This window comes from Leucoraja erinacea, chromosome 6 (genome assembly GCF_028641065.1).
Source record: "Leucoraja erinacea ecotype New England chromosome 6, Leri_hhj_1, whole genome shotgun sequence".
Taxonomy (NCBI): domain Eukaryota; kingdom Metazoa; phylum Chordata; class Chondrichthyes; order Rajiformes; family Rajidae; genus Leucoraja; species Leucoraja erinaceus.
In genome coordinates, this window is record NC_073382.1 from 81,004,675 (window position 1) to 81,148,853 (window position 144,179).

At 44.0% G+C, this 144,179-nt stretch overlaps 3 protein-coding genes across 4 annotated transcripts in view; 1 reads left to right on the forward strand and 2 right to left on the reverse strand.

Annotated features, from left to right (window-relative positions):
* Positions 1-30,703: 30,703 nt before the first annotated feature.
* On the forward strand, positions 30,704-31,980 carry gja8b (gap junction protein alpha 8 paralog b). Its single transcript, XM_055637415.1, has one exon. It carries the CDS (start codon positions 30,763-30,765, stop codon positions 31,942-31,944), a length of 1,182 nt encoding a protein of 393 aa, XP_055493390.1. The 5' UTR covers positions 30,704-30,762; the 3' UTR covers positions 31,945-31,980.
* A 17,834-nt stretch (positions 31,981-49,814) lies between these two features.
* On the reverse strand, positions 49,815-115,478 carry si:ch1073-15f19.2 (T-cell surface protein tactile). Of its 2 annotated transcripts, XM_055637416.1 has the most exons (10): positions 115,001-115,478; positions 93,852-94,202; positions 81,900-81,964; positions 79,082-79,169; positions 76,318-76,494; positions 74,067-74,129; positions 71,674-71,736; positions 66,202-66,582; positions 62,168-62,279; positions 49,815-51,801 (listed from the first exon to the last, which is right to left on the reverse strand). In XM_055637416.1, the coding sequence occupies exons 1-10, from the start codon at positions 115,065-115,067 to the stop codon at positions 51,714-51,716; spliced, it is 1,455 nt and encodes a 484-aa protein (XP_055493391.1). In that variant the 5' UTR covers positions 115,068-115,478; the 3' UTR covers positions 49,815-51,713. The 2 variants fall into 2 exon arrangements, with proteins under 2 accessions (XP_055493391.1, XP_055493392.1); XM_055637417.1 differs by lacking the exon at positions 74,067-74,129.
* A 16,722-nt stretch (positions 115,479-132,200) lies between these two features.
* Positions 132,201-144,179, reverse strand: part of si:ch211-149e23.4 (uncharacterized) — a 19,307-nt gene continuing 7,328 nt past the window's right edge. Inside the window, exons 3-6 of the mRNA XM_055637418.1 lie at positions 141,695-141,861; positions 138,719-138,797; positions 135,567-135,600; positions 132,201-132,703 (exon numbers count right to left, since the gene is read on the reverse strand). Of these exons, the coding sequence (XP_055493393.1) occupies positions 132,551-132,703; positions 135,567-135,600; positions 138,719-138,797; positions 141,695-141,861 (433 nt within the window). The 3' untranslated portion in view covers positions 132,201-132,550. The remainder of the gene's footprint in view (positions 132,704-135,566; positions 135,601-138,718; positions 138,798-141,694; positions 141,862-144,179) is intronic.

The window sequence follows — 144,179 nt, forward strand, 5'->3', positions numbered from 1 at the left end:
AGCTGCTGGAACTGGGACTGAACACTCCCCTGTGTGCCTGAGTCCTGAACTTTCTCACCGCCAGGCCCCAGGTGGTCAAGATGGGGAGACATACATCCAACCCCCTCACCCTGAATACAGGATCCCCCAGGGTTGCGTCCTTAGCCCAGGACAGGAAGGCTCTGCAGAGAGTAATGCGTTCAGCCGAACGCACAATGGGAACTACACTCACCCCCCTGCAGGACCTATACACCAGGAGGAGCAGATCCAGAGCCAGCAACATTGTGGGGGACCCTTACCACCCCAGCAATGGACTGTTCCAGCTGCTACGGTCAGGCAAACGCCTCCACTGTCACGCTGTGAAAACAGAGGGGATGAGACAGAGTTTCTTCCCACAGGCCATCAGGATTGTAAACTCCTATCTCATCAGAGACTAATCTACTGTTGTGTTGTGTCTTTTTTTTCTAAAATGTTAATAGTGGTTCTGTTCTATTCTGTTCTGTTGTTTTTGCACAATCCGCAGGCATTGCTACTTTCATTTCACTGCACATCTTGTATGTGTATGTGACAAATAAAGTTGACTTTGACTTGACTTGATAAAGATTCATAAAGGGTAGGTGCAGTTACAAAAGGTCCCAAATGCTTTCATCATCTACAAAGTTCAGAAAGTTCAGCACCACCCAAATTAAAACAATCTGTTTGATTAATAACTTATGCACAGTTTTAAACATCTGTTTTCTGAGAACATACTGCAGCAATTGACCAATATTTCTTTATTTGCACCGCTCAAAGGTATGAAACATTGAGTAATATGGCACATAAACAGACCCAATTGCAAATCTAAGCTCAACAAACACTGAAACAATGAACATCACTGACATTCACGTCTCACCTATTGTGTGGGAAGGAACTGCAGATGCTGGCTTACACTAAAGATAGACACAGAATGCTGGAGTGACTCAACAGGACAGGCAGCATCTCTGGAGAGAAAGAATGGGTGATGTTTCGGGTCGAGACCCTTCTTCAGACTCACAGTAGAGGGAAACTGGAGATGTGGAACGGTGCAAAGAGAATGTAAGGTGTGAAAACATTTTGTATATATTTCCAATTGTATGTTCATGGCTATTACATTTCACAGGCATTTTGCATTAAATTCTTACTCTGACAAAGTAAGGTGTATGCAATTTCTAAAATTAGCAAAATATTGTGGGTGACTAAATATACGTTTAGTTTTGAGATACAGCATGGAATCCGGCTCTTTGGCTCGGCGAGTCCACGCCGACCATGATCTCCTGTTCAAACTAGTTCCATGTTATCCCATTTTCGCATATACTCCCTGCACACTAGAGTAATTTATAGAAGACAATTAACCTACAAACCTGGAGAGAGAGAGAGAGCTCTAAGGGCTAACGGAATCTAGGGATATGGGGACAAAGCAGGAATGGGGTACTGATTTTGGATGATCAGCCATGATCGTATTGAATGGCGGTTCTGGCCCAAAGGGCAGAATGGCCTATTCCTGCACCAATTTTCTATGTTTCTATGAAGTGCAAGCAGTCACAGGGAGAACATGCAAACTCCACACAAACAATGCCCAAGGTCAAAATCGTCCAAGTCTCTGGTGCAGTGAAGCAACAGCTCTGCCAGATGTGCCAAGGTGTTGCCCTAAAGAGCCTGTCCCACTTACACAATTTTTCGGCGGCTTGCCGGCACCTGTCATCGTCGCAGCAGGTCGCTGAAAACTTTCAGAATGTTGAAAATCCAGCGGCGACCAGAAAATGGTATGACTCTTTGGGCCACTACTCACGACCATACAGGTGTCGCCCCACAACATGAAGGTCAACATGCCATTCACTTTCTTCACTGCTTTCTATACCTGCATGCTTACTTTCAGTGAGTGATGAACAAGGACCCCTAGATCTCGTTGTGCTTCCCCTTTTCCAAATTTGACATAATTCAGATAATAATCTGCCTTCCTGTTTTTGCCACTAAAGTGGATAACCTCACATTTATCCACAATAAACTGCATCTGCCATGCATCTGTCCACTCACCCACCTATCCAAGTCACCCTGCATCCTCATAGCATCCTCCTCACAGTTCACTCTGCCACCCAGCTTTGAGTCATCTGCAAATTTGCTAATGTTACTTTTAATCCCTTCATCTAAATCATTAATATATATTGTAAATAGCTGCAGTCCCAGCACCGAGCCTTGCGGTACCCCACTAGTCACTACCTGCCATTCTTAAAGGCACACATTAATCCCTACTCTTTGTTTCCTGTCTGCCAACCAATTTTCTATCCATGTCAGTACCCTACCCCCAATACCATGTGCTCTAATTTTGCACACTAATATCCTTTGTGGGACCTTATCAAATGCTTTCTGAAAGTCCAGGTACACTACATTCATTGGCTCTCTCTTGTCCATTTTACATCTCAAAAATTCCAGAAGATTAGTCAAGCATGATTTCCCCATCGTAAATCCATGCTGCCTTGGACCGATCCTGTTACTGCTTTCCAAATGTGCCGCTATTTCATCTTTTATAATTAACTCCAGCATCTTCCCCACCACCGATGTCTGGCTAACTGTTCCGGTCTATAATTCCCTGTTTTCTCTTTCCCGCCTTTCTTAAAAAGTGGAATAACATTAGCTACCCTCCAATCCACAGGAACTGATCCTGAATCTATAGAACATTGGAAAATGGTCACCAATGCGTCCACAATTTCTAGAGACATTTCCTTAAGTACCCTGGGATGCAGACCATTAGGCCCTGGGGATTTATCTGCTTTCAGTTCCATTAGTCTATGAAACACCATTTCCTGCCTAATGTGAATTTCCTTCAGTCCCTCCATCACCCTAGATCCTCTGGCCACTAGTACATCAGGTAGATTGTTTGTGTCCTCCTTAGTGAAGACAGATCCAAAGTACCTGTTCAACTCATCCGTCATTTCCTTGTTCCCCAAAATCAATTCACCTGTTTCAGTCTTCAAGGGTCCAACTTTGGTCTTAACTAGTTTTTTCCTCTTCACATCCCTAAAGAAGCTTTTACTATCCTCCTTTGTATTCTTGGCTAGCTCACCTTCGTACCTCATCTTCTCTCCCTGCATTACCTTTATAGTTATCTTCTGTTGCTCTTTAATCATTACCCAATCCTCTTGCTTCCCGCTCATCTTTGGTGTGTTATACTTCTCTTTTATTTTTATACTGTCCCTGACTTCCCTTGTCAGCCACGGTCACCCCATAGAATCTTTCTTCCTCTTTGGAATGAACTGATCCTGCACCTTCTGTATTCTTCCCAGAAATACCTGTCATTGGTGTTCCACTGTCATCCCTGTTCGGGTATCTTTCCAGTCAAGTTTGGCCAGCTCCTCCCTCATGGCTCCAGAGTCCCCTTTGTTCAACTGTAATACTGACACTTCTGATTTTCCCTTCTACCCTTGTAGATTAAAACTTAGCATATTATTGCCACTACCTTCTAATGGCTCCTTAACCTCAAGTTTACTTATCAAATCAAGTTCATTACGCAACACAAAATCCAGAATTGCCGTCTCCCTGGTTGGCTCCAGTACAAGCTGCTCCACAAACTCCCTTTTTTGGGGTCCAGTGCCAACCTGATTTTCCCAGCCTACCTGCATGTTAATGATCTGCATGTTAATTATTAATGGTCTGGATGAGGGAATTGAATGCAACATCTCCTAGTTTGCGGATGAAACGAAGCTGGGGGGGCAAGTGGTAGGTGTGAGGAGGATGCTAAGATGCTGCAAGGTAACTTGGATAGGTTGGGTGAGTGGGCAAATGCATGGCAGATGCAGTATAATGTGGATAAATGTGAGGTTATCCACTTTGGTGGCAAAAACAATAAAGTAGACTATTATCTGAATGGTGGCCAATTAGGAAAAGAGGAGATGCAACGACACCTGGGTGTCATGGTACACCAGTCATTGAAAGTAGGAATGCAGGTGCAGCAGGCAGTGAAGAAAGCAAATGGTATGTTAGCATTCATAGCAAAAGGATTTGAGTATAAGAGCAGGGAGGTTCTACTGCAGTTGTACAGGGTCTTGGTGAGACTACACCTGGAGTATTGCATACATTTTTGGTCTCCCAATCTGAGGAAAGACATTCTTGCCATAGAGGGAGTACAGAGAAGGTTCACCAGACTGATTCCTGGGATGGCAGGACTTTCATACGAAGAAAGACTGGATAGACTCGGCTTGTACACGCTACAATTTAGAAGATTGAGGGGGGATCTTATAGAAACTTACAAAATTCTTAAGGGGTTGGACAGGCTAGATGCAGGAAGATTATTTCCGATGTTGGGGAAGTCCAGAACTAAGGGTCACAGTTTAAGGATAAGAGGGAAGTCTTTTAGGACCGAGATGAGAAAATCATTTTTTACACAGAGAGTGGTGAATCTGTGAAATTCTCTGCCACAGAAGGTAGTTGAGGCCAGTTCATTGGCTATATTTAAGAGGGAGTTAGATGTGGCCTTTGTGGCTAAAGAGATCAGGGGGTATGAAGAGAAGGCCCCAGGTACGGGATACTGAGTTGGATGATCAGCCATGATCATATTGAATGGCGGTGCAGGCTCGAAGGGCCGAATGGCCTACTCCTGCAACTATTTTCTATGTTTCTATGAGTCTATGTTGAAATCTCCCTTAATAACCGTAGCATTTCCTTTGCGACATGCCAATTTTCACTCTTGATTCAACTTGCACCCTATATCCAGGCTACTGTTTGGGGGCCTGTAGATAACTGTAGGAAAGAAGGTACGTTATTTGCCTTCCATCACAGTGGGGAATGTGAGGTTGCCAAAAAAAAAAAACAGGATGTGCTGCCTGTGCTGGCAGAGACTCGGAGGGAGTGACGTGAGTGCAGTGATCTCGGTTATTGCGGGGACATCGCTCCTTGAGGACATCTATTGCGAATGTGGGCGGCTTTCTGACTGTTCAGGTAGACAGTGACAGCAGAGAGTGACAGCGGTCGGTACAACTCTGGTCACATCACGGTGAAGGAGCCTGTGTGTGGCCCGGACATTGAATTGATGGCTGTGAGTCTCCGCTTATGATGTGTGCTCTGGAGATTCTCACATGCCGCTGTAGTGGCTGTTTAAGTCTATGTTTAATCTATATGTCATTACAGTATTATCTTCTTGCATATTTTTGTATGACTGTATGGCAAATCAGATTTCACTGTACCTCGGTAAACGTAACAATAAAGAACCATTGGACGCAGGCAGATGGGACTAGTGTCGCTGGGACATTGTTGGCCGGTGTGGGCAAGTTGGACCGAATGACCTGTTTCCACACTGTATCACTCTATGACTCTAAGGTGATAACTTCAAAGGGGCTCAGACTCATTATTCGATTGGGGATGGCCCTAATATTACATAAGAGGATGGGAAGCACCTGGGACCATGGCATTCCCTCTGTTTGATATTTAGTTAAGCGGACAATGGGGGCAGTGTAAATTCCAGGCAATGTTCATGACTCTTAAAAAATGTACTTGTAAAGTTTGTGCCTTTATCTGCGTCAATGGTAGAGGAAACACCCTATCTGCGGATACGGTTTTCACACAGTACTTTAGCAGTGTGTGAGACTGTAGTCCATCTAGATGGGATGGCTTCCACCCATCGGGAGAGTCTGCCCACTATGACCAAAACTTCAGAGTACCCTTGGCACTTCGAAGGAAAATACAATCAACTTGTAAATGCTGGAAAGGTCCAGTGGGGGCAGCAGCTCGTAATGGGGGTAGGACTGTGATTGGTCCTAGATTGGTCTTTCGACCAGCCACACATCGATCAAAGACCTGCCGAGCATATTTTTGGAATCCATATCCCCACCAGTTTATTTGAAATCAGATTACCATTTGTAATGGAGCCAAATGGCCCCAGGAATGATGAGCCAAATAAAGTATTACTGCTTGAGGAGCATCTGGTTGTCTAGTCTCTTCATGTTTCCAGAAGACATCAGGGCACATTTTAATATCCTCCTCAATCCCTCTTTTCCTCTATCGGGTAGTTGTCTTGCATTTCTTCCAAGTCTCTACTTGTATCTGGAGTCTCAAGCTTGGAGAGGTGCATCTGATTATCAGTAGGGAAGGGGAAAGAGACAGCTTTCCGAGCCACCTGAGCAGCCATTTAATTTCCCTGGGCTCCGAGAGTATTGTCGAATGTATGTGCTTTCTGTTTAAGAATAGCAACTTCTTATGGTAAGCAGAAGATTCCGGAATATCGTGAACTTGCTGAGATTTACGAGTCATCATTAAAGACAGGCGAGGTGCCGGAAGACTCGAGGGTGGAAAATGTTGTGGCTTTATTCAAGACGGGCTGCAGGGAAATGGCTGGGAACTACAGGCCAGTGAGCTGAACATCTGCAGTTGGATAGTTACTAGAGGGTATTCTGAGGGATAGGATATATATGCTTTAGACGGACAGGCTGATCAGGGATCAGGGTAGGCGGCGTGACTCTCGTCAGCAGCGGCCTCTGCAGCCTGTCCGCGTTTTTATTATTTTTTTGTCTATGTTTTTATGTAGTTTTTGTTATTTTTTGTTGGGGTTTGTGTGTGTGGGGGGGTGGGAGGGAGGGGGTAACTTTTAAATCTCTCCCTGCACGGAAGACCCGACATTTTCTTTGTCGGGTCTCCGTTGTCGTTGGGGCTGCAACGAGGAGCGGCCTCAAACAGGAGAAGACCGGGGGCTCTGGTGCCGACGACTCACCTCACCGTCGCGGAGCTGGCCGAGTCCAGAGCGGGTGGAGCGGTGGTGGAGCGCTGCTGCGGCCCGACCTCCGGAGATTCGGAGGCTGCAACTGCGGGTCTGGCGGACGGCGGCACCGGGAGCCCGCGGGTCCCTGGAGGGAGACCGCTTTTCAGGGCTCTCGCAACGGCGACTTCTCCCGCCCGAGTTGCGGGGTCGAAGAGCTCCTGGAGCGGGGCCTGACATCACCGCCCCACGCGGCTTGGAATGGCTGCGGGACTCTGCGAGCGCACGCCAGGGGCTCCAACATCAAGACCCGGTGTGTGGCCTTGCACCACCCGGCGTGGCTTTAATGGCCGCGGGACAATCGCCATCGCCAGCTGGGGGCTTTGACTTTGACTCTGACATCGGGGGGGGGGAGAGTGCAGTGGAGAGATAAGTTTTTTTGGCCTTCCATCACAGCGATGTGATGGATGTTTATGTAAATTATGTTGTGTCTTGGGTCTATTTGTTTGTAATGTATGGCTGCAGAAACGACATTTCGTTTGGACCTCAAGGGGTCCAAATGACAATTAAATTGAATCTTGAATCTTGAATCTTGGATAGCATGGTTTAGTACGTGAGAGGTCATGTCTCATGAATCTGATTGAATTTTTTGATGATGTGACCAAAAAGGTTGACGAAGGCAGAGCTGTAGACGTATATATGGATTTCAGTAAGGCATTCGACAAGATTGGGCGAGGGACGGAGAGGGAGGGGATGCAAGAGTTAGTTAAAGTTAGAGAAATCAATATTCATACCACTTGTTTCGACTCATATGATCGTTTTGTTGAATACCTTCGCTCAGTCCGCCTTGGCCTACATGATCTCCCGTTTGCCAAACACTTTAATTTCCCTTCGTAAAAAATTACAATTGTCTCTCACGTGGTGAGGCCATACTTGGAATATTGTGTTCAGCTTTGGTCAACCATCTATACAAAAGATCCAATTAAGTTGGAAAGAGTTCTCTGAAGATTTATGAGGACATTGCCTGGACTCTCGGGCCTAAACGATAATGTTTTATTATTAATGTTTAATGCTTTATGTGTCATCCCTAACTGTAATTGTATGTCATGTTGTCACTTGCGGGCGGAGCACCAAGGCAAATTCCTTGTATGTGAATGCTTGGCCAATAAACTTATTCATTCAAACTATAGGAAAAAGTTAGGCAAGCTAGAACTTTATTTATTTGAGTGCAGGAGGCTTAATACAGAGGTGTATTAAAGATGAATGGTCAAAGTATTTTTATACAGCCAGAGTCATACAGTGTGGAAACAGGCCCTTTGGCCCAACTTGCCCACACTGACCATCATGTCCCATCCACACTGGTTACACCTGCCTGTATTTGGCCCATATCCCTCTTAACCTGTCCTATCCATTCACAAAGGGAGGGAATCAAGAACGAGAGGGTAGAAGTTTAAGATGATGGAAAGATTTAATAGGAACCTGAGTGGTAACCTTTTCACAAAGAAATGTAGACATTAGAGACATTAGAAAATAAACATGTGCAGATACTCTACCTAAATCTTTGCATTCAGTATCTGAGGAAATAGCTGTGATTGCCTGGTCTTGTCTCATTTGTACCTCAATAGTCAAGGTCTGGGTAGATGGAAGTTCTTCGCTACTTGATGGAGATAGACACAAACAGCTGGAGTAACTCAGTGGGTCAGCATCTCTGGAGAAAAGGAATAGGTGATGTTTTGGTCGAGAACCTTCTTCAGGCCTCCAAATGAGAGATAAATTCAATCATAGTTACCAATGCAGGAGCATCATAGTTAAGTTAGTGGGTTTGCAATCCAGAACTCCAGATTGAAGATCGAGGGAGTATAAATATCACCATGAAAGTTCACAAAAATATTTTTAGTTTACATGAAATATCACCTATTCCTTCTCTCCATAGATGCTGCCTGATCTGCTGAGTTACTCCAGCATTTTGTGTCAACCTTTGATTTAAACTAGCATCTGCAGTTCTTTCCTACACAGGCTGTTTGTCCCGCTGAGTTACTCCAGCATTTTGTGTCTATCTTCGGTGTGAACCAGCATCTGCAGTTCTTTCCTACATAATTGCCATAAATCATCTATATGGATTAATTAGAAAGTTATAGGTCGAAAAGTCAGATTTCCAAGCCCGACTCGGACACTTCAAATGACGTTTATGAGAAAATTAGACCATATATCACTTGGTCATGAATATCTTGGTCAACATATTCTTCCATTTTTCTTGTATCTTGAACATCTCGGCCCCAAAATTGTGATTTACAAATTATAAATCATTATTATTATTTATAAATCTGCCTGTAACTTCTTTTGCACTCTTTGCCTCGATTTATTCAACTCAGAAACCGATGTAATATTGACTTCCTAATCAACTGTTCCCAATGTTGGAGGAGTCCAGAACCAGGGGCCACAGTTTAAGAATAAGGGGTAAGCCATTTAGAATGGAGATGAGGAAACGCTTTTTCACACAGAGAGTTGTGAGTGTGGAATTCTCTGCCTCAGAGGGCGGTGGAGGCCGGTTCTCTTGATACTTCAAGAAAGAGCTAGATAGGGCTCTTAAAGATAGCGGAGTCAGGGGATATGGGGAGAAGGCAGGAAAGGGGTACTGATTGGGGATGATCAGCCATGATCACATTGAATGGCGGTGCTGGCTCAAAGGGCCGAATGGCCTACTCCTGCACCTATTGTCTATTGTCTAACTATTTCAGTTGCCTTAAAGTATTCTTTTAAAAAACAAAAGTCTGTTTTATTACATTACTGGTAGTAAAATAAAAGCACCAAGTTTATATAAAAACCTAACGCCCTTTTGGGAACAAAATTGCCCACCTTGCTTTGTTCTAACTTCATGTAAGTTAGTTATGTGAAGTTATGATTGTAACTACTCCATCGCCGTATGGTTGATGTAACTACCGTCAAAAATGGTTTGCACTCTTCTTGGTTCAAAGATAATTAGGAAAAGCTTTTGACCTTATCTACACCGCCCACAGCTCATGAATGAATAACAAATGGGTGAGAAGCAGGAGGGGTAGCAGAGTGGCGCAGCAGCAGAGAAATGCCCCTGTCCCATTTAGGAAACCTGAACAAAAACCTCTGGAGACTTTGCGCCCCACCCAAGGTTTCCGTGAGGTTCGCGGAGGTTTTTGTCAGTCTCCCTAATGGTCGAAAGTGGTTTCCGCTTCTTCTATGTTCCGGCGATTATTTCCAAAAATTCAAAACCGGCCTCAACTAAAGATAAGTTGCCGTTTTAAAAATCGGTAATTTTTTAGTCAAAGCCGGTTGCGATGCTAATTGAAGGTGGTTGCCGGAGGTTGTAGGTTGTGGAAGGTAAGACCTCCCTGGTGGAAAAAAACTGGGTGGAAAAAGGTTAATATTAACATAAGCATGTGACTTTTGTCACTCCTGGGCGTGCTCAATCATAGTTGCAGAGTTTGCAAAAGCCTCCCAGGTTTTTTTTTAAATCATTCTGAACCATGAGAGCAGAGAAGGAACTTGTTAGGTGGATGTTACTAAAAGTACACCTACTGCTGCATGGTTCAGAATGATTTTAAAAAAAGCATGGGAGGCTTTTGCAAACTCTGCCACTACCATTGAACACGCCCAGGAGTGACAGAGGTCACATGCTTATGTTAATATTACCCTTTTTTCACCCTGTTTTTACTGCCTTAGAGTGCCAGAGACCCTGGTTCGATCCTGACTACTGGTGCTGTATGTATGAAGTTTGTACGTTCTCCCTGTGACTGTGGGTTTTCTCCAGGTGCTTTGGTTCCCCCCCACACTTCAAAGACTCACAGGGTTGTAGGTTATTTGGCTTCCGGAAAGTGTAATTTGTCTGTAGTGTATAGGATAGTGCTAGTGTATGGTGGATCACTGGTCGGTGCAGATTCGGTGGGCCCTGGATCTACATGATTGTACCATGATTCTACATGATTGTTCGGGTGTGCCACGTAACGGAGATGACTAATGGGTGATTCTTCAGTAACTGTCAACTTTGGTGTCCCACTACTTAACCATATAACCATATAACAATTACAGCACGGAAACAGGCCCTCTCGACCCTTCTAGTCCGTGCCAAAACACATAATCTCCCCTAGTCCCATATACCTGCGCTCAGACCATAACCCTCCATTCCCTTCCCATCCATATAACTATCCAATTTATTTTTAAATGATAAAAACGAACCTGCCTCCACCACTTCCACTGGAAGCTCATTCCACACAGCCACCACTCTCTGAGTAAAGAAGCTCCCCCTCATGTTACCCCTAAACTTCAGTCCCTTAATTCTCATGTCATGTTCCCTTGTTTGAATCTTCCCTACTCTCAGTGGGAAAAGCTTTTCCACGTCAACTCTGTCTATCCCTCTCATCATTTTAAAAACCTCTATCAAGTCCCCCCTTAACCTTCTGCGCTCCAAAGAATAAAGCCCTAACTTGTTCAACCTTTCTCTGTAACTTAGTTGCTGAAACCCAGGCAACATTCTAGTAAATCTCCTCTGTACTCTCTCTATTTTGTTGACATCCTTCCTATAATTAGGCGACCAAAATTGTACACCATACTCCAGAATTGGCCTCACTAATGCCTTGTACAATTTTAACATTACATCCCAACTTCTATACTCAATGCTCTGATTTATAAAGGCCAGCACACCAAAAGCTTTCTTTACCACCCTATCTACATGAGATTCCACTTTCAGGGAACTGTGCACAGTTATTCCCAGATCCCTCTGTTCACCTACATTCTTCAATTCCCTACCATTTACCATGTACGTCCTATTTTGATTTGTCCTGCCAAGATGTAGCACCTCACACTTATCAGCATTAAACTCCATCTGCCATCTTTCAGCCCACTCTTCCAACTGGCATAAATCTCTCTGTAGACTTTGAAACTCTACTTCATTACCCGCAACCCCACCTATCTTAGTATCATCTGCATACTTACTAATCCAATTTACCACACCATCATCCAGATCATTGATGTACATGACAAACAACAGTGGACCCAACACAGATCCCTGTGGCACCCCACTCGTCACTGGCCTCCAACCTGACAAACAACCATCCACCATTACTCTCTGGCATCTCCCATTCAGCCACTGTTGAATCCATCTTGCTACTCCGCCATTAATACCCAACCATTGAACCTTCTTAACCACCCTTCCATGAGGAACCTTGTCAAAGGCCTTACTGAAGTCCATATACACAACATCCACTGCTTTACCCTCATCAATTTCCCGAGTAACATCTTCAAAAAATTCAAGGTTAGTTAAACATGACCTTCCAGGCACTAATCCATGTTGACTGTTCCCAATCAGACCCTGTTTATCCAGATGCTTTTATATATTATCTCTAAGTATTCTTTCCATTAATTTGCCCACCACTGACGTCAAACTAACAGGTCTATAATTGCTAGGTTTACTCTTAGACCCCTTTTTAAACAATGGAACAACATGCGCAGTACGCCAATCCTCTGGCACTATTCCCGTTTCTAATGACATTTGAAATATTTCTGCCATAGCCCCTGCTATTTCTACACTAACTTCCCTCAATGTCCTAGGGAATATCCTGTCTGGACCTGGAGACTTATCCACTTTTATATTTCTCAAAAGTGTCAGTACTTCCTCTTCTTTGATCCTCATAGTTTCCATAGCTACTCTACTTGTTTCCCTTACCTCACATAATTCAATATCCTTCTCCTTGGTGAATACCGAAGAAAAGAAACTGTTCAATATCTCCTTTGATGCTGTATATAAGGAACATCCATAATTATACCCCATTTCTTCTTTTTCTATATTGTTAATAAACATAATCCTCATAAATAAATATTAAACCCTAACTGAATAAAGTGTTTGGTTTTTTTCCCGATGTTCGATGACCCCCACCCAGAAAACTGCATGTCCTGATGGTTACGTGAAATTATAAATCGGCATATTTATTTAATGGGGGATCTATCAGAAATGAAAATACTTTTAAACGGTAGGTATTAATAATTAAAATATTTATCACCCTTAAAAAAATCCCCCTATTCTTGATAGGGTCAGGGCTAGGGTTAGGTTAGGGTTAGGCTAGGGCTAGGGCTAGGACTAGGGTTAGTGTTGTGGCTGGGGTTATGGTGAAGGTTAGGGTTAGGGTTAGGGTTAGGTTAGGGTTCGGGTTAGGGTTAGGGCTATGATTATGGTTGGGGCTAGGGTTATGGCTAGGATTATGGCTAGGCCCGGACCCTGACACCCACACTGGGTGATTCACCCTCACCCCGGCCACAGGAACAGACGGTTCGGGGCATAGTAAATGCAGAACGCACATAAGCTTCTACGCACAAAACAACAGAATCTGTAAACTGTTTTAACCGAAGATGGACTCAAAAAGCTGGAGTAACTCAGCAGAACAGGCAGCATCTCTGGAGAGAAGGAATGGGTGACATTTCGTGTCGAGACCATTCTTCAGACCTGAAGACTGAGTATGAAGTCTCGACCCGAAAGGCCACCCATTCCTTCTCTCCAGAGATGCTGCCTGTCCCACTGAGTCACTCCAGCATTTTGTGTCTAACTTTGCTGTCAGTGCCAGTTTTCTCAACTTCCATAGCCGCTCTGCATAAGTGGGGGAGAGAGAGAAGGGGGAAGATAGAGAGAAGGGAGAGAGAGAGGGGGGGAGAGAGAGAAAAGGGGAGAGAGAGAAGGGAGAGAGACGGGGAAGAGAGAGAGAGAGAGAGTGAGAAGAGTGGAGAAAGAGGAGAAGAAGGGGGAGAGAAGGGAGAGAGAGGGGGGAGAGATAAGGGGGAGAGAGAGGATAGAGAGAGGGGGAGAGAGAAGAGGGGAAAGAAAGAGAGAAGGGGAGAGAGAGGAGGGGGAGAGAGAGAATATAGCAAGGAGGAGAGAGAGGGGAAGAGAGAGAGAGGGGGAGAGAGAGAAAAGGGGAGAGAGAGGAGGGGGAGAGAAAGGAGGGGAGAGAGAGGAGGAGAAAGAGAAGAGGAGAGAGAAGGGAGGGTTGAGAGAGATAAGGGGGAGAGAGAGAGGGGGAGAGAGAGATAAGCGGGAGAGAGAGAAGGGAGAGAGAGAGAGGGGGGAGAGCGAGAAAAGGGGAGAGAGAAGGGGGAGACGGGAGCGTGGGGGTCATTTTCCCACACAAGCAATAGGTGACTGGGCAATCTGAACCCAAGCACCAAGTTGCAAGCGGCCAAAGGTACGCATCCCTCAGGACAGCCCCCACTCTCCCACGGCCACCCTCCGCGGGCTGTGCATCGGGTGGACCTGAGGTTTGGGACAATGTTCATCCCTCCACAGTGATGTGATGGATGCGGGGTTCTGGACCAATCGTTGACAAGTCCCGCCCCCCCGGCAGCATCATGTCCGTTATTTGACTTTTCTGTTGAGCGGCATTCGGTCCGTTGGCTTCTAAGCGGCGCCGCCTTTCGGGTAGGTGGCGTTTCGGCAGAGCGGCCATTCAGTGAGTTTGCTTTTAGATGATGCAGCCTTTTGGTTAGGGTTTTTTTTAAAGGAGATGTGCGGGGCAGGTTTTTTACACACAGGGTGGCAAGTGCCTGAATGTACAGCTGGGGGTGGTCATTGAAGGAGATACAATCGTGGCATTTAAGAGACTTTTGGGTAGGCAAATGTAAGGAATGGAAGTCTGCCTTCCGCAAAAAAAAAAGAGTCCCCCTAGTCCTCACCTTTCACCCCACCAGCCGTCACATACAACAAATATCGTACGTCATTTTCACCACCTCCAACGTGACCCCACCACTCGCCACAACTTCCCATCTCCCCCAATGTCTGCCTTCCACAAAAAAATATCCACTACAAACCCACTGACTCCTATGGCTATCTGGACTACACTTCTTCCCACCCTGCCTCCTGTAAGGACACCATCCCCCACTCCCAATTCCTCTGCCTATGCCGCATCTGCTCCCAGGATGAGGCGTTCCACACCAGGGCATCTGAAATGTCCTCATTCTTCAGCGAACGGCGATTCCCCTCCGCCACCATAGATGAGGCTCGCACCAGGGTCTCTTCCATACCCCGCAACAATGCTCTCTCTCCCCATCCCCACACTCGCAACAAGGGCAGATTCACCCTAGTCCTCACCTTCCACCCCACCAGCCGTCACATACAACAAGTAATCCTACGTCATTTTCGTCACCTCCAACGTGACCCCACCACTCGCCACAACTTCCCATCACCCCCAATGTCTGCCTTTTGCAAAAAAAACCCTGCCCAACAGCCTTTCAGTTAGTTGGCTTTTAGGCGTCCCTCCCTTTCGGTTAGTTTGCATTTAGGGGTCCCACCCTTTCGGTTAGTTGGCGTTTCAGCTTCGTATCCATTCGGATATTTGGCTTCCACTTCTTTGCTTCGGCTTCTCGTCCATCGGCGCCACATCCGCACACGTGTGCTCACTATCCCCAATCAGCTCTTAACCATTTAAATGCATGTCCAACTGATCCCTCAGACTAGGTTTAAGGTGAGAAGGGCAACGTTTTAAAGGAGATGTGCAGGGAAGGTTTTTTACACACAGGGTGGTAAGTGCCTGAACGTACAGCTGGGGGTGGTCATTGAAGGGAGATACAATCGTGGCATTTAAGAGACTTTTGGATAGGCAAATGTAGGGAATGGAAGAGTATGGTTTATGTGCATGCAGATAAACATTGGTCTTGGCATCATGTTTGGCACAGACATTGTTGATCAAATAGCCTGATTAGGTGCTTCTATGTTCTATATCCCTCCATTATTTTTGGTGCCTTCCCTCACAGTGAATTCTGCTGTGGGGGGACGTTTCATGTTGATTTCTATAGTGTACTGTTTCTGTGTCTTTTTTCTTTTTCTCTTTTTTCTCTTTTTTTGATTTGTATGGATTTATTGCATTGATCTGTTCAATTAATTTAATCAATCTCTGTAAAGCACTTTGGTTCAAATACTGGTTTTGTTGAAAAGTGCTATATAAATAAATATTATTATTATTATTATTATTGCCATAGTGGGAAACAAATGCAAACAGGAGGAACAACATTTCATATTCAGTTTGGGGTTCTTACTATTCAACAGTAATGGGCCTGTCCCACTTAGGCGATTTTTCAGGCGACTGCCGGAGACTGTCAGAGTGGAACACACACACACACATCGTTTCTTCCACCAACCCGTTATGCAGGCAGGGGACAGGGCAAGCGGGGAAATTCACTCGGTGCAAAGCCAATGTGATACAGACACACACCGCGATGTACTGGAAGGTTGGCACTGTAATTAAGACGGTGAAAGCAGAGTTTACGGGAAGGGTCACGTAAATCCTTTAAAAGAGGGGGAAGAGAGGGGGGGGCAGAAGGGGGGAGAAGGAGTGGAGACAACTTTTAAGAAGCCAGAGATACACAGCTGTGAAGCTCGGCAGACATTTAACATTATTATCCTTGGTTCTGAAAACTACTGCTTACGTTTTTTATCCCAATGAGCAAATTAAATTCACCGGTCAGCACTGGCTACAACCTAGGAGAACCTACGACAACCTTCGACCTGGCAACCCACTAGGACCTCCTGGCGACCCACCCACGGCACGAAGAAGGGTCTCGACCCAAAACGTCACCCATTCCTTCTCTCTAGAGATACTGCCTGTCCCGCTGAGTTACTCCAGCATTTTGTGTCCATCTTAAATATATAATGATTTGGTGTTAAAAGAGTAACAATTTAAATTTGTAACACTGCATAAGTTAGGTGGGCACAAAGTGACAAAAGATATTCAATCCAGGAAAGTGTGAGGTAAGGGCAATCAAGGCAAAAATAAAGGCTACAGAACAGGAATATATAAAAGGCACAGAGATTACTTGTTCATTTTAGCTGCAGCAGCAAAACAAATAGGGTTGTCGCAGGAGGGGATTTTAACTTTCCCAACATAGACTGGAACTGTCAGAGTGCCAAGGGCTTAGACAGGGTGGAATTTTTCAAATGTGTTTAGTTTTCTCAGTCAATATAGAGGGCCGTACAAGGGAGAAGTTAAAGCTTGAACTACACTGAGGAAATTGGAAAGATGACTGAAATGTTCATGGATGTGCCTTTTTGAACCAGTGACCACTGTTTTATTAGCCTTAAAATAGCTATGGAGAAAGACTGGGTGGGCCCACAAATTAAGATTCGGAATTGCACTAAGGCCTACTTTGATGGCAATGGGAAGGAACTTACCCAGGTTTTTTGTTGTAGGTTTGTTTCTTGGCAAGACAGGTTGGTGTAAGAAAGCCTGGTTTACAAGAGAAATTGAGGCCTGATCAGGAAACCAGGTGGAGGCAGCTCAGATCACGTGTATCCCTAGAGGTGTTTCGGGAACTGAGGAAGAGTTCAGAAGAAAATCAGAGGACAAAACAGGGGCAAGAGATAACCCTGGCAAACAACGTTAAGGATAATGCCAAGAGATTTTGGAAATGCATTATGGGGAAAAAGGGAGCGAATGGGGCCCCTGAGGAATCAAAGCGGTCAACCCTGTGTGGAGCCAAAGGAAATGGGCTTGTCCTCAATGAGTGTTCTTACCATGGAGAGAAACATGAAGACCGGAGAACTTGGACAGTTATTGGAGTTGTGTTGAGGACCATATTCTGGCTAAGGAGAGGCCAGTTCTCCTAAGGCATATAAATTAAGATAAATCCCCTTGGTCTGATCAAAGCTACATGGATACATAGACAATAGGTGCAGGAGTAGGCCATTTGGCCTTTCGAACCAGTACCGCCATTCAATGCGATCATGGCTGATCATCCACAATCAGTACCCCGTTCCTGCCTTCTCCCCATACCCCTTGATTCCACTAGCCCTAAGAGCTCCATGCAACTCTTTTTTGAATGCATCCAGTGAATCGGCCTCCACTGCCTTCTGAGGCAGGGAACTCCACAAATTCACAACTATCTGTGTGAAAAATGTTTTTCCTCATCTCAGTTCTAAATGGCCCACCCCTTATTCTTAAGCTGTGGCCCCTGGTTCTGGACTCCCCCAAGATCGAGAACATGTTTCCTGCATCTAGCGTATCAAATCCCATAATAATTTAATATGTTTCTATAAGATCCTCTCTCATCCTTCTAAATTCCAGTGAATACAAGCACAGTCTCTCAATTCTTTCATCATATTAAAGTCCCGCTATCCCGGGAATTAACCTTGTGAACCTACGCTGCACTCCCTCAATAGCAAGAATGTCCTTCCTCAAATTAGGAGACCAAAAGTGCACACAATACTCCAGGTGTGGTCTCACCAGGGCCCTGTACAACTGCAGAAGGACCTCTTCGCTCCAATACTCAACTCCTCTCTTTATGAAGGTCAACAAGCTATTAGCTTTATTCACTGCCTGTTTTACCTGTATGCTTACTTTCATTGACTGATGAACAATGACCCCCAGATCCCGTTGTACTTCCCCTTTTCCTAACCTGACACAATTCAGATAATAATCTGCCTTTCTGTTCTTGCCTGCAAAGTGGATAACCTCACATTTATCCACATTGTACTGCATCTGCCATGCATCTGCCCACTGACCCAACCTGTCCAAGTCACCCTGTATCCTCATAGCATCCTCTTCACAGTTCACACTGTCACCCAGCTTTGTGTCATCTGCAAATTTGCTAATGTCACTTTTAATTATTTTATCTAAATCATTGATGTATATTGTAAATAACTGCCGTCCCAGCATCGAGCCTTGCGGCACCCCACTGGTCACTGCCTGCCATACTGAATGGTACCCGTTAATCCCTACTCTTTGTTTCCTGTCTGCAACCAATTTTCTATCCATGTCAGTACCCTACCCCCAATACCATGTGCCCTAATTTTGCCCACTAATCTCCTGTGTGGACCTTTATCAAAGGCTTTCTGAAAGTCCAGGTACACTATATCCACTGGCTCTCCCTTTGTCCATTTTACTTGTTACATCCTCAAAAAATTTCCAGAAGATTTGTCAAGCATGATTTCCCCTTTGTAAATCCATGCTGCCTTGGACCGATAACCGACTCCAGCATCTTCCCCACCACTGATGTCAGGATAACTGGTCTATAATTCCCTGTTTTCTCCCGCCCTCCTTTTTGAAAATTGGGATAACATTAGCTACCCTCCAATCCACAGGAACTGATCCTGAATCTATAGAACATTGGAAAATGATCACCAATGTGTCCATTATTTCTAGAGCCACTTCCTTAAGTACCCTGGGATGCAGACCATCAGGCCATGGGGATTTATCAGCCTTCAGTCCCATCGGTCTACCCAACACCATTTCCTTCAGATCCTCCATCACCCTAGGTCCTCTGGCCACTAGTACATCTGAGAGGTAGACAAAAATGCTGGAGAAACTCAGTGGGTGCGGCAGCATCTATGGAGCGAAGGAAATAGGGAACGTTTCGGGCCAAAACCCTTCTTCAGACATCTGGGAGATTGTTTGTCTCTTCCTTAGAAGACAGAACCAAAGTGCCTGCTCAACTCATCTACCAATTCCTTGTTCCCCATAATAAATTCACCTGTTTCTGTCTTCAAGGGATCCACATTTGTCGTAACTGATTTTTTTCTCTTCACATACCTAAAGCAGCTTTTACTACTCTCCTTTATATTCTTGGCTAGCTTACCTTCAAACTTCATCTTTCCTCCCCGTATTGGCTTTTCAGATATCTTCTGTTGATCTTTAAATGTTTCCCAATCCTCCGGCATCCCGCTCATCTTTGCTATGTTATACATCTTCTCTTTTATTTTTATACTGTCCCTGACATCCCTTGTTGTCACCTCTCAGTCTCCTTAGAATATTTCTTCCTCTTTGGAATGAACTGATCCTACATTTTCTAGATTATTCCCAGAAACACCTGCCATTGCTGTTCCACCATCATCCCTGCTGGGGTCCCTTTCCAGTCAACTTGGTCAGCTCCTCTCTCATGCCTCCATAGTCCCCTTTGTTCAACTGTAATACTGACACTTCCGATTTTACTTTCTCCCTCTCAAATTGCAGATTAAAACATGTTATGGTCACTACCTCCTAATGGTTCCTTTAACTTGAGTTCCCCCAATCAAATCCGGTTCATTACACTAAATCCAGAATTGTCTTCTCCCTGGTAGGCTCCAGTACAAGCTGCTCTAAGAATCCATCTCAGAGGCACTCTACAAACCCCCTTTCTTGGGGTCCAGAACCAACCTGATTTTCCCAGTGCATCTGCATGTTGAAATCTCCCATAACTACCTGTCATTACCTTTACTGCATGCTAATTTTAACTCCTGATACAACTTGCATCCTATCTCCAAGGTACTGTTTTGGGGCCTGTAGGTAACTCCCATTAGGGTAATTTTAGCCTTACAATTTCTCAGTTCTATCCACAATGACTCTACATCTTCTGATTCTATGTCACCCCTCGCAAGGGACTGAATTTCATTCCTTACCAACAAAGCTACCCCACCCCTTCTGCCCACCTGTCTGTCTTTTCGATAGGAGGTATACCCTTTCAGTTTCAGATCCCTTGCCCAATATTCAGTTCCCAGCCCTGGCCCATTTTGCAGCCATGTCTCTGTAATTCCCACAACATCATACTTGCCGGGGTGGGAGATTGCAACCTTCACGTGGTCCGCCCTGTTTCGACGGATGCAATCAACCTGGCGTGCACAATCAAGTAAGATCAAATAGAACAAGTTGTCCTACAACTTTAGGCTGTGCACGCCACACGCAAGAAGAAGATACTTGCCAATTGCTCACTGAGCCTCAAGCTCATCCATTTTATTTCTTATATTTCGCGCATTCATATATAACACTTTTAATTCGGTGTTCACGTCCCCTCTCACACCGGTTCCTATTTTACCTGACCTTACTCCCTTATCCCTTATTGAATTTTCCGTCCCATTATTTCAGGTGTCCTTCATAACTTTTCCTGTACTCTCTTCCCCTTTAATTCCATCCTTATAATCCCAAGTTGTCAACTCCCCCCCCCCCCCCCCCCCCCCCCACCCCAACACCCGCTATTTAGTTTAAACCCATCCGTGTAGTATTAGCAAACCTGCCTGCCAGAATATTGCTACCTCTCCAGTTAAGGTGTATCCGGTCTCTTTTGTACAGGTCACCCCTACCCCAGAAGAGATCCCAGAGGTCTATAAATCTAAATCCCTGCACCCTGCTCCAGCCCCTCAGCCACACATTCAGATCCCCTATCACCCTGTTCCTGCCCTCATCAGCACGAGATACTGTAAGCAATGCAGAGAAAACTACCCTCGAAGTCCTGCTTTTCAGCCTTCTCTCTAAACTCACGTTCCAGAACCTCCTTCCTCTTCTTCCCGATGTCGTTTGTGCCCACGTGCACAACCACTTCCAGCTGCTCACCTTCCCTCTTGAGGATTTTCTGAAGTCAGTCCGAGACTTCTTGAACCCTGGCACCAAAGAGGCAACAGACCATCATCGAGTCTCACCTGCCGCCACAGAATCTCCAGTGCGCACCTCAGACAATGAAGTCACCCACCACTACGACTCTGCCCAACGTCAGTCTCGCTAGTCGAGTCTCATCACTAGGATTGGCGCCACTGACCTCTCCGCCGCTCGGACTGGAATCGTCTTCTGCCCTAACAGCTCCCAAGAGGGTGTGCCTGTATTCATTAGGTACAGCCCCCGGGGTCTCCTGTACTCCACATGTACTCCTCTTTCTCATAGTCACCCACCTTCACTCTTCCGGTATCCTAGGTGTGACAACCTCACTGTAGGTCCTGTCTAGGAAACTCGTTGCTCCAGTTCACCAGCACGTTCTTTCAGGGGCTGCACCTGGACACAATTTCTGCAGGTGTAGCTGTCAGAAGCACCAGCGGTGTCCCTGAAGGGCCTCTCCCACTTGGGCATCATTTGCTCGTCATTTACGAGATCATTTATGTGTCACGATGCAGGACGCGCACATGGTGTATGGTGACATAGGCAGTGGCGCACAATTTGCGATGTACAAAATCTTTGCGCGCCATCTGCGTGGCTTCCCACATTCTGCAGGAAACACACTGCACCAATGTCCCCCCATTTCAAGGCTTTAACTTCTGCGGCCAATCCCCGCACTCGCCCCTGCACCTGCCTCTCCTCTGCCGACCTTGAAGGTATGTGTTGTAGGCAGGCCCTGACTGGTTTTGACATGACCCGCTCTTTTGATAGACAATGGCTGATTGAAGGGCCTGTGATTGGCCGCCATCCCCCTAAATCTCTCCTATCAATGTGCCTGTTCAAATGTCTTTTAAATGCCATTATAGTACCTGCCTCAACTACCTCCTCTGGATGCTCGCTCCATATACCTACCACCCTCTGTGTGAAAAAATTGATCCTCAGTTTCGTATTTCATAGCAAAAGGATTTGAGTATAGGAGCAGGGAGGTTCTACTGCAGTTGTACGGGGTCTTGGTGAGAACACACCTGGAGTATTGCGTACAGTTTTGGTCTCCAATTCTGAGGAAGGACATTATTGCCATAGAGGGAGTGCAGAGAAGGTTCACCAGACTGATTCCTGGGATGTCAGGACTGTCTTATGAAGAAAGACTGGATAGACTTGGTTTATAATCTCTAGAATTTAGGAGATTGAGAGGGGGTCATAGAAACTTACAAAATTCTTAAGGGGTTGGACAGGCTAGATGCAGGAAGATTGCTCCCGATGTTGGGGAAGTCCAGGACAAGGGGTCACAGCTTAAGGATAAGGGGGAAATCCTTTAAAACCGAGATGAGAAGAACTTTTTTTCGCACAGAGAGTGGTGAATCTCTAGAACTCTCTGCCACAGAGGGTAGTCGAGGCCAGTTCATTGGCTATATTTAAGAGGGAGTTAGATGTGGCCCTTGTGGCTAAGGGGATCAGAGGGTATGGAGAGAAGGCAGGTACGGGATACTGAGTTGGATGATCAGCCATGATCATATTGAATGGCGGTGCAGGTTCGAAGGGCCGAATGGCCTACTCCTGCACCTAATTTCTATGTTTCTATGTTTCTATGTATTAAATCTTTCCCCTCTCAATGTAACCCTTGACCTCTGGTTCTTCATTGCCCTATTGTGACTGTGCATCTTCCCTATCTATTCCCCTCATGATCTTATACACTTCTATAAGATCACCCCTCATCCCCTCTACTCTCCAAGGAATAAAATCCTTGTGTGCCCAACCTCTACCTATAAATCAGGTCTTATCAACATCCTTGTAAATCTTAGTCATAGAGTCATACAGCATGGAAACAGGCCCTTCAGCATAACTTGCCCACATCAACCAACATGTCTCAGCTACATTGGTCTCACCTCCTGCATTGTGTTCATTCCCTTTAAACCTGTCCTACCCATATACCTGACCAAATGTTTCTTAAACATTGCAATAGTACCTGACTCAACTACCTCCTCCAGCAGTTTGCTCCATACGCCCACCACCCTTTGTTACAATACTTACCTTAAGCGGCGCTGCAATTCTGCCACTGGCCGTGTGCGCGATTTTGGCGCGTTTGAGGGGAGGGCGGGGTTAAAACAGGGTTTTTTACGACCTGGACCTGAATTATATTTTGTTGGAGTGCAAGATGTTGCTAAAGAATCGTCCCTACGGCCGTTCCGTGTGTTTTTTTTTTAATTCACCCGACAAGTTAATCGCTGTAGTGATTTTAAAATCAGCTTCTGAAGCCGTCAATACCGACAATGGGGCCGGATTTTATGTAGGGGACAGGTAAAAGAAAGTGGTTTATTTTTATGTATAAAAGTGTTTCTTAAGATGTATTTAATTCACATTTTAAGTTGCAAAACGGTGATATTTTCCCCCAAAGAACCGGCAGTGTATTAGCTGCCGATATGGGAACTAAATTCACCGCAACCTCAAAGTTCCAAATGGTCCCATTCCAGAAAATCCCACTTGCAAGCTGATTTAAATGGCCATTAATTTACAGGTATTAAACATTAAATTCCTTCCATTTGGCCTATAAACCCATGACGAGATTTAAAAATTATGTTACATTCTGAATTCTTGTGTGAATGTTATTTGGACACTTAGACTATTTAAAAATGTTAATCTATTCTTAAGAAATGGATAGATGTTCAGATCTAGTAATTTAATTTTGTAATTAGCTACAATTAGGTAACTAACTAACTAACTATATGCTTTAATTTCAAGTCATCTAAGTAAGATTGTTTCATATTTGTTTCAGAATGCTTCAATCTCCAATAACTGAAAATTTCTTTCAGTTCTCTTAAATTTTAAGAAAGTTATCGGCTTTTAAATGTTCTCGATCACAGCTATTGTGTTGTCAATGAAAAAGCAATAGGGAACTAGATGTCAATTTCCGAGTATGAAAATGGCCATAACTTTTTTAATACTGAAGATATGAAAGTGAATTAGGTGTCAAATTAAATAATTAATTGGCTGCCTTACAGCTCCAGAGACCCAGGTTCAATCCTGACTACGGGTGCCGTCTATATGAAGTTTGTATGTTCTCTCTGTGACCTGCGTTGGTTTTCTCAGGGAAGCTCTGGTTTCTTCCCACACTCCAAAGATGTACAGAGATACTGCCTGGAACGCAGGGCCTGGAAGCAGGCCCTGCGTTCCATCAAATTTGTGCCAACCAGCAATCAACTAACCTACACACAACACTAGGGACAATTTTACAACTTACCAAAGCCAATTAACCTACCTGAATTTCTTTGGAGTGTGGGGGGAAACCGGAGCACTTGGAGAAAACTCACGCAGTCACAGGGAGAACATGTAAACTCCATACGGACAGCACCAGTAGTCAGGATGGAACCTGGGTATCTGGCGCTGTGAGACAGCAACTCTACTGTTGCGCCACTGTGCCACCCTAAATCTCTGGAGAAAATGGATAGATTATGTTTTTTAGGGTGGGGAACCTTCTTTGGACTGATTGTACTACTCGACTGGGAGCGGGGAATAAAAACTGGAAGCTAAAAGAAGCAGGACAAATCACGACAGGCAAACAATGACATTAGACAGATCAAGGATAGGAAAATTCTGGAGGGATATGGGCCAATGCAGACGGATTGGACTAATGTAGATGGGGCATCTTGGTCAGAATTGGCAAGTTGGGCCGAAGGGCTGTATAACTATATGACACTTTGACTCTATGAGCCCAGTCAATATTGGGAAATTAAAAACACCCACTGCAACAAACTTGTGAGTCTTGCATCTTCTTCCACAATCTGCCTACATATCTGTTCCTCCACCACCTGCTGGCTATTGGGTTTTGAGCTCAACCATAATGTGTCTATAGACGTACCTCCAAGATGTCCCAACTTACTACTGCTGTGACACTCATCCTGGTTAGTAAAGCAACTCCTACACTTCTTTTACCTCCCCCTCTATCACATCTGAAACATCGAAACGCTGACAGTCGTTTCCCTCTCGCAACAAAGTTTCCGTAATGGTGACAACATCTCAATCCCAAGCACTGATCCAGGCTCTGATCCAAGCTCATCAGCTTTATCCACAATACTTGCATTGAAGTAAATACGCTTCAGCCCTTCATTATCCCCATATTCATGGACCACGACCAACCTGTCCTCTCTTCCTTCTTTTGAGACTTGCTTGTCATAATCTCCACTTTCTCAACACACCTGCAGCCAGCAGTTGTCTGTCTTTTCACCGTTTTATATTTATTTTTAGTTAGTTAAAGTGTTTTGCTTGGAGGTCTAGACTTTTTTTGTGTGGGGGGGGGGGGGGGGGGAAGGGGGGGAAAACTGCCTTTTAGGGTCCCTACCTGGTCGGAGAGGCAGCTTTTCTCCAGGCTGCTGCTTCGACCCGTCCTCGCGGCCTACCGCCGGGCCTGGAGTGGCGTTTCCTGTCGCGGACCACCAGAACCTCGGCTTCGGCAGCGGCACAGCGCTGGAGCGCTATCGTGGAGCGGGCGATGCCTTGCCTGGGTCGCCGCGCTGGAGCTGAGACCACCGGGAACAACATCGCGGAGCTGCGGGACTGTGGAGCGACCAGCTGCAGGCGGCGGCGCCGAATTTTACACCGGGAGCCTGGGATCTCTAGATGAGATCGCCAGTTGTGGAGCTCCATCCGGCGCGGCCTTGTTGGCTTCGGAAGCCGCGACCTCCAGTACGGAGGCGGCTGTTCCAGGGTTCCCAAGCCGCTGTGAGGACTCTCCCGACGCCGGAGCACCACCACCCGGCGAGAACGGCCAGGAACATCGGGCCTCCGTAGAGGCAACTGTGGAGGCCTCAATAGGCCCGACTATGGGTGAACTGGGGTTGGGGACTGGACTTTGTGCCTTCCGTCATGGTGGGAGCCATTGTGGGGGGATGTTCTTTGTGTTTAAGACTCATTGGTGTTGTGTCTGTATTCTTTTGTGTGCTGCAAAATGGCAAAAAGCATTTCACTTCATTACACCTCGGTGTATGTGAATGTGACTAATAAAAACCTTTGAATACTTTGAATACACCTTCCATTTGTTGATGAGCTACTCTGGTTCCCACCCTCCCCCATCATTCTAGTTTAAACCTTCCCAAGTAGCACCATCAAACCCGCCCCCCCAAGGATGCTAGTGCTCTTCCAGTTCAGGTGCAACCCATCCTTCTTGTACGGGTCACCTCTGCCCCAGAAGGGATCCCAATCTTCCAAAAATTAGAATTCCTGCCCCCTGCACCAACTCCTCACCCACAAATTCACCCAGTGATTACCATTCTCAAGGTCCTGTATATTAACCTTTTGCCGAACTGCCGATATTTATTCTGCAAGACCTCATCCCCTTACCTACTTATGTATATAGTGCTGATGTGCAGAACAACCTCTGGCTGCTCACCCAACCCTTTAGGAATGCTCTGCAAACCACTCCGAGGCCACAGGTGATTCTTGAATTCACTGCCTACTGTCTTTCTTCATGGTTATGGATCTATACTCCACCTTAGGTGTAACCACCTCTTGATAATTCCTATCTATGACTTCCTCACTCACTCAGACAAGCCTGAGGTCATCTCACAACAGCTCCTGGTCCATTAAGAAGCTGCACCTGGACAGACCTCCTGTAGATGTAGTCCACTGTCACTGGGCGTATTCTTCAGTTCCACAGGCTGAACACACCACTGCACTAGCCTCCAACTCTAACTTGCTCCATCTCAAATACACCAGTTCACTTTCAGTTCAGCTTAGTTTATTGTCACAAATACCGAGGTACAGTGAAACCTTGTGCTGCGTGCTAACCAGTCAGCAGAAAGACAATGATTACAATCCAGCCACGCACAGTGTACAGGTACATGATAAGGGAATAAAGTTTTGTGCAAGATCAAGCTTGTAAAGTCCAATCAAAGATAATCCGAGAGTCACCAATGAGGTAGATAGTAGTTCAGGACTGCTCTCTAGTTGTGGTAAGATAATTCAGTTGCCTGATAACCGCTGGGAAGAAACTGTTGCTGAATCTGGAGGTGAGCGTTTTCACACTTAGTGGTTGGCCAAAGAAACTGATCAAAGACTGCATCAAGGACCAACTCCAGCATGCAGGCCTTGCCCCAAAAAGAACTGGAAACCCATGCCAGTGGCAGGACTGGCTGGCATACAACTACTAGGAATGCGGTTTTTAAGACATTCAGTTTTTCAGCAGTTTTTAAGACAATCGCCAATGCCGACTCTTATTGTCAGATGACAGGAGGAAGGTTGCAAACCTAAATCCCCCCACAGCGGCTTCCATGTCCCCTCATTGTTCCCGCGTGTGTGGCTCGCACATCAGTCTCGTGAGGCACACTCAATCCCACAGGACATGAGGCTGCACAACCATGCTATCATCATCGACAACGGGCCACCACCATACTTACTTCAAGCCAGACAATTCAAGACCAGGTTGCAATGTAAAGCAAACAAAAAATGTCCAAAAGTTGCAGACTGAACATTATCCTGCAGTCACCCTTCCCGAACCCACTTCTCACTGAAGACTCTTGAGGCCGAGCCTCAATGACCATACCTACTCTGTCCACTCTCACTATGGCCGCTCTGCCTAAGCTTGTCTTCCTTTTATTGACAGCTGTTCATTAGCCAATTAACCAAGCTGTGACACTAACCTTTTTAATTCTGCCAGCATGCATTGTAAATTCAGGCATATGAGGCTAACCAACTTTGAGACTTGCCTTTTAAATTCTTCCCGCTGCAAATCCCGACAGATGAGATATAGATGTGTTGGAATTTGGCAATGTGGTCGGGAAAGTGTAGAAGATCCTACAAGGGAGAGGTCAAAGCTTGTTCTATTCTTGGGGAATTGGACAGGGCAGTGTCTGAAGTGTCATGTTGGTGAGCATTTTGGGACCATTGACTGGAGTTGTATTAGTATAGTTTAGTTTAGTTTAATTTAGTTTAGTTTAGTTAGTTTAGTTTAGAGATACAGCACGGAAACAGGCCCTTCAGCCCATCAAGTCCTCGGCGACCAGTGTTCCACATGCATTAACACTACCCTACACATACTAGGGATGATTTTTACATATATACCAAGCCAATTAACCTACAAACCTGTACGTCGTTGGAGTGTGGGATGAAACTGAAGATCTCTGAGAAAACTCACACAGGTCACAGGGAGAACGTACAAACTCCGTACTGACAAGAATCCGTAGTCAGGATCGAACCCGGGTCTCTGGCTCTGTAAGGCAGTAGCTCTACCGATGCACCACCATGCCGCAGTATTAGTTTGTAGTTATATTAGTTTAAAATAGTTATGGAGAGCTAGTCCACACGTTCTAAATGTTGATAGCATTGGGACAATGCCAATGGTATTAGAAAGGAACTTGCAAAAGTTGATTGGAGTAGGTTGTTTGTAAGTAAAGGATGGTTGGATGGTTTGAAAAGATTGATAGTGAGTGTTCAGTGATTAGTGAGGATCCCTCGATGACAAGACAACTTGAAATTCTGCTCAGGAATATGTATGGGGCATGGGTTAGCTGGGACCAAGAGCATTCCTGGACGAGTAGAGGGGTTTGAGGAGGCAACTTACGAAAGAAACCACGATGGCAAAAGAGGGGACAGGCGGGGTTCATGAAATAACGTGAGATAAATAATAATGAGAATATGCCTATCCAAAATCCTTTCACACACCACTCAGCATTCACTGTTCCTCATTGCTTGGTCAGGCCTTATGGTGTTGGTATTCCCATAGTGGTTTTAGCAGGGGATTCCAGATATCGGAACAACAGCATAATTGGAACAGGAAAAATCATATCCCCGGGAGGCTGGTGTGGGAGTCTGAGAGAAACTTAGCCAACAACACTTCCCTATCTTTCTCAGTGATAAAATACTAGAGGACATAGCCTTCAGGTGAGGGGGTCAAAGCTGAAAGGAGATGTTCATGGCATGTCTTTTACAAAGAGGGTGGTGGGTGCCTGGGAGGTGCTGCCAGGAGTGGGTTCACAAGATATACAAGTAGAATTAGGCCATTCGGCCCATCGGGTCCACTCCACCATTCAATCATGGCTGATCTCTGCCTCCTAATCTGATTTTCCTGCCTTCTCCCCTTAACCCTTGACATCCGTTCTAATCAAGAATTGGTCTATCCTTGCCTTTAAAATATCCACTGACTTGGCCTCCACAGCTCTCTGTGGCAATGAGTTCCACAGATTAACTACCCTCTGACTAAATAAGTTCCTCCCCACCTCCTTTCTAAAAGAGCACCTTTTAATTCTGAACCTATGACCTCTGGTCCTAGACTCTCCCAGCAGTGGAAACATCCTTTCCAAATTCACTCTATCTATGCCTTTCATTATTCTGTAAGTTTCAATGAGGTCCCCCCTCAACCTTCTAAACTCCAGAGAGTAGAGGCCCAGTGCTGTCAAACGCTCATCATATGCTAACCCACTAATTCCTGGGATCATTCTCATAAACCTTCTCTGAACCCTCTCCAGAGCCAGCACATCCTTCCTCAGATATGGGGCCCAAATTTGCTCACAGTACTCCAAATGTGGCCTGACCAGAGCCTTATAGAGCCTTAGCATTACATCTCTGTTTTTGTATTCCAGTCCTCTTGATATAAATGCTAGCATTGAATTTACCTTCATTAACACCGATTGGACTTGCAAATGAACTGTTTTGGAGTCCTGCACCAGCACTCCCAAATCCCTATGCACCTCCGATTTCTGGATTCTCTCTCCATTTAGAACATAATCTACCCCTTTATTCCTACTACCAAAATGCATGACTCGGCACTTTGCTGCACTGAATTTCACCCGTCACTTCTCTAGTTTTGGAGGCAGATATGACAGTGGTGTTTAAGAGGCTTTTATAGGCAAGTGGACATGCGGGGAATGGAGAGATATGGATCACATGCGGGCAGAGGAGATTAGTTTAAATTGGCATCATGTTCAGCCCGGAGATGGATACAAATTACAAAAGAAAACTTTGCTTTAAACAACAGTCCAGCCATTCTAAATTCAATTATATCCACGTTTAAAATAAATTGTTCACCCTAGTATATTTTTGTGCACAATATATTGCGAATGATTTGATAAATGGGCGCTGCATTGCCACTGAGATGATTAAACGTACCACCAGTGTGGCTGTGCATACATGTCGTAATTGTATTACAATGTGCCTCCCGTCAATCATGAGCACCACTGTTCCTGGCGTCACAGCCCGGCATCTTTTCACTGGTTACCGCCTTAAATATCGCCGCCAACTAAACGAAACAATCCTCCGATGCTATTATTTGTGCTCTGCTCGGCCGTGGGACAGCATTTGGGATCAACGTGTCCACCCAAACCGGTTCGCGGGGTGCCAAAGGGGATTGGGCTGAAATAAGCGTCGCTTTGCCTCGGCAAGTTGCCAAATTAATGATACAAAATTTAAGTTTTAATAGATGTTTAAACGCGAGGTGTTAAGCTGCTAGTTGAGTGGAGGGGGGGTGGGGGGGGGATTGCTTTGGACATTAACCTGATGTCCCTTGGATATGGAAATGTCGGGATATTAAAATAGTTGATATATAACATTAGAAATCGTGCTCAATTGTCAGTGGATGGGAACAGAATGGAAAAAGTCGCTTGATGGTCAACATTGGAAATAGCGTTTATCTAAAGCAATCGGTCGATGCGTTATTTGGCGGTGCGCCCTAGTGAGGGATAGGTAGATCAAGTTCGCATCAGTTAAAAGTATTATTTTCCCGTTCCCCTGTTAAACAGGTAAATCCGCGAAAAGATGGGTGACTGGAGTTTCCTGGGAAACATTTTGGAAGAAGTTAACGAGCATTCTACGGTCATCGGGAGAGTATGGCTGACAGTTCTGTTCATCTTTCGCATCCTCATCCTTGGTACCGCTGCCGAGTTCGTGTGGGGGGATGAACAGTCAGACTTTGTGTGCAACACCCAGCAGCCGGGTTGCGAGAACGTGTGCTACGACCAAGCCTTCCCCATCTCCCACATCAGGCTGTGGGTCCTCCAGATCATTTTCGTCTCCACGCCGTCCCTGGTTTACGTTGGCCACGCGGTCCATCACGTCAGGATGGAGGAGAAGAGGAAAGAGAGGGAGGAAGACGTGAACAGGCAAGAGGTGAACGAGGAGAAACTGCCTTTAGCCCCAGACGAAGGCATCAAGGAGCCCACCAAAACAAACAAGAAGTTCCGCCTGGAGGGCACCTTACTTCGAACATACATCTGCCACATCATCTTCAAAACCATTTTTGAAGTTGGTTTTGTAGTTGGCCAGTATTTCCTCTATGGATTCCGCATTCTACCACTCTACCGCTGCGGTAGATGGCCTTGTCCCAACACCGTTGATTGTTTCGTGTCTAGACCAACCGAGAAGACAGTGTTTGTCATATTCATGTTGGCAGTCGCTTCGGTATCTCTCTTCTTGAATTTCATCGAAATAAGCCACCTGGGTTGGAAGAAGATCAGGTTTGCTTTTCGGAAGAATGGCCAGCAGCCGGTAGATTACCCGTCGCAGAAACTCTTCCACTCGATTAGCGTGTCTTCCGTACAGAAGGTGAGAGGTTATAAACTGCTCGAAGAAGATAAGCCGATGACCCACTTTTACCCAATGCCAGAGCCTGTCAATCCAGCTCCCTTAATCGGCTACCAAGAAAAAGTCAAGAGCGTTGAGCCAGTGGGAGATATGATTAAAGTCTACAACGAGACGTTGCTCACCTACGAACAGCAAGACGACGCGGAACCAGAACTCCAAGCTGGCGCAGAACCACAAGTGGACCCGGAATTTGTGGCGGAATCTGACCCTGCGCCTTTGGCAGAAGCGGAGGAAAACGGCGAGACCACGGAGCCGGAGCCACCGGCGGGAACGAGCGAAAGTCTACCAGCTACAAGACCCTTGAGCAGCTTAAGCAAAGCAAGTAGCCGAGCTCGGTCAGACGATTTAACAGTTTGAAGTAATATTAGGTGAAAAATTAAGCTTGAAAACGGAATATATAAAGTATAAAATTTCACCACTTATGGGGTACTTTGGAAAGTCTTGGTAGCAGATAACATTGGTATTCAATGTATTTTAAAATAATTTAATATTCAATCTGTCACTATCCTAAATTGGTTAAGCGGAAATAACAGATATTTATAGAGAAAGAGGATCCCGACATTCCAAGGTTCTTCTTTATTTAATATAAACATCTAAAACCTACATGAACTAACCATGCATTAATCTCCAGGTATTGGCTGCACTATGTCCAGACAAATGTGTACACAATTAATTGGTTTCAACAATAATGAAATATTTGGAATAATCACATGTTTCCAATCTCTGAAATTTAACTGTTAGACCCTTTCAATAAATTTTGACTCACAAATCCTGTCATTTCTCCAACTTTCCAAGTGATAGGGAAGTGGCTGGGAGGTGGTAGATGATATCTACTGGTGTTCAATCTTGCTCCATTTATAAGTAAAAATATTTTGGGGGGGGATTGAGACGTTATGGCACGTGTGCCTTTTTAAAAACCGAAACTTAGCCGCTGCAGGTTCTTAAATGCTGTACCTACATGGGTGAATGGTTATTAAATACATTGAAGTTTATCTTTTCAAGTTGTCCTCAAGGATGAATTGCAAAGTCATAAATATTTGAAGGCCACTAATCATACAACATCCATGAAGAACACAAGAACCAAAATGCCTAATATGGCATTGGGCTGATTAAACCAGGAAGATCAATCTGTGTAAATGCTTTTTTAAGTTTACAATCTGTAAAATACTTCAAAAGCCAAAATCCTAACACTTTGTAAGATCCTGAATGGGTTTGTTTTAATTTTTAAATGTGTGTAAATTTGTATGTTTTCATAAATCAAATTATGCTTCCCTGTATGGCTATGAATGTAATGTTCGAATACGACCAGTCAATTGTTGATTACTCAGCTTAAATTTATAATTTAATGTCACATACAATACCAGAGCTTCAAAGTTATTCAAGTTATTCAAAGTTCGAGGGGAAATCAAACACCCTTATAAAATCATTCAAAATTTCAATGCCCTGTGGACCATATTGTCAAAAGATTCCACTGGCATCAAAATCCCAAATCGTGTTTATTCCAGATAAGAGAACTGTTTGGAGGTAATATTCCACCTTCACCAAATGGTGTAGATGAGGACTTTCACTGAGAAATTAATTGTAGCAGATTACTTTTTTAAAAATGTGCACAACATTTAAACATACCAGCCACTTGAAAATACATTCCAAATATGTGATGCCAAAAAAATCAAATGCATGCAGTAGAATAAATGTAAAATAACAAAGATTGAGGCCATGGTCAAGTAATTTAACGGGTTTATGCAGTAGACTCTTTAAAGACGCAGAAAGTGTAGATATGTAGAATATTGAAATATATGGATTTTCAAGATATGAACACGAACTAAGAGAGATCACAGTTATGATTCTTTTGCAGGACTGAGTAAACCATTTTATAATTGTTTCTGAATTAGAAATGAAATATATTTCCGTTGCTTACTAATTCTCAACCGTAGAAGTAACCAGCAATATATCTGATTCACCAAATTCACTGCAGTAGTTGTGGAAATAAAATTGTGATAACTAAAGTTTTTCTTGGAATTTTGAGGAAAAAATATATTAATATGTTAATGCATTTTTGGTCTACTAACAACTGATCTTTAAATTAGCGTTTAGCTGATCACAGGAAAGACTGGAAAGTAGAGTACACCATGCATTCATCAATTCTTCTAGACAATAAATATTGCATTGCATACTTTTATGATGCATATAACAGATATCGTTAAAAAATGAAATACAACCTATCTACTGATAACAAAAGACTCACATATATAAGTTTTCACATGTGATATTTGGACATGTTGGACCATAGAACTCAGTCGATGAAACAATAACTTTGCAAATAAATGTACTTGTTTTGCACTAATTGTGGTGAATTTCATTTACAGATCTTTATTACCTTGCTTTGTTCAGTATTTCACATTAGTTTAATTTAAGAAAGGCTACATATATATATGTGTGTATCTATATACATACATACGTATATACACACAAACAAAAATATATATATACATACATGCATATACATATATATATATACACACACAGACTCGCCACTATCATTTTGAATCTGATACAAAATATAAACACGAACTACAAGGGATCTCAGTTTTGATTATTTTGCAGTACTGAGTAAACCACTTTATAATTGTTTCTTTACCACCACTTTCATTTTGAATCTGATGCAAAATGTATTTCTCATGAAAATCAACAATAAAGAATCACTTTTCTGGTTGTTTTCAGTAGTGACACGGGGAAATCTGAATGTTGAACATACCTTAGTTTGGATGAGGCATTCATAAGAAAGGAGAAAAAAAATCAACGGAGATTAATTTTTAATTATAATTTTTTTAAATAACAAATGTATTTACATGTTTTCCAGTGTCTCTTTTGAAAATTGTTTAAATCTTTTTATAGTATTTAAATATATTTCAAAGATTGTGTGAATGACAATCAGTAATTTTGGGGCGTGGTTTAATTAACTTTCAAAGCAGTTCTGGGAGCAGGATGCTTTACATCGCTCTAGATATTGTCAATTCAGAGTTGAACATGGTGACCAGGTTGAGACTCCGCATTGATGAGAGGTGGGAAGAACATGATGTAAAAGGCATGAGTAGTTCTCAACTCACTAGGGGTGGGAATGAACACATCTGATTGTGGCCAATGGTTATAGAGGCGGCACAGTGGCACAGTGGTAGAGTTGCTGCCTTCTAGCAGTTGCAGACCCACTGACCCGGGTTTGATCCCGACTTTGGGTACTGTCAGTACAGAGTTTGTACGTTCTCCCTGTGACCGCGTAGGTATTCTCCGAGATCTTTGGTTTCCTCCCACACTCCACATACGTACAGGTTTGTAGGTTAATTGGCTTGTGTTTGTATACTTGGTATAAGTGTAAATTGTCCCTACATTTAAGATAGTGATAATATGTGGGGATTGCTGGTCAGCGCGGACTCGGTGGGCTGAAGGGATTTTCAGTGCTGTATCTCTAATATAAAAAAGAAAACATATGTTTTTCACTATTAATGTAGGAAATATAATTTCAAGTTACAGATGATAGAAATCAAACTTTTCCTGAATCTGGAGGTGTGCGTTTTTACACTTCAATGCCTTTTGCCTGATGGGGGAGGGGAGAAGAGGGAGCGGCCAGGATGTGACACGTCCATGCTGCTAGCCTTGCTGAGGCAGCGTGAGGTATAAATGGAATCTATAGAAGGGAAGTTGGTTTGTGTGATATTCTGGGCTGCATCCAACATTCGCTGCAAGTTCATGTGGTCTTGGTTGGAGCTGTTCCCAAACAATGCTGTGATGCATCCTGATAAAAAGCTTTCTACGGCGCATCTGTAGAATTTGGTGAGAGTTCCTTCTTCCTCCCCCCACCCCCTCATGTCAGGTGCCCATTTGTTCTCGGTGACGCAGCCGGTCCGGTTCGGCCTGACCTTGTCCTCAGCCCATCTGAACCCCGAGGCTGTCCTCGGCCTGACTCCATGCAAGGCTCCATCTCGACCTCGGGGCTCCTTCCTCACCCATCTTGATTCGACCACCTCGCTCCATGCCTGCTTCACTGTAAGCCGCAGTGGTCAAGTTCGGCCTGCTCCCCGGGAGTGTCCAAACCTGCGGGGTGCGTCCCTGCCCTCTGCCCACTGGGAGTGTCCCGGTCCACTGCTCGCCAGGAGTGTATAAAGAAAGAAGGATAGAATGGGTGGATGGTTCTCAAAAATTACAGCAGAACCGTGATCAGTTGAGCAAGTGGGCTGAGGAATTTAATGCAGTTAAGTGCGACGTGTTGCATTTCGGGAAGTCAAACCTGTGCCGAACCACAACAGTGAATGGCAGGGCCGTGCGGAGTATTATAGACCAGAGGAATCTAGGACTGCAGTGACATAGTTCCTTGAAAGTAGCATCACAGGTAGATAGGGTGGTGAAGTAGGCTTTTGGTACATTCGCATTCATCCATCAAGGTATTGAGAAGTTGGGATGTTATATAATTGTACAAGACATCAGTGAGGTCATAGTGTGTTCAGTTTTGGTCACTCTGCTATAGAAAAGATATTGTTCAATTGGAAACAGAGCAGACAAGATTTACAAGGACGTTGCCAGTACTTGAGGGCCTTAACTAGGAAGAGGTTGGGCAGGCTAGGACTTTATTCCTGGGAAGGTAATGGAGATATACTGGAGGGTTCATCTGCTGAGGTGGTATAGGTGGAGCTGAGAAATCAAAAAGGCACTCTAGTTTGATTGAATTATAGGCCCCCCAATAGCAAGCGGGAGATAGAAGAACAGATATGTAGACATTTTACCAAAATATGTCAAAGCAACAGCAACAAATCTTTGTGGGTGATTTTAACTTTCCCAACATTGACTGGGACGTGCTCAGTGCCTAAGGCGTTTACGCAGGGCAGAATTTGTGAGGTATATCTAAGCGGGCTTCGTGAAACAGTGTTTGGATAGTCCAATCTGAGAAGGGAACATTTTGGACTTTGTGTTGGGAAATGAGCCTAGCCAATTGAACATTGTTAAGAGTTGATAATCATTTTGGGATAGTGATCACAACTCCATAAGTTTTAAGATAGTTCTGAAGAGAGAGCTGACTGGACCTTGGGGGAAGATGCTAATCTGGAGTACAGCTCGTGAAATTACTCTGGTGACAAATAGTATTGGATAAGTCCACATGTGGGAGTTGTTTAAAGGCCATTTAATCGTTGTGCAGCACTGGCATTTTCCAGTAAGCAGGAGGGATGGCAAAGTAAGGATACCTTCAATAACCAGATAGGTTGTAATTTGGTCAAAATGAAATAGAAAATGCATGCAAGGTTTACGAGGTTGGAAGCCAACAGGGCATTTTAAAGAATATAAAGAAAAGAAGAAATACATTGTGGGCGATTAGAAGGGCCAAAAAGGGCCACAAAATGGCTTGTCAGATTAAATAAAATCCCAAAGCCTATTCTACCTACATTAAAAACAAGATGATAACCAGGGAGAAGGTAGGACTGCTCAAGGATAAAGGAGTGTGCTTAGATGCTTGTGGATGCAGGCAATGTATCAAACAAGTGCTTTGCATCTATTTTTACGAAGGAGAAGACAAGGACGACAATTAGATCAATGTGGAGAATACTAGCATAGAAAGGCAATTTGAGATTAAGAAAGAAGAGGTGTTGGGGCTCTTGTAGAGCATTAAGATGGATAAATACCAGGACGTTGGAATTTATCCCAGGTAATTGAGAAAGACACGAGAGGAGATGATGGAATCCTTGATGAAGATCTTTGCATCTTCGCCAGCCACAAGCGAGATCCCGGAAGACTGGAGAGGAGCTAATGTTGCTCCTTTATTCAAGAAGGAAAGTAGAGTGAATCTAGAGATTGAAGGCTGGTTACTCCCATGTCAGTGACAGGGAAACTATTGGAGTGGATTCTTTGGGATTGAATTTACTCCCATTTGGAAGAGAATTGGTTAATTAGGGACAGTGAAACATGGCTTTGTACATGGCAGCTCATGTTTTACTAAGTTTATCATATTTTTGAGGAGGTGTCAAAGGTGATGGACTTTGTCCATTGATTTATTAAGGCATTTGATAAAGTCCTTCATGGTAGGCTGATCCAGAAAATTAAGATGCATGGAATTACTAATGACTTGGTCTTATGGATTCAGGACTGACTTACTGATAGACGACAGTGGGTTGTGATGGAAGGAAAATATTCAAACTGAAAGTCTGACCAGTGGAGTTCTGTAGGGATCTGCGCCAAGACCACTGCTGTTTGTGGTATATCTTAATGACTAGTAAATTTGCAGATGATAAAAAGATTGCTGAGGTCACAGGCTGTCAAAGTAGACAGCCTCAGAATATAGTTCAGCCTCAGAAATGTGCAGAGAAAGGGTAGATGGAGTTTAATCCAAGCAATTTAAGCTGTTGTACTTTGGGAGGTCAAATGTAAAGGGAAAATATACAATTAATGGCAATGACCCTTAACAGCATTGAGGTATAGAGGGATTATGGGGTCTAAGTAAATATAACTCCTTGAAAATGGCCACATCAGTAGATAGAGTCGTAAAGAAGGCATATGGTATGCTTACTTTCATACAGTAGGTTGGAGCATTCAGTATAAGAGTCAGGAGATCATGGTGTAACCTTATAGGACTACCTTTGGAGTATTGTGTTCATTTTTAGTTGTCCCATGACAGGAAAGACGTGGAAGCTTTGGGAAGGGTGCAGAGGAGGTTTGCCACATTGATGACTGGATTAGGGGTATTCGCAGCAGGGAGACGTTGGACAGAAGATAGACACAAAATGCTGGAGTAATTCAGCAGGACAGGTAGCATCTCTGGATAGAAGGAATGGATGATGTTTCGGATCGAGACCTTTCTTCGGACTTTGTCAGTCTGAAGAAAGGTCTCGACCCAAAACATCACCCATTCCTTCTATCCAGAGAGATCCAGAGATCCCGTTCAGCGTTTTGTATCCATCGTCAATGTAAACGACGATGAATATGCTTCTTCTTACATATTGGACAGAGTTGGACTGTTTTCTTTAGAATACCGGAAGTTGGGGGATTACCAGATAGAAATATATAATATTATGAGCAGCAGAGATGGATAGACAGCCAGAATCTTTTCCCCATGATGGAATAATAACACATGAACATAAGGTGTGAAGGGCAAAGTTTCAAGGAAATGTGCAGGACAATTTTCATATTTGGTGAGTGCCTTTGTGGTGGTGGAGGCAGATACAATAGCGGCTTTGAAAAAAGGTGGAAGTTGATAAATAAAGAAACAAACAGAAGGAAAGAAGGATGAGAAAGGATAATGGAAAGAAATGTTGATACGGTGAGAAAAAGGTAGCATGGGATGGATTGGATGGAGAAATTAGGAAAGGAAAATGAAGTAGAAATTATTGAAGAAAACGGGAAGAAACATTGTTTGGAAGACGGAAAAGAAGAGAAAGACGAGGAAAAGAAGAAACGATGAATGAATGAGGAAACGAAAATTGAATGAATGAGAAGTAAATGCAAAATAACAACAATAAAGAATTGCAGCAAGGAAAGAAAGAGAAGTAAAGAAACAAGAGAAAAATGACAGGTGAGAAGTAAGAGAGACACAAAAGATAAAAGAAGAAAGTGAATGATAAAGGAAAATAAATATAGAAATAAAAAAATAAGAATAAACAAAAAGAAAGGAAACTGATAGCAGGAAAACTAGAACAGTAAAAAGTGCAATAAAAATAGATAGAGTGGAAACAAATCAAAAGACTATAATAGAATATAGAACAGTACAGCACAGAACAGGCCCTTCGGCCCACAATGTCTATACTGGACATGTTGCCAAGACCATCCAATATCTCCCTGGACATAAGCCATATCCCTCCATGCCCTGCATATCCATGTACCTATCCAAAGGTCTCTTAAATGACACTATTGTATCTGTCTCAACCACCAACCCCATTAGTGTGTTCGAGGCACTCACTACATTCTGTGAAAAAAAGTTGCCCCTCACATCTGCTTTGAACTTGCTCCTTTCACCTTAAAGCTATGCCCACTAGTGTTTGATTTTTCCATCCTAGGAAATGGTTCTGACTCTCTACCTTATCTGTGCTTGTCATAATTTTATATACTTCTATCAGGTCTCTCTGCAATCTCCAGCGTTCGAGAGAAAACAATCCAAGCCTGCCTAACTTCTCCCTGTAGCTCATACCGTCTAATCCAGGCATCACTCTGGTAAAGGCATCATTCTGATAATAATGGATGCTTGTCATAGGCAGAGATATTTATTGTGGGAGTTGGAACATTTTAATGTAGACACAAAATGCTGGAGTAACTCAGCGGTTGAGGCAGAATCTCTGGAGAGAAGGAATGGGCGACTTTTCGGGTCGAGATCCTTCTGCTGAATGATCTGACACATTAGTTAAGGCTGGGTTTATTATAATTGGAATTAAACAAATTGATCCAGTCAAGGGAACAAACTCACAAGGGCCAGGTGCTGCCACCTACTGAGGAAACAGGGTAACTGCCGGGGTGCAAGTGAGGTTAAAAACAATGGGGATCAGACTGCCTTACCTCAAAGAGGTGAGACACTGCTGGGTGCTCTGTTTTACAGAGACATTGCTCACACCTGACATACCTGACCTTGCCTTTCAGCCCGATGGGCTTCTCACTAGTCATTGGGCAATGTTAGAGGCTTTCTAATCAATATCTCGTGGTATGTTGGAAAGAACGGCAGATGCTGGTATTCCATAGATGGACCCAAAATGCTGGAATAACTCAGCTGGGCAAGGCAGCATCTCTAGATAGAAGGTATGGATGACCACCAGGGGCTCCGGGGAGATGGCAGCCTTGCCGGCAGTCTGTTCATTTTTTCTTTCTTTTGTTATTTTTAATTTGTTAAAAGTTTTGTTTTAATGTTCTTCGGTTTGTTTTATGTGGGGGGAGAGGGTCGGGGGAATTTTTTTTTTCAAGTTCCTACCTTCCCGGAGATGTGATCAATTTTCGGATCACATTCTCCGGGCTCTGCGGCCTACCATCGCTGGAGCTTGGAGCCGCCTCGGACTGTCGTGAGCCCCACCGCGGTGCATGGACTTAACATCGGAGCGGATCCCTTGCATGGGATCGCTCCCACTGCGACCACCGTGGACTTACCAACAAGGGCTCGCAGTCTGAGTCTGGAGCTCCAACGTCGCAGAATGTTCACCAGCTCCGATGCGAGGTTTGATTGCCCGGCGCGGGGGAACTGACAATCCCCCCGACACGGGAGCGGATCACCTCGACTCGGAGGGCCTGAAATGCTGCTGGCTACGGGAGTCAAGATCATCCCATCAACGGAGGGCTCGAGGCCCCCGACCGACGAAGAACAAAGAGAAGAGGAATGAACTTTATTTCACCTTCCATCACAGTGAGGAATGTGTAGGAGTCACTGTGTTGGATGTTCATGTTAAAATGTGTTTTTGAGTGATATGTTGCTTTTAATTGTATGACTGACCTGGCCAATGAAATTTTTCATATGTTGCAAAACGTACTTTGCGAATAAAGTGTGATTCTGATTCTGATGACGTTTCGGGTCGAGACCCTTCTTCAGACTCTATGTGAATACCTGTTGGTGTCAAGTCAAGTCAAGTCAAGTCAAGTTTATTTGTCACATACACATACGAGATGTGCAGTGAAATGAAAGTGGCAATGCTCGCGGACTTTTGTGCAAAAGACAAACAACAAAACAACCAAACAAATTATAAACACAATCATAACACACATTCTTTTACATAATAAATAATGGAAGGAAAAAACGTTCAGTAGAGTAGAGTAGACTGTTCAGACGTAACAGTCCTGGGGAGCTCATGCTGGAATATCTGACTGTGAAGTGCCGTTGCTACTACCTGCCAAGGGAATTCACATCAGCTATCGTGACAGCAGTCTACATTCCCCACCCCCCCCCCCCCCCCCTCGCATGCAGACATCAAGCTTTTTCTGAGCGAACTATACTCCACTATCAACAGCCTCGAGATGAAACACCCCAGAAGCCCTGGTCGTTGTAGGCGGCGTCTTCAATCAGGCCAACCTCAGGAGCGTACTACTAAAGTACCACCAGCATGCCTCTTGTCCCACCAGGGGCCAGAACACCCTTGACCACTGCTAACATCAAAAAACAATGCCGACCGCTCTGTCCTTCAACTACATTTCATGAGATCTGATCACGTAGCTGTGATTGTGCTCCCTGCCTGCAAACAAAAAGTGAAGCAGGAGTATCTGGTACAGAGAGTGGTGAAATGTTGGTCAACGGACATGGGTGACATCTACGCGGCTGCTTTGAATCAGTGGACTGGTCCATATTCAGGAATTCCGCAGCTAACCTGAATGAATGGACCACTGCCTTGACTGAATTCACCAGCCCTGTGTGCCAATCCGAGTGTTCCCCAAACGGAAACCACGGATGAACCGTGAGGTACATTCACGAGTGAAGGCCAGGTCCACTGTATACAAATCAAACGATCCCGAGCGATACAAGGAGGCCCACTATGATCTCCGAATAGTCATCAAGGATGCCAGGAGACAATACCGGGACAAACCTGAGTCCCAGTATAATCATTCTGACATGGAAAATGTGGCAAGTTCTGAAGGTTATAACTGGTTGTGAACTGAAGTCAGATGATAGTGCGGCGTAATCTGATGAACTTAATGCTTTCTAATCTTGCTGTGAGCAGAAGGCCAAGGGGCGATGACATGCATCCCATCACACTTGAGTGTGCCTCTTCCTAGGGTCACAGAGGTTAGATCGGCCTTCCTGAGGGCGAACTCACAGAGAGCGGCTGGCCCAGATGGAGTCCCTGGCCACGTCCTTAGAAGCTGCATGGACCAACTAGCGGCTGTGTACATAGACATCATTAATCTCTCCTTACTTCGTTCTGAGATGCCCACCTGCTTCAAGAAGTCCACTATCATCCCGGTGCCAAAGAAAAGCAAGATCTCAAGCCTTATCCACCGGGTGGCGCCAGCAATGGCTGCCTCGCCAACAGTCTGTCTGTCCCTTCCTTCTTTGTGTTTTAATTATGCGCGTTAAATGTATGTTTTTAGTGTTCTTTAGCTTGTATTATGTGGGGGGTGAGGAGGGGGAGTTGGAGGAAACTTTATCTAATCTCTTACCTCGACGGAGATGCAATTTATTCCCATATCATATCTCCATCCGCACTGCGTCCTAACATCGTGGTGTTGGCGGACTTTGCTGGAGACCGATTTTGAGAGCTCCACCGTGGGTGCCTGCGGACTTAACATCACGGAGCTTGTGATCCCTTTGCCAGTGCTTGCGGACTTTAACATTGCCGAGCCCACAGTCTCTGGTCAGAGACCGATTTTGGGAACTCCAATACGCAGGAGCTTCGACCGCCCCGACGCGGGAGCTTCGATTGCCCCAACACCAAGGCTTCGACCGTAGGCTGTGGGAGCTTCGATCGCCCCGACGGATGGTTCGACTGCCCCGACCAAGGGAGAATAAAAGAGGAAGGAGATTGGACCTTCCATCACAGTGAGGAATGTGGGGAATCCGCTGTGGTGAATGTTTATGTTAACTTTTATGAAGTTGTGTGTTTTATTGTTTTTTTTTGTATGGCTATATGGTAACCTGCATATCACTGTACCTTAATTGGTACATGTGACAATAAAAGACCTTTGAAACCTTTAATGACTATCAACCAGTGGCCTTGACATCTATCATCCTGAAATGCTTTGAGAAGATAGTTATGGAACATATTAAATCCAGCCTACCAAGCAGAATTGACCCACTGCAGTTCACCTACCACCACAACAGGTCAACGGACGATGCCATCACCATGGCCCAACACTCATCCCTGGAACATCGCTCCCATCCAAGTTCATCACCAAACTCATGGAATTTGGAGTTAGAACTCATCTCTACAACTGGATCCTCGACTTCCTGACCAACAGACCCCAATCAGTGAGGATAGAGGACAAATCATCCTCTACAATCTTTAACACTGGTGCTCTGCAAGGATGTGTTCACAGCCCCCTTCTTTACTCCTTGTACAGCCAAGTACAAATCTAATTCAATTTACAAATTCACAGACGACACCACCATTGTGGGCAGGATATCAAATAATGATGATATGGAGTACAGGAAGGAGGTCCAGAACCTTGTGACCTGGTGTTGAGACAACAACCTTTCTCTCAATGTCAGCATGACAATGGAGATAGTGATGGATTTCAGGAAGTGAAGCGGTTCACATACCCCAGTTTGCATTGATGGCACCAAAGTAGAGATGGTTGAAAACGTCTAATTCCTTGGAGTCAATATCACCAACAACGTCTCTTGGATCACCCATATTGAAGCAACCACCCAGAACGCACACAGCGCCTCAACTTCCTTAGAAGGCTTAGGAAGTTCAGCATGTCCCCAACAACTCTCACCAACTTCTACAGATGCGCCATAGAAAGCATTTTATCAGGATGCATCACAGCATATTTTGGGAACAGCTCCATCCAAAACCACAAGAAGTTGCAGACACAGCCCAGAGTATCACACAAACCAACCTCCCTTTCATTTACTCCATTTATACCTCACGCTGCCTTGGCAAGGCCAGCAGCATAATCAAGGACGAGTCGCACCCTGGCCACTCTCTCTTCTCCCCTCTTCACAGCTGTTATCAGGCATTATACCATTATATCAACAAATAGAAAGCCGTATTAAGCTACTATCTACCTCATTGAAGATCCTCGGACTATGTTTGATCTGACTTTACAGCACTTAATCTTGCACTAAACATAATTTGCTTTAATATGTATCAGTACACTGTGGATGGCCCGATTGTAATCATGTATTGTCTTTCTGCTGACTGGATAGCATGCAACAAAAGCTTTCACTGTACCTCGGTACATGTGACAATAAACGAAATTGAACTAAACTAAATTTTATCTTCTGTCAGAATTTGCCATGGGATGAAAGCCATTTCGAGGTATAGTTACATAGCATGGAAACAGGCCGCTTGGCCCAACTTGCCCATGCTGACCGAGATGCCCCATTTACACTAGCCCTACCTTCCTGCATTTGGCCCATGTCCCTCTAAATCTTTCCTGTCCATTGTACCTGGCCAAACACGTATTAAGTATTGTTATACGTGCCCCAATTACCTCTGGCAGCTCATTCCATATACCTACCACCCTCGATGTGAAAACATTCCCCCTTAGGCCCCTATGAAATCTTTCACCTCTCACTATAAACCTATTTTGTCTCGATCTTGATACACCAACTCTGTTTGAGACTGTGCATCTACCCTATCTATTCCCAACATCATCTTATACACCTCTATCAGGTCACCTCTCATCCTCCTGCACTTCAAGGAATAGTGCTAGCCTACCCAACTTCTTGTGACAGCTCAGGGCCCCAATTCCTGGCAACATGCTCGTTAAAAAAATGTCTCCCCGCCTTGGTATTGAACCCTGGTCTCCCGTGTGACAGGCCTGGACACTAACCACTAACTAACGAGGAACTAACTCTGGAGAACAGTACAGTTAATAATTGCAAACCTACTGATATTGCACGGTCAGCATGGACAAGCTCATTCGGGCATGTGGGACTAGTGTAGATGGGGCATGTTAGTTGGTGTGGGCAAGTTGGGCCGAAGGGCCCTTTTCCACACTATCACTCTATGACTCTATTCAAAATGGAACACCTCGAGATTCATTCTGAATTCAGAGTGCTGTTAACATGGCAATGCAGTAGACAATTTACAAACTGCTGCCAGTCTGGAAGCCATTTGGATAGGTTGATTGCTTTGATTTTTTTGTAGATATGATTATATCAGTGGCCTTATCACCTTGTATAGATTTTATGGGGAATCTGGATGAGTACCTCCAATGCAGTTCCATAATGCCCAATTACTTCTGGCAACTGTGATCATCCAAGTTTCTGATACACAAAACTTATTTTTGCAGTAGGTGAGAGCCAAGTGGGTCAAATTTCACAGAAATGAACTTGCATGCTAATTTATATGGTTAACTTTCCCAAACGCTTGATCATTTGAACTATTGACACAAAACAGCAGAAATGATTTCACATTTAGAGTCATAAAATCATACAGCATGGAAACAGGCCCTACAGCCCAACTTGTCCACACCGACCTACATGCCCCATCTACACTAGTCCCACCTGCCCGCATGAGCTTGTCCATGCTGACTGTGCAATATCAGTAGGTTCGCAATCTCAGCCTGCATTTGGCACATGTCCTTCTCAGCATATCCTATCAATATTTCCCCTTAACTGAGTATGAACGTGTGCTTATCACTACATTGGGATATGGTTTTTATTAGGATGCAGGCTTTTTTTATAAGAACCTTGAGATGTGTGGTTCCCTCAAATGTACTTCATAATTTTTGGACACAGAGTGGTTACATCATGGAAAGCAGCCAATTGGCATATCAATTAAAAGAGATTGTCTCATTTCTCCGCTTTCATTCCACATCTCTACAAAAGCCCCTTTTGGAATCTGTCGCTTGCCAACGGTTCCACGCTTGCCAACGGTTTCCAGATCCTCACCACATACTGCACAGGTAAATGTTCCTCTGGTTATTCTTGTTGCTTTTGCCACACAATTTCATTTTACATCACTTAGTTCTTGACCCACTGCCAATGGAAACAATTTCTCTCTACTGTTTCATGACTACAAATAGATCTCCCCGATCTCTTCAGAACTCTCTGCAGCCTTCTTGGTTCCAAGAACATTCCATATTCTCCATAACTAATAACTGTCCCTCCATCCTAGAATAATTATAAGAAATCTTTTACCTGATTTACTGCAATTGGAGGACTTTGGGATTGCGAGAACATTTACAAAAACACAAAATATATTCCAATTGTGCTTTAATACTACAGGTATTTTGATACAGATAAAATGTTTGGCTATGACATTACATTACGATTGAACAAAATATTTAAACTGCATGTTAACTCATTGCAATAAACTACATACTAACTTGAAGTGTGTGAAAACTTCCTTTAAATTGCAGTATATTAGCTATATATATTTGCTGTTTTTAAAGGGTTTAAAATGATTTGATTTAAAGCTGTACAAATCAAAGAGAAAATCTGCAGTGTGGAAAACTGGATATATATTCAGAGAATATAATGGAATAAGAAATGGTCTAGGAGAAATAAAATAGGAAAAATCTTGGTGGGTGGTAAAAATATATAATTTTTAAAGGGCAAGATTTTTTTAAGCAATAATGGATCAGGTAAAAGAATGAACATTCCGAATGGATAAAGTAGAGAGAGGAAATAATGAATGAGAACTAGAAGGTATGTTATGTTTGTCAGCTAAATAACTCTAATGAAAACTTGTAAGCTGAGAAAGAAAGTTAAAAGGAAGATATAATGTGCAAAAAACGACCATCAGAAGAGAACACCCAACATATAAGTTAATCTAAAACATTTATTTTGGCATGTTTAGCTTGGTTTAGCGTTACGGATCCAGGCCCTTCAGCCCACCGAGTCCGCAACGGCCAGCGATCACCGCACTTGAACACTATCCTGCACTCTGGACAATTTTTAAGCCAATTAACTCTCAAACCTGTATGTCTTTGGAGTATGGGAGTAACCTGAACTTCTCGGAGAAAACCCATACAGGTCACAGGGAGAATGTACAAACTCCGTACAGACAAGCACCGTTAGCCAGGATTGTACCCAGATCTCTGGCGCTGCAAGCGCTGTAAGGCAGCAACTCTACTGCTGTGCCACCGTGCCGCCCATGTAATGTCACAAAGAGATGGGTGGCACCAATTAAGGGCAGAGAGTATAATGCAAGGATAGCGGCAGAATACATAGTTGAATGGCCACGTTACCTTTGTCTTAAACAAGATGTTGCCATCATCTCAGTGGAGGGGGGGTGGTGGAGGAAATGTGTGGAATAAAAATTCACACAAGAAAGTTGAAAAGCAAATGAATTACAGATGCTAGAAATCTGAATGAAAAGCTTCAGCCAACATAAAATGTAGTCTATATGAACATGAGCAAGACCTTTCTTCTTCTTCTGTCGTATGTCTTTTAGACCTGCAGCTCAGTTGAGGCGAGCCAGGCCAACGTGCCATCGTCCAGGTCAATCAGACCTCGTTCACCATTCGGTGGCCGGTGTTTGGGGCAACTGGTGACTATGTGCTCCACTGTCTGTGTTGGGTCCCCACACTCGCAGGAGGCGCTGTCCACGAGGCCCCACCTTTTCATCGCTACTTCATAGCATCTGACGCCTGTCCTCAAACGGTTGAGGGTTGTCCACTGCTTTCGGGGCACCTCAAGTCACGACGCCCCTTTGCCACGCAAGCCCAAGAGCTGCTCTGCACAACACCGGCTGACACTTCCAAGGCTGCCTGGGTAAAGCAAGACCTTTGAGAAGGTTCCATATGGTAAGCAGCTTTAGTAGATTAGTAGTTTAACTTTACGTTTAGTAGTTTACCCAACAGTTTCATGCTGCTTCTATAACAAGAAAAAACATGTTAACATTTCAGGTCAATGATCCTTCATCAGGTTATAGGTTTCGTCAGAAGGGTAATTGACCTGAAACCAAGTCTGTTCCAAGTGCCTGGCTTCATGAAGCATACCACTGGTGACAGGTCTCCAATTTGATAGAAACCCTTCTACTGTCACCCTCTGCTTCCTATCATGAGACCAATTCTGTATCCAGTTGGCTAGCTCTCCCCGGACCCCATGCAATCTAACCTTCCAAAGCTGCCGACCATTTGGAACCTTCCCAAAGGTCTTGCTTGTGACCAAATAAACTACATTTGATGCCCCTGCCCCTTTCAAACATATTGGTTGCTTCAGAAAAATAAAATTTGTGAGATATACGATCTCTACGCACAAAACCATGTTGACCATCCCTAATCAACCTCTGGCTTTCCAAATGCATGCATATCTTATACCATAGATCATTTTCAGTAACTTCCCCATCACAGATATTAGGCTTACTGGTCCTTGTTCCCAGTTTTTTTCTTTTCAGCCTTTCTTGCATAGAGGGACAGCATTAGGCACCCTCCAGTCTTCCGGTAGCTCACCTGTGTCTAATGATGATTCATATATTCAGCCAGAACTCCTGCAATTCCTTTCCACAGTTCCCTCGGATCTACGTATCTGATCATTCCAGGAATTTACAGTACCTTCATCCTTCTTAGGACATCTCCATTAACTTAACCATCTTCCCTTGTCTTCATGTTAGATCCACGCATAGATGACCAATTTAGTTTCTCAGGGGCCTTATTTTCTCCCTAGTTACCCTTTCACCCTTAAGATACATGAATTATCTTTGGATTCATCTTAACCTTATCTGCCAGAGCTATCTCATGCCCCTTATTTACCCTCCTTATTTCCCTCTTAAGTAAGCTCCTGCGTCCCCTAAACTCTTCTAGGGACAGAAGATCACAATTGCGCACACCTGACTTAGAAACATAGAAACATAGAAACATAGAAATTAGGTGCAGGAGTAGGCCATTCGGCCCTTCGAGCCTGCACCGCCATTCAATATGATCATGGCTGATCATCCAACTCAGTATCCCGTACCTGCCTTCTCTCCATACCCCCTGATCCCCTTAGCCACAAGGGCCACATCTAACTCACTCTTAAATATAGCCAATGAACTGGCATCTACTACCCTCTGTGGCAGAGAGTTCCAGAGATTCACCACTCTGTGAAAAAAGTTCTTCTCATCTCGGTTTTAAAGGATTTCCCCTTTATCCTTAAGCTGTGACCCCTTGTCCTGGACTTCCCTAACATCGGGAACAATCTTCCTGCATCTAGCCTGTCCAACCCCTTAAGAATTTTGTAAGTTTCTATAAGATCCCCTCTCAATCTTCTAAATTCTAGAGAGTATAAACCAAGTCTATCCAGTCTTTCTTCATAAGACAGTCCCATCCCAGGAATCAGTCTTGAACCGTCTCTGCACTCCCTCTATTAATGTCCTTCCTCAGATTTGGAGACCAAAACTGTACGCAATACTCCAGGTGTGGTCTCACCAAGACCCTGTACAACAGGCAGTAGAACCTCCCTGCTCCTATACTCAAATCCTTTTGCAATAAAAGCCAACATACCATTCGCTTTCTTCACTGCCTGCCGTACCTGCATGCCTACTTTCAATGACTGGTGTACCATGACACCCAGGTCTCGCTGCATCTCCCCTTTTCCTAGTCGGCCACCATTTAGATAATAGTCTGCTTTCCTCTTTTTTTGCCACCAAAATGGATAACCTCACATTTATCCACATTATGTGTCTTCATTTTTTCCTGATCAGAGCCTCAATTTCTCATGTTATCTAGAGGTCCCTATTCTTATCTGGCTTGCCCTTTTCTCTAACAGGGACATGCATTCCCTGAAATCTAACCACTGTATCACATTTTTTAAATCATCCCATTTTCTGAATGTCTTTTGCCCACAAACAACCTGCTCCAATCAATTTTTTCAAGTACCTGCTTAATAACATCAAAGTTGGCACAGTCAAAATGTAGAAATTTTACTTGAGGACTAGCCATGAACTTATCCGTAACTATTTTAAAGCCAATAGAACTGCGGTTGGTGATCCCAAAAGGCTTGCCCACTGGCACTTTCAGGCACTTGCCCTTCTTAATTCCCTAAAAGTGAAGCTTTAACCTCTCCCACACATAATGCCTGAGCAAACTTTCCCCGAACACATTTGACAAATTCAACCCTGCCTCAACCTTTCGCACTATGACATTCCCAGCCAAGTGGTTCAGATGGACTGGATGATGAAGAAGGAGTTTGTCACGCTTGTCTTCATTTGGAAGGATACTGAGTACAAACGTTGGGACGCCATGATATAACTGTTCAAGTCATTGGTAATACCACTTGGAGCACTTTGTGGCCACACAGCTATAAGAAGGATGTCATTGAAAGAGATTCACCAGGATATTATCTGAACTTGTGGGTTTAAGTTATAGAGAGAGATTGGATAGGTTGGAAACTTTTCTTTTGGAACATAAAAGGGTGAGGGGTAACCTTATTGAAGAATACAAAATCACGAGGGGCATGGATAAAGTGAATGCTCAAAATCAGTACCTTAGAGTAAAGGTTTCTAAAATTAGGGGAGCACAGAGTTAAGGTGAGAGGAGAGAGATGTACGAGAGTACACAGGAGCAATGGAGAGTCCATCTGAGGATAGTCTGTATCTGAAACAAACTGCCAGATGAAGCTATAGAAGCAGATACTATAACAACTCTCAAAAAACATTTTGACTGATATATTGAAAGGAAGGGTCTGGAGGGATATGGGCCAAATGCAGGCAAAATGGACTAGCCTAGAATGCCCACATAGTCAAAATGGACGTTGGGACAAGAGGCCTGTTTCATGCTATAAAGCTCTAAGCCAATTTATCTACAAGCCCATATATCTTTGGAGTGTGGGAGGTAACCAGGGCACCTGGAGAAGACCAACATGGTCACAGAGAGAATGTACAAACAGCTCCTGTAGTCAGGATCGAACCCAGGTCTCTGTGATTCTGAACATTTCAAAAGTTGCATTGAAAACAAAATTGCTGAAAACTGCAGATCAGGCAATATATGTAAAAATAGAAGCAGAGTTAACACTTCAGGTTTAAGGCTTTTCAGAATGCAACATCTGCAATTTTAATCACTGTGGAATTATGTATGAACCGTATGAAATATTGGTTACGTGATAACTGGAATATTGCGGTCATTCCTGATCACCTCCATTTATGTTGAAGGTGAAGGTACTAGAGAAGGTGCAACAGAAATTCACAAGAATGGTTGCAGGAATAAATGATTTGCAGGGTTAGAATTGAGAAGATGGGTTGTTCTGCTTGGAGCAAGGTTAAAAAGAAATTTGCTCCAGGTGTACAAGATTATGATTGGGTTATATAGCGTACTCCCATTTGCAGTTCATTGGTGGGGATATAAAAATTTGGTGTAAAAGAAAAATCTTCTTATATCCAGACAGTAGTTTTGGTCTGAAATTCATCACCTGCAAGGCCAGTGTAAATAGCATTATTAAGGACATTCCAAAGATAAGTGTATAGGCATGATATACAATAATTAGCAGTGGAGAAAGAGCTGGGAAATATCCTGAGACGATTTGGACAGCATAGATTTGATAGGCTAAATAGTCTCCTTCTGAAGTACTTCCTCTATTTGTGCAACTTCACATCCCTTCAGCAGTTGACTTCATTCTGTGATGCCACCTGAATTGCTGTGTATTTGACTGGTGGAGGAGGTGGTTTGAATGGTGGTGGTATATTTCTGTGATGAAAAGATAGTTAAATAGGTTATTTACATTAGTTTAATCACATTATTTTGTAGTGTGTACAGACTCAATGGACAAGGCAATATTATCATTTAACCAGTAGATCTGATCGAATCTCTACAGTTCTGCCACATCTAGTCATGAGCACGTATAGAGCCACAGAGCATTGAAGCCAGTTGTTCAGTCATCGTGTCCCTGGTGCACCTATCCAAACTGTTTTTGCAAAGTTATCTGAGCAATTCAACCAATTTCTTTAAGTGTGTTCACCCAGGTGCTTTATACTTGCAAAAGAAGAGATTGTGAGGCACGGTGGCGCAGCGGTAGAGTTGCTGCCTTCCAGCACTTGAGGTGCCGGAGACCCAGGTTCGATCCTGACTATGGGTGCTGTCTGTATGGAGTTTGTACGATCTCCCTGTGACCACATGGGTTTTCTCTGAGATTTTTGGTTTCCTCCCACACTTTTATTCCTTTCCCACGTTTGTAGGCGAATTGGCTTGGTTTAAATGTAAAATGTCCCTAGTGTGTGTAGGATAGTGTTAATGTGCGGGGATCGCTGGTCGGAGCGGACTCGGTGGGCCGAAGGGCCTGTTATTGCGCTGTATCTCTAAACTAAGAACAAGTTGGTTCCCACTGTGTGCATCCCATCTTCCCTGTTCCTAGAGCTGAATGGCCACAACCTCATCTCTTGATCTAATCTAGCATTTGCAGATTTGACCATATTCCAATTAGGTAACCCTCTTTTATTTACCCCTTTCTTTCCTGTGCCTCCTACTCTGCCGCTCACCCATTTCTCCCACTATCCCACTCCCCTTTCTCCCACCCCTGCCCCCCTTTCACCCACCTCCTTCCTTCTGCTTTTACATTTCACTTTTCCACTTCTCTTCTTTCCTTATCTGACACTCTTTTTTCTCCTCATCTTTTTGTCACCCTTTATTCTCTTTTCCAAATCTTTGTCCACCCATATACCAATCATCACACCCCTCACCTGTATCCCTCTAGTTAGAGTAAAGAAGGGTCCTGACCCGAACCATCACCTATCTATTTTCTACAGAGATGCTGCCTGACCCACTGAATTGCTCCAGTTCTTTGTGTCTTTTTTGTAAACCAGCATCTGAAGTTTGTTGTATCCACATATACATTTAGGAGGTGTTTGGACTATAAGGCATAGCTGGTTAGAGTAAAGATAGACACGAAAGTTTGCAGACCAGGCCATGGGCAATACAACTAATCATGAGGTAAGGGCTCTGTCTTGCACCCACTTGTCAGGCTAAAAGGAGGATGTTTTTCAATTAATTAAGAACTATCAAAATGTTGAAGGGTAAAAAAACAAGGTTGAATGATTACAAATAAAACAGTGATAGCTGATAATTTATTTCAAAAATGTAATATCCACGTGGAACCATGGCAACACAGAGAAGAAGGGGGTGCTAAGAATGGTTGAAACATGGAACATAACATAGAACATAGAACAGTACAGCACAGGAACCCACAATATTTGTGCCAAACATGATGCCAGGTTAAACTGATCTCATCTGCCTGTACATGATCCATATCCATATATTCCCTTCACTTCTATGGGCCTATCCACAGGCTTCTCAAATACAACTATTATATCTGCCTCCACCACCAGCCCTGGCAATGTGTTCCAGGCCTCACGACTCGAAAAAACATGCCCTGCACACCTCCACTAAACTCCCCCCCTCTCACGTTACAGCTATGCCCTCTAAAAAGACTGACCATCTACCCTATTTGTGCCTCTCATCATTTTATGTACTTCTACCAAGTCTCCCCTCTTATGGAGGGAATGGTCTCTGCGGAAGGCAGAAAGGGGTGGAAATGGGAATATGTGACTACTAGTGGCGGGATCCCATTGGAGGTGGCGAAAATGTCGGAGGATTATGTGTTGCTTGGGGGACTCTGTCCCTGTTACGACTGGGGGGATGGGGAGCAAGGGCGGAGCTGCGGGGTACCCAGGTGACACGAGTGAGGGCCTCATCTATGATGGGAGAGGGGAACCTCCAGTAAGACTGCAAAAGGTTGTGAACACTGCCCAGTCCATCACCGGTTCTGACCTCCCCACCATCAAAGGGATTTACAGGAGTCGCTGCCTCAAAAAGGCAGCCAGCATCATCAGAGACCCACACCACCCTGGTCACACACTCATTTCACCCCTGCCATCGGGAAGAAGGAACAGGAGCCTGAGAAATGTAACGTCCAGGTTCAGGAACAGCTTCTTCCCTACAGCCATTAGGCTATTAAAAACCTCCAATAAGCTCTGAACCACATAGACTTTTATTGTTATTATTGTGTTTTTTAATGTGTACATATGTGTGAATGCGTACATGCGTGCCCGTGTGCATGTGTGTGTTATATGTACACATTACTTTTTTTTCTCGTTTATTATATTTTTTACAGTGTACAATGTCTACATATTCTGTTGTGCGGCTGCAAGTTAGAATTTCATTGGTCTATCTGGAACACATGACAATAAAACACTCTTGACTCTTGATTGTTGCTACTATAATCAGGGTGGCTTTGGTTAATTCCTTATAATCAATTGTTAACCTCTGTGAGTCTGAAATCGGGCCCTGAGCTAAAACATCACCTATCCATGTTCTCCCGAACTGCCAGTAACACCAGCAACATTGTACAGGTTATGGGGAGAAGGCAAGGGAATGGGGGTAGGAATGAGAGAGATTGAATGGCAGAGTAGACGATGGGCTGAATGGCCTAATTCTATATCACATGACCTTATGACATTGTATCTTTTTTTTGCTAACCTCTGGGAGCCGTTCACTTTACCCAGTGGCCAAATTGAAGAATTATTGTTAGAGACTAGGGGGTATAGCATTCCCTTCTGTAGCAGGCTATTTATGATCTTTGCCACCTCACCGTCATCTGGCTGAGTGAGCCCATACTGCCTTTGGGACTCTGGGTCAAGTTCCTCTGTCTCTACCTCTTGCTCCATGCGACCACCACCATGCTGACAGTCTGTTAATGCCTGCACACATTCTGCAAGAATCCCGTGTTTCTGGTGGGGGTCTATCAGCTGTGGATATTACTATAGATCCTCTATAGCACAAATCCTATGTTCCCATTGGAACTGATATTAGAGCTTTACCTTTTAGGGTTATTTGCCAAAAACACCAATTGTCACCAATGGTTCGAAGATAGACACAAAATGTTGGGGTAACTCAGCAGGCAGCATTTCTGATTCATCAGTCTGAAAAAAGGTCTTGACCCAAAACATCACCCATTCCTTCTCTTCAGAGATGCTGCCTGTCCCGCTGAGTTACTCCAGCATTTTGTGTCTATTATATGATCTGTATGTATACTTATATGTGAATTTGTGTCCAAATACACACTGAACGTTTTTTTCTCGTTTATTATATTGTTTACAGTGTACTACGTTTACATATTTTTTGTGCTGCTGCAAGTAAGAATGTCATTGCTCTATCTGAGACATATAACAATAAAACACTCTTGACTCTTGGAAATTGATTAATATAGTTGGGTGGTAACAGACTACTTCTCCAACATTTAACTCCAATGGGTCTGTCTCATATCTCTCCTGCACATGCACTGTCCACTAAGAAGCATGGTTTCTATTTGTCTGCCATGCCACACCAATCATTTAGTTTGGATGTATTTAGGGTAATTCCCACCATCTATCTATATATTACTAAAACTCTCATCTTGTTTGTTTGTTTGTTTGTTTGTATGTGGGCGATTTGCCGAAAAACAGCCAAAACGGTATACGATAGCACTACAATATTTGGCCCACCTTACTCACCATAGTCCTGGGGTTTGCAATAGCCAAGTTTCGTTCAGATCGATGTTATATTTTACAAGTTATTGACATTTTAAACTTTACAAAAACCACTTAACAAAACCACTTTTTCACTTGCCCTGCACGTCAGCCTCGTTCGACGTCACAATGGGATCCCGAATATCATTTACATAAAACATCGTGATTTTCATTGACATTGTTTTTTTTTCTAAAAAAAAATGTTTTAATCAAGTTCTTCTGTTTTCATTAACAGCTAACATTGTGTTTAAGTTATTTTAAAGAAAAAACGCAATTTTCATTGAGAATTTCTTTTTTTTGTAATCGTGCTTTTCATTGTGGGGGGGGTGGGATAGGGCGGAGGTGAGGCGAGGGAGGGAGAGGTGAGTGGGGCAGGGGAGGAGGAGGGGGGAAAGAAGAGGGAGGGTGAAGAGGAGGGGGAGGGAGTGCTGGGGATGAGGGAGAATGGAGGAGGATAGGGGTAGGAAGAGGGATGACGAGGTAATGGAGGAGGGGAGGGGGAAGAAGAAGGAGGGGAGGGAGGGGGTGAGCGGAGGAAGCAGAGGAGGGTTGGTGGAGGGTGGGGAGACGGAGGATAATGGAGGAGGGAAATAGGGGACTGAAGAGGGAGAGTGAGATGCATTCACATTGATGTTATATTTTACAGGTTATTGGCATTTTGAACTTTAAAAACATCGCTGTCGTGCTCCCACTTGCCAGCCGTGCCTGCACAGTTGTGGGAGGGTTGCCAAGACTCACGTCACAACGGGGATCTCTCGCATCAGAACGGCAACCCGTCCGCCTCGCCTGCACAGTTGGGGCTATGTGTGAGTGGTGGAATATTGCATTGGGGCACCTGGCCCAACGGGTCCGCACTTGGTCTTGTGTCTTATTAAAATTCAATGGCCCTGGTCACCTACCTGATCGTCCACCAGGGGTCACCCTCCCCCTCTAATTTGATGCTGCTCAGTCAGGTTGGTGTGGTCTAATACTATCATGCTGCTGGAATGAATTCTACAAATGTCTGCTGGTGAGATGGCGAAGATAGTAAATAGCCTGCTACAGAAGGGAGCTCTATACTCCCTAGTCTCTAAAAATAATTCTTCATTTTGGCCAGTGAGTAAAACAGACTGCCCACAGAGGTTAGCAAAGTAAAGGGCCCCTACTGGGATTGCTGCACTGTTCCCTCAAGTAATATATTCCCATGTCCCCGTTCAGGTCTCTGTCTTGGTGGTTGCTTTTGGAGGGAGCTACATTACCTAGCTTACCACCTCCTAGCAATAATATGGAAATCAGAACGGCACACAGCACCCATATTCCTAAATCCATAAATTCTACGAGCATAATTGGGCCATCTAATCCCTTAGCACTGTGGCAGTTCCAGTTTAAGGGGAATTGAAATGACCTACTATTATCATAACGTCATAAGGTCATAAGTGATAGGAGCAGAATTAGGCCATTCGGCCCATCATGTCTACTCCGCCATTCAATCATGGCCGATCTAACGAAGATAGAGACAAAAAGCTGGAGTAAAGCAATTCACACAGATGCCTGTAGCGTGAAGCCATGTTAAACTGATCTTCTCTGCTAGCATCTGATCTGTATCTCTCCATTCTCTGCATGTTCATTTGCCTATCTTAAACACCACCATCATACCTGCTTCTACCACCACTCCTGGCTGTGCGTTCAAGACACCTAGCACTCTCTGTTGATAACTTGCCCCGCACATCTCCATTAATCCTTCCCGGCTGACCTTAAAGCTATGTTCTCTGGTCCTTGACATTCCCACCCTGGCAAAATGGTTCCGACTGTCTACCCTCCCTATTCCTGGCATATTTTTATATACTTCAATCAGGTCCCACCACAGCCACCGACACTCAAGAGAAACAAATTCAAGTTTGCCCAACCTATCCTTACAGCCAATATTGGGCATCATTTTGGTAAACCTCTTCTGCAACCTCTCCAAACCACCTGTGAGGAGGGGTGATCAGAACTGGAGATAATACTATAAATACCAAGTTTTATAAGGCAACAACATGACATCCTGACTCTTAACTCAATATCCTGCCCAAAGAAGGCATGCAGACCATACACCTTCTTAACCATTCTACCTACTTGTGTTACTGATTTCAGGGAGCTGTGGAATTGGACAAGATCCCTCTGTACATCGATAAAACTTTCCTCTTGCATTTGATCTCTCAAAGTGCAACACCTGCACTTGCTTGGAATAGTTTTAGTTTAGAGATACAGCGTGGAAACAGGCCCATCGGCCCACCGAGTCAGTGCCGACCAGTAATCACTGCACATTAGCACTATCCTACACACTCTAGGGACAATTTACATTTATATCAAGCCAAGTAACCTGCGAACCTGTACGTCTTTGGAATGCGGGAGGAAACCGAAGATCTTGGGGTAAACCCACGCGGTCACGGGGAGAACGTACAAACTCCATACAGACAGCACCCGTAGTCAGGATTGAACCTGCATCTCTGGCGTTGAAAGAGCTGTAAGGCATCTGACATTTCTCAACCAATATAGAGCAGTTACTGATATGGAGCGTATAGGAAGGAACTGGTTTAAATCAAGGATAGACACAAAAAGCTGGATTAACTCAGCGGGACTGAAACATAGAAACATAGAAAATGGGTGCAGGAGGAGGCCATTCGGCCCTTCGAGCCAGCACCGCCATTCGTTGTGATCATGGCTGATCGTCCCCTATCAATAACCCGTGCCTGCCTTCTCCCCATATCCCTTGACTCCACTATCCCCTAGAGTTCTATCTAACTCTCTCTTAAATCCATCCAGTGACTTGGCCTCCACTGCCGTCTGTGGCAGGGAGTTCCATAAATTCACAACTCTCTGGGTGAAAAAGATTTTTCTCACCACCAAATGACCTCCCCTTTATTCTAAGACTGTGGCCCCTGGTTCTGGACTTGCCCAACATTGAGAACATTTTTCCTGCATCTAGCTTGTCCAGTCCTTTTATCATTTTATATGTTTCTATAAGATTCCCCTCAACCTTCTAAACTCCAGTGAATACAAGCCTAGTCGTTTCAATCTTTCCTCATATGACAGTCCCGCCATCCAATGGGTTCAATCTCGTGAACCTACGCTGCACTGCCTCAATCATGAGGATGTCCTTCCTCAAATTAGGAGACAAAACTGTACACAATACTTCAGATGTAGTCTCACCAGAGCCCTATACAACTGCAGAAGAAGGTAGCATCTCGGAAGAGTAGGAATGGGTGACATTTCGGGTCAAGACTCGAAAGAACCGAGAACAGTCTGCAGAAGGGACTCGACCTGAAACGTCACCCATTCCTTCTCTCCAGAGATGCTGCCTGTCCCGCTGAGTTACTCCAGCATTTTATGTCTATCTACTGATATGGAGCATTGTGTTCAGTTTTGGACACCCTGCTAAAGGAAAGATGCTATTAAACTGGAATGAGTGCAGAAAACATTTGTGAGGTTGTTGCCAGGATATAAGGGATTGAGCGCTAGGGAGAGGTTGATCAGGATAGGACTATATTCTCATGAGCACAGAAGGCTGAGGGATGATCGTATGGAGATACATAAAATCAGAGGGGAATAGAAGCGGTGAATACATCTAGTCTTTTCCCAGGGTAAGGGAATCAAGAACGAAGGGCAAGGTTTAAGGTGAGGTGGGAAAGATTTAATAGGAACTCAAAGGGCGATGTTTTCACACAGGGTTATGGGTATATGGAAAGAGCTGCCAGATTAAGTAGTTGAGGCAGGTACAATATTTTGGCAGGTAGATTTGTCAATGCTACCTGGAAGACTTCAAACTAGGTTGACAGAGGGATGGCTTGCAATTCAATAATGAGGCAGGTGGGAGGCTGGAGAAATGGGTACAGAAGTCAATGACAACAAGTTCCGTAGACGGGATAGGCAGGAGCATGGCAGGGACTGAGGAAAGACAGTTGGATTAAATTGCATTTATTTCAATGTTGGCGGAATGACAGATAAGGCAGATGTACTTAGGGTGTGGGTAGATATGTATGACTGAGATGTTATAGGCATTATGGAAACCTGGCTAACTGGAGGGACTAAAACTGGCAGCTTAATTTTCCAGAATGCAGGTGCAGCAGGCACAACAGAGGTACACTTAAAACAAATGGGATGGAGGGGGTTGATTTATGGTTAAGTAGATCTCCTCTGGGGCAGAGGTGACTTGTATAAGGGGGATAGGTTGTAACTAAACTTGAGGGAACCAATAGTGTGATTTATATTTCAATTTGTTTTAAAAAGGAACTGTAACTGGTTTATACCAAAGATAGATGCAAAGTGTTGGAGTAAATCAGCAGCTCAGAATAGGTGAAAATGGTTTGTATGTATGTTACAATACTTATCTTCAGCTATGCTGCAATTCTGCCACTGGCCGCGTGCGCGATTTTGCCGCGTTTGAGGGGCGGGGATTAAACGCGTTTTTTTCCCGACCTGGTCCTGAATTATATTTGTTGGAGTGAAAGATGTTGCTAAAGAATCGTCCCGACGGCTGTTCTGTGTGTTTTTTAAAGAAATTCACCCGACAAGTTAATCGCTGTAGTGATTTTAAAATCAGCTTCTGAAGCCGTCAATGCCGACAACGGGGCCGGATTTTATGTAGGGGACAGGTAAAAGAAAGCAGTTTATTTTTATGTCTAAAAGTGTTTCTTAAGATGTATTTAATTCACATTTTAAGTTGCAAGACGGTGATTTTTCCCCCCGAAGAACCGGCAGTGTATTTGCTGCCGACATGGGAACTAAATTCACCGCAACCTCAAAGTTCCAAATGGTCCCGTTCCAGAAAATCCCACTCGCCTTCCATTTGGCCTATAAGCCCATGACAATGAGATTTAAAAATTATGTTATATTCTGAATTCTTGTGTGAATGTTATTTGGACACTTAGGCTATTTAAAAATGTTAATCTATTCTTAAGAAATGGATAGATGTATAGATCTAGTAATTGAATTTTGTAATTAGCTACAATTAGGTAACTAACTAATTATATGCTTTAATTTCAAGTCATCTAAGTAAGATTGTTTCATATTTGTTTCAGAATGCTTCAATCTATAATAACTGAAAATTTCTTTCAGTTCTGTTAAATTTTAAGAAAGTTATCGGCTTTTAAATGTTCTTGATCACAGCTTTTGTGTTGTCAATGAAAAAGCAATAGGGAACAAGATGCCAATTTCCAAGTATGAAAATGGCCGTAACTTTTTTAATACTGAAGATATGAAAGTGAATTGGGTGTCAAATTAAACTTCTTTTTATGCTTTATCTGATGGGATAAATTGAAGACTTGATTTTTTAAATCTCAAAATTTTGTAACATTGCTATGGTTTGGGTCTGAAAAAGGGTCCCAACCCGAAATGTCACCTGTCCATTTTCTCCAGAGATGCTGCTTGATGCACTGAGTTACTCCAGCACTTTGCATCTGTCTGTGATTTGTATTTCACCATTCTAATGATATCCTTTGAAAGCTCAAATCTGTCCACAACCTTGCAGCATTGTAATGTTCCCCATTTATTCCTTGCCTTGGCAGCCAAACAAAGAAAACAGCATCTTCACCTTTATTTTCTGCTCTTTATGTGTCATTTCAAATTAGGCACAACATTTCCTCCTTCTTTTGGTTCCATTCAACTGGCAAGTTATTTGTTTGAGTGCAGTTCATGGCTCCTTTCTCCCACATATATGTCTGGTATATAATGACTGATTAAAAAACAGCTTGGTGTTCCCAGCCACTCTGCCTCACGTCTACTGTGTGACATTTCAATAGAGTTCGGACTGATTCTTGTCATGTTGCCAATAGACGAGCACCTGGTTTTGATATACGAACAAAGGCATTGAGGAAGTTTAAATCTGACTGTCTTCAGTTGATTATGTCTTTGATGAATAACCTTGCCTCATTTTGTAGGAATTTTAGTTTGGTTTAGTGATAACGCGTGGAAGCAGGCTCTTCGGCCCACCGAGTCCACACAGACCAGCGATTCCCGCACACTAGCACTATCCTACACACTAGGGGTAATTTACACTTATACCAAGCCAATTAGCCTACTAACCTGTACGTCTTTGGAGTGTGGGAGGAAACTGAAGATATCAGAGAAAACCCGCGCAGGTCACAGGGAGAGACCGTACAAACTCTGTACAGACAGCACCCATAGTCAGAATTAAACCTGGGTCTCTGGCGCTGTAAGGCAGCAACTCTACCGCTGCACCACCGTGCCACCCATGATCAGCATTTTTTTTCAGTTCCTTTCATAAACTTTTCCCGTGCATCTTCTGAGGCGTGAAGTGCTGCACTGCTAAATTCTCTAAAATTGACTGTTTTATCCCTGGGGTTTGGCAAACATTTACTGCAATCCATACAATTTTCACACCTGGTGGGATCCAAAAAACCCGAAACATTTAACCTTTTTTTCCTCAGATGCCACCTGAACAGTAGAATATTTTAGTATTCTTTGGCATTTATTTCAGATTCGAAACATCAGTGTTTAAATCCTCTACCGGCAGTTTGTAAACACTGACTAAATGTTAAATCGAATATAAATGATATGGACAAAATAATACTCACAGTTTCTTCCTGACCTGCCAGCACCTGATGAGGTACGATAATACCGCAGTACAGATCACCAAGATTATGATCACAGATACAACGGCTGCTATTGAAACAGAATCTTCAGCATCTACAAATCCACAGAAGTAAAATGATAAATAAGGCTTCAGGCATGAGTTAGTTTTACAGTGCACAATCCTAAATAAATGTTCATCATCATTAACACAGGCTGAAAACTTATGCTAGCTCTGTACACATTTGAAAATAATGCTTTAATATCAATTCAAACTTCAGGTTGCAAAAGTGGGAAATCACGGGGCGTAGTGGTAGAGCTATTGCCTTAAGCCCCTGTCCCACTTAGGACCTGTCCCACTTAGGAAGCCTCTGGAGACTTTGCGCCCCACCCAAGGTTTCCGTGCGGTTCCCGGACGTTTTCGTCAGTCTCCCTACCTGCTTCCACTACCTGCAACCTCCGGCAACCACCTGCAACCTCCGGGAACCGCACGGAAACCTTGGGTGGGGCACAAAGTCTCCAGAGGTTTCCGTTCAGGTTTCCTAAGTGGGACAGGGACATTACTGTATTGTATTGTATTGTATTCAAATTTATTGTCATTGTCTCAATTTGAGACAACGAAATGAATTTCCCTTACAGGCAGTATCATAAAAAAATCACAAAAAAATAATAAAAATAAATAATAAATAAATAATACAACATATTAAAAATAAAATTGAAATTGAATTAAAAATTTAAAAATTAAAAAAAAGCACAAACACAGAAAGTCCACGACACAACATAACATAAATGGCACCAAGGTGAGGATGGCACCATAGTCCAGCCAGCCTCCCCTCCATGTTCATCCGTGGTCGGGGCCTTCCGAGCACCCGCAGTCGCCGCCCCGGGTGGCCCGATGTTCAGGCCCTCACGCCGGGCTGGTGGAACGCCGACGCCGAACCCCGACGGTGAACATCCTCCTCCTCAGCGGCCCGGACCTTCTGATCAGCCGCCTCCCGCAGCCGGAGTCCGCAGCTCCCGAGTCCACAGGTCGAGCCGGGCAGAGTCGCAGGACCCCGCGCTGTCCATCAGCGCCGCCCGCGTTGGGAGCTCCGCAAACCGCAGCTCCATGATGTTGGTGCAGCAGGTCCAGCACTCCGGGCTCCAGACGGCGACCCCCGGTAAGGCATCGCCAGCCCTGCGATGTTCCAGCGCTGCCCCGCCGCTGCTGGTGCTCCAGTCGATCCCGGCAGGAAAGGCCGCGCCAATCCAGGTAGGTAGGCCGCTGTGGGGGGGGGGGGGGGGGCGAGGACGCGACTCGAATAATAGTCGCGTCCTCACCAGGAAGCGGCTGAAGGACGGTATCCCCCGCACCGTGCCCTCTTCCCCCACATAAAAACGCCAAAAAACACAAAAAAAACACACTTTAACATAACTAAATAAACAAAAAAACAAAAAGATACCGGGCTGTAGGTGGAGGCTGCTGGCACCAGCACCACCGGAAGTACAATACTAGAGCTCTAGAGCTCATTACAGCGCCAGAGACCCGGGTTCGATCCTGACTACAGGTGCTGTCTGTACGGAGTTTGTACGTTCTCCCCGTGACCCGCATGTGTTTTCTCCCAGATCTTCGGTTTCCTCCCACACTCCAAACACGCACAGGTTTGTAGGTTAATTGGCTTGGTATGAATGTGAAATTGTCCCTGGGGCGTGTAGGTGTTAGATGTAAGTGTGTTAGTGTGTGATGATCGCAGGTCGGTGTGGACCCGGTTGGCCGAAGGCCCTGTTTCCGCGCTGTTTATCTAAAAAAAAGATGTCTCTTATGGGAATGTGTATTTCTAGTAAATAAATGGGAATAGTGGGTGTCTGGAACGCACTGCCAGGGGTAGTGGTGCAAGCACGTACAATAGTGTAGTTTAAGTGCCTGTTAGACATATGTACATGAATATGCAGGGAATGGTGGAATCTGGATAATGAAGAGAATGATTTTTCTTGGCATTATGTTCATCACAGACATTGTGCTGTACCTGTGCTATGTTCTAAGTTCTATACCTTCTCGCTCTTAATTCCCCTGCCTTGGCAACAAACTCTTTGCATTTGTGCAGGATTGAGTCCCACATGTTTCACCGTGGATAGACACAAAAAGCTGGAGTTGCTCAGTGGTATAGGCAGCGTCTCTGGTGAAAAGGAATAGGTGACATTTCGGGCTGAGACCCTTCATGCGAGGGTTACATTCAGAAAACACACCCATGGGGTAAATTCAGAAAATAATTGGGCATTTCTGTTGACCTGTCCAAAATGACTGTATGAAATGAGAGCACCCAGATGAAATTCACATTGATACAGAGGAAGTGCAAACTCCGCATAGACAGCTCCCAAGGTGAGGATCCAAGTCCTTGTAGGGCATCAGTACTAACTGCTGTGAAAGTATGCCACCATTAAAAAAGCAATTTGATATTTTTCCAATAATATAATTTTTATATCAAGAAATGAAGTCACGGCCATTTGCTGTTGGGGGAAACAGATCATAGAGAAGGGGCAACATTTTTCATTTTGTTGAATTTTCCATTGAATTTTTACAGTGAAGAAAATCAGTCTGTAAGTATATCAGTCTGCAAATATGGCTATCAGATGTTCCTAATTTGAGGCGAAATGTTATTGCTATTGAGAGAGTGCAGCATAGGTTCACCAGGTTAATTCCCGGGGTGGTGGGATTGACATATGATGAAAGAATACGTTGACTGGGCTTGTATTCGCTGGAATTTAGAAGGATGAGAGTTGATCTTATAGAAACAGGGAAAATTCTTAAGGGATTGGACAGGGTAGATGCAGGAAAAATGTTCCCGATGTTGGGGGAGTCCAGAACCAGGGGTCACAGATTAAGAAGGTAGACAAAAATCTGGAGAAACTCAGCGGGTGAGGCAGCATCTATGGAGCGAAGGAAATAGGCAACATTTCAGGTCGAAACTCTTCTTCAGATTACAGATTAAGAATAAGGGGTAGGCCATTTAGGACTGAAATGAGGATCATTTTTTTCACCCAGAGTTGTGAATCTGTGGAATTCTCTGCCACAGAAGTCAGTAGAGACCAATTCATTGGATGTTTTCAAGAGAGAGTTAGATTTAGCTCTGAGGGCTAAGGGAATTTTGAAGATTTTGAATGATCAGCCATGATTATATTGAATGGCGGTGCTGGTTCAAAGGGCCGAATGGCCTACTCCTGCACCTATTTTCTGTTTCCATGATATCTTTCCTGTAGCAAGGTAATCAAAACTGAAGACAATGCTCCAAATGCAGCCTCACGTTCTTTGCCACCCTATCTTGCTATCTACATTGCCACTTTCATGGAACTATGTACCAGCATTCCTAGATCCCTCTGGTCTACACCACTCCCCAGGGCCCTACCATACACTGTGAAGATCCTGTCCCTGGTTTGGCTTCCCATAATGGGACACCTAATGGGGGCGGCATGGTGGCGCAGCAGTAGAGTTGCTGTCTTACAGCGAATGCAGCGCTGGAGACCAGGGTTCTATCCTGAGTTTGTACGTTCGCCCCATGACCTGCATGGGCTTTCTCCGAGATCTTCGGTTTCCTTCCGCACTCCAAAGACATACAGGTATGTTGGTTAATTGGCTTGATAAATGTAAAAATTGTCCCTGGTGAATATAGGATAGTATTAATGTGCAGGGATCGCTGGTCTTCGCGGATCCGGTGGGCCAAAAGGGCCTGTTTCCGCGCTGTATCTCTAAACTAAACTAAACCACACACTTACCAGCCAGTCAATTGTAATACAGGCTGCCAACCTATTACTCATTATGTGCTGTTTTCATAGACACATTTCACTAAGTCCTTGCATCAAGATTCAATGAAAGAAATAGGAAAAGTCGTGCAGAGAATCATGTAAGCAAATCTTGTAAGGAAATCCAAGTGAGGTGCGTCTTTTACAGGTAAATAAAAACTGCACTCATTGCACTAAAGAATCATGAATCCCAATTTCACTGAGTATTGTTAAGCAAAGTCATATGTAGTTAAAAGTCACATAATTATAAAGGAATATTTACCTTTATCATCTCTGGCTATTTCAGTAGTAGCTGGCCTGTTCCAGTTCATCGTTGTGTCCAACGTGGTTACATTCATTGGCATTTCAGTACTTCTCTCAGAGACTTGTGATGACCCAAAGCTAATAAATGGCCGAAGAGTGATGGTCTGCCCCTCCGTGGTCACAAGTTCATCGGTATATGATGTTTCAGGAATGTTTGATGATGCAATATTGGCAGAAGATCCATAGGTAGTGGAAGACTGAGACACATGAGCAGTGGCATTCAATCCAGCACTGGTGAATGATATGGCGCTTGTCGACTCTGCTGTCAGAGTGGATGAACCAGTAGCTAATGGTAGCCCAGTACTTGTAGTCAATTCTGTACTTGAATGAGACACAGTGCCTAAAAATACATTGCTTAAAACATTAATAAGCAAGCTATTAGCATTTGATGAATGCATAATGAATCAAGAAAACATTATGAGATATTAATTGATTCAAATAAGTAAAGAAAATGAAGCACCGTATAAGGGTTTGAAAGGGAAAAGCAACCTGCAGCATCAATGGGACAGGGATGGAGGGTAATACCAAATGAATGGCACTTGCTGAGTGCCTGCAGTAACTCAATGGGCAAGTAACTCCTTACAACAATACACAAGTAGATCGTTCTGGTCATCAGACGTAAGAATTCCCTTCAACCACATTGCCTTTCTTACAATTTACCTGTGGCCCTGCAACTTATTCTTTCTCAAATGCTCATCAACTCCCTACCGTTTTTAAATTTGCAATGTTAATTCACTAAACATAGAAACATAGAAAGTAGGTGCAGCGTAGGCCATTCAGCCCATCGAACCAGCACCGCCATTCAATATGATCATGGCTGATCATCCAAAATCAGTACCCCGTTCCTGCTTTCTCCCCATATCCCTTGATTCTGTTAGCCCTAAAAGCTACATCTAACTCTCTCTTGAATACATCAGTAAGGGGGACACCGTGCTACTGCCTTACAGTGCCAGAGACCCGGGTTCGATCCTGACTACGGGTGCTTCTCTGTATGGACCTGTGTGACCTGTGTGGATTTTTTCCGAGATCTTCGGTTTCCTCCCACATTCCAAAGACGTACAGGATTTGTAGGTTAATTGGCTTGGTATAAATGTAGAAAGGTAAACTTTTCCCTAGTGAGTGTAGGATAGTGTTGATGCGTGACGATCGCTGGTTGGTGCGGACTCGGTGGGCTGGAGGGCCTGTTTCTGCGCTGTATCTCTGAACTAAACAAAACTAAGTATATCCTTGGGATGCAGGAGAAAGCCAAAATACTTGACAAAAATACGCAGGCACAGTCAGGAATTTGCTGAAGAGAATTGGAGTGGCCAATACAGTATGTGGGCAAAGAAACATCCAGAAATGGGAGGCTTTTAAAAGTGTGATAAGAAGAGTTTATGGGCTTGTATGTTCTTTTAGAGTGAGGGACAAGGCAGTTAAGACGAAGGAAGCTTGGATGATGGGAGAAATTAATGCTCTGGTTGGGATAAAGGAGGCATGGGACAGATATATTCAGCTGAGGTCAAGTGTGTCCCTGGGGGAGTTTCAAAGATTGAGCAATTTGAAGAAGGAAATCAGGAGAGCAAAAAGTGGAGCAGGAGATAGCTCTGGCAGATAATATTAAGGTAACGAGAGAGATAATAGGAAACCAAAGCAATCTTCTCTGTGTTCAGCCATAGGAGTTGGATAATGATTTCAACGTGTATTTCTCATCTGAAAAAGACATGAAGACTGGGGGATGGGACAGTTAATGGAAACATCTTGAGGACAGTTTGCATTACAGTTGAGGAGGCGCTGAGCATCTTAACCTGTAGGAAGGTAGATACATGTAAATCATCCTAGGTCTGATTTGATATATCCAAGGACACTGTTGAAGCTAGAAAAGATATTGCAGGGGCCCTGCTGAGATATATGAATTATCGATAGGCACAAAAAGCCTAGGAACTATAGACCAGTGAGCCTAACATCTACCATAGGCAAGTTAGTGGTAGAGTGTTCTAAGGGATATGATGTATAGGCATTTGGAGGACAGGGGGTGATTTTGGATAGTCAGCATGGTTTTTTACGTGGGAGTTGTGTCTTACAGATCTGATTGAGTTTTTTGCACGTAACCAAAAAGGGTGATATGGGCAGAGATGTAGATATTGTCTACGTGGACTTCAGCAAGGCATTTGGCAAGGTTCCACATGATAGACTGCTCTGGAAGGTTAGATGACCTGGGATCCAGGAAGAGCAAGTCGACTGGTTAGAGTATTGGCTTCATGGAAGGAAGTAGAAGGTGAGAATGGAGGGTTCTTTTTCAGACTGGAAGCCTGCATTTTGGAAAGTCAAACCAAGACAGGCCCTTCACAGTGAATGGTAGGGCCATGGGTAGTGTTACAGGGCTGAGGAATTTAAGATTGCAGGTACATAGTTCTTCGATAGTGGCGACACAGGTGGATAAGGTGGTCAAGGTGACCTTTGGTACATTGGTCTTCATCAATCAGTGTATTGAGTAGTGAAGGTGGTCTATTATGTTACAATTATACAAGATGCTGCTGAGGTCGCATTTGGAGTATTGTAATAGTTGATGTCATCCTGCTATAGGAAGCATATTGTTACGATGAAAACAATATAGATAAGATTTACGAGAATATTGCCGGGACTTGAGGACTTGGGCTAGAGGGAGAGGGAGGGTAGAGACAGGCTAGGACTTTATTTCTTGGAGCGCAGGAGGATGAGGGGTGTATGGAAGTATATAATATCATGAGGGGGTTAGGTAGAGTTAATGCATGGAGTCCTTTACCCAGAGTAGGGGAATCAATAACCAGAGGACATAGGTTTAAGGTGAGAGAAGTCTGTGTAGAAAGCCATTTTCAACAGCAATCCACCCACGACCTAAATCCTTCTGCTCTACAATAATCACCAAGGCCCTACCATTGACAGTTAAAGTTCTGACCTTATTCAACGTCCCAAAATGCAACATTTACCGGAATTAAACTCCATTAGCCATTTCTAACCCCACCTGTGCAACTGATACAATTCTTGATAACCATCCTTCCGGTCAAGATGCCACTTATTTTAGTGTCATCTGCAAACATTAATCATCATTTGTGCATTCTGATCCAATGCACAGATATAGATGACAAACAGCAAAGAGCCTAGCAACAATATCTGAGGCACACCACTAGTCACAGGTCTCCAATCTGAAAAACAACTGCTACCATCTGCTTCCTACCATGAAACCAGTTTTCTATCGAGTCAGCTAACTCTCCCAAGATCCCAGATGACCAAATCTTCCAAATCAGCCTACCATGCAGAACTAGGGCGGCATGGTGACGTAGTGGTAGAGTTGCTGCCTTGCAGCACCAGAGACCCGGGTTCAATCCTGACCATGGGTGCTTCTCTGTATGGAGCTTGTGCGTGGGTTTTCTCCAAGATCTTCGGTTTCCTCCCACACTTCTAAGATGTATAGGTTTGTAGGTTAATTGGCTAGGTATAAATGTAAATTGTCTCTAGTGTGTGTAGAATCAGAATCGTTTATTGTCATTTGAACATAAGTTCAAACAAAATTACGTTCCTGCAGTCATAACAACAAACAAAAAACCCAAAACACACAATTAACACAATTCCACACAAACATCCATCACAGTGAATCTCCAAACACCTCCTCACTGTGATGGAAGGCAAAGGTCTTGTCTCTTCCCTGTTCTCTGTGCCCATACCTGCAGTCAAGCAGCCAAACTGCTGCATCGAGCCGATCGAGGTTCCTGATGTTAGATGTTAGAGCCCCCCCCCCCCCCCCCCCCGGTGGGCGATGGTAAGTCCTGCGGCCGTTTAAGCCTCGCGGGGCGATGTAAGGCCCCGCTCCGGATTGATTTAAACCCCTCGATTCAGGCGGGCGAAGTTTGGCATTGCGGGAACTCCGAAAAGCGGTCTCCCACCAAGGACCCGCGAGCTCCCAATGTTATCGTCCACAGGGCCTGCAGCCGAAGCCTCCGAGCTCTGAAGTCGGGTCGCAGCCGCGCGCCACCACAGCGCTCCACACTCCAAAGTTGGCCAGCTCCGCGATGGTGAGTCCGCAGGCTCCGCGACTGGAGCCCCAGGTCGATTCCGGTTGGAGGCCGCCGGCTCCACGATGTTAAGCCCCAACGACAACGGACACTCGACAAGGAAAACGTCGGGTCCCCATACAGAATAGAGATTAAAAAGTTTCCCCTGAACACACTTGACAAATTCAGCCCCATCTAAGCCCTTGGAATTAAGGCAGCGACCATCTCTCTTTGAAAGGTTAAAACTTTGACAATGAAAACCCTGTGAGTCTTGCAGAAATTAAACACCGCAGCTGCTGGAATCCTAAGCAAATCACAAAGTGCTGTAGTAACAGTGGGTCAAGACATGGATAAGATATGGGTGGGCGACATTTCAGGTTGTGACCCTCCTTCTCCATATCCTCCAGAGATGTTCCCTGACCTGTTGAGTAACTCCAGCATTTGGTGGGTTGCCTATTAGTCTTGCAGCAGTCTGCAATCTCCCAGCATATTTGTTCATCTAATTCCTGTCGACTATTTGGGGAACAAAAATACAATTCAAACAAGATGATCATCCCCATTTCACTTCCCGGCTCCATTTAGATATCTGGAGTTACTCAACAGGTCAGGCAGCATCTCTGGAGGAACATCGAGAGCAAGGGTTCCAACCTGAACCGTCACCTATCTATGTCTTATACAGATGCTGCTGACCCTCTGAGTTACTCCAGCACTTTGTTTAGCTTTAATATCCGCAAGACTCACTGGATGATCCTTCAGTAATGTCATCTCAGACTTTCTCCATAACCAGTGAAGCCACCAGTCCTACCTTCATCTTCCTACCCTCACTAGCATTTGGCACAGGGAATAATCCAGAGTTTACTACCTTTGAGTTCCTACTTTTTAACCTTTAGTGAAACTCCCTATATTTACTTTGTAGAACTTCATCCCATTTCCTACCTATGTTATTTGTGCCAATGTGCACAATGACGTCTGGCTGCTCTCCTTCCCCCTAGAGAATATTTTGCAGCCACTCTGAGACATCTTGAAGCCTGGCACCAGAGAGTCCCGTTTAATGCCACAGAAATCCCTCCTTTCATTTCTTCTTTTATTACTTCCATTCTAAATCATATTCTCTTGCTTATCAAAATAACCCCCAACATTTTAATATCTCTGTGTAGGAAGGAACTGCAGATGCTTGTTTACACTGAAGATAGACACAAAATGCTGGAGAAATTCAGCGGGACAGACAGCATCTCTGGAGAGAAGGAATGGGTGACGTTTCAGGTCAAGACCCTTACATCTCTTCTCTTGAAATGCTCTGTAAGCCGCCATTGGGAATACTGAATCATTATCATTTATCTTGGCAAATACATTGAACTGTGAAATATTTTACTTTTTCGAGGAAAGAAACATAAGGATAATGACAGAGTATGTGTCCCTACCTTTCTGAACTGTTGTGGGCTGAGAATTGAACGTGTTCAGCTTTGTAAATGCTGTGGATAGATCTAATCAAGTCAAGAAAAAATAGAAATTAGTGCATTAAAGCAGTATTTATTAAAGGTGCCAAGTAAAAGTAGTTGCTATAATTGTATTCTATTTTTAACTCATAATCTTAGTTCAGCTACTTTTTTATTTCATACATAAATTACAAAAAGCTTATTTCATCTCAGTTTAGTTCATTGTCACGTGTCCGAGGTACAGTGAAAAGCTTTTCTTGCGTGCTAACCAGTCTGCGGAAAGACAATACATGATTACAATCGAGCCATTTACATAGTTTTGATAGAGATTTAAGAATGTGGAGATGGTAATATGTGATTGGAGATTTGCTTCTGTGGCAAGCACACAAATAGTTGGATGCCATCTTGGAAGCACCAATACCATCCAGAAGTTCAGATTCCCGAGAACTAAAACATGGCTGGGTCAGAATACCTGTTTAAAGAGTGATCATTTTCCTAGGTATCTAGGATTTCAATATACCAGCAGAAGGCATTATCAATAAAACAGTCTGGGACATAGCACAGCACAGTACAGCACAGGAATAGGCCCTTCGGCCCACAATGTCTGAGCCTAACATGATGCCAAGTTACCTCTATACTCTACATATATACACATGGATAATGTGTTCATAAAAAAGCCTCTTAAATGCCACTGGCCACGAGGTGATTAAATATTAGTAAAAATGTATTATATTTTTATCTTTTAACACAGCAGATTGAAATTTAAAACTAGATTGATGCAGCAGAGAAAGAATTGAGGACTGGTGCCAGTGTACATTTAGAACAAGGGCTGTTCAATGTAAGCAACGAAAAGCAAGCATAGCTGGGGCTCATACGAGTGCCCATGGTTAAATGTTTAACTTGAAGAAAGTGGAAGGTGTTAAAGGGAAGTTGATGAGGGTGAGCAAGTTGTGACAGGTGAAGGAGAATGTTGGTAGAGGGAAACTGATTGAGTCACAAAGTCATAGAGTCATGAAGTGTGGACACAGAACCTACAGCCCAACTTGCCCATGCCGACCAACATACCCCTTCTACACGAGGCCCATCTGCCCGTGTTTGGCACATATCCCCCTAAACCTATCCTATCCATGTATCTGTCCAAATATCCCTTAAATATTATGATAGTGTCTGACTCAACTACCTCATCCAGCAGCTTGTTCCATATACCCACCAACCTTTGAGGGAAAATGTTACCGCTCACGTTCCTATTAAATCTTTCCCCCATTACCTTAAACCTGTCCTCTGCTTCTTGATTCCTCTAATAGCTTGCCTCTCTGTTCAAGGAACATTCGTGGAGACCTTCCTGATAGGGAATGGAGATTTAAGGGAACTGAATGGCCTGACCTGAGATGTCATCTATCCATGTCCTCCAGAGATGCTGCCTGACCTGTTGAGTAACTCCAGCATTTGGTGTTTTGCCTATTAGTCTTGCAGCTGTCTGCAATCTGCCAGCATATTTGTTCATCTAATTTCTGATGCCTACTTAAGGACTACTTCTCAGCTCCACTTACATAGCCTCATTTGATGACCCTTCATTAATGTCATCTCAGACTACTGCCTTTTTCCATAATCATTTACAGTTTAATTATTGTCATGTGTACCGATGTACAGTGAAAAGCTTTTGTTGCGTGCTATCCAGAGAGAAGAAAGACAATATATGATTACAGTCAAGTCATTTACAGTGTATAAATAGTCAGTGAAGCAACCCGTATTCACCTGTCCTATCTTCATCTACCTACCATCACTAGCATTTGGCAAAGGGAGTAATCCAGAGTTTACTCCCTTTGAGTTCCTACTTTTTGACCGTTAGCAAAACTCCCTATATTTACTTTGTAGAACTTCATCCCATTTCCTACTACCTATGTTATTTGTGCCAATGTGCACAATGACTTCCAGCTGCTCTCCTTCCCCCTAGAGAATATTCTGCAGACACTCTGAGACATCTTGAAGCCTGGCAACAGCGAGTCCCATTGATTCCACAGAAATCCCTCCTTTCATTTCTTTTATTACTTCCATTGTAAATCATATTCTCTTGTTTACCAAAATAACCCGCAATATTTTAATATCTCTGTGTAGGAAGGAACTGCAGATGCTGGTTTACACTGCAGACAGACACAAAATGCTGGAGTATTTCAGCGGGAAAGGCAGCATCTCTGGAGAGAAGGAATGGGTGACGTTTCAGGTCAAGGCCCATCCATCTCTTCTCTTGAAATGCATGTAAGCCGCCACTGGGAATACTGAATCATTATCATTTATCTTGGCAAATACATAAAACTGTGAAATATTTTACTTTTTTGAGGAAAGAAACACAAGGATAATGACAGAGTATGTGCCCCTACCTTTCTGAACTGTTGTGGGCTGAGAATTGAATGTGTTCAGCTTTGTAAATGCTGTGGATAGATCTAATCAAGACAAAAAAACCCAACTAAATTGGTGAATTAATGCAGTGTTTATTAAAAGGTGGCAAGTAAAAGTAGTTGATATAATTGTATTCTATTTTTAGCTCATGATCTTAGTTCAGCTACTTTTTTATTTCATACATCCATGTTTCTGACCAAATATCCCTTAAACATTATGATAATGCCTCACTCAACTACCTCCTCTGGCAGCTCGTTCCATATACCCTCCAGCCCTTGTGTAAAAAAGGTACCATTCACCTTCCTATTAAATCTTTCCCCCCTCACATTAAACCTATCTCCTCTGGTTCTCGATCCCCTAATCAATTGCCTCTCTGTTCAAGGAGACCTTCTGGTGGGGAATGGAGATTTATGGGAACTGGAGGGCCTGCCCAGAGATGTAATCTATCCATGTCCTCCAGAGATGCTGCCTGACCTGTTGGGTTACCCCAGCTCATTATGTTTTTCGTGTAAACGGGCATCTGCATTTCCTTGTTTCTCCAATTAGAATTTGCAGTTTGGTTATAAATTAATTTGTTTGTTATTAGATAGACAATGCTGATCATAATTTGGGTTATTCCCTGGGATTTTAGATACTCTCAGTCACTTGGAACTTCAACGTGGATTTGTTTGTTCAAATTAAGCCAAATTCAAATTAAAGGAATGAAAAGGTTCACTGCATTTCTACAGCTCAAAATTTCCATCTTGAAGTAATATAAGCATTGAAAATATATAACAAAACAACACTTCATTCTGATTATTACGACTGCAAAGAATTACCTAGCCCATTCCAAACAACCAATATCTCTTTCTTAGTCCTTAAGAAATTTAAGAAACAGGTAAATGGATAGGACCGGTTTAGTGAGATATGGACCAAACACAGACAGGTGGGACTAGTGTAGATGGAGCATGTTGGTTGCCATGAGCAAGTTGGACCAAAGGGCCTGTTTCCATGCTATATTACTCTATTACTCTACATAGCCAAGCACATTTTAAATGTAAGATAGACACAAAATGCTGGAGTAACTCAGCGGGCCAGGCAGCATCTCTGGAGAGAAGGAATGGGTGACATTTCAGGTGGAGACCTAATATGATGAGGGCTTCCAGGTGCATCACCTATTTAGAGTGTGTGTTCCATCTGGTAATGGATTTTAGAGACTATGACATTTGAGTTGATGGAGAACAAGTTCAAAATGAGTAAGCACAAACTGTGCCACACCATTTATTGTTAGAAAATAAGAAAAGCATAGCTTACACACATTCTTTATAATGATCTCAACCTGTGCAACGCTGGAAATGAACAATTACCGATGGCCAGAGGAGCAACTACTTTGTTCTGAAGATAAAAAAAATTAGGATAAATTTTTAAAGATGCAGATTTGATCCTGACCTCAGTTGCTGTCTATGTGGAGTTTGCACCATCATGCTGTGGGGTTCCTCCAGCTGCTCCAGTTTCCTCTTACATTCCTAAAAGTGCAGGTTTGTAGGCCTCTGTAAGTTGCACCCAGTGTGTAGTGAGTGGATGCGAAAGTGGGATAACTAGTGTGATCAATAGTCAGCATGGACTCGGCGAGCCGAATGGTCTGATTCCATGCTGTGTATCTAAAATGGTCAGTGTTGGTCAACTCCAGCTGCCCAGAGGACATTGTTAAGTGTCATCATATTATTTAGAAGGTGAGTCTCATGTATGCCACTTGGGAAAAGAAGGCAGGTTCCTTTGTTGGAAAGACACATGTTGATTAGTGTATTTACTTTGCTGAGTTTAATGTTAGAGCCAAACTCAGGCGAATATATGTGTCGGAAGGAGCTGCGGATGTTGGTTTAAACCAAAGATAGACACAAAATGTTGGAGTAACTCGGAGAAACAGGCAGCATCTCAGGAGAGGAATGGGTGATGTTTCAGGTTGAGACCCTTCTTTGGTCTGAAACATCACCCATTTCTATCCAGAGATGCTGCTTGTTCCGCTGAGTTACTCCAGCATTATGGGTCTATCTCAGGTGAATGTATGTTTACCCGAAACAACAGTTAACGTGAGCCCACCTCAGATATATATTATTGAACAACGTAAAAATAATGCATAAATTCAATTACATGCGACAGATCACACACTGTATGTAAATTGCTAAAGAAAACAGGAAATGCACAGCAGCAGAATTCAAAATGTAACTATTGCATCGTAACCAAAATACTCACAATAATTCAGATGTATCTTTTTAGATCGCATAACTGTGATATTATTTCCAGGTTGCAAGAACACTGCATCACACCACATGAGTTTCCACTGGCCTGTTGTTATCTCCATGGACAATCTTTTCTTCACGTCATACAGCCCACTTGAGTCAACGGAGACTTCAGATGTGATAATAATACCTATAAAACATTTGAAGCCAATTTTACCATCTACACACACTCAAAACTATATAGTATGCAACTTAAAGAAGAGAAAAAGTAATCTTCCATATATGAGAGTCAAGTTGTTTTATTGTCATATGTCCCAGATAGAACAATGTAATTCATACTTGCAGCAGCACAACACAATATGGAAACATAGTGCACTGTAAACAATATAATAAATGAGAAAAAACAGGATTAAAAATGTGTCTCTGTACACATACTCACAAATACACACACACACACACACACACACACACACACACATATATACATACATACACACACACATAACATATATATATATATATACACACACACATATATATACACACACATACACATATATATATATATACACACACACATATATATATATATACATACACATATACACACATACGTACACACAAAATCACAAACTATAATAGTGCGATAATAAGAATAATAGTCTATGTAATTCAGTGCTTATTTGAGGTTGTGGTGTTTAAAAGCCAAATGGCTGTTGGGAATTCATGCACCAACATTACAAAATTGGAATCACACAAAATCAATTACAATTAATGCCTTACTTGTATTTAAATTGTCTGTACTTTACTGCAGAATACAAGGCAGCCAATGTATGTGCAGTAATGTTCTACAGTAGCAGTGATCAAATGACCATTGTTTTGGTGTGTAGGAAGAAACTGCAGGTGCTGGTTTACACTGAGAATAGTGACTCAGTGGGACAGGTAGCATCTCTGTAGAGATGGAATGGGTGACGTTTTGGATCAAGACCCTTCTTCAGACTAAATGTCAGGGGAGAGGGAGACAGAAATATGGAAGAGTAAGGTGAGGTGTAAAAAGAGAGATCAAAGGGGGACAAAGAGCAAGGGAAATAGAGAATGGAATATTGTTAACTGAGGAGAAGCTGACAACGAGGCACCCAATCTGTAACATGTAATCAGCAGGACAGTGAAACTAGTTGGTGAACTAGGATGCGGAGGGATGGAGAGAGAGGGAAAGCAAGGGTTACTTGAAGCTAGAGAAGTCAATATTCATACCGCTGGGGTGTAAGCTGGTGTGTTGATTCAGAGATTAGCATTGTTCATCTTGAACATCTTATTGTTTGGGAAAATTCTGAATCAGAACACCAAGATCTATAATAATCAGCTACTTGAAAACAATGGATAGAAGATATAAGCCTCAAAAGGCTGCTTTGCGTGTCACAAGAGGCAAAAACAAAAATTCTAGACGAAGATAAATACGCAAAAAGAAATTGAAAAAAGATTAATCTTGCCAGCTAAGATTGTCAAAAAGTCAACTTTATTTGTCACATACACATACAAGATGTGCAGTGAAATGAAAGTGGCAATGCCCGCGGATTGTGCAAAAGCTACAGAACAGAATAGAACAGAATCAGTTAGGAAATAATTCTTTACAAAAGACACAACATAACAGTAAATTAGTACAGATATTTTTTATATTCTTTGGAAATGAATATGAAAAACAATTAAATTAAGAAAATTGTCAGACCTGGAATTACTTTCATATTATTCTTTGCCATAGAAGGGGGTTACTTGGCCCATCAATCTAATAGTGACTTTTAGAGTCATCCCATCAGTTCACTCTCCCATTTATTTCACATGTTCATCAACTTCACCCTAATTCTCCTACTACCCATTACACCAAGGTTAATTTAACAGATAGCCAATTAACATACAAAGCCAGCACATCTTTGGCTGGTGGGAAGAAACTGGTGCACCCAGGAGAAACAACAAGGTTAAAGGAGAATATGCTAAGTGCACAAAGGTACCATCTGAGATCATTATCAAACACAGGTCATTGAAACTGTGAGTTTAATGAAGAGAATCACAGCAGTTAAGGAGAAGATAACTGTGGCCAGTGAATGGAGAGGGTGTGTAGGAAGGAACTGCAGATGCTGGTTTTAATCGAAGATAGACACAAAATGCTGGAGTGATTCAGCGGGCCAGACAGCATCTGTGGAGAGAAGGAATGGGTGACGTTTTGGGTCGAGACCCTTCTTCAGACTGACAGGGAGGTAGATAGAAAAAGCAAGGGCTACTTGAAGTTAGTGAAGTCAATGTTCATACCGCTGGAGTGTAAGCTGCACACGCAACATATGAGGTGCTGTTCTTCCAATTTGTGCTGGGCCTCACTCTGACAATGGAGGAGGCCCAGGACAGAAACGTCAGTGTGGGAATGGGATGGGAAGTTAAAGTGTTTAGCAACCGGGAGATCAGGTAGGTTTAGGCAGACTGAGAGGAGGTGTTCATGAGAGGATGAAGCGGTCTCATGATACACACATGGGCAAGTTACTGCAACTTTTTGGCATATTCTTTGTCCGTTAAAATGGTGACATTTAGAGGGGTGGGAGATTGCAACCTTCACGTGGTCCGCCCTGTTTCGACGAATGCAATCAACCCGGCGTGCACAATCAAGTAAGGTCAAATAGAACAAGTTGTCCTACAACTTTAGGCTGTGCACGCCATACGCAAGAAGAAGAAGTGACATTTAGACAGGAACCAACAAGTATACTGAGAACAGTATTGGAAAGTTTCCATACCATTTTCCCCATCCTGAAGAGCAATTCCATCCAAGTACAGTGTGATATTTGGCTCTTGGTTTGCTTTTTGTGAGATACAAGTAGAATTCTGAATCAAAGAAAAATTCCTTTATTTAAGACTTTAAAAAAATGTCAAAGTATTGACTAACCTGCTTTTCTGGCTTTATAACATGAAAAATTCTTGGACTTATAAGACTTGTTAGAGTTGTATAATGTTCTAGCAGACTAATCTAATGTGATCTTTTATTTCCACTATTAGTCTAATACATTTCAAATGGAGGTATTAAATATCAGGATTATTACCAAATGAGCATACAAATTGATGTGTTAGTGGCGGTGCCTAACGGCAGCGGCTCGACTACAGTCGTCTGTCTTTTTTTATGTTTGTCTTGTTAAATGTATGTCTTGAGTTAGTTTTTATTATTTTTGTTAGCTGTGTATATGTGGGCGGTGGTGGGGGGGCTGTGGGGGAAACCGTTTTAAATCTCTTCCCTGTGCCAACTATTGGGACCCAACTATTGGGACCCAACTATTCCCTGTCGGGTCTTGGATGTCGTTGGGCCTAACATCGTGGAGCCAGCAGCGACCTCCGGCCGGGACTAACATGGGGGCTCCAGTTGCACACCCTGCGGAACTGACGTTGCGGAGCTGGCCAACTTCGGAGCGGGAAGAGCTGTGGTGGCGCGCGGCTGCGACCCGACTTTGGGAGTTCGGAGGCACCGGCCGCAGACCCGGTGGACGGGAACATCGGGAGCTCCAAGTCCCTGGTGGGAGACCGCTTTTCCGAGCTCTGCCACGGCAACTTCTCCCGCTGGAATCGCGGGTTTAAGGACATGGAGCCGGGGCCTAACATCGCCCGGCGTGGCTTAAACGGCCTCAGGACTTACCATCGCCCGCCGGGGCCTTTAACATCGGAGCCCCAGTTCGCCTCGACACTGCAGTTGGACTGCTGGACCACGGGAGAAGGAACAAAGGGAAGAGATAAAGACTTTGCCTTCCATCATAGTGAGGAGATGTTGGAGACTCACTGTGATGGATGTTTATGTAAACTGTGTTAAGTGTGGGTCTTGGATTGTTTTGTAATGTAAAAAAAACTGTAGAAATGATATTTTGTTCCAACCTAGGTTTGAATGACAATAAATTGCATTCTATTCTATGTGCATAATCCTTGTATTCCATCCCTAGGATGGCACGGTGGCGCAGCAGTAGAGTTACTGCCTTACAGCATCAGAGACCCAGGTTTGATCCTGACTACGGGTGATGTCTGTACAGAATTTGTAGGTTCCCCCTGTGACCGCATGGGTTTTCTCCAAGTTTTCCGTTTTCCTACTCCAAAGACGTACAGGTTTGCAGCTAAGTAGCTTTGGTAAAATTGGAAATTGCCCCTAGTATGTAGGATAGTGCTAGTGTATGAGTATCCTGGTCGGCGCAGACTCGGTGGGATGAAGGGCCGATTATGTGCCGTATCACTAAACTAAATTTCCAAAGTTGTTTCCATTTATTCCAATGAAGCTGAACTTCAGTACTGGAATTTATGAAATGAATGTACACTTATCAATGAACAATGAGAACAAATTTCAAGGTGTTAACGCTCTTCTGCATAATTACAATAATTACGTTTGTTAATAAATTATCGGATCTTCCAAGCGACCCAAAAATTTGGATTATGTCCAAAAAGGCACATAAAAGTGATGTACTGCAAGATAACTGCATTAGTTTTCCTGAGAGAAAATTATATAGTCACAGTCATACATTGTGGAAACAGGCCCTTTGGCCCAACTGGCCCACACTGACCAACATGTCCCACCTACACTAGTCCCACATGCATCTGCTCCATATCCCTCTAAACCTGTCCTATCCATGTACCTGTCAAAATATTTCTTAAACATTGCGAATCAGAAGGATTTGAATTTTCTCTACGCAACAATTTGTGTGTGCATGTAAGTGCATTGGTATGTGAATGCACACGCATGTATGTGAGCATGCATGTGTACGTGAGTGTGTATTTGTGCTTGTGTCTCCACAAAATGTCAACATCGATGTAATATATTTTGTGAAGTCATATTTTTAGTTTAGTTTAGTTTAGTTTAGAGATACAGCCTGCAAGCAGGCCCTTCGGCCCACCGAGTCCACACCAACCAGCGATCCCTGCACATCAACATTATCCTACACACACTAGGGGCAATTTACACTTATACCAAGCCAATTACCCTACAAACCTGTAACCTGTATGTCTTTGGAGTGTGGGAGAAAACTGAAGGTCTCGGAGAAAACGTACAAACTCCGTACAGACAAGCACCCGCAGTCAGGATTGAACCCAGGTCTCCGGTGCTGCAAGTGCTGTAAGGCAGCAACTCTACCGCTGCGCCACCATGCCGCTCAGCATTTTTACCAGCATTATTCGGTAGCCCAGGGATTATTATTTCTGGAGTAGACAATTTGAGCCATGCTTTAATCCAGTTGGCATGGATGTCATCTGTCTGCCATAGGGAGTGTGTTTCGTGTACCAAAGTGTTTCAATCACCCAAAAAATGTTTCAAACTTTGATTGACCAATTTCACAATTGTTGGCAATTAATCCAATGCAATGCAACCTCAAATTAATCAAGGCTAAGCACACAGGAAAAGGTGCAGATTTGCACATTTGAAAAATTATTTTAATGTAAATTTATGAAAACTTTCAAAATTGAATATCTAGGCCACGTTACCAGGCTTAAGCATCCATAATAGGAGGATGCACTATATAACAAAGCAAATTGTGAGCTCATGAAATTAGCAAATCACATTATTTTATTGATGGTAAAAAGTAAAATACTTGCCAGTTGTAGTTTATTTGCAGTAAAATATGTTAATTCCTCATAGATTTGTGGAGTTGTTGGTTGAACTGAAATATAAAAGTCCAAAATTAATATTTTTCAGTTGATTTGTTGCTATTTTGCAGAACATAGAAATTACCTGGAATTGCAGAGCTCAAATATAACATTTTCCATTGCAATATATATAAAACTTTATTTCAGACACAGGTCCATATAACACATCATACAGTATAAGGAGATACAAAAAATACATTAAAAATTGCATATTAGCCTATAAGATATACAAGCTATTGCACCAATGCCATCTTAGCCTAGAAGTGAATCTATAGCAGCTTTTCAGAGGGCTGACTAGGGCTTCAATTAGGGCTTCAATTATGTGGTTCTCTGACTTGTCCAGGCGACACATAAAACTAAACATCAGCTGTCTTAAGAGTGCCTCACAGGTTGGCACTCTAGTGGACACAAACAATTGACTGGCACTATGCCACCTAGGGACACGAAGTAGCAACCTCATTGCATCATTGTATGCTACCTTGAGCCTCTGCATACTCTTTTTCTTATAGTTAGACCACAATTGAGCAGTATATAACGGTGTGATATAGGTTCTGAACAAGGAACACTGTGAAGAGTCAGAGCACATAGAAAACTTCCTTATAAGTATGTTACCTTGAAAATAAATTTTACAGTGCTGTCGGTAGAGGTCTTTGTCATCCGTCCAGTCATCGGATATTACATGACCTAGGTATTTAATTTCCTCACACACAGCAAGAGGACTGTCTGACAAATAAAAGGTCGGAAAAGTTGATTTCCTGACCTCAGCGCTTCTAACTATCATTATGCGGCTTTTCTTAGCGTTATACTTTATGTCATAATCAAGGCCATACTGAGAGCACACCTTCAACATCTGCTGCAGCCCAGCACTATATGGACAGAGCAGTACCAGGTCGTCTGCATACATAAGCTGATTAACAATAGTGTTGCCCACAAGACAGCCAGTTTTTAACCTATTTAACTGATTTGATAATTCATCCATATAAACATTAAATAAAATAGGAGACAAAATTCCTCCTTGCCGCACTCCGTTACTAACACAGAATGGAGCAGATACAACATTGTCCCATTTAACCTGAAACGTTTGATAGGCATACCAAAACACTAACATTCTCACAAAAAATTTAGGGGCACCTCTATCTAGCAATTTTACAAACAATTGTTCATGATTAATTCTATCAAATGCCTTGGACGCATCAATAAAACATAGGAATACAGATGAATTCAGGCTTGTGTACCTGAACACAATCTCTTTAAGAGCATAGATACACTGGTCAGTTCCATGTTTTCTTTTGAACCCAAGCTGATTGTCAGTAGTAAGGACATACATTTCTAGCTTTGTTAGCAGTATTCTCTCCAGTACTTTAGACAAGATACTGGCTAATGCAATAGGTCGATAACTGTCAATACTGTTGAGCTTACCAGCCTTGTCTTTAAGCACAGGCACTAACATTACAGACATAATAGCATTTGGCAGGACACCATGAACCAGACAACCATCAAAGCACATGAATATACAAATTTCAAATGCTAAGTGTAGGAAGGAACTGCAGATATTGGTTTAAACACTAGATAAACACAAAGAGCTGGAGGGACAGGCAGCATCTCCCGAGAGAAGGAATGGGTGACGTTTCGGGTCGAGACCCTTCTTCAGACAGTCAGGAAAGAATCATAAGGAAATGTAAGGTGTGAAAATGAAATATCAAAGGGGGTGGAGATCAAGGAAAATGTAGAATAAAGGAGAAGGAATATAGTAGTAGGTAACATCAAAGCAGAACAAGATAAAATGTAATCAGGGACAGTCAGATTGGTTGGAGAGAACTGGGATGGGGGATGGATGATGAGAGAGAGGGAAAGCAAGGCTTTCTTGAAGTTAGAGAAGTCAATATTCATACCGCTGAGGTGTAAGCTGGCCAGGTGAAATATGAGGTGCTAAGTCTGCTAGTAAACCTGAACAAAACTGGGGTAGAGGGAAAACATCAACAATTTCTGTTTGAAGATCCTTCACTGACAAAGGGTATTCAACCTGAAACATTATCTTTTTCCACCCTTTTTTTTCCACAGTTGCTGCCTGACCTGTTGAGTCAAACACATTATCTGCTTTTGTATCTGATTTCTGGCACCAATAGTAATTTTGTCAATTTTTAGTCTATTCTTTGTTCTTTGATAAAGGCACAATCTGCGAGACTCTAGGTTAGTTGGGTCTGATTTTGAAAATTATTGGTTTGTTCAGTTGTTCAGATTCAGATTCAGAAGATCAGATTACATTGCCATATACACCAGAATGCAATACATGGTTCATGTGGTTCGTGGTGTAAACAATTTGCATATAGCAGGGATAAATACAAAAATAAATATGACCATTAGTGCAAAACAGCAGAATAGTGCTATATTGTAGTGCAATCCAAAGTAGTGCAAAATTAATGTACATTAATTTAATAACCAAATGAGATAGAGTTAAGAGTAGGGCAGCATGGTGGCACAGCAGGTCACCCCGGTTTCTTAATTTTTTTTGTTTATGTTTTAACTTTAGAGATACAGCACGGAAACAGGCCCTTCGGCCCATCGAGTACCCGCCGACCAGCGATCCCCACACATTTAACACTATCCTACACATACTAGGGACAATTCAAGTTCAAGTTCAAGTGAGTTTATTGTCATGTGTCCCTGTATAGGACAATGAAATTCTTGCTTTCCTTAAGCACACAGAAAATAGTAGGCATTTACTACAAAACAGATAAATGTGTCCATATACCATGATAGAAATATATACACACTTGATCTCTCTTCTGTACTCTGAGCCTCTCCATTCATGTGTGTGTTTCTCGCGTTTCATGAATAAATAAACTGGTAAAGTGCAAATAACAGAAAGTGGTTATTAATAATCAGAGTTTTGTCCGAGCCAGGTTTAATAGCCTGATGGCTGTGGGGAAGTAGCTATTCATGAACCTGGTTGTTGCAGTCTTCAGGCTCCTGTACCTTCCACCTGAAGGTAGCAGGGAGATGAGTGTGTGGCCAGGATGGTGTGGGTCTTTGATGATACTGCCAGCCTTTTTGAGGCAGCGACTGAGATAAATCCCCTCGATGGAAGGAAGGTCAGAGCCGATGATGGACTGGGTAGTGTTTACTACTTTTTGTAGTCTTTTCCTCTCCAGGGCGCTCAAATTGCCGAACCAAGCCACGATGCAACCTCGGTACACGTGATAATAAACTAAAATAACTAACTAACTAGCATAATGCTAATGTTGAAATTCAGGAAGGAGCGGCTAATTCTACCTATGACAATGGCACAAGGTCACTGTAAAATTAAGATCACCAATGGTCCATAAATCCAGCAATTAATCAAAGTTTGCTAACCCAGCCTGCCGTTAAAGAACCAAATAGTGTAAGCCGTGAGAATAGAGAGACAGAAAACATGCATTTGCTGAAGTTAAGCTGAGTGCTTTCTTCTCTAAGTCACTGTGGTTTTTGACAACCCACATTTTCCTATATCCTATATAGATCTAAACTGTAAATAGAAGCTGCTAGTTTAGAAACACTCACAAAAGGTTCTTCAGTCAAGTAAACAAACTTAAAACGGCAATCGATGGTCGAGGTTGTTCATACGTGACATTTCATATCAATGCAAGGTTGGCTTTAACAAAAGGGGCAAGGTGGCTAGGTTTTTTAGTTTAGTTTAGAGATGCAGTGCGGAAACAGGCCCTTCAGCCCACAAGGTCCGCGCCGACCTGCGATCCCCGCTATCGCGGATCAACACGATCCTATACCCACTGGGGACAATTTTTACATTTACCAAGCCTATTAAACTACAAACCTGTACATCTTGGAGTGTGGGAGGAAACCGAAGATCTCGGAGAAAACCCACGCAAGTCACGGGGAGAACGCACAAACTCTGTTCAGACAGCACTCATAGTCGGGATCGAACCCGGGTCTCTGGCGCTGCATTCGCTGTAAGGCAGCAACACTACCACTGGGCCACCGTGCCACCCATGAAGTTTGTATTTTCCCATCCCAATGTAACAATGTGGTGTCGGGGATGAGGACAGGTTGGGCAGTGACCACGCAAACAATCACAGTAGGTTGAACTCACGTAATATATTTTGTTTACAGTGACAAGAAAATCTAGGGCGGCATGAGGTGCTGTCTCTTATCGTCAGGGTACATGTGGGGTGACACTGGCGATCTCGACCTTGTCCCGGCAGCTCAGTCCTCATCTCGAAAGAGGAGGTGTGGCAATTTCCCTGGGGGAAACTGGCGGGCTTCGGATTATCCTGGCAACTCAGCCTTGGGCTTAAAGAGGCAATGTTGGCAGTCTCTGGATGATCCTGGTGGCTCAGTCTTTGGCACTGGGTGTTTGTGTGGGTACAGGCCCTCATTGTCCAGAGACACTGGCATCTTGGACCTGCCCCAGACACTGGGTTTTCATAAGTTCATAAAGTCAGAAATCATTGGAGCAGAATTAGGTCTTGTAGAATTAGGTTTTTATTCGTGCGGGATTGCTTGATTGTACGTCTTTGCAAGAACGATAGCTTCTAGCATTTTTGTGTATCAAAGTGTTTGGATGATTTCCTCGAGGTTTGTGTGGGATTATGGTTTACTCTTTGATCAGATTTTAGAGTGAAAATGACATTGCATTTGAAATTTGTGAATGGTCTCTGAGTTATCACATATAGCTTGAGGGGTGGCAATTTGTGAATTAATTTACGTGTGAAGAGAAAATGCATGGTTGATGGGAAAAGGCTGTTATTAGTTAAATCTGTATTGAAAGAAAGTTGAAATAAATGCAATAAATGAATACATTTGCAATATCTCTTGTGTCTGAAGAGGTGATGTTATATTTTATCCTTGTATGTTAGAAGCTTTCTCTATGAAAATTAGCTCTTTATTCTAGTTTTTTCAGTTATTTGCAAAGGTTCTGATGGAACAGAATTGCAAGCATGCAGTTTTGTTTAGCATTATTTGTGTTTTAGGTTTGATTTCTTTTTCGATTTCTTTCCTTTAGAATTGATTTCAAAGGGAGACCTGTATTCCACACCAGCCATGTGGATTCCAGATTAAAGGTCCCTCCTTTCTCCCTGTCTTCCTCCCGTCTATTCTGTCCACTAAACGTTCTCTCAGCATCCTCCAAACCAACTTCCAGCCTCTCACCTGCCTGGGTCCTGCATCGGATCCCAACCCCTTGACAATCTAGTTTAAACCCAACACTTGGGTAACACTTGCGAGCCTACCTGCAACCCACCACTCCTGTACAGTTTGCCTCTGCCTTAGAAGAGATCCCAATGGTTTAGAAATCTGAATCCTTGCCCCCTGCACCAGCTTTTCAGGCGGCTGCTATGGAGAGGAGACGGTTGCCCACCTCTTTGCAGAGTGCGGATTTGCAAAGAGAGTCTGGAGAGGTTTGCAAGGTTTGTCACGATTCATTCCGAACAGCTCCATCACAGAGGACTCTGCAATTCACAGACTGTCCCCAGGGAAGCATTCAGAGACTGACATCGAGTGCTGCTGGAAGATCATCAACTCGGTGAAAGACGCTCTTTGGTCTGCCCAAGCTTTGTTGACCTCCCATCGGAGTGGGATGTCCATCGGGGAATGTTGCCGACTGGCCGGCTGCAGGAGTATGTGCTGAGGGACGCACTGAAGTTTGGTGCAGCCAACGCCAAGGCCCTGTGGGGGAGGACCACAGTCTAGGGTCCTTCCGCTGCTGGACGTGGGGGGCAGGGTGTGGTGGAGACGCCCTTTAAAATAAGGGAAGGGCTTCCACGCCAGTGGGCTACATGAGTGGCAATGGTGGGAGAGAAATTTGTGTAATTTGAGTAAAGAGGTTTGAATGTATGTATAGCCTCCGAGAATGACGGATGGAATTTTGTAAGGATCATGTATTGTACATATTTATTTCTCAAATAAAGTATATTGTGAAATGTTAAAAAAAATCTCCACTAGCTTCACGTTTCTACCCTTACTAGCACGTGGAACTGGAATCAAATTGTTGGCCTAGAATTCATACAGTTTAGTTTAGTTTAGTTTAGAGCTACAATGTGGAAACAGGCCCACCAAGTTCACACCGACCAGCAATCCCCGCACATTAACACTATCCTACACACACTAGGGACAATTTACACATACACCAAGCTAATTAACCTACAAAACTGTCCGTCTTTGAAGTGTAGGAGGTATCTGAAGATCACAGAGAAAACACACGCGGTCACGGGGAGAATGTACAATCTCCATAGAGACAGCACCCATAGTCAGGATCGAACCAGGGCCTCCGGCGCTGCAAGTGCTGTAAGGCAGCAACTCTACTGCTGCACCACCGTGCCACCCTATGTGAGGTGTGAACATGTGAGACATTGAGATTTATTGCGACCAAGCTTCCACCACTACCACGTCTCAATGCTCACTGGATGGCACTGGTGAAGAAGAGTGAGATGGTGGTTCACCATTAATCAAAGAGCTCCAAAACTATTCAGAAGTGCACAGCACAAAAGTAGGTGATATTTTGGAAAAATAGATTTGTTGAGAAAGGCCCAGGAAATAGATTAGGATAATATTGCATACATTAGGGACTTGAACTTTATTTTGTCTTCCATCACAGTGAGGAGTGTGTAGGATTCACTGTGGTGGATGTTCATGTTAAATTGTGTTTTTGCTTTTAATTGTATGACTGACCTGGCCAGTGAAATTCCTCGTATGTTGCTAAACATACTTGGCGAATAAAATCTGATTCCGATTCTAGAATTTTCAGTTATTGATTGTAATTGTTTTTTTATTTTTTCTTATTTTGACAAAATAGAAAAAAATGTAAAACATTGAAGATCTGTCAAGCAGGTAGTAGATGAGTTGGACAGGCAGCAACTAACACCGGAAGGGTAGGAGATGGTGTTATTTAATATGGCGTATTTGTGTGTGGTTAAGAGCCATCAGGAAGGATTTATGCAGACATTTCTGGATATTATAAGAATAATTTATGAGGGTGTTGCCGGGACCTGAGGACATGAACCATGGGGAGAGGTTGGTTGGGCAGGCTAGGACTTTATTCCTTGGAGCTCAGGAGAGTGAGGGGAGATTTTATAGATGTGTATAAGATCACTAAGGGGATAGATAGGCTGAATGCTCAGAATATTTTTGCCAGAGTTGGGAAATCAAGAACCAGAGAGGTTTACGATGAGAGGGGAAAGATTTAATAGGAACCCAGAGGGCAACCTTTTCACAGAGAGTAAGGTGGGTGTATGAAATGAGCTGCCAGAGGAGGCCGTTGAGGCAATTAATACAACAGCATTTAAAAGACATTTGGACAGGTACGTATGTTTAGGTTTATGGGACCTAGGCCAAGCATGTCCAGGTGGGACTAGTGTGGAGGAACCATCTTTGCAATTTGCTTGTAATATAAGTAATTTATGGATCATGATAGAAGTGAGGAATCACTTTGCAACACTAATTTACAGAGCAAATGGCCAGAGAATGGCTTTCTGAGCACAGGAATCACTTTGCAACACTAATTTACAGACCCAGCAGTCAGAACAATGGAAATGAAACACAGATCAAAGATTGCAATTAAATATGGGTTACTGGTGACTTATTGCAAAGGAAAAAATACATTTAGGAGTCCCTTGCACAACTTCCCAGTGTGAGCCAGTGCTGTATGAGATTTTCTTTAGTGCACTACCCTGATCTAAGCTGCAATTAAGAGAGCAACAGGGCCGCACGATAAAGCCAGATTCCGGATGCAGGTTCAACAACGATCCCTCCAACACTGATTAACTTTGATTAATCCCTACCTCTCCAAATGTTGACTAGACCTGGCGCTCAGAAATGTTTCTAATAACTTCCCCATCATTGACAACACTCAAAGGCTTGGCTTATCCTGCTGTCCTTCTTGAATAAGGGTACTGCATTTGCTGCATGTTTTCTGTGATCAGCACAATTACATAGGGTGGTACAGAAGGCTTATGTTATGACTTGCCTTCATTGCTCAGGGCAGGAAGTCATGATATACAGTAGCTCCATAAGACTTTGGTTAGGCTGCATTTGGAGTATTGCACGCAGTTTTGGTCGTCCCATTCCAGGAAAGATTGGAGGCTTCGGAGAAGGTGCAGAGAAGGTTTACCAGAATGCTGCCTGGATTAGACAGTTTCACCTACAGGGAGTCATAGCGTCATAGAGTGATACAGTATGGAAACAGGCCCTTCGGCTGAACTTGCCCACACTGGTCAATGTGTTCCAGCTACACTAGTCCCACCTGCTCAAGTTTGGTCCATATCCCTGCAAAGCTGCCCTATCCATACACCTGTCTAACTGCTTTTCAAATGTTGGGATAGTCCTTGCCTTAACTACCTCCTCTGGCAGCTTGTTCGATACACTCACCGCCCTCCCGGCTCTGACCACACTCATTGGCTCCAGCCCAGCCCCAGTCGCACTCAGCGGTGTGTGCACGGGGGTGGTGTGGGGGGGGGAGGGCCCCGCCTGCGGACTCAGCCCTGGCCGTGGACATAGCCCCTCCCCACGGACACAGCCCCTGCCCATTCTCTGCTTACTCCACTCCTTGAGTTATTCTCCTCGCTGCCTGTGATTGACAGCGCGTGCCGGAAGGGACGTTGCCGTCCTGGTGAATGACAGCAGAGAAGACCAATAACCTTTGTAACATTTCACCGATCGGAACAAACCTTGATGCACTTGCAGCACAGGAGAATGGTGAGTAATGTGGCAAAAGAATCGTAGCGCTATTTGGTACCGTTTTTGCGCAAATGTAAAAACAACACAAATCGGAAGAGGACAAGATGAGAGTTTTAGTCAAGTACTTGACCAAGTGCAGACCCGTTGGGTCTGTTCCCCCAACGTGCGGTTGTGGGGGGGAAGGCGGCATGCAGCGTCACACACACTAACTATCCCCCCCCCCCCACGCACTCACGCTAATTACCCCCCCTTGATATTATATTAATATTATTAATTTGTTCCTTTTACCCCATAACCACCCAATCTACTGACGCATAGCCCCCAATTGAGAGAGGAGAGGGGGGGAGAGGGGGGAGGGGGGAGAAGGGAGGGGGGGAGGAGAGGAGGGGGGAGGGGGGAGAGGAGGGAGGAGGGGGGGAGGGGGGGAGGGGGAGGGAGGAGGAGGGGGGGAGAGAGGAGAGGGAGGGTGGGGAGAGAGGAGGGAGAGTGGGAGAGAGGAGAGGGGGGAGAAAGGAGAGGGGGAGAGAGGAGGAGGGGTGGAGAGAGACGAGAGGGAGGGTGGGAAAGAGGAGAGGGAGGAGAGGGGGGAGAGAGGGAGAGGGAGAGAAGGGGGGGGGAGGGAGAGGGGGAAGGAGAGGAAGAGGGGAGAACGAGGGAGGGAGAGAAAGAGGGGGGGAGAGAGAAGAGGGGGGGGAGAGAGGAGAGGGGGAGAGAGGGGGGGGGGGAGAGAGGGGGGAGAGAGGGGGGAGAGGGAGAGAGGGAGGGGGAGAGGGGGGGGAGAGAGGAAGGGGGAGAGAGGAAGGGGGGAGAGAGGAAGGGGGGAGAGAGAGGAAGGGGGGAGAGAGGAGGGGGGAGAGAGGAGGAGGGGGGAGAGGAAGGGGGGGAGAGGGGGGAGAGGAGAGGGGGGAGAGAGGGGGGGGAGGAGAGGAGGAGGGGGGAGAGAGGAGAGGGGGGGGGGAGAGAGAGGAGAGGAGAGGAGGGGGTGAGAGGAGAGGGAGGGTGGGAGAGAGGGAGGGGGAGAGAGGAGAGGGGGAGAAAGGAGAGGGGGAGAGAGGAGGGGGGGAGAGGAGGGAAGAGAGGAGAGGGGGGAGAGAGAGAGAGGAGGGAGGGGGGGAGAGGGAGGGGGGAGAGAGGGAGACGGGGGAGAGGGGGGAGAGAGAGAGGAGGGGGGAGAGAGGAGGGGGGGAGAGGAGGGGGGAGAGAGGAGGGGGGAGGAGGAGGGGGGGAGAGGAGAGGAGGGGGGAGAGAGGAGGGGGGAGAGGAGGGGAGAGAGAGGAGGGGGGAGGAGAGAGGAGAGGAGAGGAGGGGGAGAGAGGAGAGGGAGGGTGGGAGAGAGGAGGGGAGAGGAGGAGAGGGGGAGAGAGGAGAGGGGTGGAGAGAGAGAGGAGAGGGAGGGAGAGAGAGGAGAGGGGGGGTGGAGGGAGGAGAGGGGGGAGAGAGGAGGGGGGAGGAGAGGGGGGAGAGAGGAGAGGAGGGAGAGAGGAAGGAGGTATGGAGAGAGGGAGGGGGAGAGAGGAGGGAGAGAGGGAGGAAGAGGGGGGGATGAGGAGGGGGGGAAGAGAGGAGGGAGAGAAGGAGGGACAGGGGGGGGAGGGGGAGAAGGAGGGAGAGGAGGGGGAGAGAGGAGGAGGGGGGAGGGGGGGGAGGAAGAGGCAAGAGAGAGGAGAAGGAGGGAAAAGAGGAGGGGGGGGGGGGGAGGGAGAGAGGAGGGAGGGGAGGGGGAGAAGAGAGAGAGGGAGAGGAGAGAGAGAAAGAGAGAGAGAGAGAGAGAGGAGGGGAGAGAGAGAAAGGGAGAGAGAGAGGGAGAGAGAGAGAGAGGGAGAGAGAGAGAGAGGAGAGAGAGAGAGAGGGGGGGAGAGGGGGAGAGAGAGGGGGGGAGAGAGAGAGAGGGAGAGGGAATGGAAGAGAGAGGGTGGGGGGAGAGAGAGAGAGGGGGGGGGGGAGAGAGAGAGAGGGGTGGGGGAGAGAGAGGGGGGGGGGAGAGGAGGAGGGGGGGGGGGGAGAGAGAGTGACGTTTTACTTCAACCCAAACAACCATTTGCTGCAGGCAGTGCTTTTTTACTTCCAACTAACCATATATTCATTTTCAAACCACATTATGGGTACTCACAGCTGTGGGACATTTGTTCAGTGTCATTCAGAGCTCTGATTGAGGCACACCACTTGCAGAGACTAATTGAGGCACACCACTTCCTGGTTTTATAGTCCCTTCCCCTGCCGCCAGCAGGGGCAGCAGAGAGAATGGGGAATTGTGTAAAAACATTAATATCTCCGTCATATTTCATCGATGGGAATAATCCTCGACACACACGTGGCGGAGGGGGGCTCTGAGCAAGGTGGCCAAAAATGACGGCCGTATGTAGCGGCGTTCTCTCGGAAATCATAGCACAGATCGCCAAAACTGGTCAAGAACAGAGTTTTAGTAATATAGATAGATGGGAGGCACAAATAGGGTAGATAGTCAAAACCTTTTTCCCTGGGTGTAAATGTCGAACACAAGTGAGCATAGCTATAAGATGAAAGGGAGAAAGTTTAACGGACAAGTCGCACCCTGGCTGCTCCCTCTTCTCCCTTCTTCCTTCTCCCATCAGGCAAAAGATATAGAAGTGTGAAAATGCACATCACCAGATTCAGGGACAGTTTCTTCCCAGTTGTTATAAGGCAACTGAATCATCCTACCACAACCAGAAAGCAGTGCTGAACTACTCTCTACCTCGCTGGTGACCCTCGGACTATCATTGATCGGACTTTACTGGGCTTACCTTGCACTAAACATTATTCCCTCATCATGTATCTGTACACTGTAAATGGCTCGATTGTAATCATGTATTGTCTTTCTGTTGACTGGACGGCAGGCGACAAATGTTTTTCACTGTACCCCGGTACGTGTGACAATAAACTAAACTGAAACTGAACTGAACTGAACCCCTCTAGGACAACTCACAGTTTGATAAGGGGGAAATCCTTTAAAACACTTTTTTCATTGGTGAATCTCTGGAATTCTCTCACAGAGGGTAGTTTCTGAGAGATGTGGCCCTTGTGGCTAAGGGGATCAGAATTTGGCAGGTACGGGATACTGAGTTGGATGATCAGCCTTTTTGGCGGGCAGGCTCGAAGGGCCGAATGGCCTACTCCTGCACCTAATTTCTATGTTTCTATGTTTTCTTTGAACTATTTGTATTTTAAACATCATTTGTTGGAATCTTTTCTGAGAAAAAGCAATTTGGACCTTACCTTTTTTGGCAACAGTGAGAACGGTTGATGCCTTGAAACTTCCACCTGGAAAGGTGACGACTGAGCAGGTGTACGTTCCAGAGGCAGACATTTGTACGTTCATGACAGAAATACTTGCCATTCCATCGGTTGGTGAGTGGGATTCAAAGTTAATGGAGTCCAGAAAGCGATGGATGCCATAAAGTGTATTTGCAATTAACATCATTTGGGGGCCATCATTGGTTTCTTTTCCCCATTGGATCTGGACAACTGAAGAGTTCCCTTGTTCTGATAGAATGCATTTTAAAGTGACATTCTCACCGGGTGATGCAGCCACCTCTGCATCATAATCTATTCTGAGTCCATGCATAGCTGCAAAAACAAAAAAAACATATTATATTAAAGGTACAAAATTATGGAAGATATAACCAAAATAATTGTAATGGTGGGTGTAGGAAAGAACTGCAGATGCTGGATTAAATCGAAGATGGACACAAAATGCTGGAGTAACTCAATGGCACAGGCAGCATCTCTGGAGAGAAGGAATGCATGATATTTCGGGTCGAGTCCCTTCTTCAGACACAATGGAGATTTTCTTCTGAAATTATATGTCTTGAAAAGGTTGCTAAATAACCCAGTTTGCAATCACTTTTTGAGTAAATTGCAGACATTTAACTGCAGTTTGAACTATTTGGAAATGTAGAATATGTGTTTAACTATCTACCAAAGACATCATCCACCCCTTCTCTCCAGAGATGCTGCCTGTCCCGCTGAGATACTCCAGCATTTTGTGTCTATCCTCGGTTTAAACAAGCATCTGCAGGTCCTTCCTATGCATTTTAGCTATCTACTATTTGTCTCAAAAAATCATTCCTCTAAATTGAGAAAAGATGATTCATCAACAGTCTTTTGGTGGAGCTGTTCATTAAATCAAATGTTGATTAATATAGTTTGTGAGAAACAAAACAGACAAGAGTGATTTTTTGACTTGCCTACATTTTGTTTTTTTTTATCATAAAATCACACAACATGGAACAGGCCCTTTGGCCCAATGTGTCTATGCTGACCAAGATGCCCCATTTGGCCATAACCCTCCAAATCTTTCCTGTTCACATACCTGTCCAAATGTCTTTTAAATATTGTTATTGTAGCTGGCTCAACTACTCCCTCTGCAACTCATTGCATTTACTCACACCCTCGGTATGTAAAACTTGTCCCTCAGTGTGAAAACGCGCACCTCCAGATTCAGGGACAGTTTCTTCACAAGCTGTTATCAGGCAACTGAACCATCCTACCACAACTAGAGAGCAGATCTGAACTACTGTCTACCTCATTGAAGACCCTCGGACTATCTTTGATCGGACTTTACTGGCTTTATCTTGCACTAAACGTTATTCATGTCATTCCCTTTGTCATGTACGTATCTGTACATTGTGAATGGCTCAATTGTAACCATGTATTGTCTTTCCCATGACTGGTTAGCACACAACAAAAGCTTTTCACTGTACTTCGATACATGTGATAATAAACTAAAATCAACTTGAGTATAGAATCAACTTGAGTATAGAAATTGGGATGTAATGTTAAAATTGTACAAAGCATTGGTGAGGCCAATTCTGGAGTATGGTGTACAATTTTGGTCGCCAAATTATAGGAAAGATGTCAACAAAATAGAGAGCGTACAGAGGAGATTTACTAGAATGTTGCCTGGGTTTCAGCAGCTAAGATACAGAGAAAGGTTGAACAAGTTAGGTCTTTATTCTTTGGAGAGCAGAAGGTTAAGGGGGGACTCTATCGAGGTCTTTAAAATGATGAGAGGGATAGACAGAGTTGACGTGGATAAGCTTTTTCCATTGAGAGTAGGGAAGATTCAAACAAGAGGACATGATTTGTGAATTAAGGGACAGAGGTTTAGGGGTAACATGAGGGGGAACTTTACTCTGAGAGGGGTAGCTGTGTGGAATGAGCTTCCAGTGGAAGTGGTGGAGGCAGGTTCAATTTTATCATTTAAAAATAAATTGGATAGGTATATGGATGGGAAAGGAATGTAGGGTTATGGTCTGTATGCAGGTAGATGGGACTAGGGGAGAATAAGTGTTCGGCACAGACTAGAAGGGCCGAGATGGCCTGTTTCCATGCTGTAATTGTTATATGGTTATACTCAACTCGGGTTCCTTTTAATCCTTTCCCTCTCACATTAAACTTAAGGACTATTCATAATTATAATCGTAATTTATTAGCCAAGTATGTTTTGCAACATACGAGGAATTTGGTTTGCTATACAGTCATACCCAAAAAGCAACCACATAAAAATTTGACATAAACATCCACCACAGCGGCTCCTCCACATTCCCCACTGTGATGGAAGGCAATAAATTCTTATCTTCTTTCCCCCATTCCTTCTGCGGTTGGGGGCGTCAAACCATCGATCGAGCTCCCAAGTTGGGGCAGTCTAAGCTCCCGCATCAGGGCGGTCGAAACTCTTGCGGCTTGGAGTCCCCGAAATCGGTCCCGAAACCAGGGACCGCGAGCTCCATGATGTTAAAGTCCGCAGCACCAAAGGCCGACCCCTGGCAAAGGGATCGCCCTCTCCAAGATGTTAAAGTCCGCAGGGTCCGTGGTTGTGGAGCTCTAGAAGTCCCAAACAAGAGGCCGCCAACTCCATGATGTTCGGCTGCAGTGCAGACGGAGATACGACACGGAATAAATCGCATCTCCGTCAAGGAAAGAGATATTATAAGTTTCCTCCACCCCCACGCCATCACCCCCCACAAATACAAAAACTAAAGATAAGCTAAAACATACATTTTACAAGAAACTAAAAACACACAGAAGGAAAAAGACAGACAGACCGTTGGCGAGGCAGCCAGCATGCGGCGCCCCCCCAGTTCTTGATTCCCCAAACCTGGGAAAAGTAATCTCTGCATTCACCCTATCTGTTCCTCTTTATACACCACCATAAGGTCAGCAGCTTCCTGCGCTCCAAGGCATGAAGTCCAATCCTGTCCTATAGACCAGGTCCTTTTGACATCCTCATAAATCTTTGCACTCTTTCCAGGCTAATGGCATTTTTCCTACAACAGGGTGATCAAAGCTGAACACAATACGCAAAGTGCAGCCTCACCAGCAACTTGAACAATAACATGCCAACATCTATACTCAATACCCCGACTGATGAAGGTTAATGTGCCCAAAGCCGCCTTCACCACACTGTCAACCTGCACTGCCACTTTCAGGGAACAATGTACTTATACTGCTGGGTCCCTCTGTTGTACAGCACTCCCCAGCATCCTATTGTTCTCTGTAATGGTTCTGCCCTGGTTTGACTTGCCATCATGCAACAGTTCACACATACCTGAAATAGATTGCACTGCCATTCCTCAGTCCACTTGCCCAAATGACCAATAATTCACTATAATTCGGGAGCGCTATCGTGGAGCGGAGCGGGCGATGCCTTGCCTGGGTTGCCGCGCTGGATCGACGTGCTTGAGCTCCGGTGAGCTGAGACCGCCGTGTTCAACACCTCCGGGCTATGGGTCTCCGGAGCGGAGCGGGCGGCGCCGACTTCATCATCGGGAGCCTGGGAGCTCCAAACCGGAGCGGCCTTGTCGGCTTCGGAAGCCGCGGTCTCCAACTAGAAAGCGGCCGTTCCAGGTGACCCAGCCGCTGAGAGGACTCTCCCGACGCCGGGTGAACACCACGCGGTGAGAATGGCCAGGAACATCGGGCCTCCGTAGAGGCAATTGCGGTGGCCTCAATAGGCCTGACTTTGGGGTGAACTTGGGGTGGGGACTGGACATTGTGCCTTCCCCCACAATGNTATCCACTGTGGGTTGATGATTTTTTTTTGTCTGTACTGTAATCCTGTTAGTCTTTGTCCAAGATGGCTGCCGTGAAGGGAGAGTGGACGCTGGCGCGCTTTGGTTGCCGCTGCTCTCTCTTCACATTGTGTTTTTGATTTTCTGTTTTTAGTTTGTGTCTCTGTGATGTCTTTATTATTTATTTTACTCTGATTATATGTTTATATTCCTGTTAATCTATGTAAGGTGTCCTTGAGATGTCTGAAAAGCGCCCAACAAATAAAATCTATTATTATTATTATTATCATTAGTTTCAGACACCAGTCTGGAAAACAATCTTCCATCGCTGCTTCTCACAATGAAGGTGGTAGATGTATGGAACAAGCTGTTGGAGGAGGTAGTTGAGGTAGATATGATAACAGCATGAAAAATACACTCGGACACATACATGAATAGGAGACGGTTCAAGGGATATGGGCCAAACATGGGCAAATTGGACTAGATGGATGGGACATCATAGTTAGCATGCTTGAGTTGGGCCGAACGGCCTGTTTCCATGCTGTATGGCTCCATGACTGTGAGCGAGAGGCCTGTTGGGAGCGGCCATTTTGGGAGGGGCTTTGTTTGGATGTGTGAGTTTGTTTTGAGGATAAGTGTTGAGGATTTGACTTGAGAGACTTCGACAAGAAAATCTTGAGTTGGCAGAGTGACGCTGCGGTAGAGTTGCTGCCTTACAGCGCTTACAGCGCAAGAGACCTGGTTCAACCCTGACTGTGGGTGCCATCTGGACGGAGTTTGTACGTTCTCCCCGTGACCATGTGGGTTTTCTCCAAGATCTTCGGTTTCCTCCCACACTCCAAGGACGTACAGGTTTGTAGGTTAATTGGCTTGGTATAAGTTTAAATTGTTCCTAGTGTGTGTAAGTACTAACAGACTCCCAACTATTTTGCCTCTCCAACCCCTCCCCCTTCTTACATTTCCTCCCCCCGGCTTCACAATCAAGAACTCTTCAGACATGTGTCAAATCTCCTTCACCTGGATCGATCTATTACCTGCCATGCTTTTCCTGCCTCTCCCTTTCTCCAGCTTTCTTGTCTCCCTCCCCCAGCAGGCAGTCTGAAGAAGGGTCATCACCCAAGACCTCACCTACGCATATCTTCCAGAGATGCTGCCTGGCCTTTTGAGTTATTCCAGCAAATTTGTGCTACTTCTGTGGTATCAGATCTGGCTCTGAAGCACAGCTGGGCAGAATGAAGTCAGACAAGCTACAGAGTCTACAGTAAGAGAAACAGACTGTGGAGCAAATGGGAATGCAGGATGGTGTGTTGGCTCCCTGGTACCAGGATCCAGGATATCTCTTTAGAAGGATGAGAGGAGAATAGGAAGCTGTGCATTGATATACATAAAATAATCGGTACATACAGGAGCGTAGATTTACACTCGGTTACACTCTGGACTGTTTCATACCAGGCAAGAATACAATTGAACAGTAAAATTGTGTTTTTCAATAGTAAGAAATCCCATGGGATTTTGATAATGCGGGAATGTTGTCAAACACAAGTTGGATTGGAAAATATGAAAAGGAGATTGATCAAGGAACTTAAGTCTGGAATTCTTAGGAGTGTTGCAAAGAAGAGGGAGAGTTAAAGAGGCACAAAGGGTTGATGAAGTTTGGAGCAATAATGATTTGACAACAGAAAGCACAGTTCCCAGAGGAGAGAAGTCATTGCCAAACTCCATATGACACTGTGGCGCAGCGGGTAGAGTTGCTGCCTCACAGCACCAGAGACCTGGGTTTGAACCTGACCTCGGGTGCTGTCTATACGGAGTATTCATGTTCTCCCTGTACATTTCCTCAACATGCTTTCCTCCCACACCCCAAAAAAGTGTAGGTTTGTAGGTTAATTGGCGGCTGTAAAGTTGCCCCTGATGTTTATGCAGTGGATGGGAAAATGGGATAACATGGAACTCATGGGTGATTGATGGACAGTGTGGACTTGGTGGGCCGAAGGGCCTGATTTCATGCTGTATCTCTAAATATCAATAAATTAAGAACAGGAAAAGTGCAGAGAATTTGAAGGGGTTTATGCATGATATGCTGAGAATTGTGACATCAACTTGCTAATCGGGAGAGGATTGCTCAACCATTTCAGAAGGCAAGAGGGCAGTGTTGGCTCTCTAGCCTCATGTCACTATATCCTCATCGGAAAAAAAAATATTTTCTGACAATCCATTTGTTCAGTCATCATTTAGACACAAAGAACTGTATCATTACTGACACCTTAAATTACAAGTCTGTAATTTTCAAAAATGAATAATACAATTCTAGTTCTTCAGTTACCATGGTAGGATATGACCTCTAGATCATTAATTTGGTCTCTAGATCATTAATTTAATGACAATACTATTATTCACCCAGCTGAAATCAGATAGAGAGTACACCAAAAATTGTTGAAAATAACCATGCATATTAGTTAATTGGCAGTTTTGGATAGACTGACATTTTAGTAAGTAAAATGCATAAAACTGGTGTATATATGTACAAACTGGGTACAAAATGAGCATGCTACATACAGATGGCAGGTTTAAGCTGCTTCACTTCATTTGTGTTGGATTGCCATTTCTGAGTTTGCGTGGAACAATCCTTAACACAAGGACCAAAAAATAGGTTTATATTGTTGCTATACCAAATGATTACCATATCACCAAATGTTATACCAAATGGCTCGATTGTAATCATATATTGTCTTTCTGCTGACTGCAACAAATGTTTTTCAGGTGACAATAAACTTAACTTGGTGAAGTAAACTGGATGATAGTTTAAAAAAAAACATTCTCTGCATTTGAGGTTTTGTGTAAAATAGTGCAGAAAGATCTGCAAGTATACACGCGGAATGCTTTACTTTAGTTATCTGGTTATTTAACTCAAATCACATGCTGATTAATTTACAGACATAGAATTGCAGATCTAAATTGCAAAACATGATCTAAATTGTAAAAGGCACAATTGACCTTTTTGTCAGCTTAAACGCATTGAACTGGAGGCCGACGCTTCCTGTTAAACATTTGAAGTGGTTAATGCACATTTTCAGGGCATCAGCGTTTTGACCACATCCTGGATCAGCCAGATAGTGATCACAATATGTATGCAGCAGCTAATTGGCAAAAATGAGATGGTCTGTGACGCATGTAATGCATCCAATGCTCAGGAACAGGTTTGCATGTAAATTCAACATGCTTAGTTGTTAGTGAAACAACATAATATAATATTTTGCACGGCTTGTCTTTGTTTGAGGAGTTCCTGGTTCACAGCAGTAAAGATAGACACAAAATGCTGGAGTAACTCAGCGGGACAGGCAACATCTCTGGAGGGAAGGAATGGGTGACGTTTCGGGTCGAGACGCTTCTTCAGACAAGTCAGGGGAAAGGGAAACCCACCATTGAATATTTGCTGTGATAATTTAGTATCGAATTTACAGATCAGAATGAACAATAGAAACATAGAAACATAGAAAATAGGTGCAGGAGTAGGCCATTCGGCCCTTCGAGCCAGCACCGTCATTCAATATGATCATGGTTGAGGGAATTGAAGGCAATATCTCCAAGTTTGCGGATGACACTAAGCTGGGGGGCAGTGTTAGCTGTGAGGAGGATGCTAGGAGACTGCAAGGTGACTTGGATAGGCTGGGTGAGTGGGCAAATGTTTGGCAGATGCAGTATAATGTGGATAAATGTGAGGTTATTCATTTTGGTGGCAAAACCGGGAAAGCAGACTATTATCTAAATGGTGGCCGATTGGGAAAGGGGGAGATGCAGCGAGACCTGGGTGTCATGGTACACCAGTCATTGAAGGTAGGCATGCAGGTGCAGCAGGCAGTAAAGAAAGCGAATGGTATGTTAGCTTTCATTGCAAAAGGATTTGAGTATAGGAGCAGGGAGGTTCTACTGCAGTTGTACAGGGTCTGGGTGAGACCACACCTGGAGTATTGCGTACAGTTTTGGTCTCCAAATCTGAGGAAGGACATTATTGCCACAGAGGGAGTGCAGAGACGGTTCACCAGACTGATTCCTGGGATGTCAGGACTGTCTTATGAAGAAAGACTGGATAGACTTGGTTTATACTCTCTAGAATTTAGGAGATTGAGAGGGGACCTTATAGAAACTTACAAAATTCTTAAAGGGTTGGACAGGCTAGATGCAGGAAGATTGTTCCCAATGTTAGGGAAGTCCAGGACAAGGGGTCACAGCTTAAGGATAAGGGGGAAATCCTTTAAAACCGAGATGAGAATAACTTTTTTCACACAGAGAGTGGTGAATCTCTGGAACTCTCTGCCACAGAGGGTAGCTGAGGCCAGTTCATTGGCTATATTTAAGAGGGAGTTAGATGTGGCCCTTGTGGCTAAGAGGATCAGGGGGTATGGAGAGAAGGCAGGTACGGGATACTGAGTTGGATGATCAGCCATGATCATATTGAATGGCGGTGCAGGCTCGAAGGGCCGAATGGCCTACTCCTGCACCTAATTTCTATGTTTCTATGTTTCTATCATCCAGAATCAGTACCCCGTTCCTGCTTTGTCCCCATATCCCTTGATTCCGTTAGCCCTAAGAACTATATCTAACTCTCTCTTGAATACATCCAGTGAATTGGCCTCCACTGCCTTCTGTGGCAGAGAATTCCACAGATTCACATCTCAGTGGGTGAAAAAAATAATCAAATAAAAATAATTAAATAATTAGATTATAGGCGCACACAATTAAATATTTAAGAGAAATCCTAACGTAATGTATTAAAATACAAAGAAAAGGAGGAAAAGATTAAAAGGACATTATATTCCTAGCTCTCTGTAGACTTAAACTCTTGATGCCAGACTTTTTGCCTTATCTGACAGTCTACGCATTGTGTCATCGAGAAGACTTGAGATCTGTCAGTCCCATGCTTGTTCTCAGTGAGAACACAGTTATCTTAAGACTCTTGAATCTCCTTCTTCAATATCTCGCATGGCTCAGTTTGATTTTCTTCACATCACTGTTTCCAGTCCACATTCTCTAATTCACTCCCATCTAGATCAGCGGTGTGAATATTGATTTCTCTAACTTCAAGTAGCTCTAGCATTCCCCCCTCTCTGTCCCGCCCCCACTCTAGTTATCGTCCTAGTTTCACTGTCGTCCTGGGGAGTTTCATTGTCTGTATAACTCGTTATCATCGAGCCAACAGCCAACAATGCACCATTTCCTGAATCATCGCTACTTTTTTGCATATCTTTCATTCATTTCTTTACGATACAATAGAACTTTATTTATCCCAGGAGGGAAATTGGTCTGCCAACAGTCATAAAACACACCAAGATACATGAAAGATGAAATTAAAGTGACGAGTGGAAAGGATTGAGGATGTGCAAAGATTGGGGAGTGGGGTCAATCTCAGTCTACCCCAGGACAGAAGGGGGAGGAGTTGTATAGTTTGATACCCACATGGGAAAAAGGATCCCCTGTGGTGTTCTGTACTGCATCTTGTTGGAACTAGTCTGTTGCTGAAGCTACTCCTCAGGTTGACCAGTGTGTCATGGAGGGGGTGAGCTGTATTATCCAAGATGCTCCGCCGTTTGAGGAGCATCCTCCCCTCCAAGCCAACCTCCCTGAGAGAATAGATCAGTAAACACACAGAGTCTCTTGCTCAAAGTAGGGGAATCAAGAACCAGAGGACACAGGTTTATATCTCTCTATATTTCTTGTTTCCCTTTCCCCTGACTCTCAGTATGCAGAAGGGTCTCGACCCAAAACATCACCTATTCCTTTTTGCCAGAGATGCTGCCTGACCCGCACTCCAGATTTTTGTGACTGTCTCCGTTTGGCAGAATTGGCTTTGAATCAATACGCAACCAATTTCATTTTTGATCTTTTCATAACTGCTAAGTTTAACTAAATAATGATCACTAACACAAATATTTGCACCCACAGTTGCCCAACTATATTTCCTACAAATAAATTTAGATTTTAAACAACTCTTGTGAAGCCACACAGAACCATTTTTCATCAATACTGCAATTCTCCTTAATTTAAGTTAGTTTGCATTGTGTTTACTCTTCTATGGTGTAGAGTTTGTGTGGCAGTGACAATCAGCGGAACAGCATGTGTTCAATGTGCTCATAAGTTCATAACTTCATAGGTGATAGAAACAGAATTAGGCCATTCGGCCCATTAAGTCTACGCTGCCATTCAATCATGGCTGATCTATCTTTGCTTCCTAACCCCATTCTCCTGCCTTCTATTGCATCCGTACGAATCGAGAAACTATCTATCTCTGTCTCTGTATATGTATAGATATAGATATATATAGATATATATATATATATATATGGATATATATATATCTGGATATATATATATCTGCCTTAAAAATATCCATTGACGGCCTCCACAGCTGTCTGTAGCAATGAATTCCACAGTTTCACCATCCTCCAACCAAAGAATGCTCTGGCATTTCAGTCACTATTGTATTTGCTCGGCTAGTGTATAAACTAAAAAAAACATTTTATTGAGTACAGTTACAGTTTCAGAATTTTGAGCTCTCTGTACTTCTTACTCTGACTGCATCCCAGTTAATATTAGAATAATTGAATTCTATTACTATTCTGAAAAACAAAAAAAACTAAAATTACTGAAAATCTAAAACTAAAAATGGAAATTTCCCGAGCCCCTTCTTCAGACTGATGTCAGGGGAGAGGGAGATACATAGATCAGGGAGTTCTGCTGGCCCACTGGCATGGTCAGAATCAGTCTGAAGAAGGGGCTTGATCGAAATGTCACCCATTCCTTCTCTCCAGAGATGCTGTCTGTCCCACTGAGTTACTCCAGCATTTTGTCTAGCATTGTCAGATGTGATGTATTTGATCGGAAATATTAACTCCATCTGTCATTCTACAAATGTGGCCTAATTGCCCCTTGAGTTCTTATTATGTCCTTCCGCTCATGATTCCTTGAAAGTGGCACAGGTAGATAGGATGGTCAAAAAAGACATTCGGCACATTGGCTTTTATCAGAGTATTGAGTACAGAGGATAAGAAGGTTATGTTGCAGTGTATAACTGTAACGGCCCTGCTGTTCCTTTGGATCGATCAGCGACGTGGAGAGGAGGGACGTGCTGCATGGGCAACAGCCTGTACTCCATATGACCGCCCAGGCTTGCATCCGACCAGGATGCATCACCCATGGTCAGTCATGACCGAGGGGGGTCTACAATACAAGACATTGGTGAGGCCACATTTAGAGTTTTGTGGTCAGTTTTGGCAGAAGGATGAGGTGTGATCTTACAGACATATATAAAATCATGAGAGAATAGATCGGTAAAGTCTCTTGCCCAGAGTAGGGGAATCAAAAACCAGAGGACACAGGTTTAAAGTGAGAGGGGAAAGGAACCCGGGCAGTAACTTTTTTACACAAGGGGTCAGGTGTATGAAACGGGTTGCCAGAGGAGGTAGTTGAGGCAGGGACTATCGCAATGTTTAAGACATATTTAAACAGGTACATGGATAGGATGGGTTTAGAGGGATATAGGCCAAACACAGGCAGCTGGGACTTGTTTAGATTGAACATGTTGGTCAGTGTGGGCAAGTTGGGCTGAAGGGCCTGTTTCCATGCCGTATGACTCTACAGCTCTATAAGATCACAGAAGGCTGTGGAGGCCAAGTCAGTGGATATTTTTAATGCAGAGATAGATAGATTCTTGATTAGTACAGGTTTCAGAGATTACTGGGGAGAAGGCAGGAGTATGGGGTTAGGAGGAAGAGATAGATCAGCCATGAATGAATGGCGGAGTAGACTTGATGGGCCGAATGGCCTAATTCTACTCCTATCACTTATGACCTCATGATCACCAGTCAGCCTCCTGCACTCCAAGGAATAAAATCTTAGCTTGTCTAAACTCCCTGTGTCACTCAGGCCAGTAACAGCAACAACCTCATAAATCTCCCCTACAGCTGGGTACACAACACTCCCAGTGTGACTTCATCAGTATATTGTACAATTGTACAACATCCTAACTTCTTAACCCAATTTTTCTGACCGATGGAGGCCTGCTCTCCAAAAGCTTTCTTCACTACCCTATCCAGCTGCAATACAATTTTAGGGAACTGTGTATTATACTTCTAGATCCCTCTGTTCCCGCAATCTCCAGGGTCCTATCATTCACTGTGAAGGTTCTGTTCTGATTTGTCTTCGCAAACTGTGACACTGTTACACTTCAATTAATTCAACTCCATTATCCATTCCTTGTTCAACTTATCCAGCTGATCAAGATCCCGCTATAATTCCTGAGAACCATCTTCAGTTTCAACAGTCCCACCTATTTCCGTGCCTTTACGACCATCCTGCAACAACTTGGATATGCAAAAGAATAATAAGCACTCTCCCTCAATGCACACACGCGTGCACACACATACATGAGCATACCTGCATGCATGCTGACATAACATATACATCTACAACCTTCTAAATATACTTCTCATAGAAAACCCATGTAAACATACAGCTACTGCCCCCCCATCTGACATGCCCACAAATACGTACATACTGCAGACAATCTACCCTCCCCACCCACCCACCCAGCCCCCCCTCCCCACCCCCATCCACCCCCCCACACACACAATAGGTACACACATTCCTAAGCTCACATACAAACTTTGTTAACCTCCTTCATTTAGAATTCACCATTATACACCGAACTCCATGACATAGAATACAGTACATATAGAATTTCCCCCTACCCATATAGGCACAAATCTTCACCTACTATTTCCCCTTCCCTCCTCTCACACACATGAAACACACACATAAATATCAGTACCCGAAACACACATACCCAAATATTCACACACAGATCCCAGCCACATATATACATTCACAAGAGTCCATGGTTAATTTTGAAGACTGCTTCAATATGCCATTTCATTTTGGAGTCACGTGAGTGACGACGTGAAGAAGGCCGTCAACCCGCATGCACGTCACGTTAATACGTCCACGCATGGCGCCGCGACTGGTTTTTCTGACCATTCATACTTGTTTGCAGATTCTCTACAAGTTCCTGACCGGATAATATGGACAAAATGAATACTAGAAGAACCGGAGCGAGACCCGCTACAGAAGACCGCGGGTAGCGGGGGATTGTGAACTTCACCACCCCAGTCGCTGACGCTAATACCAGCGACTGCAGACTTGGTGACTCTGCAGAGCACCGTGGCTACCCTAAGGGTGGGGAAAGCCAAGCAGAAGTCTGCAAGGCCTATAGACTCAGATGAGTCAAGCCAGGAGGGTGCAACCTCCACTATAGGTAGCATCGGCGGACGCCTAGCCCGGATGGAGCACCTATTGGAGAGGGTGCTCCATCATGACACACTCCTGAGATCGGAGTTGTATGAACGCAGGTCTCTGAGTGAGCCCACGGCAGCACCTGATACAGGGCTGCTAGATGGCTCCCTCTCTGAAGAGGGGAGCATCCATAGTCAGTTGTGGGCTGGCTCTGTATTTGTCAGTATATCCGGTGAACAATACAATGATGCATGGGCAAGAAAAGGATATACCAGCCATAGCATCAAAATTTGCGATGCCACTGCAAATTGGGGAGCCGCTTGAAGAAGAGCTTGCGGCCAATATCAATTATTTAACTTCGCACCAGCTCCAAGACAAAATAATGATGAACACAACCACCACACACCTAAATTTGCAGGGCAATGTACAGCCACCTAACTACCTATTTGGGGAAAACTTACCCAAACAGGTAAAAGACCTCGACGACGAGCCAAAAGGTTTGGGATTAATCCGGGCTTTACCAACCAGCAGAGGCATGGTTTTCCGGAGGCAACATCCATATGCTTCTACCAGCAGCACTTGTTTTTCTGAAGCTGGTAGCAGCATGAGACCCGACCTCTATGAGCCAAAGTCTTTTTTAGAGTATGGCCAAGGCCGGCCCTCCTCCAAGATGTGCACCTGGAACACCCCAGCAGTTCCACCTCCCAAGGCTCGGGGACGGAAATTCATTTCTGGGGCTTGGATCGACTGAACACGGACTCCGGTGGGAGGTGGCTGATCTGGAGGTCCGGGCCGCTGAGGATGTTCTCCGTCGTGGTTCGGCGTCGGTGTTCCATCATCCCGGCGTGAAAGCCTGAGCATCGGGCCACCTGTGGCATCGACCACGGGTGAACATCTGGGAAGATCGGCGGGGAGGCTGGCTGGACTATGGTACCTTCCTCAACTTTGGTGCCACTGTGGGGTTATGTTGTGTCGTGGACTTCTGTGTTTGTGCTTTTTTTTAAATATGTCTTATTTATTATTTATTTTAATATTACTTGACTGGAAGAAAAATGCATTTCGTTGTCTCTTATGAGATAGTGACAATAAATTGAATCCAATCCAATCCAATGTACTCACTGCAGCCTGGAGAGACAGTACGAATATACAATATATTTCTCATATTAGGAAATGGGAAGAGTACAGCTCACTATCCAACATATCTTATGACTCAGCACACATAACCGATGTGTTGGAGTTTCTCTCTAAATTGTTCTTTAAAGATAAATTGAGTTATAGTGCCATTAACTGTGCCAGAAGTGCACTATAGGTGTATTTGGGACCACGATCAGGACACCAATCTGTGGGGTCACACCCGTTAGTGTCTAGTTTCATGAAGGGCGTCTTCAACATGAAACCCCCTAAACCCAGATATACGGAAATTTGGGAAGTAGGCATAGTATTAACTCTGCTTTGCTGGTGGGCACCGGCAACATCCTTATTCCTCACCCAGCTCACGTATAAAGTAGTGATGCTCATGGCTTTGGTGTCAGCTCAGCGGGCCCAGTCATTACACAAGCTGCGACTGGATAGAATGGTCATGTCTGTCTACAGTATCACGTTTTACGTGTATGACCTGGTTAAACAAAGCAGACCAGGTACTTCCGACCTCAAGCTTCTTCTTGCAGCTTACTCCTTGGACATCCGGCTCTATGTGGTAACACACCCGCGACTATATATTAAGGTCACTAAGAGCATCAGGGGTTCGGAAAAAGCTTTGTTTGTTAGATTTAAGAAACCGCATAACAAGGTTTCGGTTCAGACCATTTCCAGGATGGTCAGGAGAACGTACTTTTCAGGCGTTCTATCATAAACCAGTCACCAAACCATGGGCCTTTGCCGAAACTGTTTTAAGTTCTGTTTAATAGTTTTCCCTGGATAAGAGGATCAGCTATTTATTATGATTTGTCCATTAAAAAACTTCAGCATGCTCTTAAACATTGTTGTGCCTGAATGCATTTACCTCTTATCCTTGGTCAACCTATACAGTGCGTCGCTGGGACTTGAGTCCACAGCATGAAAGCACAGAGCTTCAAAGTCTTCACGTAGTCAGTCAATGAAATAGTAAGATTAAACGAGAACTTACCAGTTTGAAGTTTGATCTTTATTTTATGAGGAGTTACGATGAGGGATTACGTGCCCTCCACCCCCAAACCCTCAAAAAAGATCAGCTGGTTTTCTAGTCTCCCGTATCTTACTATTTTTCATTTCAACAACTGTAATCTGTGCTTTCACACCGCTTCTTTAAAGGTTGATGTGCATGCGGGTTGACGGCCTTCTTCACGTAATCACTCATCGTAACTCCTCATAACATAAAGATCAAACATCAAACTGGTAAGCTCGTTTAATCTTACTATTAATAGAGCTTTTGTTGGAATGTTTAGTTGGAATAATTTATCCTTGAGTCATAGTCTCATAGCATGGAAACAGGCCCTTCGGCCCAACTTGCCCACACCGGCCAATGTCCTATCTACACTTGTCCACCCACTTGCATTTGGCCCGTCCCTCTAAACCTGTCCTGTTCATGTACCTGTATAAATGTTTCTTAAATGTTGCGATAGTACCTGCCTCAATTACCTCCTCTGGCAGCTCGTTCCATACACCTACCACCCTTTGCGTGCAAAAGTTACCCCTCAGATTCCTATTAGATATTTCCCCCCCCCCATCTCAAACCTTTGTCCTCTGATTCAACAATCCCCTACTCTGGGCACGAGACTTTGTGCATTTACCTGATTTATTCCTCTCATGATTTTATACATCTCCATAAGATCACCTGTCATCTTCCTGCGCTCCAAGAAATAGAATCCTAACCTACTCAACCTCCCCCCATAGTCCAGGCCCTCGATTCCTGGCAACATCCTCGTAAATCTTCTCTGCACCCAGCTTGACAACTTATTTCCTATAACATGGTGCCCAGAACTTAACACGACACTCTAAATGCGGCCTAACCAATGTCTTATACAACTGCAACATGAGCTCCCAACATCTATACTCAATGGTCTGACTGATGAAGGCCAATGTGCCAAAAGCCATTTTGACCACCCTATCTACCTGTCATGCCACTTTCATGAACTAAGTACCTATACTCCTAGATCCCTCAGCTCCACAACACTCTCCAGAGCCCTACTATTCACTATGAAAGTCCTGCCCATATCGACTTTCCAAAATGCAACACCACACATTTCTCTGTATTAAATTCCATCGGCCATTCTTCAGCCCACCTGGCCAACTGATCAAGACCCTGCTGCAAGTTTTTGACAGTTTTCCCCTAACATAACAGTACTGGAGGCAGAACTTGTGGGGATTGCTCCTAAACTCTGATTTTATTTGTTTGTTGAATTCTGGAAAATGTAATGGTTTTATTTGAAACTAAAAACTTAAAAGGCCGATTTTCTGGATGCTTTCAAGAGAGTTAGATAGAGCTCTTAAAGATAGCGGAATCAAGGGATTTGGGGAGAAGGCAGGAACTGGGTACTTGTTGTGGATGATCAACCATGATCACATAGAATAGTGGTGTTGGCTCGAAGGGCCGAATGGCCTACTCCTGCACCTATTGACTATTGTCTGTTATTTATTGAAATTCTGAAATATTAACTATACATGCTAGAAATATGAAGCAGATTAGGCAGATGAAGAGGGAAACAATAGTAACACATCCGATCAATGATACATCAGAAGATGAATAGCTAAGTATTGCAGCATGTATAGAAAAAAGAAAAATGTGAAGAAAAAGGCAAAATAGGATAAATAATGTGGACACGAGCTTGATTATGGTAATAATACAAATATGAAATGATGCCTGGAGGAGATGTAAATGAGAATATCACAATGTCTCTCACAAAAATACGTAATGATTATGATCTGAAAGTGTTCATTTTAATCTGGACATTAAGGCAAAAAAGTGTCCAACAAAAGGCATGACAAGGATACTTTCACTGAAATGTATTTTGTTACCAATCTCATCATTAAACACATACTACATAAACCAAAAGTTCAAAATGGCTTCCTAATTCATCATATGCATTGTACACCAATGCATGACCATGCATGCTATTTAAGTTTGGAGTTATTTTCAGAAATTTTGAGCCAATGGACATTCATTCAAAGAGCAACAGGTTTTTCCTAAGAATATGAGCTCTGTGGTGAAGGGGCCATAGGGTCATACAGCATGGAAACAGGTCCTTCGGCTCTTTTTGCCCACACTGGCCAACATGTCCTATCTACATTAGTCCCACCAGCCTCCATTTTGCCCATATCCCTCTAAACCTGCCCTATCCATGTACCAGTCTAGATATTTCTTAAACATTGTGATAATATTGTCATAAGTGATAGGAGCAGAATTAGGCCATTTGACCCATCAAGTCTACTCCACCATTCAATCATGGCTGATCTATCACTCCCTCATAACCCATTCTCCTGTCTTCTCTCCATAACCCTTGACACCCGTACTAATCAAGAATCTGTCTATCTCTGCCACAGAGACTGTGGAGGCCAATTCAATGGATAGTTTCAAGGCAAAAAATTCCACAGATTCACCACCCTCTGACTACAGAAATTCCTCCTCATCTACTTCCTAAAGGAACGTCCTTTAATTCTGAGGCTATGACCTCTAGTCATAGACTCTCCCACTAGTGGAAATATCCTCTCCACATTCACTCTGTTCAAGCCTTTCACTATTCGGTAAGTTTCAATGAGGTCCCCCCTCCTCATCTTTCTAAACTCTAGCGAATACAGGCCCAATGCCGTCAAATGCTCATCATATGTTAACCCATTCATTCCTGGGATCATTCTTGTAAACATTCTCTGGACCCTCTCCAGATCCAGCAAATCTTTCCTCAGATACGGTGCCCAAAATTGCTCACAATACTCCAAATGCAGCCTGACCAGCGCCGTATTGAGCCTCACCATCCCTGTTTTTTTTATTCTAGCCCTCTTGAAATAAATGCTAGCAGAGTACCTTTCTCAACTACCTCCTCTGGCAGCTTGTTCCATACACCAGCATCCTCATAAATCTTCTCTGCATCCTTTTCAGTGGGGATCCACCCACTGTAAAGCCCAACTCATAGAGTCTGGCACTTGGAAGCAAACACAATTATGTGAATTTCAAGAATTAAAAAAAAAAAATTTTCAATTGAGTAGGAAGGAACTGCAGATGCTGGTTTAAACCAAAGATGTTGGAGTACCTCAGCGGGGCAGGCAGTATCTCTGGAGAGAAGGAATGGGGGACGTTTCAGGTCAAGACCTCATGTCTGAAGAATTCTTCAGACAGATGTCAGGGGAGAGGGAGATACATTGATCAGGAAGTTCTGCTGGCCCGTGGGCATCATCAGAATCAGTCTGAAGAAGGGTCTCGACCCAAAATGTCACCAATTCTTTCTCTCCAGAGATGCTGCCTGTTCCGCTGAGTTACTTCAGCATTTACTGTCTATCTTCCTTTCCAATTGATTTCTCCTGAATTCCAAACTGACCATGGTATTGATTCTCACCACCTGAACACAATCCAATCCCACCCAGCTGCCGATCACAGCCTCCATCAAGCGGACTTGACCTGCAACGTCCTGAAACCTATCCCACAAAATGTTGGCCTGGAATTCCTACAGTTTAGTTCAGTTTAGTTTAGTTTAGTTTAGTTTAGTTTAGTTTAGTTTAGTTTAGTTTAGTTTAGTTTAGTTTAATTTAGTTTAGAGATACAGCATGGAAACAGGACCTTTGGCCCATGCCGACCAGCTGTCCCCATATACTAACACTACCCGACACACACTACGGACAATTTACAATATTTTACCAAAGCCAATTAACCTACACACCTGTACAGGTTTGGAGTGTGGGAGGAAACCGGAGCACCTGGAGAAAACCCACGCAGGTCAGGGGGAGAATGTACAAACTCTACACAGACAGCACCCGTAGTCAGGTTGGAACCCGGGTCTCTGGCGCTGAAGGCAGCAACTATACCGCTGAGCCGCCGTGCCACCCACGTTCGGTTTCTCCCTACAATAACAGATCAAACTAAAACTCATCACACTCATAAATTGTCTTCACATTAAACCTACAGGAATGTCAAGTAAAACTTATTGTCCTGTGCAAAAGTACTGTGAGGAATAGTTACAATGAATGTCTTGTTTGCAGCAGCGTCGCAGACACAAAAACATAATTATATGTTAAGTTCTGCACGACAGTAAAAGGAAAGAAGACTGTGTGAAAAATAAACCATTAGTACAAAACACAATTAAAATAAACAAATGCTAGTGTGGGAAGTGGTCTGTATTATTCTGTTGTCCAGATAGGATTGTGGTTATATATTATTGTTTATTTACCTTATTTTTATTATACCTTTGGCCATGAGTTTTATTGAACAACTGCAGAGGTGGTCAATCATTAATCTCCCACTCAAAGGCTCTCTGCTGGCATGGGGAGAGGTTCCAGATTGAACTGCTGTTTCGCGAATTTATTTGAGTTATTGGAAAACTGTGGGAAATTGAGGATGGAATGGCCATCTTGGGATGGGGTGAAGAAATAAACAGAAAGGCACAATATCACCCTGCTGTAGAAAAGAAGCCATTGAGGTAGAAAGAGTACAGATATTTAGGAGGATGTTGCCAGGAATCGAGGGCATGAGCTATAGGGAAGGTAAGGCAGGTTAGGACTATATTCCTCGTTATCGGATGCTGAGGGGAGATCTTTGAGAGGTGTACAAAATAAGGAGCGGATTAAATAAAACAAATGCATTTTTTTCCCCAGGGTCAAGGAATTAAGAATTAGAGAGCATAGTTTTAAGGTGAGAGCCGTAAGATTTTTATTAGGAAACTGAAGGACAACATTATCGCATGGAAGGGTGGTGGACGTGTTGAACGAGCTGCCAGAGAAAGTGGTTAAAAGACATTTAGTCAGGTATATGTTTCGGAAACGTTTAGAGTAATACAGGCAAGATGCAGGCAAATGAGACATACTTAGATGGGGCATCGTAGCTGGCACGGATGAGTTGGGGGAGGGTGGGGAGGGGGAGGAGACTGTTTCCATGCTGTGTGATTCTAAGAAATTCACTATCTACTGAATAGAGACATTTCATAAAATAGTCAACCAATGTTCCTTGGTCTCATTAAAGCAAAGAGACCTAATTTTGTGTAATATATAGTACATTGAAAGAAGGACTGATTTGAAAGTAAATGAGTTCTAAAATTTTGTGCAACAACATCTTGGATGCTTTGTAAATGCACAGAATAAATTTGTTCAAATGATGAAAAGATAAGTTGCTTTCCATGTCACTGTGGATGCCCATAAGTCTTCATATAGGCGGGTATTATCATACACGCAAAGATTCCTGAATAATGTTCAGAGACTGTGCTGCCAGCACAAATAAAACTTTTTTTTGGCTTTAATTACTTCACATTGCACAAATAAACATAATAGATAATGGTAACCATACGCACATGTAAAGACATTTTCTTAATCATTAAAAGATAGATACAAAATGCTGTAATTGAGAAGAAAGGTCTCGACCTTAAACGTCACCCATTCCTTCCCTGCAGAGATGCTGCCTGTCCCATTGAGTTACTCCAGCATTTTGCATCTATCTTCGGTGTAATCCAGCATTTGCAGTTCCTTCCTACCCTTGAAACTGTGTATTTGACACAAGATCCGTGATTGGATTCAATATAATTGTCAAGGACCTAAGATGAATTTCCCCAAGATGAAGACCACCAGTTTCCCTCCTGGGATAAATAAAGTTCTATCGTATCGTGAATCATGCCTCTGCTTAATTCTGTCATCTTTCCTCGTGCCATCTGTGGTATTTCATAAAATAGATTTGACAGCACTGCACCACAAGGCAGGAATAGTAACTTCCAACTAGGAAGTATAAAGCATACCAGGTACAGAATATTTGTCCTGAAAATGATCTCTGGTTTATGTGGATATAATTTTTCAAAGTCAGATTTAGCATCAACAAGATTAAGAGAAGATACGTACAAAATATCCTCCTTGCCACTCCTTTAGTGGCAGAGAGTTTTTAAATTGAGAAAAAACACCTACCTTGGACTAGGTTTATGAAGGCAAAAAAACAGAATGGTGGATGGTTCCGTTTTGTCAGTTTAGCCATTGTCTCTCAACTGAGATCCTCAACTTTAGCTCATTACTCTAGACTGCTGGCACAGCACAGGAAACAGTTACAGAGGTTACACAGGTACAGGAAATGAACCATGCGGTTAAATTGAGTTTAACTTTTTTTGTTTCATTGAGCAGTCACATCTGTTCAACGGAATTATTCAGAAGATATTCAGATCCCTTTAATTTATGAAGGTGTCACTTTCCATGAAAACACTGTCCTAAGTCAAAACGTGGAATTCATTGCCACAGAGGGCTGTAAAGGCTATGTCAATGGATATCGTTAAGGCAGATTCTTGTTTAGTAAGGGTGTCAGGGGTTATGGGGTTGAGAGGGAGAGATAGATCAGCCATGATTGATTGCCAGAGTAGACGATGGGCCGAATGACCTAATTCTGCTCCAATATCATATGAACATGGAAATTGGGAAAGCATTTCCGATCAATTTAATAGAAGACAGAGGGTTGTGGTGGAAGGACAATTTTCGACTAGTGGAGTACTGCAGGGATCTGTGGTGGGACCTCTGCTGTTTGTGATATATGTAAATTACATGGACGTAAACATAGTAGATTGTAGATGACACCAAGATAGCTGGAGCTGCGGACTATGAGAAAGGCTGTCAAGATATATAGTAGGATATCGATCAGCTGCAGAAATGGGTGAGGAAATGGTAGATGGAGTTTAATCCGAGATAGATTTAGAGAGTTGCACTTTGGAGTTCAAATGTAAGAGGTAAATATACGATTAATGGCATGACTCTTAACAGCGTTGAGTAACAGAATGATCTTGGGGTCCAAGTACATAACTCCCTGAAAGTAGCAACGCAGGTAGATAGAGTGGTAAAGAAGGCATAGGTTGATTTTCATATTTCAGATACTTCCTGAATATAAGAGTATTGCTGCTTTGTTTGCAGTTCTGATCACCCCATTACAGGAAGGATGTGGAACCTTTCAAAGAATGCAGAGGGGGTTTCCCAGAGTGATGCCTGGATTAGGGGGCATTAGCTCGGGGAGACTTGGAGTGTTTTCGGGGAGCTCAGAAAGACTTAGATTGTTTTGACAGGAACACTAGAGGTTGCGGGGAGACTTGATGGAAGTAGACAATAGACAATAGGTGGAGGAGTAGGCCATTCGGCCCTTCGAGCCAGCACCGCCATTCAATGTGATCATGGCTGATCATCACCAATCATTACCCCAAACAGGAGTATGTAAGAAAATTAGCAGAGGCAATGATAGAACCTATTTACTAGGATTGAAATAAAAAAATGGGAGAGAACATAGCTTTAAGGTAAGATGGGCAAAGTTTAAAGAATGTATAAGAAGGAACTGCAGATGCTGGAAAAATCAAAGGTAGACAAAAATCCTGGAGATACTCAGCGGGTGAGGCAGCATCTATGGAGATAAGGAATAGGCGACGTTTCGGGTCAAGACCCTTCAAGGAGATGTGCAAGCAAATATTTTACACAGAAGATGGTGGGTGCCTGGAACTCGCTATCAGGAGTAATGCAGGAGGCAGATACAATAGTCGTGTTTAAGAAACATTCATATAGGTAAATGGATGTGCAGGGAGTGTAAGGATATGGATCATGTGCAGGCAGGTGAAAGTAATTTGCCAAGTCATCTAGTTCAACACGGACGTTGTGGGCTGAAGAGCCTGCTCCTGTACTGTACTCTACTCTGTTCTATGTTCCCTCATGTCCTGGGTATAAGAATCAGGATCTAGATCATTTGGGAAGGCGGGCCCAGGAAAGGCAAATGGAATTTAACTCTGAAAAGTGTGCAGTATTTCACTTTAATATATGGGACTTTTAAAATTGGTCGGTGGGGGCGCTGCACTGGCGGCAGCCCTGTCAGCAGCGCGTTAGTTTTTTTCAACTATTTTTATTTTTTTGGTATGTTTTGAAGTGTGTTTTTAATGTTCCCTCGTGTGTTTTGTGTGGGGGGTGGTGTGGGAGGGGTGAGGGGGAAACCGTTTTGGTCGCCTCCTCCAAGGAGAGGCGACTTTTTCCAGGTCGCCTCCCCCGTGGCCTAACAGCGAGGATCGGCGCGGCCTTTCCCGGAGACGCGCCCGGGGCTCGGGGCTCCGGCGGCGGGTGCAGCGTGGACTGTCAGCACGGAGCTGGGGCTCGCTGGAGGGGAGCGCTCCGTTTCGTTGGCCCGCAGCAGACGGCAGCCTGAAGCCGCGGTCTGCACAGCTCCAGCTGGCGCGGCGTCTACAGCCCGGGATCCCTCGTGGGGGACCCGGGGGGAAGAAGAAGCTTCCACCGCCGGCCCGCGGCCAACTTCTACCGCGGGTCCGGTATGGACTTAACATCACCCCTGGAGGGGAGCTTCGACCGCCGGCCCTGCAGACTGCGGTGCTTATGGCTGCGACGTGGAGGGAACTTTAAATCTTCGGCCGCCGGCCTATACCAACTAAAAGCTGCGGTCTCCGGTGGGGATGAGCCGACTCTGGACTTACCTGGACTTGTACCTTGTCCTTACCATCTGGACGCCCGCAGCGACTGCTGCGGAGGGTTGAGGTCCCGACCACGGGGGAAAATGGAGGAGGACTGGCCAAATTGTGTGCCTTCCACCACAGTGATGAATGCTGTGGTGGATGTTTATGTTAAAATTTTATTGTGTTTTTGTGTGTGCCCTTTATCATTGTATCGCTGCTGACATATCATTTCACTTGCACTTTTTGTGCAATGTGCCAAATAAACCGTTGTATTGTATTGTATTGTAAACTAGGACTTTCAGAGTAAATGGTGGGACCCTGGAAAGTGTTGTACAACAGAGAGCTCTAGGAGTGTATGGTTCCCTGAGAGAGGTGAGTCAGGTGTACAGAGTGGTGAATGCACTGAGCACACGTGCCTTCATTGGGAAGAGTATTGAGTACAAACATTTGGTACATTATACTGCAGCTGTACAAGTCATCGGTGAGACCACACGGTGTACTGAGTGCCGTTCTGATCTCCCAGTTGCAGGATGGGGGTGGGAGATTGCAACCTTCACGTGTGGTATGCCTTGTTACAACGAATGCAATCAACCCGGCGTGCACAATCAAATAAGATCAAATAGAACAAGTTGTCCTACAACTCAAGGCTGTGCACGTCATATGCAAGAAGAAGAAGCTACAGGAAGGATATCATCAAGATACAAGGGGCACAGAAGAGATTCATCAGGATGTTACCTGGCCTAATGATAGTTTGGATAGGCTGGGACTTTTTTCTTTGTAGAGCAGGAAGTTGAGGTGTACATGTTGTTAAGATGTACAAGATCATTTGTAGCATGGATAAGATGAACAGTCACAGTTTTTTTTTCCAGAGTAGAGGATTCAAAAACTAATGGGTATTGGCTCAATGTAAAAGGGATTTAAGAAGACAATTGGTAAACAAATCCAATTGCCCTGAACTCCCACCTCACTCTCCACCCTCTCCCAACTTCCCACACTCACCTCAACTCCTCAACTCCCTTTCTCACTTCTGCCCTCTCTCTTGCCTAACACTCTCCCACTCTCCAGTTACCTCCATCCTGCACTTCACCTCACTCTTCCCTCCCACTTTCCTTCCCTCCTACTCCCTCTCTCCCCCATCCACCACCCTCATGCCCCCTCCTCTCAGCCTCGATCCTCACCCAACTCCCCTCTTCCCCTTATTCCACCTCCTTCCTGCCGCACTCTTCAACTTCCACTTGCAGCACTCTGTGCCTACTCCCCCCACTCCCCACCTCTATTCTCCCCACCCTCCATCTTCCTCAACACCCTCACACCCTCTGTCCCCACTACTCTCCACGTCCCTCCTCCCTCCCCTCCTGCTCTCCACCTCCCCTCACACTTCCAGTCTCCACCCTCCCCGTACTCTCTATGTCCCTTCTTCCACCCTCCCTCCTGCATTCCTCACTCTTCACTCCCCAACTCTCCATTTCTGCACCCTCACCCAGTCTCCACCTACCTCCTTGCTCTTCCACGCCACATCTCAATCCTTCTACCTCACTCTTGCACTCTCTACCTCCTCCCTCCTACTCCAAGAGGTAGTTTTCAAGAGATAGTTAGATATAGCTCTTAGGGCTGAAGGAATCAAGGGATATGGGGAAAAAGCAGGAACGAGGTACTGATTGAAGATGAACAGCAATGATTATATATTATGGCGGTGCTGGGTCAAAAGGCCGAATGGCCTACTCGTGCACCTATTGTCTATGTTTCTATGTTTCTAAATACTCCATCTCCCATATCCCATGCTACTCATCACCTCCATTGACCAGTTCCTCTTCCCTTACCACAACCCTCTTCCCCCTAGGCCATCTTCCCCACTGGTGTTCATTCAATTGTGAAATCATGTCTTCCATAAAGATGAAAGGGAAGAATGTCATCCAAGGAATCTGGGATGAGGACTTTATAACCAACAAAGAAAGCGTATGGCAGATATTATATCATATACTTATTAAAATCAGATCTTGTACGTGTGTGTGTGTGTGTGTGTGTGTGTGCGTGTGTGTGTGTGTGTGTGTGCGTGTGTGTGTGTGTGTGTGTGTGTGTGTGTGTGTGTGTGTGTGTGTGTGTGTGTGTGTGTGCGCGCGTGCGCATATGTAGTTGTCTTTACATCTTCGCAAAAACATTACACGGTAACGATAACATTTTAAAATATTCTGATTCCCATTTTCCCCCTCGAGGCTGAGAACACCTTCACTGAATGTTTTATGCTCGACTTATTCTCGACTTATTGTCGACTCGTTACTGATTAAAAGTCTAAAAAAGTCAAAAGACTTTGAAATTAAAACGACCAGCTTCAACTGATGACGACACAATGGCTCAGCTAGCAGTGATCAGCCTCACTGAAGATTTCATCCTATATTTGACACGTTATTCACGATTAAAGCTTTCAAAATGCCAACTTTCAAAAGATTTTTACATTGATTCACATTTTTTCTCCTCTTGGCAGAGCGCACTGTCACTGAACATCTTATGCTTTATTTCTCGACTTATTACTGATTAAAGTTTAAAAAAATCAAAAGACTTTAATTTATTATGACGAGCTTCAACTAATGATGTCACAATGACATGGCTAGCAGTGATCAGCTTCACTGAAGACCAGCTTCAACTGATGGCATCACAATGGCTCTGCTAGCAGTGATCAGGAGGACCACGACTCCAGTGGGGACTATGGGTAGGGAGCTGGTGCGTTGGGAAAACAGACCCAATGGGTCTGCACTTGATCTAGTAGTAAAAACAGGAGAGGGGACTCATGAAGGGTAGGAGAGCTGGTGCGCATTTTGGGTCTATGTAAACCAGCACTTGATCAAAAATCACAAAGTAGACAAATAACAAAGAAGTGTTTTTTTAAATTTCATATTCTGCAGAATAGGCCTCCCTCTGATGTCCTTAGAAGCACATGGAGAGCTTTCTATCTTTAGTTCATTTCATTATTATGAAGAATTGAGAAGCCCCTCGAACCTGAAACATCACCCATTCCTTCTATCCAGAGATGCTGTCTGTCCTGCTGAGATACTCCAGCATTTTGTGTCTATCTTCGGTGTAAACCAGCATCTGCAGTTGCTCCTGTCTAAATCAACCAGGAAAGTTTAGAGAGTACTTTAAAAAATAAATTATGAGGGCAAAGTGGGGACATGGTGCACAAGATGACAATAATTATTTTGGAATTATATTAAGGGCAAGATAGTAACGAGGGAAAGGTGTGTTTGGGATCAAAATGGCAATTTGTGCAAGAAGACAGGGGATATTGATAAGACCTTAAATGAATATTCTCAACTGGGTGAACTGGAGGTTACTTCTGGGTGAAGACTTCGATGAGAGGCAGAGTGAAATTCTAGAACAAGTTGTCATTAGAAAGGCGTAAGGATGTTTCAATGTGATTAAAGGTGGTTAAATCCACAGGACCAATTGAGATGCCAGCTTGAGGTGACAAACAAGAGTGGAAATTGCTGGGAAGCTGATAATGATTTTTTCAATCTGTACAGGCCACTGGTGCAGTGCCAGATCCATGGAAGGCGGCAAATGCTGTACCTTCAGAGTAGCAATCATACGCCCAAAATTACAGGACTTTGCCATTCGTAGCGAAATTACTGGGAAAATATTTAGAGAAAGAAAAGGTGATAGGATTAATATACAATTGGAACCTCCCTAACCAATTAATGAAACTGTTGAAAATACATAACAATGTGTATCAATAAGTTCCATCAATCAAAGTGGAACGCACAAGACTGAGGATTGACCTTGTAGACATAAGGGCGGTAATAATCATAATAAGCATGAGTAATAGACACAAGGGCGGCACAGTGGCGCAGCAGTAGAGTTGCTGCCAGACAGCGCATACAGCACCAGAGGCCCAGGTTTGATCCAGACTACGGGCGCTGTCTGTACAGAGTTTGTACATTCTCCCCATGACCGCGTGGGTTTTCTCCAAGATCTTCAGTTTCCTCGCACACTCCTAAGATGTACAGGTTTATAGGTTAATTGGCTTGGTATAAATGTAGTGGATTGTGTTAATGTTCAGGGGTTGCTGGTCGGTGCGGACTCGGTGGGCTGAAGGGCCTGTTTCGGCACTGTATCTCGAAACTAAACTAAACATATATAAAATCATGAGGGGAATAGATAGTGTGAATACACAGAGTCTTATACGCAGGGTAGTGGTATCATAGACCAGAGAATGAAGATTTAAGGTAAAAGGAGCAATATTTTACAGGGTTTAAGAAGGAACTGCAAATGCTGGAAAATTGAAGGTACACAAAAATGCTAGAGAAACTTAGCGGGTGCTGCAGCATCTATGGAGCGAAGGAGATAGGCAACGTTTTTTACAGGGACTTAAGGAGCAATTTTGTCACTCAGTGCATGGTGAGTATATGGAACAAGCTGCTAGAGAAGGTTTAGGTTTGTTTAGGGACACAGAATGGAAACAAGCCTTTCGGCCCATTGAGTCCACACTGACCATCGATCACTTGATCACATGAGTTCCATGTTATCCCTTTATGCATCCATTCCCTGCACACGAGGGGCAATTTACAGAAACCAATTAATCTACAAAGCTATACACCTTTGGGAGGTGGGATGATACTGGAGCACCCTGAGGAAACCAACAGGCAATATGAGGCTCCATCTCTACCACTGTGCCCAGCATGAAGTGTCCAGCTAGAATGCACAGAATCTTCTCTCAGGGTAGCGGATCAAGGACTAGAGCTCATAGGTTTAAGGTGAGAGGATAACTATTGGGGCAACTTTTTCATACAAAGGATGTTGGGTACATGGCATGGTCTGTCAGAGGAAGTAGGTAAAGTAACATTTAGTGTTTAGAGATACAGTGTGGATACCGGCCCCTCAGTCTACCGAGGCCCTGCTGGCCAGCAATCACCCATATATATCCTATGTGCTAGGAATAATTCACAGAAGCCAATTAATTTACAAACCTGCACACCTTTGGAATGTGGGAGGAAACTGGAGCACCCGGAGAAAATGCACGTAGTCATAGGGAGAATGTACAAACTCCATACAGATGGCACCCATAGTCAGGATCGAACTCGAGTCTTTAGTGCTGCAAGGCAGCAACTCTACTGCTGTGCCACTCAAAAAGACATTAGGACGGGTTCATGTGTAGAAAAGGTTTAGCCGAGTCTGAGCCAAACACTTGCAAAAGGTACAAGCTTAGATGGGGCATCCTAGTTAGCACGGATGAGTTGAGCCGAAGTACCTATGTTACAATACTTACCTTCAGCGGCGCTGCAATTCTGCCACTTGCCGTGTGCGCGATTTTGGCGCCTTTGAGTGGGGGGCGGGGTTAAAACGCGTTTTTTTTCCTACCTTGTCCTGGATTATATTTGGTTGTAGTGCAAGCTTTTGCGAAACGGTGATTTAGTCCCCATACCAACCAGCAGTGTTTTTCATGCAGATATGGGTATCTAAATCACTGCAAACCGCAACTTTCCAAATGGTCGCATTCCAGAAAAACCCACTCGCAAGATGATTTAAATGACCATTAATTTACAGGTATTAAACATTAAATTCCTTCCATTTGGCCTATAAATCCATGACAATGAGATTTAAAAATTATGTTATATTGTGAATTCTTCTGTGATTGTTATTTGGACACTTAGGCTATTTAAAAATGTTAATCTATTTTTAAGAAATTGATAGATGTTTAGATCTAGTAATTGAATTTTGTAATTAGCTACAATTAGGTAACTAACTAGTTATATGCTTTAATTTCAAGTCATCTAAGTAAGTGTTTCATATTTGTTTCAGAATGCTTCATTCTATAATAACTGAAAAGGTATTTTAGTTCTCTTAATTTTTAAGAAAGTTATGGCCATTTGACTGTCCGCGATCACAGCTTTTGTGTTAAGTCGATGGAAAAGCAATAGAGAACAAGATTATAATTTCCGAGTATGAAAATTGCCATAACTTTTTTAATACTGAAGATATGAAAGTGAATTAGATGACAAATTAAACTTCTTTTTATGCTTGGGATAAATTACAGACGTGATTTTTAAAATCTCAAAATATTGTAACATTGCTAGCCGAAGGGCTTGTTTCCATGCTGTGTGACTCTGTCTCTGCAACACGAAGCTCTACGAGAAAACAACGTACAAACATACGACAATAATTACAATGACAAGTGCAAAATAATAGAATGGTGCAAGATTGTGGTGCAGTGTGAGGTAGTTCAAAACCTATTAATGTACAATAGCAGGATAACCAAATGAGATGGAATTAAGAGTAAGGGGTGTGAAAGGAATGATTGGTTCCGAAATCTGATAGCAGTTGGGAAGAAGCTGTTCTTAAGGCCATTGTTCTATTTGCTTTGAAATAGTTATGGATAAACACAGGGCAGGGCAGGACACGAGTTACAATTCTGAATTGGGGCAAGGCCAACTTTGATGTTATCAAAAATTGTTGAAGTTGATTGCTGCAGGGTGTTTGCATGCAGAGGGCTGTAAGGAAAGTGCTATGCTTTTAAATGGGTGATGACAAGAGCATGCATTTTCCTGTTAGAATGAAGGGCAAAGCAGGTGGGAGTAAGGAAGCTTGGTGAAGAGAGAAATTGAGGATCTGCTCAGGCAACGAATGAGGCATGGGACAGGTATAGGCAGCTGCAATCAAGTATCTCTGGAGGAGTTTCAGAAATTGAGGAGCGTGCATAAGAAGGAAATGAGAAGGGCATCAAGAGGGCAAGGAATTGCTCTGGCTTTAAGTATTAAGGAAAATACAATAAAATTGAGAAAAGAGGATAACTAGATAGATAATAAGGCCACTCAGAAACCAAAGCAGTCATTTCCATGTGGAGCTGCAGGTGATGGACTAGTCCTCAATGAGTATTTCTAATGAAAACTGGGGAACTTGGGACAGTTAGTGGAGATGTCTTGAGGACAGTCCATATTACGATCGAGGAGGAGCTGAATGTCCCAAGGCACATGAAGGTAGACAAATCTCCCAGGCCTGATCAGATATATCCAAGAGACACAAAAAGCTGTAGTAACTCAGCGGGACAGGCAGCATCTCAGAGAGAAGTGAAAGGGTTACGTTTCGGGGTGAGGCCCTTCTGGCGAGAAGCTAGAGAGGAAATTGTAGGCGCTCTGGCTGAGAAATATCAATCATCATTAGGCAGGGGTGAGGTGCCAGACGACTGGAGGGTGGCGTTAATTTTATGCCGCTATTTAAGAATAAGAACAATAGACTAGCGAGCCTAACGTACATGGTAGGCAAGTTATTGGAGAGTGTTCAGAGGGATGAAATATATATGCATTTCGATAGACACAGGCTGATACCAAATGGCGCAGGAAAGAACTGCAGATGCTGGTTTAAACCAAAGATAGACGTAAAAATGCTGGAGTAACTCAGCGGGACAGGCAACATCTCTGGGGAGAAGGACTGGGTGACGTTTCGGGTCCAGACACTTCTTCAGGCCATCTGAAGATGGGTATCGAGCTGAAACGTCACTCATTTGTTCTGTCCAGAGATGCTGCCTGTCCCGCTGAGTTACACCAGCATTTTGCGTCTATCTGATACCAAATAGCATGGTCTTGTACATGGGAGATCATGTCTTTCGGTTTTTCAGGCTGGAGGTCAATGACTATTGATGTGCCTCAGGGTTTGGTTTAGATTAGATTAGATTATATCCTTTATTTGTCATTCAGACCTTTCGGCCTGAATGAAATGTCGTTGCCCGCAGCCATACATATAATAATAAACAACAAAACACACAATAAACACAAATTAACATCCACCACAGTGAGTTCACCAGGCACCTCCTCACTGGGATGGAGGCAAAAGTCTTAAAGTTACTGTCTCTTCCCTCCTCATTCCCCCTCTGTGCTGAGGCGATATGTTGTTACCCCACCGGGCAATGGTAGTCAGTCCCGCGCCTTAACCGAGCTCTGCGAATGGGCCGGTTCAAGCTCCACGGTCTGGGGTGGTCGAAGCAGCCGCCCTCCAGTCCAGCGGACGCAGTTGTTGCCGCGGGAGCTCCGGAAAACAGGCACCAGCCTGTGACCTGCGAGCTCCCGACGATGTCGTCCACTGGCCCGCGGCCGAGCCCCGGATTCGGGTCGCCGCCGCCGGAACCCCATCTCAGCCCCGAGCCGGGCCGCCCTCACCGGAGCGCCGTGTCAGCCCCGCGCCGGGCCGCCCTCACCAGAGCGTCGTCGCAGCCCCGAGTCGTGCCGCCCTCACTGGAGCGCCCGAACGCCGCCACAGCTCCGAAGATGGCCAGCCTCGCGTTGGTGAGTCCTGGCTGGCTCTGCCTCCGGAGCCTCGAGGTCGGTCGCAGGTTGGAGGCCGCCAGCTCCGCCATTAGGCCTCAGCGCAGACGGAGGCAGAGAAGGGGGGATACGACAGAAAGTCGCATTCCCCCGAAGGGAGAGACAGAAAACCATGTTTCAGCCATCCCCCCCCCCCCCCCCCCCCACACACACACATAACACAACCTTTAACTAAAATCTAACTAAAACAAGCCAAAAAAAACAACAAAAAAAGTAAAGACAGGTGGACTGCAGGCGAGCCACAGCTGTTCAACAGCACCGCCACTACCGGAATATAGTGCTGTTGGGCTCATTGCTGTTTGAAATCTATATCAATGATTTGGATGAGAGCGTGCATGGCATGATCAGCAAGTTTGCAGATGACACAAAGTGGGTGAAAGTGGATAGTTGTCAAAGATTACAGCAGGATTTTGATCGGTTGGCCACGTGGGCTGAGAAATGGTTGATGGAATTTAATACAGAAAAATGTGAGGTGTTGCATTTTGGGAAGTCTAACATGGGCAGGGCCTACACAGTGAATGGTAGGCCTCTGAGAAGTGTTGTGGAGCAGAGGGATCTGGGAGTCCAGGTGCATAGTTCCTTGAAAGTGTTGCCGCAGGTGGATCAGGTGGTTGAGAAGGATCTTGGCACTTTGATCCTCATCGGTCACTGAGTATAAAATTGGGAGGCCATGTTACAGTTGTACAAGACATTGGTCAGGCCACATTTAGAGTATTGTGTTCAGTTTTGAGCACCATGTTATAGGAAATATGTTGTTAAGCTTGAAAGGGTACATGGGTGATTTACCAGGATGTTGCCAGGACTTGGGGGGTCTGAGTTACAAGGAGAGGTTAAGCAGGCAAAGGCTTTATTCCTTGGAGTGCAGGAAGATGAAGGGTGATCTTAAAGAGCTGTACAAAATAATGAGAGGAATGGGTAAATGGCAAGAGTAGGGGAATTGAGAACCAGAGGACATAGGTTTAAAGTGAGGGGGGGGGGAAGATTTAATGGGAACGAAGTGATAACTTTTTTGCAGGACAGGTGGTGGGTGTATGGAATGAAATGCCGGAAGAGGTAGTTGAGGCAGGTGCTATCGCAACATTTAAGAAACATTTAGATAGGTACATGGATAAGGTAGGTTTCGAGAGATATGGGCCAAAAGCAAGCATGTGGGACTAGTTTAGATGGGGCATGTTGGTCAACGTGGGCAGTTAAGCCGTAGGGCCCGTTTCCACTTTGCACGACTATATGACTCTATAACTCTCAACATACCCCCACACTGTAATTCTTACCTCACCCTCATGCTTCCACTCTCATATCTACCAAAACCTCTCCAATTCTCACCCCTGCCAACCACCACTTCTATTCTCCCACTGAACTCATTCTCTCCACAGACACTACACCCACATTTTCCACACACCCACACTCACTGACTCTCATGCTCCCACACTCATAGTCATAGAGGCTACAGCATGGGAAGAGGCCATCGGCCCAGCTTTCCCACATCAACCAACATAACCTATCTACCCAAATCCCACCTGCCTGCATTTTGCCCAGATCCTTCTAAATCAGTCCTATCTGCGTACCTGTCCAAATGTCTTTTAAATGTTGTGAGCTAACATGCTCTGGAGAACATGGATCAATGACGTTTCAGGTCGGGCCCCTTTATCAGCCCTTCATTCTAAGAAGAACATGCATAACTTGAACTTTTTAAAAACAACCCACTTTCTGGATGTCTTTGCCCGCAAACACCAATCAACTTTTGTAATTTTCATGGCTAATACCATCAAAGATGTGCCTTGCCTCAGTTTAGAACTTTAACTCGTTGTCCAGCCGTGTCCTTATGAATATGCACGTTACTGCAAAGGATTCTAATGAATAAGATATACGGGTATACGCATTTGGATAGACACGAGCTGCTTAAGGATAAGTGTAGGAATGAACTGCAGATTGCTGGTTTAAACCGAAGATAGACACAAAAAGCTGGAGTAACTCAGCTGCGTCAGACAGCATCTCGGGAGAAAGGTAATAGGTGACGTTTCGGGTTGAGACCCTTCGAGTCAGCTTTGTTTTGTATGTGGTAGATGATGTCTTTCTAATACGATTTATTTTTTTTTTAATAATAATTAAAAAAAGGGTAAAGCCATAGACATTGTCTCTATTGACTTCTGCATGTTATTTGATAAGGTTCCGAATGGTAGGCCTCTCTGATAGGTTAGATCGCATGCGATCCAGGGAGAGCTAGCCAACTGGGTAGAAGATTGGCTTTGTGGAAGAAAGCAGAGGGTGATGGTGGAAGGTTGTTTCTCATACAGGAGACCTGTGATTCGTGGTGTGCCTCAGGGACCGGTGCTGGGCACATAGTTGTTGCGGTTTATGTCAACAATTTGGATGAGAATTCGCAAGGAATAATTTCAGATGACGCTAAAGTTGGTGGTATCATAGAAAGCAAAGATGATCGTCAAAAATTACAACACGATCTTAATTAGTTGGGGAAGTGATCTAAGGAATGATTAATGGAGTTTAATGTAGATAAGTGTGCGGTGTCGCATTTTGGGAAGTCAAACCAGGGGAGGACTTTCACATTGAAAGGAAAGGGCCTGGGGGAATGTTGTAGAGCAGAGGGATCTAGGAGTGCAGATACATAGTTCCATGAAAATGGTGTAACAGGTACAGTAGATAGGATAGTCAAGAAGGCTTTTGGTACATTGACCTTCATCAGTCAGTGTATTGAGTATAGAAGTTGGGAGTTCATGTTTCAAGACAGTGCAATACTAGGTACTTAGATTTGGTTACCTTGTTTTAGGAAGGATGTCAGAGGTGAGGTCCTGGAGGAGTAGAGAGTAACTAATGTCGTTCCTTGATTTAAGAGAATAGAATGCCTTTTATTGTCATTCAAACAGCTTGGTTTGAACAAAATAGCATTTTCTACAGTTTTGCATTACAAAAAACAACCCAAGACACACACTTAACACAGTTTACATAAACATTCATCACAGTGGATCTCCAACACCTCCTCACTGTGATGGAAGGCAAAGTCTTATCTCTTCCCTTTGTTCTTCTCCCGTGGTCCAGCAGTCCAACTGCAGCGTCGAGGCGAACTGGGGCTCTGATGTTAAAGCCACGGTGGGCGATGGTAAGTCCTGCGGACGTTTAACCCGTACCGGGCGATGTTAGGCCCCGCTCCAAGTCCTGTAAACCCCGCGATCCCAGCAGGAGAAGTTGCCGTTGCGGGAACTCCAAAAAACGGTCTCCCACCAGGGACCTGCGAGCTCCCCATGTTCCTGTCCACCGGGACTGCAGCCGGAGCCTCCGAAGCTCCGAAGTCGGGTCACAGCTGCGCGCCGCCACAGCTCTTCCTGCTCCAAAGTCAGCCAGCTCCATAATGTCAGGTCTGCAGGCTCTTCGACAGGAGCCCTCAGGTTGGTTCCAGCCGGATGCTGCCGCCGGCGCCTCGATGTTAGGCCGAACGACATCGGAGACCCGACAAGGAAAAAGTCGGGCCCAGCACAGGGAAGAGATTAGCGGTTTCCACCACCCCTCCCCCCCCAAATATACACAGCTAAAAAAAAAAAAATTAGACTCAAGACATACGTTTAACTGGACAACATTTTTTAAAAAGACAGACGGACTGTAGTCGAGCCGCTACCGAAAGGCGCTGCCACACCAGAAGAAGTCACACCATAAGAAGTGAACTAGAAAGAATCCAGGGAATTATAAACTGGTGAGAATCATACCAGTGGAAAGAAGATGGTGGCGAGGATACTTCAGGATAGGATTTACTCCCATTTGGGAGAGAATGGGTTAATTGGGGACAACCAGTATGGTTTTGTACACAGTAAATTGAGTCTTACATACATGAAGGAGATTTTGGAGAAGATGACGAAGGCGATTGAAAAAAGACAAAGTACTGGAGTAATTCAGCGGGTCAGGCAGCATCTCTGGAGAACATGGCTAGGTGCCATCTGTACGTTTTTGAGTGCTCCTTTGTTAGGCTACACACCACAAATTAGTTTCTAATTTCCAAAGACATTTCAATTTTCAAAGCATTTGGACAGATCTAACGATAGGAAACGTTCTGAAGGTCTATGGGTCAAATGCAGCCAAACATGACGTTCAATGTGGTGAATTGGTCAGCATGGAATCTGAATCTGAATCTGAATCTGATCTAACGATAGGAAACACTACTCTGAACTGGTCCTTCTGCAGACCCACCAATGAAAATTTGCCCCTCAAACTACTGCACCTTGATAGAATGTGGGCTTGTGTACTTAGGTAGAAGGATGAGAGGGAATCTTATTGAACTATAACATTACTAAACATTTGGACACGCTAGAGGCAGGAAACATGTTCCCGATTTTGGGGGAGTTCAGAACCAGGGGTCACAGTTTAAGAATAAAGGGCAAGCCATTTAGAACAGAGATGAGGAAAATCTTTTTCACACAGAGTTGTGAATCTGTGGAATTCTCTGCCTCACAAGGCAGTGGAGGCCAGTTCTCTGGATGCTTTCAAGAGAGCGTTAGAGCTCTTAAAGATAGCGGAGTCAAGAGATATGGGGAGAAGGCAGGAATGGGGTACTTTAGAATTAGAATTAGAATTAGATCCTTTATTTGTCATTCAACCTTTCGGTCTGAAGTCGTTGCCTGCAGGACATGTGTACTCTACCAAGTGAGTTCACCAGGATGAGAGGGTATCTTAGGGTTATGTCTCTTCCCTCCTCTTACCCTCTCTGAGGCGATCGGGCGATGGTAAGTCAGTCCCGCGGCTCACCGAGCTCCGCGAACGGGCCGGTTCAAGCTCCGCGGGCCCGGGGTGGTCGAAGCTGCTGCCCTCCAGTCCAACGTGGATGATAGTGGATGATCAGCCATGATCACATTGAAAGGTGGTGCTTGCTCGAAGGGCCGAATGGCCTACTCCTGCACCTATTGTCTGTTGTCTAAATATATTTTCCTGTGATCTTGCCCTTGAATTTTGGATTTCTCAACCTTGGGAATATAACTTTTACCTTATATATGCCCTTCATCATTTTATATACCTCCATAAGATCGCCCGTCTGTCCAGTTTGCTCCAGGGAATAAAGCAGCAGGCTAACACATCTTGTCCCACAACTCAGTCCTGGAATCTTTTCTTCCCTCTTTCTAGGTGCGAGTGAGACCCACAAGTGTGGTCTCACTAGCATCTTGTACAATTATCCAGTTGCAACCACTTAACCAATTCTCCCCCTTGCTTCCTATACTCACTACCTGTCTCCCATATTCTTCTCTCAAAGAGTACACTCATTCTAGTCTTGTGCCTCCCCTCTGCTTCCCACGGCCCCCACTTCTCCTCTGCCCCCTACTCTCACTCTCCTCACAAACATGCACTCTCACTTTACTCCCATCATGCTAACAAACTCTCCACTTTTGCCCCACCCTCCTCCCATTTCCCAACTCTCACTCTCCTCCCAACACCCACTCTCACTCTCCACCCTTCCCCCACTCTCATTCATAGGGAGGAACTGCAGTTGCTGGTTTACACCCGAAGATAGGCACAAAATGCTGGAATAACTCAGCGGGACAGGCAGCATCTCTGGAGAGAAGGAATGGGTGACGTTTCGGGTCGAGACCCTTCTTCAGACTTTGGGTCTTCTCGATCCGAAACGTCACCCATTCCTTCTCTCCAGGGATGCTGCCTGGCCCGCTGAGTTACTCCAGCTTTGTGTCTACCTTCGCTCTCATTCTCCTCCTATGCTCTCACTCCCACCGTCACCCCCATGACCACACTCATTCCTCGCCATATCATAATCTCCAACTCCCCCACACCCCACTCTCCCTTCCCCGCAGATCCCCACTCTCATCCACCTCCTCCTTTTACTGTCCTCCCATACCTCGACTATCACTCTCCTCCACACCTCACTCAGTCTCGCCCTCTCATGCTATACCCCACTCCCCCAAAAGTTCCTCTCCCCCAACCCAGCACACTAAACGCTGATGCATCACATTAACTCTCACCCCCACTTGCCCGTATAATCAGTGTCCTCTGGAAAACAACACTCATCCCCCGAACTCTCACTCTCTCCACACAATGGCTCTTACACTCTTTCCACGCCCCCACTCTCTCTCCTCACACACTGCTTCTCTCTGCTTCTACTCTCACTATCCTCCCTTGCTCCAACTCTCCTCGTCATTTCTCACAGTGGTTGATCAATATTTATTGGGTAGGTTGTGAACAGAAGTTTCGGACAAAGATCAATTATGAAGCAGAACTTTCTGTGTGAAGATTAGACGTATTTGTACATCCCCTATGACCTTTGCTCTAATGTGCACTCTACACCTAAACACAGCAGTTTAGTATTATTTAGCGTTATTAAATACAATTTGTACTTTATGCTGAATTAATAATGCATTTTAATAATAAAAATTCTCCTGAAATTTTAAAATGGAAAAGGAATTTGGAAACATTACTACATTAAGTTGAAAAAATGGTATAGTTATAGAAAGGTAATCATTGACCCAAGTTTTCATCTGTAGTTTAACCATTAAACTGTGGAGTTTTTATAGGGTAAATGCAAAACAACATTGTGACTGATGGTGTAACCAATATCCATTATCTGGGCACAACCAGCCAACCATTACTCCTTTCTTACGGTGCAGAAGCCACTAAATGAAATTAACTGCATGCTGCAAACTACAAGCTCATGATTGTTGGTGTCAAACTGAAATGTAACAGTCCACACGGAACTGTTAGACATTTTGGCATCTTGTGATGAATGATCATCTGCTGACTCCATCTGTTGGTGCAATGTCCTTTGTGGGCTCTGCTGGTGTACAAACAGAGCCCGCACCTCTTCCACGATCTTGCGGAGTTTTAATGCCGCGACAGTCCTCCATGCTGGTTTGGTATCCTAAGTTTTGAATTGAATATTGCTGAAAAATGAAAATTATAAACTCATGTCAACCATTTTAGGACACAACTCTTGGGTAGAGTAGCTGTAAACATTCAGGGTAATGCTAAATAAAATGTGTAGGAAGGAATTGCAGATGTTGGTTTAAACTGAAGATAGACACAAAATGCTGGAGTAACTCAGCGGGACAGACAGCATCTCTCGAGAGAAGGGTGATGTTTTGGTTCGAGACCCACTCCTTCTCTCCAGAGATTTTGCCTGTCCCGCGGAGTTATTTGTGTCTAACTAACGCTAAATAAATACATTTTCTAGACTCGGAGATTTTATGACTATTTCCACTTAGGCCGTATTTTACACATTGCACTTTCACGGTATTCATAGCTTTCATGTTCTCTGTGTTTCTATGATGAGCAGGCAGTCCACACCATCAGCGTACCTCTATAGGGAGAGGTTGATTAAGCTGGGACTCTATTCCTTGGAGTGCAGGAGGATGAGGGGTGATCTTATAGAGGTGTGTAAAATCATGAGGGGAATATACCGAGTAGATGCACAGAGTCTCTTGCCCAGAGTGGAGGAATCGAGGACCAGAGGGCATATTTTAAGGTGACGGGGGAAAAGATATAATAGGAATCTTGTTCATACAAAAGGTGGTGGGTGTATGGAACAAGCTGCCAGAGGAGGTAGTTGAGGCTGGGACTATCCCAACATTTAAGAAACAGTTAGACAGGTACATGGATTGGACAGGTACATGGATAGGACAGATTTAGGGGTATGGACCAAATACAGGCAGGTGGGACTAGTGTTGATGGGACATGTTGGCCAGTGTGGGAAAATTGGGCTGAAGGGCCTGTTTCCACACTATAAGACTCTATGACTCGAAGGATCTTCTGACATTAGCTTCTGTGCCTGAGATTTTAATACCATTGGGGAGCTAGGGGAGGCTGTTACTTGAGCTGCAAGTAGTTGCATGACCATCACTTCCTGGTTTCGCCTTGTGGGAAGTGATGGTCATGCAAGCCCTTCCACAGCAGCTAAACATCTGCCAAACCCTCTAGTTTAGAGTGAAAGTCCCCTTTTTGCCTTTTTGATGGCATTATAGAGGTCTTATCTGGGCCATGTCTGACTCTGCACCACCAGTCCAGTCCTGAATGCCTGAGATCTGGTCCTCAGAAGAATGTGGACCTCCTGGTTCACCCGAGTCCTTGAACATTGCCTAGTCTACTGACTCCAAGCAGTCCCGGAGTTACTCCCCTGCCTCCCCTGACCAGCTCTGTGCAGTCCTCACCACTGGGGACCAGCGCTTTGGTCACTTGCTGTATGCTGGAAGAAGCAGCACAGCCAAGTGGTCGGATTGCCCAAAGTGAGAGTGAGGGGATAGAACGATAAACATCTCTGATGGTGGTAGAGCATGGCCAGAATGAGCACCACTGGGAATTGGAGGAGCAGCACCTCATATTCCCTTGGGCAATTTGCACCCTTGCGACATAAACATTGACCTCCAATTTCCGGTAGCCCTTGCTGTTTCCTCCCCTTCTCAGCTCTCCCTCAGCCCTCGGGCTCCTCCTCTTCCTTTCTTCTTTCTTCTCCCCGACCCCCCACCCTACATCTGAAGAAGGGTTTTGGCCCGAATCGTTGCTTATTTCCTTCGCTCCATGCATGCTGCTGCACCCGCTGAGTTTCTCCAGCACTTTTGTCTACCTTCAATTTTCCAGCATCTGCAGTTCCTTCTTAAACATTTCTCAAGTGCCTTGCTGAAATCCATATATACAATGTCTTCAGCTCTGCCTTCATCAACCATTTTGATCACATCTTCAAAAAACTTAATCAGATTCATGAGACACCAGCTCCCATGTACAAAACCATGCTGACTATCCCTAATCAGCACTTTTCTATCTAAATGCAAGTATATCTTATCCCTCAGAATACTTTCTAATAACTTTACAAACACAGATGTTACACTCACTAGCCTGTAGTTCCCAGGCTTATCCTTGCAGCATTTCTTAAAAAGAGTCACAACATTTGCCACCCTCCAGTCTTCTAGCACCTCACCTGTATTTAATGATGATCCATATATCTTAGCTAGGGCACCTGCAATTTCTTCTCCATCTTCCCACAGAGTCTACGGCTATGTCTGATCAGGCCCAGGATATTTGTCTATCTTCATACATGTTAGAAAGTTAGGTCATTTATATATATCAGAAATAACAGAGGTCGCAGCACAGATCTGTCAGGAGTCTGCATTCTCCTCAATAACCTAGGATAGATCCCTTCAGGCTCTGTGTTCTTCAAAAGCTTCAGCACCACCTCCTCCTCAATTTCAAACTGCCCCAGTATTTTGAAGATAGACACAAAAGGCTGGATTATCTCAGCAGGACAGGCGGCATCACTGGAGTGAAGGAATGGGTGACATTTCGGGACGAGACCCTTCTTCAGACTCGACCCGAAACGTCACCCATTCATTTTCTCCAGAGATGCTGCCTGTCCCTCTGAGTTACTGCAGCATTTTGTGTCAATCTTCGATTTAAACCAGTAAGAAAGTAAGTAAGTTTATTGGCCAAGTATTCACATACAAGGAATTTGCCTTGGTGCTCCGCCCACAAGTAACAACATGACAACCAGCAACAGCAGTTCCTTCCTACACATTTTGTCTGCCCTAATATTTTCCTGACTGATCTTGTCATCCAAGTCCTTCTCCTCTGTGAATGCAAATGCAAACTACGTGTTTATGACCTCACCTACTCTACATCCTCCCACTCCAAGCATAGATTCCCCTCCTTTATACTTGAAACTTGTATCTAGGAATTCAGTGGAGATACCAATGATAAGCTATGGGCGTTCTGAAACAAATATAACCGTGCTGTGAATAAAACATGTTTTTTTCTCACCTGGGGAATAACTATCAGTTGCTTTTTTCTATGCCTGGAAAACAATGTTTCACCATTTTAATACATTTTAGCAACAATTTGATCTCAAACATTTAATGAGTATCAGGTTAGAAAATGGATTAGAACACTGTTAAAATGTAGACTATTTGTTTACATTTCATCACCATATTCCTCCACCTCTGCCTATAAAAAGTCAACAATAGTTTAGTGGGTAGGGTAGTGATTAGGGTAGGGCAGTGTAGATCAAGAGCCTGATGGATGATGGCAAGAAGCTGTACATGAGCTTGGAGGTAATTGTCATGAAACTCTTGTATCGTCTCACGGACCACAGCAGCATGAGGAAAGCGTGGTCAGGATGGCAGTGGACCTTGATGATTGTAGAAGATAGAATATAGAACAGTATGAATGATTTGGATGCTAGTTTACACCGAATATAGACACAAAATGCTGGAGTAACTCAGCGGGACAAACTGCATCTCTGGAGAAAAGGAATAGGTGAAGATTCGGGTCGAGACCCATCTTCAGACTACAGAACAGTACAATAGAACAATATAACACGGGAACTGGCCCTTCAGCCCACAATGTTTGTGCTAAACATGATGCCCAGCTGAACTGATCTCATCTGCCTGTAAATGATCCTTACCCCTCTAGTCCCTGCACTTCTATTCTCACCTCTATAGCTATGCCCTCTTGTGTTGGATATTTCCACCCTGGGAAAAAGGTTCTGACTGTCTCCCGTTTCTATCCCAATCATAATTTTATACTTCTATCAAGTGTCCCCTCATCTTCAAATGTTTCAGAGTCACAAACTGTCCAATTCTATCCAAACTCTCCCGGTTGCTGAAACTCTCAAACCCAGGCAACATTCTGGTAAACCACCTCTGCACCCTCTACAAAGCTTCCATGTCTATCCTGTACAGGGGAACCAGAAGTGCACACAATACTCCAAATGCAGCCTAACCAAAATTTCCTGACTCTTACATTCAATGCCTCCATTAATGAAGCATACATTATGCCTTCCTTAACACCTATCTACTTAGGGTGCGGAAAGGTGCGGCTATCTTCAGTGAGCTGTGAACTTGAACTTCAAGATCCCTCTGCACATCAATGCTGTTGAGAGTTAAGTTCTCCACAAAAGTAGCCAAACACTGCAGCAGGAATGTGTACGAAGGAAGTGCAGATGCTGGTTTACACTGGAAAATAGACACAAAATGCGGGAGTAACTCAGCGGGACAGGCAGCATCTTTGGAGGGAAGGGATGTGTGACTTTTCGGGTTGGTACCAGAAGTGCACACAATATTCGAAGTGAGGCCTTACCAATATCTCGTATAGCTGCAATTTTATATCGCTACCCCTGTACGTATTATCCCTCCACATGCAGGCAAGCAAGCTAAAAGTCTTCTTCACTACCTCAACTACTTGCATTGCCAATTTCAGGGAGCTATGTACTTACACCCCAAGGCCCTTCTGTTAATCAACCTTCTAAGGTCCCTGCATTTAGGATAAATGCACAGTCTTTTGGCCAGAGTAGGAACCAGAGGACATAGGTTTAAAATGAGGGTGGAGAGATTTAATAGGAAAAGAGGGATAACTCTTTTACACAAAGGGCGGTGGGTGTATGAAACGAGCTGGTGAAGGAGGTAGTTGTGGCAGGTGCTATCACAATGCTGAAGAAGCATTTAGACATGCACATGGATAGGATAGGTTTAGAGGGATATGGGCCAAGCACAGGCAGGTGGGGCTAGTGTAGATGGGGCATGTTGGTCAGCGTGGGCAAGTTGGGCCAAAGGGCTTGTTTCCACATTGAATGACTATAACTCTTATCTGTCACTTAACAATTCAAGTGTATCCAACCTTTCCATATAGCTAATACCTTCTAATCCAGCCATTATTGTGGTAAACCTCCTCTGCACCCTTTCCAAAGCCTCTACGTGCTTTTGGTAATGGGGAGACTGGGACTGCACGCAATACTCCAAATTATTTCCCCTCAAGGGCGCCATTACGATAGAGTTGCTGCCTTACAAGCATCAGAGACCCGAGTTCGATCCCGACTACGGGTGCTATCTGTACGGAGTTTGTACGTTCTCTCTATGGCTTTGTGGGTTTTCTCTGAGATATTCGGTTTCCTCCCACATTCCAAAGACATACAGGTTTGTAGGTTAATTGCCTTGGTGTAAGTGTAAATTATCCCTAGTGTGTGTAGGATAGTGTGAATGTGCGGGGATCACTGGGCGGCGCGGACTCGGTGTGCCGAAGGGTTTGTTTCCGTGCTGTATCTCTAAACTAAAAACTAAACTAAACTTTGTATGACTACAAGTCCCATTCTGATGCTGTTGCAATTTCCACATTCTCCCTCACCTCTGTCCTTGCCCCCACTTCTACCCCTTATCCCTGAGTGCCATTTCACTGTCCACTAGACCTAGCTCTAGTCTCTACTTTCTTTCACGTGCTCACCATGGTATTGCACACAACGGAAAGTCCATCAGGCCATTCTGTAACACCCAACACGAGCCTCAGATGCTACACAATAATCTTGCTGCAAAGGGTCGCAACCAAGTCAGTCATTGGTGTGCAACACAACAGAGACTCTGTGCCTTTCACAACACCAAAAACATTTACATAGAAACATCAAAAATAGGTGCAGGAGGAGGCCAGCACCGCCATTCATTGTGATCATAGCTGATCGGCCCCAATCAATAACCCGTGCCTACCTTCTCCCCATGTCCCTTGATTCCACTAGCTCCTAGAGCTCTATCTAACTCTCTCTTAAATCCATCGAGTGATTTGGCCTTCACTGCCCTCTATGCCAGGGAATTCCACAAATTCACAACTCTCTGGGTGAAAAAGTTTTTTCTCACCTCAGTTTTAAATGGCCTCCTCTTAATTCTAAGACTGTGGCCCTTGGTTCTGGACTCGCCCAACATTGGGAACATTTTTCCTGCATCTAGCTTGTCCAGTCCTTTTATAATTTTTTATGTTTCTATAAGATCGCCCCTGTTAGGTCAAGGAGTTTATGGAACTGCACAAGACTGCAAGTCAGGCCAATACACCTTGGTTTTAGGAGAAATATTTGGAAGGAAAAAAGTTTCGGCACATACCTGAATACATTTGGATCAACATCAGTTCTATATACCTGGGCTTTGCATACTTACCATCTCAAAATAATGAAAAAACAGACACCTGCTGCAAAAACCACACTGGATGCTATCAATGCGACTCTTAAGGCAATCCCTGAAATCATAAATCATAATCATTAAACTCTTCAACAACGGTACTTAATTTATTTATTCAGTTTGATAGCTAGTGTTTTTTGATAGTAAGACAAGCATTAAAATCTCCTTGTCATTTCAAGTATCGCTACAAAATATGGAAGTCATATTTAAGGCAGATGAACTTCGGAGTATTGATCAGCACATGGAAATTTGGTATTATTGCTGAAACAAAGAGCAGCGGAACTGGGACTCAACATTCCAGGGTGTAGCAACTTCAAGCATGAAAGGGGAAGAAGAGAAGGGGCCCATAGTAATATTAATTACTACCATTCGGAAGGAGGGGGTGCTGGAGGGGATGGTGGCACAGCAGTAGATTTTAGAAATAAAAAAGGACAATTACCTTGCTCAAGGTATACTACATGGCTCCCCAATGGAGAAAGAGGAGCAGATACAGCATGGAAACAGGCCCTTCAGCCCAACACATTCATACCAACAATGATGCACAACCTAAGCTAGGCCCATTTGCCTGCACTTAGCCCTTTTCCCTCTTAACCTTTTCTATCCAATTGTCTTGTGAATGGTGTTATAGTACCTACCTCAATGACCTCCTTTGTCAGCTTGTTCCATATCGCCACCATGCTCTGAGTGGAAATGTTGTCTCTTAAATTTCTATTAAATCTTTCCTCTCTCATCTTAAACCTATGCCCTCTGATGTTTCTATGTATCTATGTTTTGAGTCTCCCCGTTGGATTGCAACCTTGTCGTGGTCAGGGAGCCTGTGACCCCTACAGCTATGTCAGCGGGAGATTCGTCTCCTGTTAGGGTCTCCCATGCTGGACAGGTCGATGGGTCGAGATGAAGAGTGATCCACTGGCGCTCCAGGCTGGAGGTTGAGCACAGGGCAAACAACCCTGTCTCGTAAAACAAATATGTTATGGAAACAGCAACTGAAGGAATCAACACTACTGGGCGTGATGGACCCAGAACAGACAGGAGTGGAGGACCTTCGTTGCTGCCCCACATGCCAGGAGGCATAATAGGCAGTAAGTAAGTAGGTTTTGAGTACCCTAGCCCAGATAACAGACTCACCCTAATGGGGCTGTCCCACTGTACAAGCTAATTCAAGAGCTCTCTAGAGTTTAAAAAAAAAATCAAACTCGTGGTAAGCACGTAGAATGTGTGTAGCGGGTACGTCGGAGCTCGGGACATCTCTTAGCGGCTCGTAACGCTAACGGCAGGTACTCTGGGAAAACAGTAAGCTCGGGAAGACTCGTGAAGATTTTTTAACATGTTGAAAAATGTCCACGAAACCACCGAGTACCTACGAGCGGCTATTACCGTAATTTTCTCCGACTTCGAATCAGGGGAAACTCGGGAGAATTTGAATTAACTCGTACAGTGGGACAGCCCCTTTAGTATTCCCCTCATAAACTTGTACACCTTTATAAGATCATCTCTCAGCCTCCTGTGCTGTAAGGAATAAAGTCTTAGTCTGCCATATCTCTCCCTATAATTAAGGTACTCAAGTTGTGGCAACATGCTCACAAATCTTCTCTGCATTCCTTCTAGCTTAGTGACATCCTTCCTGCAGTAGTGTGAATAAAACGTAGCATAGTACTCCAAATGTGGCTACACCAACATTGTGTACAACTGTAACATAACATCCTGAATTCTACACTTGATATCTTGACTGCTAAAGGCCAATGTACCAAAAGCTTTCTTTACCATGCTTTTCATCTGTGATGCCATTTTCGGGTAACTATGTGCTTATACACCTTCAACATTCCCCTCGACCCAACCACTCACCGTGACAGCCCTGCCGCAGGTTAATTTTCCTAAATGCAACAAATCACACTTATCTGCATTAAACTTTATGAGCCATTCTTCAGCCCACTTGCCCAGCTGCCACAGGGATTGATGCCGGACAAGTAGTTGAAGGACTTGTGGTGAAAGGATAATGACCATAACTCAGAGAATTCTTTGAAATAGGATGCATTCCCATTATGCCGTGGCTCATTATGCTGAGGGTCTATAAGGCGCTGGTCAGGCTGCATTTGGAGTACTGAGAGCAAATTTGGGCACCAAATTTGAGGAAGGATGTGCTGGCTCTGGAGAGGGTCCAGAGGAGGTTTACAAGAATAATCCGAGGAATGAGTGACTCAGCATGTGATGAGCGCTTGTCGGTACTGGGCCTCTACTCGCTGGAGTTAAGAAGGTTGAGGGGGGACTTCATTGAAACTTACAGAATAATGAAAGGCATCGATATAGTGGATGTGGAAAAGATGTTTCCACTGGTGGAAGAGTCTAGGACCAGAGGTCATAGCCTCAGAATTAAAGGGCGCACTTTTAGAAAGGAGGTGAGGAGGAACCTCTTTAGTCACAGCGTCGATAATCTGTGGAACTCATTGCCACAGAGGGCTGTGGAAGCTAAGTCAGTGGATATTATTAAAGCAGAGATAGACAAATTCTTGATTAGAACTGGTGTCAAGGATTATGGGGAAAGGGCAGGAAAATTGGATTCAGAGGCAGAGACCAGCCATGATTGAAGGGCAGAGTAGACTCGATGGACCAAATAGCCTAATTCTAACCTCTTCAGCTGCTTCATCAGTCAATAAGGGCAGTAACACCTATTGCGTGGAGATGCTACGTTAAACTTCAAAGCATTATGTAACAAGTAATGTTATTTCGATCAAAACCAACATTTCATGTTCAGGGTAATTCACAATACAATCAAATTATTGGCATTGAAGACATTTCACAGCAATAACGTAAAAGAACTGTTGAATAGAATGCATCATCGAGAATGCACTATCACAATATTTGTTAAAATTCACATCAGTATTCAACACCTCTGATGTTACCCTGAACCATTTCTGTCCAATATAAAATTTGTTTTAGTAAAATATTCATACATACATTGATTTTCACCTGAAGTAATCTCAATCTCCAACTGTGCTGACAGCTTCCAATGTTGGTCAAATGCTACACAAACATAGATGCCAGCATAACTTTCCTTCATGGGTCCTTTGAATTTGAGGTTATTTTTAATCAGTTTAATGCCTTCAGGAAGTGAACCGTTTTGTCTTGGAAAAGAAAACAGATGATGGTCAAATAGCTGTAAATATGTTTAGCAAAGACACATTTCTTAGAATCAGAAGCAAAACATTTGTGCATTATGACGGTGGATATATTGAATAGTGCTATTATTACATTAGCTCATGGACACATTGGACAAATGATTTTCTTTTGGTCTGTAAAGATCAGTCAATAATATTTGGCGGTACATTGGCACAGCAGTAGAGTTGCTTCCTTACAGCACCAGAGACCCGGGTTCGATCCTGAATATAAATGTGCTCTGTATGGAGTTTGTTCCCCGTTACCAGCATGGGTTCTCTCTATGTTTAAGAGGGAACTGCAGATGCTCCAGGTTGGAGGTTGAGCACAGTCTGAAGAAGGGTTTCGGCCCGAAACGTTGCCTATTTCCTTCGCTCCATAGATGCTGCTGCACCCGCTGAGTTTCTCCAGCTTTTTTGTGTAACCTTGGGTTCTCTCTATGGGTGCTCCAGTTTCCTGCCACACTTGAAAGGCATATAGGTTTGTAGGTTAATTGGCTTTGGTCAAATTGTAAAATTGTAATTTGTCTCTAGTGTGTTAGTGTTCGGGGATCGCTGGTTGGCGCAGACTCGGTGGGGCAAAGAGCCTGTTCTGTGCTGTATCTCTAAACTAAATTAAAAGCATCATATCAAATATTAGGAGACCACAAGATAGCACGGACTGCACCTAACCCAAGAGATCTTGATTACTGGCCCATCCAGAGAACTCAACGTGTCACTAATGTCCAGATAAATAGGAGATAACATTAGGCAGCTCGGAGTCCTTCCATACGGAATTTGATTCTTTAAGATGCTACGCCAAAAAGCCAATATTGTAATGAAATTTGATGACAACACTGACCCACACCATAGCTTGCTAAATCTACGAACACCAGCTTGAAATTGTTGTATTGCCATTGCAGGTAGGAAGCACAAGGCCATTCTAGACCATTCCACGATGCTTCATTCAGGATTATGTAATTCCTATAACTTGTTCCACATCTCTTAATAGGCATTAGAAATGATCAATAGACTATTAATGATAAATCCCATGAGGGAAACCTAACGGTGAAGTTCAGAATGATTCCTGAAAGAAAGGTAGTTTTAGGGATGGGCAGGACATGCCTTGTCATACCCGTTTCTGGAATAGCATGGACAGTGGCTCAGAGAAGAACTGCAAAGGCATGGGAAACAAATGAAGTTTATGTGACAGGAGCAGAATTAGGCCATTCAGCCCATCAAGCCTACTCCGCCATTCAATCATGGCTGATCTATTTCTCCCTCGTAACCCCATTCTCCTGCCTTCTCCCTATAACCTCTGACACCTGTTCTAATGAAGAATCTATCTATCTCTGCTGTAAAAATATCAATTGAAGGCCTCCACAGCCTTCGGTGGCAATGAATTCCACAGATTCACCACCCTCTGTCTAAAGAAATTCCTCCTCATCACCTTCCTAAAGGAACGTCCTTTACTTCTGAGGCTGTGGTCCTACGTAAAAGTAATTTCATGGATCAATACCGATAGCTTCAGTCATTCAGACAGATACATGAATAGTGCGATACAGACCATGTCCAGACAGATGGAATTAGTTTAATGCGGAAATCATGGTCGGGCAGACATGGTGGGCCTTACAGTTCCAGTGCTATATTTGTTCTATGTTTCTAAAAATGTTCTATTTTTAAACCTATGCACGCTTGTTTGTGATACCTCTAAACTAGGAGAAAGATCCTGTCCATCTGCACTGTCTATGCCTCTGAGAGTTTTATACATCGTTATCAGCTCACCCTTCAACTTCCTTAACTGCCGGGAAAACAAATCTTGCTAGTTTGAGTTGCATTGTTTTGTACCTGAGAGATCGGATCTTTTGAGTTTTATTGAAGTCTTTGAAGAAGTAACAAAAAGATTGATGTGAGCAAAGCAGTAAACAATGTCTATATGGACTATAGTAAGGCCTTTGATGTGGTTCCATATATATAACTTTCCACTTGAATGTTATATCACATGAGATCCATGGAGAGCTCGCCAACTGGATGGAGAATTGGCTTCATTGGAGGAAGCCGAGGATCATGGTGGAAGGTTGTTTATAGGACTGCAGGCCTGGGACTAGTGGTGTTTCTTAGGGTTGGGTGCAGGCCCATTACTGTTTATGGTTTATATCAATGATTTGGATTAGAATGTACAAGGCATGGTTAGTAAGTTTGCAAATGAAACTTAAGTGGATGGTATTGGGGATAGCGAAGATAATTATTGGAGATTACAGCAGGATCTTGACCAATTGGACCAATGGGTTGAGGAACGATTAATGGTT

Bases quoted from the DNA above. Each gene is read 5' to 3' on its own strand.
- gja8b (XM_055637415.1), top strand. From the start codon at position 30,763: ATGGGTGACTGGAGTTTCCTGGGAAACATTTTGGAAGAAGTTAACGAG.
- si:ch1073-15f19.2 (XM_055637416.1), bottom strand. From the start codon at position 115,067: ATGGCTAAACTGACAAAACGGAACCATCCACCATTCTGTTTTTTTGCC. The intron at 76,495-79,081 runs GTATGGAAACTT...AATGTTTTATAG, and splicing joins TCTTCAGGATGGGGAAAATG to GTATTATTATCACATCTGAA. The intron at 74,130-76,317 runs GTGAGTATTTTG...TGTCTTGATTAG, and splicing joins AAAGATACATCTGAATTATT to ATCTATCCACAGCATTTACA.